The 144,179-nt window shown below is 39.5% G+C and overlaps 1 protein-coding gene and 1 long non-coding RNA gene across 6 annotated transcripts; one reads left to right on the plus strand and one right to left on the minus strand.

Annotated features, from left to right (window-relative positions):
• Positions 1-1,333: 1,333 nt before the first annotated feature.
• LOC143156368 (uncharacterized) lies at positions 1,334-10,509 on the minus strand. Of its 2 annotated transcripts, none has more exons than XR_012994615.1 (3): positions 10,145-10,509; positions 8,733-8,888; positions 1,334-1,479 (listed from the first exon to the last, which is right to left on the minus strand). It is a non-coding gene; the product is annotated as an uncharacterized LOC143156368 (long non-coding RNA). The 2 variants fall into 2 exon arrangements; XR_012994614.1 differs by having other exon boundaries at positions 9,819-10,509.
• A 641-nt stretch (positions 10,510-11,150) lies between these two features.
• PCMTD1 (protein-L-isoaspartate (D-aspartate) O-methyltransferase domain containing 1) lies at positions 11,151-60,274 on the plus strand. 4 transcript variants are annotated; one of them, XM_076329725.1, is made up of 7 exons: positions 11,151-11,216; positions 32,780-33,206; positions 34,016-34,099; positions 37,308-37,410; positions 49,643-49,814; positions 51,423-51,546; positions 57,605-60,274. In XM_076329725.1, exons 2-7 carry the CDS (start codon positions 32,900-32,902, stop codon positions 57,973-57,975), a joined length of 1,161 nt encoding a protein of 386 aa, XP_076185840.1. In that variant the 5' UTR covers positions 11,151-11,216; positions 32,780-32,899; the 3' UTR covers positions 57,976-60,274. The 4 variants fall into 4 exon arrangements, with proteins under 4 accessions (XP_076185840.1, XP_076185837.1, XP_076185838.1 ...); XM_076329722.1 differs by lacking the exon at positions 34,016-34,099; XM_076329723.1 differs by lacking the exons at positions 11,151-11,216; positions 34,016-34,099 and adding an exon at positions 11,305-11,321.
• The last annotated feature ends 83,905 nt before the right edge of the window (positions 60,275-144,179 follow it).

The raw sequence follows: 144,179 nt of genomic DNA on the forward strand, positions 1-144,179 counted from the left end.
GAAGAAACCCCATGAACCCAGCTGGATACCAAGTAATTTCATTTGTCATACAAGTTTTAGCTACATGCTTCTTTACATGCTGGGTAGTTTCTAGTGGCTTCTACTGCCCTAGAGGCTTGAAACCATTTGGATGCTATTCTATTCGCAGGTCTTAATCACTAACTTTGTGTTCATTATGGGTTCAGTTTGCTATTATATGCCAAAAATACAAGTGGCTTTATTCAGGTGAATTAAAACACATTGACAAAAAGTATCAGTTACTTTCTTATAGAAAGGAAAGTTCTTGAGCTTCATTTCCCATTCTGCAGCATAAGCCTTCTTTCTAGAGAACAAGAGTGTTAAATCAGCAGGGCTCTGCAATTACCGACTACTTAGAAGCCAAAGTGAGATTTAATTGTGAACTTTGTTCATTGATCTAAGTTGATGCTGGCACAATCTAAATATGGATGTTTACCTGCCATAGATAGATTTACCTGTAATCTACAGTATGCTTTGAGTTCTGTTTTTTCAATAGGAAGTGGTTATGTGAAGCACTGAAACACCTAAAAATTAGCTAGATACAGACAGATTAAACAGACAGATAAAAACAGGAAAGCCAATAGAAATAATTGTGTTCTCTAATATTAACACATTGTTGCCTATACACAATGTTGCCTATAAACATTTTCACGAGTACAGATTCTGACTGATTATATCCCAGAAAATGTAAAAAACCACAGCAATTCAGTTAAATACAGTTCATTCCTTGGGGGAGGAAAAAGACATAACTTGAAAGTCCTCCATTTGGACTTGATCAGTTGAAAAGCTCAATGTCAGGGCTGAGTGTGCCAATAGGCTGTAATGGCTCTGATGAGCCCCACCTGGGACCTCCACACACAACCCCTACCCATGGCCCCAGAAGATCCATTTAGCCTCAGGTTGCCCTATGCTGCAGGTGTATCTACCACCCCCATCCCGGCATTGTTGTTCACACTTCCTGGATTGACCTTAGATCTGGCTTGTTGTCGCCTTACGGTCCCTGGACTCTTCATAGGATCTGTTGCTGTTACCACCTTGCATTGATTATCCAGCTCACATGCTATTGGACTGTGCCCTGGCAATGAGGGCACTGCTCATCCTGTGCTGTGGCTCCTCTCAGCTCCTGGTTCGCCTTTAACCTTAGAGTCCTGCGCTTGCTGCTCCATGGTACTCAGTGGCCACCGTTTCTGTCAAAAGTGAATCTCTCTTAGAAGTGAGGCACCTGAAAGCACTCAGCATATCATGCAGATAGGTACGCGTGGAGGAGCCCAAGTCTACCACTCTCACTATCAGCATGCTTCACTTACAAGATTTGCCTTTATTATCTTTTTTCTTTCTTTTCCTTCTTCAGCCACTCTTGCTTCTCAGAACCTTTCCAAAACGTGCTAGTGACACTTCCTCCATGATGCAGATGCTAGGGTCTAGCTGTGCTTCAATCTATATGGCTTTGTATGAGAATAGCTGAAGGCAGAAAATATGTTGCAGTTAGCGCTAGTGGAAACAGCTGCAGAAATGACCATAGAGAGATTTGTGTAGTCAAAAAGAAAAAAAAAAGTTATAAGCTTGAGCTGTTTTGCACTATTCTCATTAGCTATTTTCTGCAACCTTCTGTAACTTCTCAGATCCCAGTTTCATGTCATATACCCTTTTTCTTCACTCTCTCTCATCCTTTGTTTCCTGCCTTGCCCTTTTATCCATCTTCTTTCCTTCACTCTTCCTTAATCTTCTCCTAACTAGCTTTACATGCCATAAAGTTGTGAAACTAACCCAATGCTTGCTACTGCCATATAGTTCACTCATATGCATATTGTTCCCCATAGCCACATTCAATTAATTAATTCCAGTGGCGGTACCTTACCTAGCTAACCTCTCATAATTTTTACCTTTCTCACCATTACTCCAAGAGCCAGAAGAATAAAACAGGGGAGAATATTCAGGCCATTTAATTTCTTCTACTATATACCTAAAGGTGTGATGTACAACCATGGAGGAGGGTTTCTAGGAAAGCACTCCAACTAATTGGTTGAGAACAGATCTGTTCCAGAGATCCTTTACATCTCTCTTAGCAATCTAGTTTCATGTAACTTAATAAATAATGTGCTCCTCAGACACAGTTATGAAGTTTTGCTTTTACTGCCCCAGCCATCTGCACGTGTATCAAGGAATTAACAATAGTCAACTGCATCATCCAAAAAGCAAAACTAAGCAAAAAAATAGGTGTAAAACCTCTGCCAAATTTGGAGAAAAGTATCAATTGTTTTTTTGGAAAGCATTAGGAGTTTGGATGAGGCTAAAAGAAAAGATTATGTTCTGTTAGAAGACCTTTAAAAAGCAATCTGCATGCTGAATATTAAGCACAGATCTTTTGGTAAGTCTGTTGGATCTAACGTATTCTTTCTCCGTTTCTCATAAAAAATACTTAAAATGTAGAATATTGTATCCTGTGAACTTAAAAAAAAAAAAGCACGTTAATTTTAATAATCTCTATACAAGAAAAGATTGTTTCCTTGTCTTTTTGGTAGCCTGTTGCTAAAGGATGGTTTTATACAGTCCAAAACAAGACTAAATTAATGTCTATAACAACTCAATCCTATTGATTAAGAGATTAAATTCTCTTAGGGGGAAAAAAAAAGTTAACCTTCTCACTTTGCCAAAATATTTAATGTGTTAGAAATGAAACTAGAGACATTTGGATTTTTGACATATTTACAACATGCAGATAGCTTTCTTCATCTTTCCTACTTAAAGATGAAAGCAGCATGTAAAAAATAGGTACCTAATAGATTGTCACTCTAAGTAGATGGTTGGTCTTAAAAGCTTCTGAAATTATTGCACGTAGGCCAGATGACTAATGACAGTATGAGGACTAATGATAGTGTATTATCAGCCCATAGGCAAAAGAGAGGCTCTACAAGTTAAATGTTAATTCATATAAATTAAATTACATATTGTTCCATGTTTGATTAACAAAATTAGGCAAAATTACAGGCAAATTCCCAACATTTATTAATTTCAGAATAAAAGTTTTGCTATTATTTAAGATACAAATATAGTAACTTCCTTTTAACATGACTCATTCAAGGGAGACTCATAGACTGTTTGGCTTCAAACTATTAATCATGGTGGCATATAATTTTTCTCAGTTCGAAGGACTGTGTTGCTTCTAAAGAAAATAGCATTACAAATTTAGCAAAACACCCTATTGATTTAAGCAAAGGATGACACAAAGAGTCTGTTGTTGATTCACTGTCAGTTACAGCCAGAGACAAATCAACATATTTCCATGGAGAATGTCTCGTGCTTGCAGTTTACAATCAATGAGTAGGACAGAGGTGATAATATATGACACTTTCTGCTGGCACATTCATTTTGTACCCTAATATACCTCTGAGACAAGTTACAAATGGTTGAAAGCAGAAACACTGAAGGAAGACATTTCTTTTCCCATCACGGGTCATGGAAAAAAAAAAGTATTGAAAATAGGTATCCATAACCTTTTGAAAAAGAATGGCTTAATATACTCTATTATTTGTAAAATATCATTACAGATGAATAGGCTACTTCTACACATGAAATCTAAAAGACAAACACTTGTGTTGGTACCAAATTCTAAAAGATTTTTTTAACTTATGATTGCATGACTAGATTTTATTTTATAGTATGTCAACTATTATCTAGATGTGATCAGTTTGTTATGTTTATGAACAACATTTGGTTATATGCTTATCAGTGACTACAGGCCACTGGAACCCTTCCGTTGCTACGACCTCAGGCTTGTTCTTAACAGAAGAAAAAAACACGAAGGCATGAGCAGTGAATTGGAAAAGTAATCTGAAGAAGGCCAGACAGCTGATCATGAGAGACACACCCTTGAGACCAATGGCCACAGATTCCATTTTATTTCATTTTTCATTTCATTTCAGTCATTTTCATCTTTAAGTTAAAACATATGTATTTTTTTCTAGCATGTGCTTTCAATGTTTTAAAATATGAACTGAGCATAACTTATGTTCTGACAGCTAAAATAATACTTCTGGCTCTGCGCCATCCTTTGCCTGCAGCCAGGAGCACTCCCAGCATGACAGCTCCAGGGGGCCTGAGCGTGCTACTACCACCCTAGCAGAGGATTTCATGGCAAAGGAAAAAAAGCCTCCCGCACGCTCCTAAGCAGACATATGCAGGTGTATCACTTTTGGTAATTATCACTGCTATTCCTGCTTACTCAGGGCAACAAAAGAAGACATTTCTGCTACTATTTTATCACATTTCCCTGGTAAAGCAGGTTAAGAGTTGTGATCATTAAACGGGGCATGAGAGCTGGGATGCACGGATAGATTACAGGCATCCCAAATAAATGTATGTGACTCAAACCCCAACACATTTTATTTGGAACTGATTCTGTGTGCTTCAGAGGAGCACAATCGTGATCTGCAGCATGTGTAACACTGTTCAATTGCTTAATGCAATTCATGTCTGAGAAAAGTGTATTTCAAAATCTACAGCAATGAAAATCTCTATTCCTAAAAATTACAAATGCCTTAGCAAGGTTACAGTACCAACTGCCTCTCTGAAGGGCGTGGGAGAGGGACAGAGCGTGCACTACTAAAAGAAAATTAAAGTGGCAAGTCTTAAAGACCAGTAGGAATACTCTATGAAGTAACCTGGCACATAGGCATGGCCTGGAGTAAATGATGATTTACTCCTTTTAAAGATGCCTTTTTCAATCAGCTAGCTCTGGAGCTTTTGGGAGACGTTATTCTGATCTAAAGCTTGAACAGCACATAACCACTTTTATCTAAGACAGTTATGCTGGGTTTGTTTACCCAAATTCCAGATTAACAGGCCAAAGATGCAGAGACACTAGAGCTTGCATATGTAGATCTTACCAGTCTTACAGGTGAAATCTTTTAAGTCTCACCTGTCAAAACAACACCATACAAATGTGACTAAACTACTTCCAGAGCCAGGCCACACCTGAAAGCAGCACAGCTGCATTCCAGTTTCAGAGGTCCACATCAACAGCCTACAAAGCCAGCTTGATGTTTTGCTACTCATCAGAACTGGGGGTTACAGTGAGGTCTGTGACCGTGCAGTCAGACTAGTCCATTACAGCTTAACTATGAGTGGATTGGTGCTGTATGTGCAACTGAATGGACTCAGCTTGGGGTTTGGCGCTCTGTGGGGGCTGATCCAGTTCTCTTCCTGGGAACTTGGAACACTACTTACTATAAATCTTTGGAAATGACATGATGGCTGCTGGGGTACAAATGAGAGCCACAGAAGGTACGGTCCATATCTGGGAGCAAAGAATGCAAAAATAAAACATTTTGAAAGTATGGTAGGCAGGCCAGACATGAAGGGCAAGAGAAACTGCTTTCCAGCAGTTATTTCATTACTTTTCCCTTTGAGTTACTTATAATTTTCTTAACAGTACAGTATTTTTTGCTCTGAGACAAGATGTTAATGTGGGAAGACCAGGTCTGCAAGAGAGGAGAAAGCCACTGCAGCACTTCTCCATTTCAGAGCCCTCTTCCTGAAACAGGCTATGCCAATGACAACATACGATACAGTGTGAAGTACGTGCTCACTGTATCCAATTGCCAGAAGTGATATCTACTGTAGGGAGCAGAGGACAGTATCTGAAAACTGTAACTGCTACTTATGTAGCACATGGTTTTTGTGTTCTACACCTGTAAAACCGACCAGTCAAAGTTTGTCAAGAAAGAAAATCCACCAAAAATAAAGGAAAAAGGCGGCAATGAAAAGAAAAATTAAAAAGACAAAGAAAGAGCTCAATGCATATACTGTATGAAGGCAAGAATATCAGGAAGATATCAATATGAGAAGGCATACAAAACAGACATAGTAAATCAACTATTATTTTAAAATGCTTGATAATTAAAGATGAAACAAAAGAGCAGAATGAGATTAGATTAGGGGAAGGAAGTCTAAGATTGTGGAAACTAGAGAAAAAATTAGTTACATGTAAAACGCATGAGAAACAGCATGTTACACAAAGACTCACCAGAAGCTGTAAGTTTTAAACATAAATTAAAAGCATGTGGGCGTTCAGTGTAGTTTCAGTACGAAGACACTATTTTTTTTAATTTTGTGGAATAGAAGGAAAGCAGCAGCTTCTGATTTCCGTATCAGTCTAAACATTGGACTAAGTTCAGAAAACAATGGATTCTTCTCATCCTACTTATGGCTGCTCTTGGTGACACTCTTTGTCCAGTTCTTCAGCTCCAACATTTTTAGTTTCTAATGACTGTGCTACATTGGCTATGTATTGTCCCTCTGATGAGAATAAGAAAAGAAGAAGAAACAGCAACTACCATTAAGTCTGAAAACTCTGGTCTTACCATCTTTTTGAGGACAATTTTTTGTTCCTGCTTCATTGGTGCCGTGGTTTAACCTCAGCCGGCAGCTGAACACCACACTATTGGTATAGTGGAAGATGATGGATATTTTCCATAAGGAAAAATATGCGAGAAAAAAATCCATTAAACATGCAAGAATTGGCAATATTACACCTTTCACAATTATTTTATTTAGTTGAACCACTAACAGCTGAAATTATTTGCCAGATTAGAAATTTATAATTTCAACATTTCTCACAGTTATTTTAAAAAATTACTTTCAATTTTTGTCTTAGCTTTTTGTCTGCCTGTGATGTAATATCAATACTACTTACCCAGATCTTTGTATCATCCCACTCAAGCCAATTCATCTGAATATATAGAGAGGGTCTATGCTTTAAACAGAAAGTTAACCTTAACTTTATGGATCAGGTTATCTATTTACATTTCCAGAGTATTTTGATTTAACATATTCTACATTGGTTCATCTCTATTTTACTTCTCTATTGGGGTATTTTTTTACATGGGCTTTCTGGACTATGTGCAGACCCAACACTACATCCTGTTTTACTTTTTTATTTAATTTTATGGCCTTCAAAAAGCATCAGTTGAAAAACTCAGGCAGAAGAAACTTCCAATAAAGAAGGAATTCTGATTGTTTAGATCTCAGGGCCACCATCAATTACTTCTTAGTTATTTTTTCTCAAGCTGACTGAACCTCTATATAGCTAGATACTAGTTATAACAAATGTGGTTGAAGAAGTTAAGCGCTGACATTCAGAACACTCCTTCAGATGTTTGTCAGTAGGAAAAACAACGGGCAGGTAACCCACAGAACAGTAAATTTCCATAATTAAAACAGCTACCTTAAGATTTGTTTTTATGTTTTGCACAAAGTGTCTTTTTCACTCATCTAACACGAAAGCCAAGGCCAAAAAGGAAAGATAGAATGAAAAATTACCAGAAAAATCTGGTTTCATTAACTACAGAAAAGAGCAGAATCAGAAAATGATCACTGTTTCAAAATGATAGTAAGTTGTGAATATTTTCTAAAAAGTTGTGTCAACATTCAAATGAATGCACCACAATGTGAAATAACTGATTAGAAATACAGCTAAAGCGTAGGTCTCTCATATCCTTCTCCTTCCATTAGCTTTCCATAGCTAAACAAGCAAGTAAAGAAATTCTTACTTGGTATGGATAATACTTAAGAAATCCAAACCTTAAGAAATCCAACAAAGCATTATACTGTTACACTTTATTAAAATTACACTGTATTGTAGAACATCAAAAATATTTTAAACACTGTCAGCTAAAGCTCCATTAAAAATTTTACAAGTTTAAACTTTATTCAATTACCAAAATGGCATCTATCTCTAAAAATAAATTTTCAAGAAAAATACTTGTTTTGCATAGATTTCCTGTATATATATTCAAAGACACAGAACATAAGGTTGAAACTGACTCAAATCAAGCCAGCTTAAATGCAATGATATGTAAATGGTTTTCATTAACTAAACTGAGATGTGCAAAAATATAAATTATGCATTATTTGTTAGTCCTGTGTTGACAGGTTTACATTCAAGGAATGCAATTTGCACTACTCTACTTTTAAGCCAATGCCACTTTTAGGAAAGTCAAAATGCTGTTTTAGTCTAAAGAGCAACTTTTTTCTACATAAATAAGAAATTAAATATACCTAACTACTCAATATATATGACATCATCTTTATTTGGAATAGTTTTCATTATAAATTGCTGTGCATATCTGATTTTCTTTTCAATATGGTAACAGTTAAGTCTCAATACTTAACCATAATTATCCCTAGTAGCAAATTTCAAATTTAGCTAAAAAATGGCAATCTTGAATACATATTTTTCTGTTAGGCATCTGAATGTTGTAACTTTCACCAGCAGCACAGAATGAAGTCAAACTAGAGTCTTCCACCTAGTTCAGATTTTCTTTATTTGCGTGATCATGAAAAAACAACAGAGTATCAGAACAAAGTATTGAAAGAATAAATAATGCTTAAATCTGCAGAGACAGTAAAAAACCCCCAAACTTTTACAGAATAATGAAGTTTTGGGGGCACATTAGCCTACACAACCCATTGTTTTACAAGGGTGAAAGGATGTTCACTGTGCTTCAGTTAAGAAGTGCTCTATATGGGTTTTGAACTCAGCTAATTTATACAGAGTTTTGACGGGTCTGTCATGTAATACTAAGCTATGTCTTTTGAGAATATTAACTTACACTCAAATGAAATTATGCACATCTCAAATTTAAAATAATGTGACAATAAATATCTTTCACATCAAGATGCAGAAGTTAGATACTGCAATAGAAAATATGTACCTTGCTTCTGGTTTGATCATGGATGACAGGAGTTAGAGTAGAGTTGGAGAATCGTACATGCTTGAGTAGAATTTTCTGCTAGACCTGAATGCTGAAGCTTCTTTTCACCTGAGAGAAGACGGCAGAATGACCTTCCTAATTGGTTGTCCATGTCCACTGTAAATGGAAAAAAAGTGGTACCAGTTCAAGCATAACATGGTAATTTACAGGAAAAAAGACTATCAGAAAATTCCCTTAAAATTAAATGAGCAAAATATGGCCATAAATTCTGTCCTGAGTGAATACTGATTAAGTGCACCTTGTCTGACAGGTAACGAGTATGAGTTGGTCATGCATGAGAAGATCTAGGACGTAATGGGAAGACGGGGAATGAAAAACAGGAAACCCTCATACATACAATAGGCAAGGAATTATACACACTTATTCCACCTATCTAAAAATTCTTAATAGATAAAATACTCAATGCCAGCAAAAATTATTTAAGTTCACTATCTGAGGGCAAGGCATATTTCAGTGTAAAAATGGAATTTATTTGTTTCTCCTCCCCTCCATTTCTCTCATGCAAGGGGGCATCAGTTACAGCAGTAATGGTATGGCAATTTGTATGACTACTTGAATCCCTCAGCCCAACTAACAAAAGACAGAATTATTTCTCAGTCATAGCCTAGCAGAAACTCTCCCCCTTATGTTTACAATTATCTCCACCTCAGTTGTCGCCACCTACAACCATTGTGTGCTGCAGGTATTAACTAATTCTGCCCCCAACAGAGTAATACTCACTCCTGGCCTCTTACCAGCTACATTTTTGTGTACTTCATTTCTCAGGGCTTTTACTTAGAAATCCTGTTCCACCAGTACTCAAACTTTGGCTAAAGCTCAAAACTTCATGCCTCTCAGCTGCATTTCACAAAAGTCCCAATGCTTAAACCACTCCAGATTAAATTATTATTGTAAATGTCACCAAGTTACCTAAATTGCTGTTTTTATTGTAACAACCACCCTAGATCTTCAGGTTTTCATATCCACTAACCCGAAATCCACAAACACTACGCCTTTTGCCTGATCATTTGGCGAACATGAACTTACTGTTCCAGAAGTGTGAATATCATCCATTTTCTGATACTGATCTCTGGCGTTTCTCATTCCTCTCAATGGAAAACTGATTAGCCAATCTGCTGCAAGTCCTGACACCTGTGTACTTTTAATTCTTCAAAACACCAGAAGCAGCCTACTTTTCCCACCCTCTGTCTCCCCACATCTCACGTAATTCCTCCAGCCCCCTTTGAAACCAACGATGAGACAATGCCTTAGAAACCTCACTTGAGACCAGGGCTCAGAATGACCCAATGCTTTTGATCATCTCGGGCGTCACCAGCCTGCACCAGGGCCCCCCTGTCTCGACCTCCACTTACTTCAGTGTATTCCCTTCCACAGTACTTCCTCCTTTCCCAAATTCCTCTGAGCTTTCCCTGGGATCCCCGTAGTTTTTCAAACTATCTCATCTTCCAGAGCATCGCCAGCATCAAAGCCTGAAGTCCCTTCTCTCGGAGCGGGGCAGTGCCACTTTCTGACTCCCCTTGTGAGAGGCCGGACCGAAGCGGGATCTGAAAAGATGCCGGCCTCCCCCTTGCCCCTGCTCGTCGGAGGAAGACGAAAACGCCGTAAAATTAGGAGGCCCGGTGAAAGCAGAGCAATTTCCGATGGGCACCGGGCACCTTGCGCAATTTTTAAAAACCGGGGCTGAGAAGCTGCCTGTCCTCCTTCGCCCTCCGGCGGTGCTGCCGCTCCTCCCCCCGCGGCCGGCCCCGGCCCCCCGCCCGCAACGCGGGGGTTTGTTTCGCCCCGCCCGTCCCTGCGGTGCGAGAACCCGCTCCCGTTTTCCTTCCTCGGCGGCTCACGGGAGACAAGCGGCCGCCCGCCAGGGGCGGCGGGGACAGGGGCGGCGGGGACGCGGGCGCCGCGGCCCGGCCCGCTCGCAGGAGGGGGTTTCCGGCCCGGTGGGGGAGGGGAGAGCCTGTGGCCGGGCGCCACCGCGAGGACGAGGATCCCCGCGTCCCCAGGCGACTGGTGACGAGCGCCGCGAGCGCCGGCCTCCCATTGGCTCTCGGGCTGGCAGAGCGCGGCCAATCACGGCTGGAAGCGGGGCGGCTCGCCTTCCCCCCCCTCCCCCTTCCAAGCCGGCCCCGTGGCGCGGAGGGGGTTCGGCCGCCTGCGGAGGCAGGGTCACGTGACCTTCTGTTTACATCCTCTCAGCTGTTGGGGCCCCTCCTCCCCTCGCCGTCTCGCTCACCGACACAAACGGCGGCGGCCACCGGCGGACCCCTCCGACGTGCGGGCCGGGGGAGGGTGGCTCCGGGGGCACGCCGACCTCCGCTTGCGCCGGCTCCCGCTCCCTCGGCGATCGCCCCCGCTGCGCTCCGCGCGGTCGACCGGCGCGCTCTCCCGCCTACGTTTCCCCCCAGTGCGGGGCTCGCTGCGGAACGGGTGAGTGTCCCGCGGGGGGAAGGAGGGGGCCGGGGGTGGGCGGGCAGAACTGCGCTCCCCGGCCGCGCTGTGCGGCGTGGAGGCCGCCGTCGGACAGCCGGGACGGTGAGTTGCGGTGGCGGCGGGGGGGGGGAGGAAGCGCGGCCCGCCGGCCCCTTGCCCTCCTCTCGCCTCCTCGGGCGCTCGGGTTCCCATTGTCCGTTGGCCCCGCACGCAGGCGCGCGCCCTTCTGAGGCGCGGAGGGGGGAGGGGGAAGGTTGTTTTCGTGCAGCCGGGACAGGGGGAGGGCTTGCTGCCACTCGCGTCTGCGGGGTGGGGAGGGATGGGACGGGACGGGGAGAGTGTGCGTACGCCCTCGGCAGCCCATTCCTCCTCCTCCTCCTTTGCCCGGTCACCCCCCCCTCCCCCCCCCGCGTCCTTTCGCCGCCTGCGTAATAAATAATGTCTGGCCCAAAAAGGGTTGGGAGGAGAGGTGGTTGGTGTAGCTGCCGCGGGCCCGGGGCAGGTGTGAGGGGACGGGGACAAGAGAGAAGGTTCTAGCCTTGAGATCTGGGCGAGGGGGGGTAGAGGCAAGGTGAGGGCAGCGCTCGTCCCCCTCTGCGGCCTGCCCCCTTCCTGTGACGGCTTTCTTTGCCTTTGAGGAAATGCAGTGAGAACGGGAGCTTACTTCCCCCCCCCCCCCCCCCCCCCCCCCAAGTCCTTAAAACCTCAGGGTCTTGTGGGGGCTGCGTCTTCCAGGCCGAGGCATTTTGGAGGAGGCAGAAGGGAGCGCGAGACAACATTTTATTTTGTTTCAAGAAAAACCTGTGGGCTAAGGAAGGGTATCTCCTCTTTCGGGAGAGGAGGTGGTGTGGCAGCAGTGAGGGGAAAATACTTTGTTTACATAAATGGAGTGTGTAAAACGCACGGTAACTTCGCCTTCCGCCCCGCAAGCCACGGTGGGTAGGCGGCGGTAGGAGTCGGTCAGCGTTAGTGGCGGCAGCCGCGAGGGAAGGAGAAGGCTGCCGCTGCCTCTGCCCCCCGCTTTGCCATAAACGCACATTTTGTTTCTGTTTACATTGTGGTCTCTGTTTTGGCTGGGAGCAGCGTAAGGGGAGGAGCAGGAACTCGCTCCGGGGCAGCCACCTCCTCCCTTCTCTGTTTTCTTTGTTGTTATCTCTTCGGGGGAGGCGTCCTGGGGTCAAGCCTGCCTGTAGCTGAGCTGCGGTCTGCGGTTAATGTGATTTCTCTTCGGCCCGAAACCTCGGGCAGCCTTCTTCTGTGCATGTGCAGGTCTTGTCTTTCTTCCGTCGTCGCCCTCCTCCCCCCCTGCCTCGGCAGTTGTCGTGGGCTCGCAGTGAAGTTGGAGGAAGGGGAAGGGAGGGCAGAGGGGGAAGGAATCTTGGCATTTATTTGATACGCAGTCAGCAGCCTGGGCCTGCTTTGTACAGCTCTGTCGTCTTTGACAGCAAAAGGAAAAAAAGAAAGACCTGGTGGAAGGAGGGGGAATGTTCATTTTTCTTGGTGGAAGACGAAGGAATCTTCAGGGTCTGTAAGAGAAGAGATGGAAGTGCTGAACTGCTGCAGCGTGTCAAGAATGCTTGTGTCCTTGCAGTACTTCCCAGTGCCCATGTTGCTACTGTTCTCCTAGCGGGTGTTTTTTACTCCTGTCAGGTAAAAGTCAAGCACGATTCAACTGCAGACTTTAGCAAGGAAGTAAAGTTTCTTCTGATAATAAGCAGTAAACTTTAAGACACACAGAAAAAAGAGACACAGGTAAGGATAGTCAGCACTTTAGTGAATTAGTGAAGATAATGGTCCCTTTTGACCATATGCCCTCTATTGCAGAGAATGCTTGCAAGATGCAAAACCTCTAATGCTTAAAGTTAGTAAATGACGAGAGTATATTGTGTGAATGCCTTTGTAACCATAATTCATTATTCTTGCAAATGAACCATAATATGCATGACACATTTTTTTTCCCCCCACAGGACCCTTACCTTACTCTGGGCAGGCCATCTCTGGAAGGAATCAGGCTTGGATAAATCATAGAATCATAGAATAGTTTGGGTTGGAAGGGACCTCTAAAGGTCATCTAGTCCAACCCCCCTGCCGTGGGCAGGGACATCTTCAACTAGATCAGGTTGCTCAGAGCCCCGTCCAACCTGACCTTGAATATTTCCAGGGATGGGGCATCTACCACCTCTCTGGGCAACCTGTTCCAGTGCTTCACCACCCTCAGCGTAAAAAATTTCTTCCTTCTATCTAGTCTAAATCTACCCTCTTTTAGTTTGAAACCATTTCCCCTTGTCCTGTCGCTACAGGCCCTGCTCAAAAGTCTGTCCCCATCTTTTTTATAAGCTCCCTTTAAGTACTGATAGGCTGCAATAAGGTCTCTGCGAAGCCTTCTCTAGGCTGAACAACCCCAACTCTCTCAGCCTTTCTTCACAGGAGAGGTGTTCCATCCCCCTGATCATTTTCATGGCCCTCTTGTGGACCCGCTCCAACAGGTCTGTGTCTTTCTTCTGCTGAGGGCTCCAGAGCTGGACGCAGTACTCCGGGTGGGGTCTCACCAGAGCAGAGGAGAGGGGCAGAATCCCCTCCCTCGACCTGCTGGCCACGCTTCTTTTGATGCAGCCCAGGATACGGTTGGCTTTCTGGGCTGCAAGTGCACATTGCTGGCTCATGTGCAGCTTTTCATCCACCAGTACCCCCAAGTCCTTCTTGGCAGGGCTGCTCTCAATCCCTTCATCCCCCAGTCTGTATTGATACGGGGGGTTGCCCCGACCCAGGTGCAGGACCTTGCGCTTGGCCTTGTTGAACCTCATGAGGTTCACACGGGCCCACTTCTCGAGCATGTCCAGGTCCCTCTGGATGACATCCCGTCCCTCTGGCGTGTCGACCGCACCACTCAGCTTGGTGTCATCTGCAAACTTGCTGGGGGTGCACTCGATCCCACTGTCTGTGTCACTGATGAAGTTATTAAACAGTACTGTAAATGGAGCTGTCTTCTGTAGAACTCCTGCCTGATTTGTTGGGAAACTTTGAAAAATATTTTGGATATGTAGGTGGACAAATGTGTGAAAGATCTATTGGTATTTTAACTGACTTTGGGTGAATAAATATAATGATAGGAATGTAAGAAGTACGTGAGTGAAGTCAGAGAGCCACAATGAGGGCTTTGGTGATGGACACTTAGCCAGATGTTCTTTACAACAGTAAGTGTCCCTCAGAAATGCAAGGAAAAACAATTGGATGTTGTTGGGAGGTCTGTAGTGAGGAGAATGTCATGAAATCACAGAAACAGGAAAAAGTATGTAATACTGGACAGCCAAATGTTATCACTGGGTCTGTGCAGGATTAGGTTCCTTCCCTGCATAATCTCTGATCTTCGCTCCAGAATTCATGTAAAAATTTTTCTGCTTCTCCTAATTGGCTTTCTCTCTGGGTTTTCTTCATCTAATCTCAGACTTCACGTCGTGACTTGCTTTAGATATTTGACCAGCCAGTTTCAAATTTGCAGTACTCTTTATAAATTTATAAATTCTTGCCATTTTTATAGTCCTAATCTTGGCAGTTTGGTGATTTTTATTGCTCAGTCTTCTGTTTGCCTGTCAGTGACTGCTCCAAGCTGCAGCAGCTCCTTTTGAAGAGGCTTTTGCCTAACAGGAGTCTAAGAATAGAACCTGATTGCCAGACATGTATTGTAGTTTTCCATGCCTGTGCTGGACCATACTAGAGCAGTCACTTGGCTGTGTTTCTGTAAACTTGAAGTGCGGTTGCTTTGAGATGGTAAGTGTGTATGCTGAAGCTAAAGGTAGGCTTAGGCATGATACCAGTGCAGGTGGAAGTCTCTAAAGAGCATGTTGCCTGTGACTTTTTTTAGGCAAACTTGAAAGAAGAAACAGTAACACAAAGATCAAATTTGAAGTTCTTACTGCAAGACATGGTTAGTAATACAGTTTTTTCTTCCCCAAAGGTGCTCCCAAAACTCAATATAAGCAAGATAATTTTTCCATGCAGTGTTCCAGAAAGGTTTATGCCAGGAGTTTTAAGAGTTCCCCAAAACAAATACATTAAAAGCAATTCTGAAATAGGCCCTATGAGAATGCTCATCCCAGTCTTCAGTGCATGGTGAGAAACACCTGAGAATACGGTCATTGTTTCTGGATGAAAAGTGTCTTTACATGTACCTGTTCTTTTAATTTCCTGCGTCATTCCCATTTTCAGCAGGAGCGTCACAGAGATCTACTATTTTACCCTGCTGAACTGAAAGTGATGCTCAGTAGCTGATCATTAATTAGCTCTCTGTGTAAGAAAAGTGCCTTGAAGTCTACAGCACTTGGCACTCTTGAATGCAAACATCAATGAATATTACCTCATTTATTCTACCTACTTAGAATATAAATTCCTCAAAGCAAAAGTGGGAAGAATACATGTGCCATCTTGTTTTGCAGATGAATAATCAGGTATGTGACTGGCCTAAGGCACTCCAGGAATCTTCCGGTAGGGTCAGAAGTTGATCTGTATGCTTCATCTTCTCCAACCAACGAGTGTGGATTTTTTTGGATGGAGAATTCTTTTAATGTATCTGCTTTGCGAAGTGTGATCACACTGTTCCACTTCTTTCTTTTATGGAGTTCTAGGGAGTGAAGTAGTTTATATTAAATATTATGGGTATAATTACATTAAAATATCAGGAAATAACTACTGTGCTCCAATTCCTTTGGGACTTATTTGTGTGCACTGGATGTTAATGAGAGCCTTCAGGCCTGCTTAATGCAAGTTCTTAAAGCAGTTGCTGCTGCTATGTTGTTTAAGAAAATTGGGCTGGACTTCTAGGCCTTGAAGAAAGGGTAGAATTTGTAGCAGCTTAGGATGCTGAATATAATTTTTTGCAGGACTGAAAGATTAGCTGGCTGCCATTCAGAACAGTACTGTTAGTTCTCTGTGCTTTTTGTCCTGGTACATCATGCCAACTTCGTGTTTCAGTTAGTGTTGCTACTTTGAAGTTGGCAGTGATGTTAACTAAACCCAAGGAGCTTGAAAACCTGATGAATGTATGTGCGTGGATTCTTGTTAAATGTACTTCTGATCAGAAGCTTATTGGAAACCTTGAAAGTAAGAAGTAAAGATGTCTTTGAAAATGGCAGTTCTAAGAAACTTACTTCTGAAAGCAGGAAGTATTGGAAGTTGTATCTAGAGAGCAACTGTGGTGTCCATCACTTGTACATTGTGACTGCAATTGGTATGTGACTGACTTCTCAACAAAACTTATCAGTCCTTTAAATTGAAGCACAAAAATATAAGTTGTCCTTCATTGTGAGGAGAAAACACTGGTTTAGAAGTCATCATAGAGCAGTTTAAAAAAAAAAAAGACAAAACCCCAAACTCCACAGCCCTAAAATAGTTTAGAGTTGACATCAGGAGTCAGCATGATAACTCTCAGGCTACAGATTCTGGTGTGTTCTTGTGGGGGAGTTCTGGAGTGGGGAGGTGACCATGGAGCAGGAGTAAACCTCTCTGGTTAGAGGGCTGTCTTGTGGCAGAAAAAGACTTGGAGCCCACTGCTTAGAAGATACATTTAATGAAGGCTAATTTTGGAGTTCTGGCTTTGTTTTGTATAGTGTTAAGCGAAGAAAGGATGTAAAGATCTAGTTTGTTACAAGTGCCGAACATTGAGTTCTGTGAGTTGCACAGAGTTGGAGATTTAAGATATTGTGAGTGTTGTTAAGGTGACATAAAATATTGAGGCTTAGAATTTCTCTCAAGTATTGCATTTCAATCCAAATTTTCTCAAAGCAGTAGTTGCTCAGCATACAGCTGCAAAACAAATGCTGGATTTGGGTTTACAGTGTTTCCAGGATGTAAAAGATGACAAATGGAATTAACGTTTTAAAAACTTGTTTGAGGAAACAATCCAGAACTTGCCAACAAAAATGTAAAATTAGTTTTTAAAACTAATTAAAAAACCTAATGGGCTTAGAGCAAGTGGTTTGATAGCAATGTGGGATGTTTGGAATCTTGCGTGAAGGACGCTTATAGGAAGGTGCTATAGCGCATCTGAGTTGTCAGCATGGAGCTGTTAGATATGAGATAGGGTTTACTGAAGGCCTGCATTCTTCCGAAGTTTAAAAAAAAAAAAGGGGGGGGGGGGGAGATGCCAGGCAGAATAAATCTAAGTAGAGGTAGCTGAGCAGTTAGAGAAGGGAGAGCCTTTGTCTTGGTTGCTAACATGCATGCTCTACTGGAGATTGTGTGTGCACAAAGAATATGTGCACAACCAACCAGTTGTGTGGCAGCGTAGTGACTGTGAACAGGATTTCTGTCCTGAGAGTTTCTAGAACCTGGTGATGACAGACTGCACATTCAGTTCTGGTTACAAGTCAGAGTGTCTCCAGGTTTGTTCTTTTGGTCTCTTTTCTTATGAGTCTTTTGGCCGATGATGCCTTAACTTTTATCTGGTTGCTTTTCCAGTCCCAACTGTTGCATTCCTTTCAAAGGACACATCCCTCAGCTTTGTGGTTTGAGTTCTGTCTAGGAGTCTTAAATCACACAATAAGAGCAGCTCTTCTCGCTTATTTGTGGGGAAGCAAGGACAGGATGTGGGCAGAAGAGTTTTCTGTTGTGTTAGTTAACACTAATTGTTGCCATATCATAGGCCAAATAGCTTATAGTTAGCATGAGCACCTAAAATAGCACTGGAGGTCTGTGTTTAAGCACCTGAATCACATAGCAAGTATCAAAGGCTTGCTGTTATTATTGCAAAAACTTTTCTTTGCATGATTTCTGAATAGATAATGCTTATTAAAGCTGTCAGTAGTCATGATTATTTCTTCCTTTTTTTTTAAAACAATTGGCTTGTTAAAGTCCTAAATAATAGGTACGTATTTCTAATGGCAAATCAAGCAACCTTGAAAACTAAGAGCAATGACTTTGTGATACTGGATAATGTTCCACCAGGAGTCATCTGACTGTTATTGGGAAGATTTTTTTCTTTTTTTTTCCAGTTTATGTCTACAAATGCTTTTATAGATTTAGTGGGAGGAGACAGAAGTCAAATCAGAGTTCTTATACAATAGTAGTTTAAGATGTAGTGAAAGACAGTATGCAGTAATATAGTAAACACAAAATACATGCACTCCTGAATGTAACTATTCAAAGTATGTGTATTGGTACTATCCTTCAAGCAAAACAAATAGTATTTGCTATCAGTTCTTGTTGTCTTCAGGAGGGAAAGGGAACTAAATTTCAAGGAGAACATCTCAGAGTTTACATGTCTTACTTAATTCTTTGTTCATATTAAAAAAAAAAGACAAAAAAGCTGCTTCTCCAAAAAGAGATACCTGCATCAATGTATGGCTTCCATAAGTGAAGTGATAAAGTCATTGAAATTGTTTATGGTAATAGTCAGCTAGTGAATCACATCCAACAATTGATATGCTTGTGGTGTCCCTGTCCCAAATGAAAGGCTTGATTCCTATAAATGGTTGTTTCAACATTGAAAGAGGAATTAGGACCATGTGGTTGGGAGAAAATGAGAAGTGGTTACTATTCTGAGAATTTATTTGTGTTATTTCTGTAGCAAATGTTTTCAGTGGATATTCAGGAATCACCATGTGATTTTCTTGACAAATATTTGAAAGAAAAAGCCAAGTAATACTCTTCAACCCAGTCAGGACCACTGTGCTATATAATGGTCTATATATCGAAGTTAAAGATAAGAGAATTGGAGCCACTATCCTGGTAATCATATTTTCAACACAATTGTTTTTGTTTGATAGGTATGGATAAAATGTATGCAAGTTAGCATTGCTGAAAGAATGAACTCTGAAGTTCACTAAAGGAGATGCTTGATTTCAGCAAACAAAGCAAAAGTTAACATTCCTAGAGTACTAATAGTTTCAAGTAACTAGGAATGCTGTGAGTATTTCTACTAGGACATCAGTTTGCCATTAAAGGATTTGATTTCCATCTGAAAATCTTTGCCCGAGACCCATAAAGTTCTTTTTTACTCTTGTTCGTGTTGGATTCTGGCAGGTGGGGTTTTGCTGACTCTTTTTCTGCTGGGACATATGACCCTGCTGTTTATTTGCAAAACTCTCCCCTTTACCTTTTTGAGAATGAACTGTGGTTTTGTTTCCATTCAGTGTAGTCACCTGCTGTCCAGTTTCTTAAGCTTTGCTGTGTTTTTCCTTCAAGAAAATCTAAATTTGGCATTATTGCAGTCAGGACGTCAGTGAAACTGGAAGCACATAGAAAAGTTGAGTTGCTGAGATTCTTTATAACTTTTGCTGAGCTGACAGTTGCAACATTATAAATCCCATAGGCCTTAGTCTCTGCTTACTTACTTCAGTTAATTATGCATTCATTATGACTAAGACTCATTTCTGCCGAGTTTCCTGAGATTCTGTGATGTTTTCTGGAGTAGCTCAGTTGTCAGAAAGAGTCAGTGTAGGATTTGACTTGTCCGTTCTGGGATGCTCTAGATAAACTGGAGTTGTTTGTGATGTAACTAAGGCAGGTTATGTGACTGTAGCAGCCTCTTGTGTTGTATCTGTAAACTACACCTCTCAGGTGAAAACCATGTGCTTTGTATGACTGAAAAAACCCTAATGGGGTAGGATTATGGGGATGAAGATATACTGACACTGTGCAAGTGCACAGCTGCTACATCAAGCAATGATAAAAGGTTTTCAACTTCCATTTCTTGGTGAAATATTTGTATGAATACCTTGAAATGGTCATTGAAGCTTTCCCAAATGCTCCAAATCGCCTCCAGACCACATCTGCTGTTTGTACTGTAAGTAAATCATAACTTTGGAGCCATATTTGTAAGAGTACCTGATTCACACCTGGAGATAAAGAAAAACAATAGTGCAGAAACATTTTGAAGTTAAAAATGTGCTCATGTATTTTTGTTTTGGCTTTTAAAGAAGGCCTATAAGGGGTTTTGTTCAAGTATTTCTAGTTCTTAGTTCAGGCATGCATGGCCCCAGGCCCAGCCAGTACTGAGGCTAAGCACGTATTATCAGTAGCACACAAATACATGTATTCAGCATGTACATATATAAATACACAGTTGGCCACCACATCAATGCAGAAAACACAGCACTAATGTAAGCCCAAACTGTCAGTGGCCTTATCCTGTGGATGGTCAAGCTGAATGTCTGCTACTGGCAAACACATGCATGTATGGATCCTTCCAGTTGCTGGGTTTAGATGCCCATTCTACCCTGAAACTGGTCCTTGGGTCCATTTATCCCCATTGCCTCTTAAACATACACACACACACACTCGTGGTCAGCCACCCCCCCCCCCCCCCAAACACCACAGGTTCTCCAGCGGTTCCCTTGGACCCCCCTTTTCCTCCAGCAGCCAACTCCTTCGGTTGCCTCGCTCGGACGGTCTGCCGCATCACTGGTTCCCAGGCCACTCTGCTAGTTTGCTGGCTGGTCCTGCTTGGTATTCCTTGTGATCCCACCCTGACCTGCAAAAGCTGCCCCCCTCCTTTGCTGGCACCACAGATCCACGGGCTCCTGTGACCTGTGGTCTGACTCCATTTGTCACATAGACACACATGCACACTGAATAGAGCCTCAGGAAAAGAGTTACAAAAGGAGACTAATGAGCAGACAGGACAGACAGCAGTGATTTGGGGGAGAGCACAGCTAGACAGACATACTGACCTGCAGCCTGTTCACAGATGACCTGTCCCTCTTTTCACCATAGCCCTCTGCTTTCCCATGCTTGTTCCTCCCCAAGCCACCTTGATCCCTCCCTTTCCCCACCTTTGCTTCTTCCCCTAAACTTCCCATAACAGGACGTGTGCAATCCCCAAGAGCCTTTCCCCTGCACCTCATGGTAAATCTGGTAGCCCTGTAAGCAGTCCCACCTCTCAATCTGAAAAGTGCCCAGGAGAGGCCTGGTGGTGGTGGGGACGTGGGGAGAGCTGATGGTTCTCCTGTGATAGCCCTGGGAGCAGCTGGGTCAGGGTATTTAGCTGGGTTCCCCCCACCTGCAAGTGTGCCTTTCTGCTCCTTTGTCTGTGTGCGGAATAGCTTTTTATCGCATAACCTAACAGTGTTAACTTTGATATGTGCTGGCAAATAACCTGTTTAATCATTTGCAAGCACAGTTGAAAGTTTATGGTAGAAATTACTGGCTGGCTACAGAGATGTGAATTAAAGTGATACTGTTACAAAAGCAGTAATTTGAAATGTTAGCTCAAAGCGTAGGGTATTTTAACAGCAGGAACAGGGAGAATGCTAGAATGATTGCATGAAACTTTGTGGAACAGGCTTTGGTAACAGTACTAATGCTGTAACCTTTTTAAATTGTGAAATAAGGAGGAGTTTTTTGACACACCCCCCCCACCCCCCCCCCCCCCCGGATGACTTGCATTTGTGTAGAGACTTCTTTGGTAGATTTTTAAAATATATTTAGTTCATACTTGATTTGTATGTTTTGAAAGTTTTGATAAATCATCACTTTCCTTTGGTAAGACCCATGAAAGGATAGTTAATCTCTGTTTTATATAAAGTAGGCATTGGATATCTTGAGAAATAGGGATTTATGGACAAGGTCATGTCATTTTAGAGTATGTTTTTTATGGATTTATGGTATGTCTGGAGAATGAGGCAGATGATGACATGGGCCTTAAAGTATGAGGCATTTGGAGATACGCAGGATTTGGGGATTAAAAAGAAGAAAGTTATGTGCAAGTAAATATCCATCACTTTCTTTAACAAGATAAATTAAAAGTAACTGTTAGTGTACATGTGTTACAGTAAACAAGTTACATTTGAAAAAAATTGGTAAATCCAGTGTGATGCTTCTGGAAGATTGCATCGGTGAAAGAATTTTGTATCTTTCTGAGGAAGAGAAGCAGGAAACAGAGTAGGCCTTACTCAGTCATCCCTCTTGAAGATTACAGGCCTAAGTAATAAAGTAACTTCTCAAAACATACTGTTGTATTGCACTGGTCTATTTTAAGAATTTAGTAAACAGGATCAGGACTTGAATTTTTTATTTATTTAGCATCTTATAAGAAGGGGACACATAATAAATAAAAGTTGAGATTCTCAGGCTGTGAAGTAAACATTTTGATCATACATTATTAAAAGTTGTTTATGCTGTGATTATTACATGCTGTTTTGATGCTTTTAGATAAATTTCTAAAGATCAGAAAACCCGAGGGCTTTAGTGCACTTGGAGCTTGATAAAGTTGGCTGATATTTTTGTTTTTTATTTGGGCCTGGGTTTTTTTGTAGAGACTGCAGTTAATGCATAGCTCTAAGATGAGGTTTCAAGTGTCAGGAATGTAACCATCTTCTATTTTTACACTTGACCTCATTTCTATTTTCTTTTAGGCCTTTCTTTCTGAAGGCAACAGGCGTATGTTGTTCTGTTGCTGCTGGAAGTGAGTTATTTAAATAAAACTTGAAATGTTTATGTGCAATAAGCTTTTGAACTTCAGCACTGGCTGAAATAGTGAATATTTTGTTATGGGCTATGTTTAGCCTACTCAAAACTGTATGAACTGTGACTTGATCTGCTTAAGACTGTAGCTGCAGAAACTACATTTGTTGTAAAAGGTTAGGAAAGTATGTTTCAGTTCTTGTACTAAACCTGCTTTATATTTCATTATAAAAGCGGATTCCCCCCCACCCCGTTATTGGTAGCTTTCTGAAGGTGATACTGAAAGTAAAGGAGCATCGTATTTCACTGTGGTTTGTTACCTTCTGGTCATCACAAACTAAATTATTAAGCGTTTCCTTTCATGAAGAGAAACAGGTTTTGTTTTAAAAATGTTCAATATTTGGCTTGTCCTTTATGTCGAGGTGTCTTAGTTGACTTATGATCAGGATAATGTTAGAGTTTGCAGAAATGTTTGTGTCCCTTGTATGCCTTACGCCTTTTCAGACTAAAGGATTAGATATTCCAAAAGTGGGTCTCTTTTACACATCTCCCTACGCTCTTCTAATTCTTAATATTTGACTGTTATGGCATATATAAACCTGCTTGAAATGAGTATTCCCTGTTAAATACCCTTGTACAAAGCTGTTTATTGTGGCAATGAGTTTTGCAGCCTGGTCACTCTGTAGCTCACTAATTCCTGTGAAATATGTGCACAGACAGCAGTTTCTCTTCTGAAAAACAGGTGCATGATACAGACTCAGTGAATAGCAGCCATCTGTATGTATTGAGCATCACTGACTCATATCTGTCTTATAAAGTCCTGATATTTTAGTTTTGCCAGTGAGCAAGCCACTGTCACCTGGCACCTACTGTTTCTGTGGGTCTCTTAGACCCTCCAGAGAAGCTTCTCTTCTTTCCCCTTTCTCCCAGCCAGTCTGTGATAAAGCAGTACTCTTTGACTAGTTTGTACTGGACAGACTTAAAACAATTGTGGCGTGGGAATGGACAGAGCTGTAGGCACACCTCTCAGGAGCTGAGACCTTTAAAAAGAGTGTACTATAAGGGGACTGCTGTCTTCTTCCATGGACACTGCTGTCAGAGGAAGGATAGAGGATTTTCTGTATGTTGGACATTGGCTTAAGCTGACATCCTTTGTTTATGAGATCTTTTAGTGGAACTTTGACAGGTCATTAAGCCATCTTAGGCTCCTCAGAGATGAGACCATTTCATGCAGTGTCTTACAAACAAGCATCACCAAACTCTTTGGACTGGTGTGGGTAGAGAAGCAATGTTAATTGTTTTGAAATCTACAGTTGATGGGATCCTATAGGGTACGCAGAATCGGGGCAGAGCTAGTGTTCATTCACTCATAAAGGTATACATACAACCTCTTGAGATGTAGTCACCAGTTTGCATATAGCTGACCTCTAATAGTAAGGAACAGACTGGCAACTATTGTTTTGTTGACAACTTATCACCACATACTGTGAAAAAAGCATTCCATGCTGCTCTGGTCAAGTACTATTACCAGGAACTGTCTAGTTCCACCACTCAAGCTGTGTCATACACTGCTGCCATATACATCAGTTCTTGTCATTGTCAATCAGGTATTCAGATTTTTTGTTAGTAGTTAATGCTGCTTTCTGAAATTATTGAAATAATTTAGGGTTTTTTTTTTTAAATCTTGTAGATAGTATCATTGGACTGATACATAACAAATTTTAGTTCTTTGATTTTTCTGATGATACTAGCTAACAGCATCTTGCTGCTTTGGAAAATAATTTTCAGAGCACTTAAGATCAGCACTTCTGTTCATCTGCTTCAGAATATGAGGAGGAGCTGGTTCTGGGGACTGAGCAGCAACTGATTATTAATACTGTCCATCAGTAATGGACAAACTCTTTATGCCTGACAGACTAATGTCTTCTGCACATGTAATAATGTCAGGTGCTTAAAATCTCATGAGACTTTTGCAGGGACGGGCTAATCAGAGTATTGCAGAGCTTTTTATCATCTCATCGGCCTCTCATCCATGCGGGCTTTTTCATTTTACAAATAAAAGCATTTCTTAACAAAAGTTTTATGGCAGATACTGGTTAAATTAAAACTTACTGTGAAATTAGATACTAGCAAACTTTTAAGAGAAGGGAATGTTTCTGCGCTTGTTCCCAATTTAAAGCTTTTTGTAACGTGAATGACTAGATTCAAAATGGTTGTAGGTATGCAAATCCCAAAGATCCCGTGTATTTGAGGTGGGAAGTGGGGGGAAAATAATTTTGCGCAGCTGACCAACAGATAGTCTTTACTAGCGATTGAGTCACTAAATTAGGGCAGTGAGACAGCTTTCCTGTTTCTCAGCCAGGAGTTTTTGTAGGATGTAATTAAGAAAGGTCAGTTAGTGGCCCAGAGGGCATTATAGGATGTGAACGCTGAAGCTGGGTCTGTGGTGACCATTGTGACAACTATTGGAGAATCATAAACATAGCCCTAAATAGATAAAGAGCACAGCTGAGGACTTGCTCTCTGAGGGTATAAGGCTGCTTTAGTACTTACTGGGTATAGATCTACACCCTTAAATTTCAGAAACTATCCTGTACTCTAGGTTTCACCCCAGTATGGCAAACTGCACTGCTAGCTATCTCGGGTGGAAATAGTGAAATCATCTCTTTGTTTTGAAGTAGTCATTCAGAACATGTTTGTGGTGTCACAGGTGGGAGACTTGGAAGAAAAAACTGCTTCTGAAGCCTGGGAGGCTCAGCTTTGCAAACATTTTTTGGTTGCCCAGATTTTAAGCAGTAAGGAGAACTGAGTCAGGATGTGGTGTTAAGCTACGCATTAAAAGTTCCATCCAGGAAATACATAGGATTCTTTGCTTTGCTTTGTAATAAAAGGTAATGAATTTTAAAGTTTTTATCAGCATACCTGAAAACAGGTCTGGCGTATAGAACTGGTATATAGAAAATGTTACTTTCAGCATTCAATCCTTGCCATTGTGTGAAGAGGGTAGATAGAATTTCAGATGAGAAAAACAAATCCAGCACAGAGGAAAACATAGACTGAGAAAGGAATGTATCCCAGTCCAAAGAAGGAGAAAAAAAAAGTGTTGTGTTTTGTTCCCCTGGGTGGACAACCAACAAAATTCTATGTTGTTTTATTATTTTTTACTTTAAAATGGAGACAGTTCACAGGAACTTTAAAAAAAAAAAAAGAGGAAAAAGTCAAAAAGTTCAGTAGACATTCAGCGAGATTGGTCCAAAAATTTACACCCTTGTGTAACTACCAAGATTAAGGTCATTTGATCATCAAATCTGCGTTGATGTGCTTGTGTTGTGGCTTAACCCCAGTCAGCAACCAAGCACCGCACAGCCGCTCGCTCACCCTCTCCCCCCTGGTGGGATGGGGGAGAGAATCGAAAGAGCAAAAGTAAGAAAACTTGTGGGTTGAGATAAGAACAGTTTAAGGATTGAAATAAAATAATAATAATAAGTCATGGAAAGGAAAACAACAAAAGGAGAGAAACAAAACCCAGGAAAAACAAGTGATGTAACTGCTCACCACCTGCCGACTGACGCCCAGCCAGTTCCCGAGCAGTGATTGCTGCCCCCCCGGCCAGCTTTCCCCCAGTTTATGTACTGAGCATGATGTCACATGGTATGGAATACCCCTTTGGCCAGTTTGGGTCAGCTGTCCTGGCTGTGCCCCCTCCCAGCTTCTCGCTGGCAGAGCATAGGAAGCTGAAAAGTCCTTGACTAGTGTAAGTCCTACTTAGCAACAACTGAAACACCAGCGTGTTATCAAATTGTTCTCATGCTCAGTCCAAAACACAGCACTAATACCAGCTACTAGGAGGAAAATTGACTTGATCCCAGCCAAAACCAGGACTGCTGGTTTTGTCAACAGCAATGTCACTGCTCATACATTTGTGGAGTGCTGTAAGCTTCATTGCATCTTCTGAGAGAAATGCAGTAACACGTGTGCTGCTTGGTGTGTTCAGGTGACTGGAGGTAGAGTGAGAGCAAGCACGCACCTGGAATCTTGTATAAACAGCTGTTGAAGGCCTAAACAGGAGGATCAGGGCTTAAGCTTACATCAGACTTGACAAACATTTTCTGCCCAAGTAGGTCAGTGCAATTCAGGTTAAGTCAGTAGTTGCAGCTGTTTACGTTCATTTGGCTTAACTTTAATCCTGTGGTCTGTTCCTTGTTCCATTGCTATATTACAAAGAACCTTGAAGTATGCTTTGTGGAGTACATTACACTGGAGGGCTGACTCTACTTGTTTTTGTACTTGTTTCTGTTTAACTTGAAAAGCTTCTTGAAATGATCCACTGAACAGTAGGTTAGGAGTGAATGTTTTTGAGTGAGATGAGTCTAGAGTATAGACTTCAAAAATGTGCAGTTTCCAAGAGTTTTCCTTAATGCACTTAGTATGTTATTATACCCTGAAAACAAGTTTTCCTTCTTTCTAAACTATTTGGAGTGACAGAAGAGTTGTGGAAGAGAAGGCAGTTCCAGTAGCACCTACTTTTCCAAAGCGTTTAGACTTTTTATTGCCTTTAGTAGCAGTTTAGCAGCAACACATATGTATAAAAGTTTAAAAAAAAAAAAAGTTTGTGAAGACTTCATTCTGAAATATGTCTGTGTCCCACAGTTTATTCTGATTTTTGTAGTCACCTACTACAATTACCTCCAGCACACAGTTCATATTTTGGTTTCTCCAGCCTTTGCCTGGTGGAGCTAATGTTACAATTTCTCTTTTCCTTTCAAATAGTAATCAGTCATTCTGTTTATTTGAAAGGTCCTGCCTAAATCTTAGACTCAGATCTGCAGTTTGGAGTTGAATTTCCTCTTGTGCAGCACTGTTACAATACTTGGGAGGAAAGGGGAAGCTAAACTAAAAATGGAGTCCTTTTGTTGTAGGAGTCGCTGGGCAGGACGAGGACAGGCAAAACATTATCTTGAGTTCATTACAGCTGCAGGAGTGGAACGAATTGAGTCTGAACAGAAGTAGGTCTAACATTTGGTTGGTGGCCTGGGAAACACTAAACCTCTGCTGATGAGAGTGGTGTTGCTGACTTCTGCCATGAGTAAACTGAAACTGTTAAATGGACTGAAGTGTTTCAAGCCCTTTTGTGCATTTGTGGTTAATTCCCTCCAGTTGCCAGTCACAGAATATTCGTTTTTGGGGAAAGTTAACAGCTGACTCCTATGTCTATATTAATGAGTAGCTTGGTGGTTTATTTTTGTCTCTTCCCCATCCTCCCCCCCCCCCCACCCCCCACCCTGCGGGTAAGGGGGGAGGTTCACCAAACAATTTTGTATGCCATCTATGAGTTTAAAGTAATGTATCACAGTCTTGATTAAGTGTGTTGTGGTGTGTTCCAAGCTGATGTCTTGGTGAAAATAGATCTGAGGGGGGGAGACTTACGTTAGTTCTGAGGAACAGACTTGAAATATGGCTGATCTCATTTATTATATTTTCTTTTCTATTTTTAACCCTTTGAAACAAGAGTCAAGTTAGTAGGCTCAAATAACCTGTATTTTTAAGGAGTCATCTCTGTAAAGTCAGGATGTGTCAGTATTACAAGTTAGTAAATTTGTAAGATATTTGACATTGTATGGATTTAACAAAGGCAAAGCTTTGTCTGTCAAATTAACTACATACCTTGTTAGCATGGTATTTAATCGGTAAGAGAGTGTGCAGTCCTTAGTGACCTAAGGAATTAACTTGAAGTGCAAATGTATTTGTAAAATTCTGAAACGTGCAAAACTTGTGTCCCTTGGAGAGCAGGCAAAAAAAACTTGGCAAACCTTACATCTGGTTACTAACTTCTCAGATAAGAGTTTTGCATAGCTCAAAATGGTGAAGAATTAAAATGCACTCAAATTGTCAGCACTTCTTAAATTCACATAGCCAAAGAACACCTGTTCAAATAATGTGACAATATTAAAAAAAAAAATCAAATTACTTATGATAAGGAATTCCAGTAAAATTGGTTACAAGTTAGGTCAGAAACAAGTCAGAGGTGGTGTGATACAGTTGTGTGGATTTTTACAGAAATTGGAAAGTGTGTTGACATTTCATTTTTATTGGGAATATAAGAAACTTCAAGATAAAGTGTTCCAACTTGTAAAAATAAATTCATGAATAGTGTGGAATGAGAAGCAGTTTTTTTAATTGTAGTTGGTTTTAATCAGTGAATGAACTTTTTTTATTCAAGACTATATTGAAATTTTTACTCCTAAACTACAATTTCTGTTGGCTTCTATATTCCAAAGATTCCTAAGGCTAAAGGCAATTGCTGCATTTTGTTAATGTTATGCACCGTTCCCCTTTCTTCTGAAATTTCTATACCTCTTGGTGTAATGGGCATCAGAATGCTGCTCGTGCTCTTTGTGAACTGCGTGCATTTCAATTTAGGTATCGGTGAGCTTTCCAGCTACATAAAAAGTTTTATCATAGTAGGCTCTGCTGTCTTTATCTTGGTCCTGGGTCAGCTGTCACAAGGAAGCTTTGACTAACTTGCCCTTTTTCTCCAGCTGTGCTAAAATAGCTTGTGGGGTGGTTTCTTTCTTGTGTTTAAAATAGTAGAAAATGTATCTGACTTCACACAGCTATTGCCTCTGTTAGAAGCAAGTAATTTTACTTTCATAAGGTAAAAGCTTACAAACATAAAAGCATTGGAGGGGAAGTAAAATATCACAAAATACTTCTCTGCAGCACAAGAGGTCACTTTTCATGAAAAGATCTATTTCTTTAACTTCCTAGGGTGTTTTTTGTTCTTTAACAAAAATACTTGAGTAGCATTTTTGCTTACCAATAGCTGTAGAGGCCAGAGTAGAGCACCATAGTTGATTAACGAAAGCAAACAATATCACTGTCTCTGCCTAATGTCACCTTCTTCAGCCGGGGCAGTGTATCCAAAGATGCAACAACCTTCAGCCACACTTCCAACTAGCCACTCTGCTAGATGCTGTGTAAGCATCCCATTCTTGAGTGGAGGCTCTCTGTTTTTTCCCCCACTTTCCAAAATGTCATGCTGTGTGCCAGACCTTTTCTGTTCTAGCCTTTGAGATTCTGTGTGATAACCATTAATGAAGGTGAAATGCTTGGTGGGTGTAATCAGTAGAAGATCTTGTGATACTATAGTAACTTTAGCTGTCAGATAATACCAAGAATATAAAATTACAAAATACCTGAAGAAATGAATTCTGTTTTAGCATAATGACTATATTGAAGTTAGCAAATGTTATTTACAGGAAAGAAATTTTAGGTGAAACTAGGAAAGACTTTTTTTGATGGAAACGATAATGCTTTAAGTTGGAAGACTTGCCTTTTTCCATCTGAGCAGTTTGTGTATTTGCCTGCTCACCAGTTGAGTGTAGATAGTTGGTGAAGTTCTCCATCTGCTGGTGCGAGGTGGTGAATGCACTCTGCAGGTAGGGCTGGGAGTGGTATTTCTGTTTCTCAAATGTAGCAGCTGCATTAGTCTTCAAGACAGTTCGTACATTTACTTTTTAGTTAAAATTATTTCCAAACATATCTCAAGACAATCATGAACTTTTTAGGATAAAGGGATGGCAAAAACTGTTGTTTCAGTCACTATAGATTATTAAACTTGTTAACTATTGTTCAATTCGGCAGTTCATTGAACTTTTAGGTTTGATGCAAGTGCAGACAAGCAAGCAGGGCTGGAATATTTTTACAAATTAATTTTTACTTAAAAAAAAATAAAATCTTTCCTCAAGTTCCACATTTCCTGCCTAAATTGTCCCTTATTTTTTTCACAAATAGAAAGGGATGTTCCTGCACGATTGAACACACATAGGCCTACTTATTCAGCTCTGGAACACTAGGATGTTGAAGTGCAGTTTTTCTACTTTCACCAAAGGTTTTCCTGCTGGTTGATAATTGCGCCTGGTGACTTTTTACCTCTTTCCACTCCGGGATGTCAGTGAGAATTGGTTTTGCTTCAGACAGAAGCACACAGCTGAGTGGTGAATAGTCATCATTTCACCCATGATTTTACCAGGGCTCTGGCAGCCCTGAGCATTCCACACAATCCCCTTCTTTTTTAAGTATGTTTGTAGTTAAGGAGAAGCATTGTGACTATGATCTGATAATTTGAGCTTGTGTGCTTGAAATTCTAAACCTAGCTGTATATCTTAGCACTGGTACTATACTGTTACTCATCTTCATTAGTGACTTGGTGTTTTATGTAAATTAATGCAAGGCAAAGATAAGGAAACACTTCTGTCAGTCAGAATTGCAAATAGAAGTGAGGTTTCCTTTGTTGGAAGACTTTTTTGATGGCCATCTAGACAGGAGAGGGATAAGAATTGTACAACTTTGATGTTGGATACTGTAGAATTTTTTTTTAAAGCAAGAAGAAAATAACAGGCCAAAACAAATTTCAAAGTTTGTTTTCCCTTATTCGTAGTTTTCCCTTATTTAGGATTATGTGCATCTTTATGTATGCCCTCTCTGCTCAGAACTGATCTTTAATAGTCTTAGTACTCTCTTGATTCTGAGCTTGGTGTTCAGAAAAGTGAATCTACTCATTGGACTACAGTCTAGCACGTGACCACATTTTTTACATTCACAAGGATGTTTCAGTGCTTTACTTCAGAATCACTGCTGTTTGCAGTTTAATCCTTCAGGAAAATGGTTCAAACTCCAAAAGTCTTTGTTTAATGTTGCAATTGGGGGGGGGGGACACCAAATTTGAAGTTGCTTGTAGTTTCTGGAAGTTTCCATTTGGTTTTATGAAAAGGTTTATTAGTACTGTTTTGATAGAGACCTGTTAAACGTGGTAAAGGATTCATTAGTGTTCTAAGAAGGTTCTTAATTTAAAGTGTTTAACCATAAAAATTGTGTTGTGGTGATCCCTATAATGTAAACTTAGGAACCAGCTTCATTCTGATAACTTAAATGACCTTGGGCATCTGGATTGTTTCTGTGAATTCCTGACTCACGAATTTGCACAAATAGGCATGTACAAAACAAGAATTTGCTGAATTGCATTGGAGTATTTCTCAGATAAAAGATTACATTCATAATTTTAAAAAGAATGCTCGGTGAAATATGCTTGTTTGAAGAGGCAGGTGGAATTTTTTAAAAGGTGATACTCAGTAATGCAATTAAAGATTCAGGGGTGAGTGTCTCATTTATTCTTATTCTTTGTTAACTAGGTTACCTAGAATGTGCACCAAGATTCATGATGGTCTTTTTCTTCTTTTGGCTATCTAAGCTGACTTTGTAATTAATGTTAGTAACTAGCTCACTATGGGTACTCTATTCATCTAGAAGTGGTGCATTAAACTTTTTTGTTTTCCTTTCTTCCAGTCTTCTGTTGCTATTTTACTTGTAAATCATGCAACACTAAGAATGTTGACACAGGGATTTTAGGAGTTTAGTGATTAATAATGTAATAACTGCAGATAAAATACAGATCTGAAGGAATTATTTTGAAGGGAATATGCTGTGCAGAATTCATGAAACTTGCTAGTCACTTAAGAGCCGTCAAGTTGTTGAAAACGTCTGGGTACTTAAGGAATTTGTACTCCTCTAGTGAATATGGCAGGCACTAGGAGGAGCTCAGATACTCAGAGGGGTTTCCAGAACGGAGGAATGTGTGGTTGTGTCTGCACTAGTGTTCTGGTTCAACTCAAAAGTGAACATCTGAGAAGCATCTCCTGGACATCGCCACTCACCTGGCTTTGTCTCCCACTGGGGGGTGATTTCAGAGCATGTAAACCCGGTTTCTTTCAAATATAACTAAGTTGGTACATGCTCCAACTGCTGTTGGACATTTAGTTCTCAGAATGGGACTAGAGCTAGTCCAAAGGCAGTTGCTGTCCCCCCCAAATATATATAATATGGGTGGTAGGTTCTTAGAACTGTTCAGTGTCTGTGTAAACTCTTAACGCTGCATTGCTTGCTAATGCAGACAGCCCATGTTGACATATTAAAGCTGAGCTGAAAAACATTGGATTGAGTTAAAATCTGAAGGGCAGAATTTTGATTAAATACTGGCTGTCCTGACTCTTAATAGTTGTGCTTCGTAAAGTGATCCAATACTAACAATATTTCATCACCCTCTAATAGTTGTTGCTTTGTTTCTCTTTTGAAACTCAAGTTATGTAAACATATCTATTTTCCAGGACTCGTTTGTGATGTGCTTCTGAAAGAAGAACTGAGAATCCATTACATACTTACACTTTTGGGAAAACTCTCCTCCTAATGCATTTTACAAACTAATTGAATTATCATAGAAATTCAGCATGGGAGGAGCTGTGAGTGCTGGAGAAGACAACGATGACTTAATTGATAACTTGAAAGAAGCTCAGTACATTCGCACTGAGAGTGTGGAGCAAGCCTTCAGAGCAATTGATCGTGGTGATTATTATCTGGAAGGATACAGGGACAATGCCTATAAAGACTTGGCCTGGAAGCATGGAAATATACACTTGTCAGCACCTTGCATTTATTCTGAAGTCATGGAAGCACTGAAGCTTCAGCCTGGATTATCTTTTCTAAATCTGGGTAGTGGAACCGGATACTTGAGTACAATGGTGGGATTAATATTAGGTAACTTAACGTTTTTATTTTAATATAGTGTTTCTGCATATTTTTAGAAGATTATACAAGCCCTGTAAAACTTACTTCTACTTCTTTAAAAATGACAGTACTATACTTAAGACTGGGTGTTTGAGATGTGTTGTTAAAATACTGTATGTTTTCTACAAGCTGTTCACTGACACTGCTGTTCAGTGACATTTCATGGAGTGCTTTGGAAGAGGCAATTGTTCCTGCTTGCCTTTCAGTAGTCTAAAATTCTCATTTGAAAGGAAACAGTCCTTTTGTTGCTTAAAAGGAAAAGGCAAAAAAGAACAATTTTTGATGACTAAAATTTTAGTCTGCATTTGCACCATGTTTATGCTCTTACTCTAGGTTACTGTTTTGATCTTCAGTTTATGGAAAGAAATCTAAATTGTAAAGGCTAATGACTCTTGAAGAAACGTAATTGAAAAATGAATCTATCAGCGTGCAAACAATTTTTTTTTAAATACATTCATTTAATCATTTTATTAGTGAGAAAGTTCTAGGATGTAGACTGGTAAGACTGTTTGAGCACTGCAGGTCTGTAGGTTTTTAAAACTATTTTAACAGATTAGCACTGTGGGTTTTTTCTTCTGTTTTCAAACACATTTCCTGTATGGAAAAAAGATGGAATGAAATATTGCTGTCTACATTTAAATTTTAAAACCTACCTTAGAGAGAAAAATTCTTTAATTCTTCCTCCTCCCCAATATTTAGAATACAGAGCATGTGTACCAACAAATACTTTTTTTTTGGCAAGTGAATCTCATTACATGAAATAACTTCATTTATTTCAGTACGTAGTTTTCATAGATATAATTTTATTGACTGCATTACATGGAGTCTTCATATTTCCTTGGTTGCAGAAACCTTGCTGACAGGTAATATATAAAGATTTTGCATACATTTATTTATATACACGACTGAGGTGTGAAGAGTTGATTTGTTAATTTTCAATTAGTTTAGTTACTTTCTGTCATCTGTTCTTATTTATTAAAGAGTAGAAATTATCCCTAATAGTACATAACAAACGTCATTTGTTGGCATCTCTGGCAGTGTCTTCTGTTCCAGTTAATACCAATAAATTCATCAGATTCCTGTTTCCACAAAAGAACAGTAGAATTATGTTCATTCACAGGTAAAAATAAAAAAGAAGATATCTACTCTATTAGAGTGTTGCTTTGCCCTTTTCAAGAGCGTTTCTGTTTAAGAGAGTAGATATTTTTAATTAGGTTGTAATATTTTAAGTTCAGCGTTCTGTTTCAGCATTAAAACAATTAGTAAATATTGCTGCATTCTCTTCTCTAAAATGTTTGCTCAGGGTAGTGAGTGATGGTATTCATTTATTTCTCTGTCTTGTGGAAAGCTTTGTTATTTCATTATTCTTTCTTAACTATGATGTTTAAAAAAGAAATTGTGGCTTATGTATATTGCACTTTTGTATCTGTGTATTTATCTAACTTATTTTGAGTGGCTGTTGGCTGGCTGTTGAATGCTCCTGGGTTTGACCTCTCCTTATCAAGCAGAATTCCTATCCTTGAGAATATTATATGCGGAGTTGAAGAAATTAAACAGGAAAAGACCTGTCTTCTACAGAGGGTGAGATTGGCTGACAGCCCCCGAGGAGCACGGTTACACTGCAGATGTTCCCACAGAGCCAGCTCAGGTGCTGATACTTCTCTAGCAGTGCTGAGGAGCCTGGAGCAGCGACTGCTCAGCTATTTACAGAAGTGGACTTTCCATGTTTCTGTAGTGCTGTACCCAGTCTCCAAAGTCTGCTTAGTGTTGTAATGTGGTTTGAGTGCTAGGTTGAGGCATGGAAGGTATAAATATAGTTTGTGTGCCTTTATTTTCTTACTCTGCTCCCTTTGATAAAATTACTAGTTACATATAATCATTCTTCTTTATTTTAGTGTTTGTTTTAAACCAGGGAACAGCTGCTTTAACAAAGAAAAATAAACAGAAGTAATTTTCTGACAAATAAACCATATATATTTTTAAAAGCTCACTTTTTTTTTTAAACCGATTTCAGCATGCACTGCAATTAGTAACAGAGAACCATGTGTTTTTTGACAGTAGTTGAATATCTTTCAATTTGATAATGTAGTGAGGAGTATTTCTGCCACGTTGGCAGTGTCAAAATGACTAGATTAAATTAGCAAATAATTTGAAACTGGTAAACACTTGTAAGTATAGCAACATACTAAAAAAAAAAAACAAACCACACCATTCCATAGAGATTAAATTAACTGTTGTTGATACTGTTAAAATGTAAATGTAGTTCAGACTACATGGTGGAATTGCTAGCTCGTTATGCTGAAAGAGGCCAGTTGACTTTGGAGAGTAACAGAGAAGTTGGTTTCATGTTTTTAGAATGGCTGACTCTCTGATTAAATGTACAGCTGTGACTTTCCTGATGAAAGAGGAGAACATGTTTCTCATATTTCTGTTCAAATTATGAATACTATGGTGTATCATGATATGGTGGTGTCTTGCATTCATAGATTTAATTTCAAGCTGTTGGAGCAACTGACAGTTTGTTTTTAGTTCTTTGTTTTTCAAAATTGAGTATTGAAAGGAATGTATATGTGAATTTTGGGACAGATGATGCCGATGCATTTTTAATGTACTTAAAATCATGAGGTTAAAGGGATGGCGATTAATTTTTGATTAAAGAAAACATACCTTGGATGCTGCTGCATGCTGTAGAACTGTACCTGTACTGGTTAGAAACATCATAGCTTATTTCTGTGCAGGGGAACATTAAACAATTAAACAGCTAGGAAGGGATTGCCTGTGCTAATGCTTTTCTTAATGTGATAGATAATCAACTGAATTTACAGTAGGTATGAGTGTCAACAGGAGGTACATGTTTTCACAAGTTCTAAGAACATCCCTTGGATATCTATCTACCTCTTGCCTGCCATCAGAGAGGTCTTACGAGCACTGCCTATGATAAACTATTGGATTGGTTTTATTTCACCTAGTAGAAAATGTTCTAAATGATGTTAAGAATTGCAATTATTAATCAGCTTAGTGGCATATACTATTTTTTTCTTGCAGTAAAAATGAAACCTTTCTCAGTAACCCTAGGTCTGTTTTGTTAATTGGTGTCCTAGAAAAGACAAATTGAATTCTGTTTCATTGGAGTAACATCTTTGAGCTAAATATTTAGGAAAGATTTAGAACACAGTAGTGGCTATAAATATAAGTTTTGTCTAATCTTATTGATGTTTACTTTCCCTTCTTCCCCTTCCCTCTCCCTTTTCCAATTCTATGCTCCAATGACTAAAGGCCCTGGGCTATGAGTGCATGTTAAATATAGCCACACTTGCTGTGGGGATTCTATCTGATTCGGATTCCTTCCTGATGTCGATAATCCTCGTAATACTGTATTATGATTTCTTCTTGTTCCTGAAAAATAGCATTAACTTTTGGCACACAAATTGACTTGGAAATACACTTGGATTTGATTGCAGGAAAGCAGTATTGCAACTGTGATGGGATTGTGATGAGTAAACATAACGTGTGGTCAATTTATGTTCTAGATGGAAATTAAGTATTATACAAGTAAATCAGGAGCAGACTTCTGATTTTGGAAACTGCAAAATAGAAGAGCAGATGGGCTAAGGGATATAATCCCCGATCTCTGAATTGCCAAAAGCTGAAAATTTTGCCATAAGAAAACTTTTCAAAATTTAAATACCAAAATACAGACTAAATCGTAATTTGTAAATGGTTGTATTCCAACTAAATACTGTGTTGAAAGAGAAGTTGCTCAGACTGACTTAAGTGTAGTCAGATTCATTTTTTTCTGTATGCTTATGGAGAAAATTCATCCAGTAAAATCGTTTTGCCACAGTTCTATCCCTGTTTCATTGATGCTTTGTCCTTTTACCTGCTTAAGCATTGGTAATGCAGATGAAAAAATAACTTTGTCTAGCAGTGTTGGGAGACTTGTGTGTTTTATGTGATGTTAGTGCTTTCACAGATGAAAGGTATAATGCTGTTCCATGTGGTTGTGCTGTGCTTAAAGAAAAAAAAAAAAACCAAACCAAAAAACCAACACCCTGCTGTTTTTATTTACAGGACCTTTTGGGATAAATCATGGAATAGAGCTTCATTCAGATGTGGTAGAATATGCCAAGGAAAAATTGGAGAGCTTCATAAAATATAGTGATAGCTTCGATAAGTAAGTATCTCATTTGTGTAGTTTACTTTGCAGCAGCGTTTCTGTTTTTAAACTGAGCACGTCATTGCTTATGAGTTTAGGGAGGGGAGAAGAATGGCATCACACAACCAAAACATAAAACTCTCAGTTTGTGACATTAGTTCATGAGGTAAGTTAAGGCTTAAGAAAGCACGTTTTAGCAGTGTGGGGGTATTCCTGCTGTGTAATACTTACCAAAGTTGATTTCCCTGCATTTTGGCAGTGTGTATACATATACATGCACATGTATGTATGTGCATGTACATGCATATATACATACGTACTTAGAGAATGACGTGATATGCAGGTGTCTTTGTCTGCATGTGTAGAGTAATTTGTAGCCATTAAGCCAGTAAGCCAGTTTTTATTATAACTGGACGTCATCTTTCTGTACAGTATTAACTTTTTTCTAATCTTCCACTGTTGTTCTAGACATGAGTAAATTTATCTGGTTGTCTTCATGTTTATCACCTGAAGAGATGGACTTAGAAGTATTCATCGGTGCTCATACATCACTCATTTTTACTGGTATACTTCTGGGATACAGGGCTTTGAACCTTATTGGTTCAACAATTTTTTTATTATTAGTTTTAAGTTGGCCCATAAGAATCTGGATCTTGGACCTCTCTGCCTTTGTGAAGGGGAAAACACATTTCTCGCTAGGGCTATTCTCTGTAAAGACTTTTTTCCTTACAGGCAATAAGTTCTCCAACAGTGATTATAAGGTAGCTTCTGGAAATGCAGAAAAGCTTTTGAACTGTAGGAGTAGCCTAAGAATTACACGTCCTATGCCTTGCCTCTTCCCCAGCAGGCAGCAGAGAAAACTCTTTCTATCCCTTTACCTTTGTTTATAATGTCTTATGAACTGTCATGCTCTTGGTTATGTTGGCTGGAGCTCAATCCACTTTTTTCCGTACCCCCAAACTTCTGGAGCTCTGGTCTGACCACAGGCCTTCTTCCTTCTGCTCCTAAGTAACAAAAGGCTCTTAATTAATAAAGTTAAGTTTAAAGTGTCATCCTAGTGTTACCTGTATCGGAATTAAATTCTGTACTTACGATATTGACTAGATGATTTTAGTACTATTAGAATAAATAAAATATTACAGGATTAAAATAAAGTATTACAGGATTCTATTCCCATTAGAATAAATAAAATTATGTAAGAGGAAATACATATGTTTCATTACTACTGTCTTAATTTTAATACAAGAACTTATGTTAGCTGAGGTTAATACATACAGAAACCAGAACAAATAAAAATAGATTCAGTCTAGAGCTTTATGGTGCACTTTATATAATCTGTCTTTAAAAAAGTGTGTTAGATGTGGTCACTTGTGATCATTACTAATATCGCATTAGTAGCTCTATTAAGTTAGATGTACCTGTCAGCTAATCAATTCCTGTGCATACCTGTATTCCTGCATTCCTGTAGGTGTGTGTACTCAGGCATACACAAAGCTGGTTTTGATTGAAATGTCTTTCCAATCTGGTGATATGTTTATGTACAGAAATTAAGAGACATTGAATGAAGGAGTAGCAAGGAAATTTTACTATCACTTAAACAAAATCTGATTAGGATATTTATGTAAATGAATATCAGAACACTGGGGTTTACACTTTAAAACATGGAAGAACTGGAAAAAAAAAAACCAAAGTTGCTAAACTTGACATAAGTGAATGTCAGTGTTGTATGTATATTGTGTTTGAAGGAAATAAGTGATCATATGTAGTAAATGATCTAAATATTCTTAAAGGAGAAGAGATGTATTTTCCCCTAATTCAGCGAAGATCAACTCTGGGGACAGTGTTATAAATACTGTGTGCTATTTAAAATGATAGTTAAATTGATCTTTAGTTATATGGTGTTATTCCAATGAGGGGGAAAAAGTCAGCAAGTCGGTGAATGTGATCTAAATGTTATCACTAATTTGTATATTATATCTTGGCATATGCTGTTTAACAATCCACCTTTCCTCACAACAGTAAAATACTAAGGAATGGCTACAGAAACACCCTCCTCACCAACCTAACAAAAATTATACTTCTATGAAAGTGCTTTTTGATGCAAATCTACTTGGTAATAGCTGCATTGCAGCTGACATAATACTGATTCGCTGGTTAGATTTTGTGTTTTATGGGGGGATTTGTAACTTGTCTGCATAGCTGATTCTGGTTAACTGCTTTCTTTGTAAATACTCTGTCTTTTAATGTAGTTAATGAAGATGGTGTGTGGGCTTTTCTGTGATGAGGTCCTTTTTTTTTTTTTTAAATATAAGCAAATTCATACAGCATGTCTTGAATTTTAATCTGCCTCTCAAAGTAACATGCTCTGGGTCAGTAAGTCTGGTTTTGATTCTTGTTTCAGTAACTTTCCTGCATCTTCATTTATAAGTGAAAGATACTTACCCAAAATAGGGCGGACTGTGGCATCTGAACTTAACTACTGATTTGGTCAGCTTAGTATTCGGACGAAAGACCACTCAAGAAAAAGGTGTGCAGTGTCTGTTTACTGTTGAACACTGGTGTATACCTAGCAGGTGTCCTTACTGTTTGAAAATAGATTTTATGTGACAGACTGGTATGAATTAAGCTAAGTGTCTGAGTGGATGTGTGTATGTGTGATGGGGAAAAATACCTTCTGCTTGCCAGCAGCCTCTAACGAGGCACCTGGGGGACAGAAGGAGCATAGAGACCATGATCTGTTTTCCTGGCAGCAATGGAGTTATGCGGATGGGTTATTCTGTAAAACTTTGCATTGCCACTTCCCCTGCATTCTTTCTTTAGTGTATAATGTTCTTTAGTCTGGTCTGAATATTTTAAGCAATCTCCTTTTGAAACAAAAAGTAGGGGTTTAACCTTATGGGTAGGTATTCGGAGAGCTTCAACCTAGATGCTAAATAAACACTTTAACTTTGTGGTGTTCTTTCACTTGGAGCAATAGGCCATTGTCTTTGCATCTGACTTTTGTGTGGAGCTGGGTCATGATGATTTAGGTGGGTTTTTGCCTGATAAAGCAAGATGGAATATTGCTTTGATGACATTTTTATGGGGGAATGATCCAGTGTTGTGTGGTATAATGCAACTTTTTGTCTTGATTCCTGATAAGAATGTTGTTGAAATGTAATTAAAAACTTACTTTTCTATGATCGGGGTAGGTGCTTGACCAAAGACTGGAAGCAATGTAAAAATAGCATGTCCAGAAGGATTCGAGACACTCTGCCTAAAGGGAGGGTTGTCTACCTCTGGTAGCTGGGCTTCTCTCAGTTTTGGCCTGTTGACGGTTCATTGGAGGAAAAGCGTTTCAGGTACCTGTTTCAGAAAAATAATTCCAGTAGTCACTTGTATCTGTATCCATATCCCACCAATCTATAAAAATAATTTTCCTCTAAATGGAGGTGGAGTTGTTCATCCTGAGAGGTAAAGTGCTGCCTTGATTTTACTTGACAACATTTGTTTGCCAGTAGAAGCAAAGGACAAGTGCTATGTGAAAGTGTCGTCATGGTTGAGGTGCAAAGATTTTAGGTATAGAATAAAGAAGGCTTTCTGTCTGAGTCTGAAATACGCGTAATGCGCTCTATCGTTCTTAAAAACTTCAGGGAATGCATGCCAATTAAGGGGAAAAAAATCATTCCTTAAGAAGGCTCTATCTAAAACACATATGTGCACGTACCAGGCCCCGCTTCACCTGTTTATTGAAGGGGAATGTGTTGTCTTTTCTGCTCCCAGTCAACTTCTAGACCTAGAATATCCAGCTCGGAGAGAGAGCCAAAGGGCAAGGCTAGGTTGCCCATCTTCTAGCACCCTATCAAAAACCAAACCTGGGTAAGATGGTGAAGTCCCTGCTGTGAAAGAAAATCACCAACCCTTCTCAGGATCAAAAGAAACCACTTCAATGGTAAGTGACAAGAACCCTAGTACTACTTCTGGGGTAACTGTTATGGGTGAAACTTCTTCCTGAAGTCCTGTACTAGGTTGTGTTGGCATTGAAAAACAGTAAGCTTAATCTTCCAACAGAATATTTACTTGTCTTCATTGAAATTCAGGGCTCCTGCTAGGACTCTGAAGGCTCACTTTCTTTTCATTAAAGCAGATTTGAAACAAAGTTCCTTGTATACACACAAAGAAAATAAAGCTCCTTCCTGCCTGTGCAGCTGGTTAATAATTGCAGTAAAAATCTAAGCAGGAAAAGCAAACTGTCTCCAAAACTCAGTGGTGGTTTTCTCAGTTTACTGAGAACTTGGTCTTAGTTTCAAATAGTGTAAATGATGGGGTTTTTTTGGTGGTGAATGAATTCTTATTGAGGTTTAGTCTAACCAGAACAACACAGGGACTACAAGAATTCCAGTGGGATTCTTTGATGCCAGAGGTTATGTTAAACAAAAAGGAAAGCTAAATAGGCTTTTGGAATATACCTTTTTCATTTAGAGGTATTAAAGAGAAATACTATTTCTAATCCTACACCTCATAAATCAGAAGGCTCAAAAAATGACAACTGAATCTACTCTTACCTAGGAAGGAACTAAACCTGCATTTTTCAAATATTTGATAGTTGCAGAAATACATATTCTTGCCCTCTCAGAATCACACATATCTTTTAGAAATAAATAAATAAATCCTGTGGTGGACACTGCCTTTCTTTGGAAATCTCTCATTGCTACAAATTTTGATAGTAGTTAGAACGTTTGTTACATTAAAGCAAGCGATGACAATGCTCAGTGCATGGTTCCTATAAAAATCTGTTGCTTCACAAAACCCCACAGTACAAAATACGATAATTTCAACCTATAAACCCATTTTTCTGCTTCAGTAAAAAAAAAGTAAATACTCTTCTGTTTTTGTAAAAAGATAAGTTGTTTTCCAGACTTCTATCCATGGTTGTATTAGGGCCCTGACAATAAACTGAAGTGACAGAATTTTTTTTTTCTTGCTTCCCCGTTCATGTCCACTTTTCTTAAAATTAACTGTGGAATTGATAATAAGTATTCCTTCAATATAATTCTTCATTTTACCACCAAAGTTTAGAAATAGTACATAATGAAGTTTGAATTTTGTAAACCAGTGTTGAAGGGAGAGTGAGGTTAGTCATAAGTATTTTTAAGAACCAGTGTTTGAATCTTTCTTCAGTTTCATTGAAGTGGACCAAAAGACATTACTCAATTATTTCTGATGAGATGAATAACAGAAATTATAAACAAGATAGCTAAGGTCATATAATAGAAGAACCAAGACAATTTTATTCAAAAATAGATATGACAAATACAAGTAAAGTAGAAATACAGGTTTCTCTCTTACTGTCCTGCAGCGTTGCCTGGAAGCTGAAAAAATGTTCAAGACAAAATTACTGAATAGAAATTTTACCAACATCACTTTTGGCTATTACTCTAATGCTGATTAAAATTACTATTATTGTAATTGGATGCAAGGAACTTAAAAGTTGTCCTTGTAGATTTTGTTTTCAGATTTAATATTTTTATTCTGTTTATTCTAACCTTTGTAGTGTACATGCAGAAGGTCTTGCAAATAACAATAATACTAATAGTAGGTAAAATGTGTGTAACTTTTCAACAAAACATGCTAGCAATCCATGACATGAACCAAAGACTAGTTCAGAGAGCTTGAAAAAAATGCTTAAACGAGATGGAATGAACAGTGGAGAAAAAATTAAAAAAAAAAAGTGGAAAGAACTTGCCATCTTGGTGCCCTGCTACTGTCCATCTTAATAGGAAAAGAATTAACACTCTTTAGAAACTGTTTTCCCATATTAACTGATACAGGTTTTAAGTTTCTTAGCTAGTGATTTAATCTTAAATGGACATCACTGACAGGATATAACATGGGAAGTATTTATTGAGAAACAAATGGGAAAACCTTTCCCTGCAATATATAAGAAGTACCTTTAAATCTGATTGATATTAGTTCTAAAGCACTTTTGCAGTCGAGTAAAATGAGAACGGCTAATGAGGCATAGAAATAGGAAAGCACTTCATTATTCTGTTGCAGGTTCTTGTGGCATGTTGTATCACACAATGCCATGTGAGTATTGACCTTCATCTGTGGTTTTCAAAGAGGAGAAGTTTTATGTCAGTTTAAAACTTGAAAAATTGACTAAATGATCTGAAAGCTTCTTCAAGGTTTCTTTCAGTTAATGCATTAGTGTTTAAACAGGTTTTAGGAGTACTTGGAGTAAGATTACCGATTCATGAAATTCTTATGTTTGACATAGGAGAAGCTCTGAGAGTATTGTCTTTTTAATGCAAATGGACAAAGAAGACAGAGCTTCCTAGATCAAATTATTTGTAGCTTTTCAGTCTGTCTTAAAATAACCACAGGAAACACTTATTTTTCAGCTGCTATAGCTGTGTTTTAAAAAGATAGGCCAGTTTTTTGTTGGTGAAGAGAGTAAGAAACTTCTAAACCAATCTGCCAGAACTGATTTCCTCCCCACCCCCTTCTTCCCCCATCCTGAGGGGTTCTTTTGCTGAAAATATGGTCAGCAGTAAATTAGAATTAGGACAGCAGTATATTAGTCTAGGACAAAAGTAAATGTTATTTCCTTGTCACAGTAGTAAAAATAGTTTAATGTTTTATCATATGTTTTCAGAGTCTACACATTTTGCAGATTCATTTCAATGTCTGCTTATTAATGTATTTGGTTTAAGGCAAGTTTGATATAAAGCTAATTTCATGAGTTCTTACGCTGGATTTACTATTCTGTTTTGGAATATGTATTAAAACCTGTTTTGGTTTTTTTCTGTGAAGAGTTATGCATGAAATTTGCCTTGCAATGCTTTTGAATTCTTTGTTCCAATGTAGTGTCACTGGAGTTCAAATGGCAAGTGTTAACAAATTGGCAGCCTTTTCTTACACATAATTGAAGTTGAAGAGTAGTCCTTTGTGCCCTAAATTTAAATGAATTTCCTATTAGTGGGGAATTGGAGCAGCTTGATGGTACTGAATGAGATTTCAGACTTTTTGGAGGGTTTGAGTTGGCTGACTAAAGGAAGTGAGTTGTGGATGGGAAAATGGTATACTAAATTCATACTGAAATGGGTGTTCTTTCTGTTAGGGCTGTGAGCAGCAAGCTGAGATACGAGTGTGGTCAGTAAATATAGGGATAGGCAGAAGTGTACTGTTAGATGATATCCTGGTATGAATGCAGTAGTTGAGAGGTGTAAAATGTAGCTGGAGTGATGCTGGTTTTAAGAACTAATTAATTTTTTTGGCAAAAGACAGGTGTGAGTAGTTTAAGTGGTTCCTCAATACTGCTTTTTTTTGAAGCATCTTGTAGCATGTTTTACTGTTTCCTTCAAACACAAGCCTGTGGATGTTGAAAGTTGGTTTTTTCCTTCATATTACTTGATTTTTCTCCCCCGTTTTATTGAACTTGTTCTTTTTAAAGAATCAAGTATGTATACCACTTTAAAAAAAACTTAAAAAAAGACAATTCATGCCTACTTGCACTTAGTTTCTTCTTCAAGAGACATTGGGATAACATCCTGCATTCATGAAGGTTGTATAGATAGAAGAGCTTAGCCCAAAAAGCATCCGGTACATCTTCAGAGTTGGAAGTAATTAAAGGGTAGGCTCTGTGGGTGGGTGTTATGGTAGGACCAACCGATGAATCCCATTGTAAAAAAACCCTTGCTGTTAGAGTAGGTTATTGTACTTTGTTCTCTTTTTATTAATTGTGTTATCATACAAACACTAGATTGGTGGATATGGATACAAGAGCAACAAACTTTAATCTTAGTTCTTTGCTATAAATGTTTTTTTAAATGGATGTTCATTTTATTACAATAGTAATACTTCATTGTGGTGTTATCTGTGGGGAATCTTACTTAAAAGAACATGGGCAGTAACAAGCTATTACTTGATAATTTTCTTAAGTTGCTGCAGCAAAGAGAGAAATGCACTTTAAATTCTACAGAAAATACTTTACATTCAGCTGGAAGAAAAGTACTGTGGCTGTGTTGAGGATGAACTTGAAACACCCATCCTTGAGGGATAGATTACAAAAATGCAAAAGATGGAAGGCCAGAATCAGGTCAACAGATGTTTTATGTGCTTGAAACTGCTTGGTTAACTTGGGCTGTTGCTAAAAATGATCTGTGTGTGCTTAAATTTATCCTATGGCAAGTGCTCGTTTAAACAGAAATCTTCTGTTGCTATATTATCTATAATGGGAACTCGTAATTTCTGTTCTTTTGGCTGTTGGTTCTCTCGTAATCAAGATACGAGATTCAACTGAAGAACCTAATGTGATTAAAACTTCTCCAGATTGTTACAGCACTTTATTTTTTGCCTTTTTTGGCATCTGATGTATGAAATAAGAGGGGTTTTTTTCATGTTACTTATATAACACTCTAAGGCCACCCTGGCCATTTGGTAGAGGTGAACAAATGGTAAAGAACACTTCGCATTTCTTAGTTCCATTTCAACTCAGTAACTAAAAACAAAATTTAAGTGAAATATTACCTCATCTTGATAGGTTGCTTATGTGATTTGTCAATACTGCATGTTAAAGCAATAAACCATTTCTGTTCAGCAGTGTCATTAATCTAATAAAAGATAGCTCAGTGTAACACAGAAGGAAATTGAATATCTGATGTTTTAATATCCCAAAGGCAATAGGAATAAAATCAACTCGTTGGATATAGTGACAATTGGGACTAAAAGAATTTGGGTTTGATAGGTCAAGTTCCATTGTAAAACAATGTGGTTGATACTACTTTCATACTGTAAGACTAACAAGCTTGTGATGCTGTTGGTAGGTATTCTTAAAATCGCTTGCTCTCTTGTATTTGCAGAACCTTTGTATTTAAGTTTTAGATCATTTCCTGATCAAATGAGGGCATCTTTTATATGTGCGTAATACTGAACTTAATTTTGATTATTTTGAAAACTATTTGGGCAAGTTAGTAAAACAAATTCTCAAAATTATACTTCAGTCTCTGTTGGAAGGTCATCACAAATTACTGGATTAGATAAATACAAGAAAATGGTACGTGCATTTATCAGCTCTTTCTGATTCAGAGGCTCATGTATCTTTTTGTGAAAATGGAATCAGCTGAAGATTCAGGGAGTGGGGAAAGAGTCTTCTTGCATCACTGGTGAGGTTTACTTTACATGGGAGTGTGGAGGAGTAAGGTTCACCGTTGTACAAATTAACTGGGTTTACAAAGTCCGTAATACTCTACTGTATGAAACTCTGTATGCCTTTATTTCTGGTATTTTTGTCACTGCTCGTACCGTAACACATGAAGCAGTTGGTTCTGTGGGAAGCACGAGTGAAGAGGCTTGGCTTTTGGACTTGTATGTTGCCATGACCAGAGACAGTTTATAACCTTTTCCTCCCATTTCTTCTACCTACTTTTACTTAGTTTTCTGGGTAACAGGAAGCTACATATGGCAATACTTGAACTGCCTATGTTCGAGTGGGCAGCTAGCATATCAATGCCGGCCAGCTGGGTGTCACTATTGCATGGCCAGGTGAGCTGAGTAGACCCCCTTGTTCTTCCTCTGACATGGACTAAAGAGGTGTCTTCAGGAACTACATATACCCTAGTCCATACAGTGTTTAGGTTTGCTGTGGGAAATGAGTCTTTCGGGAAACTCCTGTTGTTGACAAATTGGGTTGAAACTAGCCGAAGCTATGTGGGGGAAGAGGGTGTTTTTTTGAAGTAACTGGACTAACAAATAACTAGCTGATTTGATCATAAGCCTCGTGTCTCCACAAAACTGTGCTAATAACAGAGAACACAGTCCAGCCGATTTAAAGTGCCTGTAGGCAGAGTTGGTCTCTAGTGCTTAACCCATCTCATTCTTAGGTGTAATAGGAAATTGCTTCTGCGTCTTCATTTGCACTTTATGCCCTTCTGGTTGCAAGCTGTGGAGCTAAATGAGAGATTCTCTTCAGCTTTTACTATATTTGTAAGACCACTGTGGATTTTCATCTACAGCTTATGTATAGAGCATTTTGTGTATGGGGAATGTTTTGTGGGGTTTTGTTTTGTCTTGTATTTTTGCTTATTTGGAGAGTTTGGTGTTCCTGCTTGTATTAAGAGGGTGTGACCAGTGGCTTCATGAGTTTTAGGGTGGTTGCTAGTAGAGGAGGCAGTTTAGGAGTATCTGGTAATAAGCTTGCCAGCTTTCAGAGGAGCATTCTGAGAAGATCAGAAGTTGTGAAAGTTGCCAGGTTAGGCAGGCAGGCTGTCTTCATTTTTCTAAAACTAACCAGGGACTGTCTCAAGGATCTAAAACTGCTTTTTAGAAAAGTACCAAGTTCCCTCTCTCTCCCTGCCCCCCGCCCCTTGTACTTTTGAAGCCCACAAAGGTACTTTGCTCAGACTTTCAAATTAAATTGATGTGATGCTTGACTTAAACTGTAGCCAACCTGAAATTAAAACTATAGCATGAACTGCCTGATTGACCTTCACTTAATGTAGAAAAATACATGATAGTCCAAGTGCTTATGAAATGAGATCGCTTCTTCAGCAAGGTGATCAGTGCCTTGGGTTTAATTTTCTTCCCAGCATTTAACCTTGCCTAATGTATTTCTAGATCTTTCTGTGTTAATCTGAAGTTATTTCAACCACAGTTCAGGCTGGGCTAGCTGCCCAGTTGTGTGCAACAAGGCAGTTGTTCCCCACTCCCCCTCCCTCTCCCTTTTTTCTTTTTAATCTACCAGTGTTGCTTGTAGCTTTCAGTTTTTCCTCTGGATTTGTATGAGGAAACAACATTATGGACTGTGGGCCACATATAGCACATGAGAGCTATGCAGTAGTTGGTAAATGATTCTGGGGTCTGTCTGTGACTAGTCAAAGGAGGCATTGCATTATTTTCAAGGTCAAGCATCCCATCTTGGGGGGGGGGAGATACACGTCAAGCAAAAACTTCAGTTTAATAGAATTCTGATTTGTTAATGGCAGTGCTGTAGATAGGAAAGTCAGCCAAGCCTTATAGGCAGCATCCCTAAGCAGTGAAAGCTGCCAAGCTTCGTTGTAACTGAAGAAATACTGATTTGAATGTTGTCAGGTGTTGTACTGGGATTTGCTACTGCTAGCCAAGTGGAAAAAAAAATTCTTTTCCAATGACAGTCAGCTGTAAAGTTCATAAAATGGCTGCATGTATTTCAAGAAGTTTTTAGAAAAATTCATTCCTTCTGGATGAAGTTTGAGATGCATTGGATTTTAATACTGCCAGATGAAGTTTATGAACCATTTCATGCAACAAGAAGTTAGGTTTTACTTAATATTTTTTTTCAAAGGAAACCATAAATCCTTCCTATGAGCAACTGTGTAACCTCTTTTCTTAATTTTTAAAGTGCTTGGGGAAAACAAGGTTATTCACTGAAGGAATTTTTTTAGACAAAGGTGAATTACATTTATTGTGGTGTTAACAGCTGAAGTGCTAAGGTGCTGCAGAGATTTGAAAAATGTCAGAAAGTATCAGTGTAATGGAAAACATACGCAGCTTTGGCAATAAAGCTCTATCCTGTACATCTTTCCTTCGGTATTTTATGCAGTGACAAAGAGTACTTACAGTCCTTGCAACTTCTGTTATAAACTTAGGTCTGCTTAAAAGCAGTTGTATAACTTTCATTTGCTGATGAAAATTAGAACAGATGCTTCTGAGATAATTAATTTTTTTTTCTTGCTTTGTGTGTGGTCAAAAAATGACAGACTTCTCAATTAAATTCCTTTTTTGGGGAAAAGTGGATTGAGCTCAAGGTGGAAAATTGGGAGGTAGAGGAAAACAAGTCTTTTAAAAGCCTAATTTAAAAAAAAATGGCGTGGGGGTTACTAGGAAATGAACTGTTTCAATATTTATTCAACAGCCTGGATATCGCACATTGCTAATAAATGTACTATTTTAAAGGCACTTCTACTGTATGGCTTGTAAGGTTTCTTTAGACAAATCTATTTGCTTGCAGTTAGGAAGTCTGGTGATGCTTTGAGACCTTTTCAGTTTTGCATAATACATAATTATAACTGCTTAAGAATTTTTCTTTGCTGGTCCTGATGTGGCAGAAAAACCAGATTATTTTCAAAGTAGTATTGCCATAATACAGACTTTTAAAGTATGTGTGCTAATCTTTTTTTCATTACATAAGCAAAGATATGAAAAATATTTTTCTGTCTTTATCTAAACTGGCTTTTCTTTAAAAATCCTAATTTGAAATGTGTCCCCTCTTTGTTTTTTTTCTTCCCCCTAGATTTGAGTTCTGTGAACCTGCCTTTGTGGTTGGTAATTGTTTGGAAATAGCCTCAGACAGTCATCAATATGACCGGATTTACTGTGGAGCTGGAGTCCAGAAAGACCATGAAAACTACATGAAAATTTTATTGAAAGTTGGAGGCATTTTAGTAATGCCTATAGAAGATCAGGTGACTTAGTGACCATTTCCCCTTTTTATCTTTCAGTGTGAGAAATACATAATTTAAGGAATGCTTTTAAATGTATATTTGACTGAGTTAATGTTCAACTAATGATATCTTGATTCAGTGTATTGCTGCAGTTAAGCAGATATTAGTCTTTTTAATGAAGTCTTGAACTTTTTTTCCCTTAAACTTGTAAGAAAGCATCAATATCCTGCTTCCAACAGCCTGTGGCAAAACTGTCTTCAGTGAAACCAGAATTCCACTCACAGTATTGTCAGTGTATTATACCAGTCCCAGAGCTGCTTTGAAATCTCGCTGCCACACTGACACTTTCAGTCAGTACTTCAAAACAAAGAAACCACCCTCTAAACCAAGAGAATTTATTTCAGAGAAATATGAAATAGCTGTGATTACTGGGACATTGTAAGGGGAGGAAAAAACTGAAGGAAAAAATACAACTTATTTCCAGCAGTTTTCAGTGTTACTTTTCCGTGTTAGATTAAATGTTTTTCAGACAGGTGTATTATTTTAATAATACTTCGCACTTTTATCGCTTTTCATCCTTAGATCTCAAAAGGCTTTACAAAGATAAGTATTATTCTCCCTGTTTTACTAATAGGGAAATTGAGAAAGACAGATTGTGATTTAAGTTGGATGTCCTCCTAAATACAGATAACTACTAAAATGCTTATTGATAAACATGCTAGTTACTTTATCTTCCAAAAAGAATTATCACATTATGTATCTGCTTTCTCAAAATACCAAAGTGATTTAAACAGAGCCTGCATGATTCAGTTCCATAAATATTTTTTTCAGTATTTATTGGACTAAGATACTGTCAGTTGAAATTGATAGAATCCAACTTAAAAGTAGTCTTGATTTGAAAGCAAAATTAAAACTGTGAATATTTCTACCTTGTATACAAATGGTTAGGGGGCTAGACCATGTAAAGTATAAGGAGCAGCTGAAAGATCCGGGTTAATCTGGCCTGCAAAGAAATGGCTAAGGGAACGTTTAGTTCCTGACTCGGCTTCCTGAAGGGGTGGAGAATTTACCTAGTAGACCGGAGTCCAGTTCTCCTCACAGGCGCACAGCAAACTGGAAGAAGAATGTTACAAATGGCAGAAAGGGGGCATTCTGCCTGCATATAGGGAAGACATTTTTTCTGAATGAGAGTGGTTGAACAGTACAGCAGGTTGCCTAGTCAGGTGGGGAAATCTCAGTCCTAGAAGATCTTTTAACTTCATTGGAAAAGCTTCTGAGTTGCCTGGTTTAACTTTGAAGCTGGTCTTGTTCAAGCAGGAGGTAGGACTCTAGAGGTTGCTTCCAGTCTAAAGTATTCTGTGATCTTTTGGAAAAATCAGAAAAAGCAAAACTTACCTTGGGCCTTAATTTTCCAGGTGCATCTCTTCCCATTGCCAAAGAGCTTTATTCAGTACTCTAGTGACGAAGTAATATTTCAAGGAATATGGAAGTCCTTTCTGTTCATAAAACAGCCTTTATAAATTAATTTTGAAGCAAATCAAAATAGCAGTGTGTTTGAACACCAATCTGAATAGTATTGAGTATGACAAAACTGTACCACTGATTTATTTTGGTTTTGTTTTTATGCAGCTAACACAAATCTTGAGAACGGGACAGAACACGTGGGAAAGTAAAAATATCCTTGCTGTTTCATTTGCTCCACTAGTGCAACCAAACAGAAATGACAACGGCAAACATGATACTGTGGGACTGCGTAAGTGTCATTTGTGGGCTTGATGGGTTGTTACAGTGCCTGCTGGTGGTGTTCTGGAAATGGGGAAGCTATGCTATACAGACATAACATGATAGAACAGGAACATACGGTTTAGCAAAGCAGTAGCTCACTGATAATGTTTTTGTGCTCCTGGCACGTGTTCTGTGTTACTAAACAAGTAATATCCTGAATTAAAATGATACAGTGCGTCCAGCTTATTTTTCCAGACTTCTTTTCCTTTTAGGTTCAGCTTCTCTTTCTAGCGAGGTACAGATAAAATAGCAAGCTAATATTAGGTCTATCAGGAGCACTAACTTTCTGATCATCTCCTAGAGAAAAATATTTATTCTCTTCCCCCTGAAGTGGAAGGAACAGGTCTAAACTGCAGCTGTGGTACTGTAGGATATTAATAGCTGAGTGTGCTTGTGTCTGCCTGCCAACTGATACAGTGATGCCTGGCTGTTTTTTAGTAGTCATTGGGGTTGGCTTTCTAGCTGCAATGCTTTGAATTAGATTAGTAAAGGTGCTTAGAAAGTCTCTGAAAGTACATCTCTTGCCAGGATGGTAAGATAGCATGATAAGGGGAAAAAAGTGGCAGAGAAAAAAAGTGGTAGAGTTGAAATTTTATGTCAGGGCTAGGAGTAGAGTAATACACAGAGCTTCAGTAATGTGGGAACTTAAACAAACCCAACAAAGAGCCTAGAAGATAACGGCTTTTCTCTCCTGTTTTGTTCTGTTTATATATTAACAAAGAGAACATCCCCCTGTCCTTTTCACGTTTCCTGCTTCCATGCACGTTTTTTAACTGTGAAACAGGTATAATCCTTCAGGAGTCCAGGATGTCCTATCAGATTGCATTGCCTATAACTACTGATCTGGCTATTAATTTTGAGAGCATGTGTGAGCCTTGCTAAGGATAGTTCCTTATTATAGCTACCTTTTACTTTTTTTGTTCAAAGTACAGATGATCCTTTCCTTTATGTAATCAGTTCTTTTGCAGAAATAATTCATTTTGGTTGCTTTAACACGTGCTTTTTGACACCTCAGAAGTTATTTCCTGAAATTAACTTAGAATCATAGAATAGTTTGGGTTGGAAAGGACCTTTTAAAGGTCATGTAGTCCAACCCCCCTGCTGTGGGCAGGGACATCTTCAACTAGATCAGGTTGCTCAGAGCCCCGTCCAACCTGACCTGGAATGTTTCCAGGGATGGGGCATCCACCACCTCTCTGGGCAACCTGTGCCAGTGCTTCACCACCATCAGCGTAAAAAATTTCTTCCTTAGATCTAATCTGAATCTACCCTCATTTAGTTTGAAACCATTCCCCCTTGTCCTGTCGCTACAGGCCCTGCTCAAAAGTTTGCCCCCATCTTTCTTATAGGCCCCCTTTAAGTATTGAAAGGCTGCAGTAAGGTCTCCGTGAAGCCTTCTCTTCTCCAGGCTAAACAACCCCAGCTCTCTCAGCCTTTCCTCATAGGAGAGGTGTTCCATCCCCCTGATCATTTTCATGGCCCTCTTGTGGACCCGCTCCAACAGGTCTGTGTCTTTCTTGTGCTGAGGGCTCCAGAGCTGGACACAGTACTCCAGGTGGGGTCTCACCAGAGCAGAGTAGAGGGGCAGAATCCCCTCCCTCGACCTGCTGGCCACGCTTCTTTTGATGCAGCCCAGGATACGGTTGGCTTTCTGGGCTGCAAGCGCACATTGCTGGCTCATGTGCAGCTTTTCATCCACCAGTACCCCCAAGTCCTTCTTGGCAGGGCTGCTCTCAATCCCTTCATCCCCCAGTCTGTATTGATACGGGGGGTTGCCCCGACCCAGGTGCAGGACCTTGCGCTTGGCCTTGTTGAACCTCATGAGGTTCACACGGGCCCACTTCTCGAGCATGTCCAGGTCCTTCTGGATGGCATCCCGTCCCTCTGGCGTGTTGATCGCACCACTCAGCTTGGTGTCATCTGCAAACTTGCTGAGGGTGCACTCAGTCCCACTGTCTATGTCATTGATGGAAGATACTAAACAGTACTGATGCCCGAGGAACACCACTCATTACAGATCTCCATCTGGACATTGAGCTGTTGACTGCAACTCTTTGGATGCGACCATCCAGCTAACTTCTTATCCACTGAATAGTCTGTCAATCAAATCCATACCTCTCCAGTTCAGAGAGAAGGATGTTGTGGGGGACCGTGTCAAAGGCCTTACAGAAGTCCAGATAAATGACATCCGTAGCTCTTCCCTTGTCCACTGATGTAGTCACTCCATCATAGAAGGCCACTAGGTTGGTCAGGCAAGACTTGCCCTTGGTGAAGCCATGCTGGCTGTCTTGAATCACCTCCCTATCCTCCATGTGCCTTATAGCATAGCTTCTAGGACTTGGTAATACAAGATTATTTTTTCCTCTGTTCTTTGCTTTAGACACAGTCCATAATAGCTAGGGTGTATCATGACTAACAGTGAAATACAGAGGTGGCTTGTCAAACTTTCTGGTCTTACTATGATTTTATATGGTCTAATAGAAGATAGAGTAGGATTTTCAAGTGTTCTCTATCACCATTCCTGAATTTTTGGAATGAAAATAGTGCAGACCAGTAGCGTTCAGAACTGAACGGTAGTACAATAAAGATGTTTCCTGTAAGTAGCTTAATATAATTTCAAAATGACTCTTTAGTGAGAAGAAGAAAATAACATGCAAATGTGCTACTAAGTTGGCACTACTTAAAAGAAAAAAAAAAACAACATTAGGGTCTTGAAGTTGCACAGTAAAATGAAATCAGTAACATACTCTTCTTTCTACTGCTCAGGCTGGTCTAGTTTTATCATGAAGCTTAAAAAAAAAGTGTGTGTGTAAAAAAAAAAAAAAAAAAAAAAAAAAAATAGTGAGCTGAAGCTCAAGAAATAAAAATTCTAGCTAATTCCTGTTTTATAGTAACATTGTGTGTTTGTTTCAAATCCGCACATCTGTAAATTACCTTAAAGGTTCAGAGTAGTCTAGTAAACATTATCCTTCTGTAAACTTTAGCCAGAAATTGTGGATGTCACTACTAGGTAAACATGGAGTCTGTGCCATACTTTGGACAACCCTTGAATGCCTTCTGACACATATGTAATGTTATATATAGACTACAGTTATAACTCTCATATTTGCGTAGGGATTAGTAAAATATCTGTCAGCGAGTCATTCTCAAAGTAGAATCTTTTTCTCATGGAAAACTACAGAGGTATTGCTAAAAGGATCATTGGTTAGAACACAGTTCACTGCTGCTAGACAATTGGAAAGAAGTGGATATTAAGCATCAAAAAAATTGCATCATGTTCCTCTCATTTTAAAAAAAAATCTTTAATGTGCATTGTTTGAGCAATGCTTTTAGGAGAGAAGCTAAGACAGATTGGCAGTAAACCACATCTAGTTTCTTATATAATGCGTAAATGATTTAAGATGGCTTATTCAACACCAGGGTGGTTACACCTGTATGGCATGTTGCAAGGATGAACTCTGTCTTTGGGTAGACTGTAAGCTATAGGATAAAGGTCAAACTTCTTTAGCATTGGTAAAGTAAATATTTTGCATCTCAATAAATATTTACATTTGAGCAGGATGTTAACGTGGTTGTGTAGCTTCATGCTTAACTTAGTGTGGGAAGTAAACTCGTGTTGACCCACAGTATACTGTATCTACTAAAAACTCTGTCTGATCAGTGGGAACATCACTGTTAAGTCACAATGATAGATTTTTATTGAAGTCTAATTTTCTATTTAATTGTAATCATAGAATCATAGAATAGTTTGGGTTGGAAGGGACCTCTAAAGGTCATCTAGTCCAACCCCCCTGCCGTGGGCAGGGACATCCTCAACTAGATGAGGTTGCTCAGAGCCCCGTCCAACCTGACCTGGAATGTTTCCAGGGATGGGGCATCCACCACCTCTCTGGGCAACCTGTTCCAGTGCTTCACCACACTCAGCGTAAAAAATTTCTTCTATCTGGTCTAAATCTATCCCCCTCTAGTTTAAAGCCATTCCCCCTTGTCCTGTCGCAACAGGCCCTGCAAAAAAGTTCACTGCCATCTTTTTTATAAGCCCCCTTTAAGTACTGATAGGCTGCAATAAGGTCTCCCCGAAGCCTTCTCTTCTCTAGGAGAAGAATGTAATGTAATGAAGGAGAAAAGAGGAAACTTCTTAGAATCAGTTAAATTTTATTATAGTTTTAAGTTTGGTTAACCTCAAATGTAATTTTTAAACATCAAGCAAGTTTGAGAAGATCACTAATCAAAACAAGTGAGTTGTATTTCTTGGCCAGTTTGGCTTAAATCCATGAATATCAGTGGAACTTAAGGCTACTTCTGTTATTTGAAGTCTTTCCTAGGTGTCCTCCTGAGTAGTTCTGTATTCAAACAGATTTTATATTACCTGCATAGGAGAGCTTTCTGACTGTCTCACTGTAGGACTTCCTAATTATCCTTCCTATCAAGCATTTATTTAAAAAAAAAAAAAAAAAAAACAAGTCTGAAGCTTTCTAAAAGTTCATTTTCTTTATGCTACATGTGTGTCTGGGATTTCTGAGAAGTGCAGGAGCTTTAGGCCTTGAATTCCTTTATGTAGTATGAATTGTTGGTAGTTACCAATTATAGCTTACGATCTGGAATGTGACTCTGAGGAGCTTACTTTGTCTTTAAACCTTTTAGATGCTGTTGTCTTCAAAATCAAATAGAATATAAACAGTCATAACTAGCACTAAAAATGATACGGTTATTTTATCTTACAGGATAAGAAAGCTGAGAGCTTACTGCTGTTACACCTTTTTCAGGATGCAGTGTTTCAAAATTTTGTTCCATCCTCTCTTGAAGGAAACTTTTTTTTTCCTTCTGACTTCATGAAGTCTCTCTTACACAGTTCTGTATATGGGACAAATGCCTGGTAGTCCATTACTTCAACTTTATATACCTTGTGCTTGCATTTACTATGATTGGCATACAATCTACAATCATAGCTTGTTTAGCCTGATCTTATAAATGTGTTTTGGATGGTTAGATAGGGTTTTGTTCTTGAATTTTGAGTTGGTTTTATATTAAACAAATGGGGCTTCGTGTTTTTTTTTATTTCTGTTGGTGTTAGCTGAAATCAGTATTGCCAGTCATAAACATCCTTTCTGTCTCAAGTATGAGTAACTAGCATGCAATTGAAGTCAGTGTATGAAACAATAGATTTTGTTTGAAATAAATTGAGTGTTTTTTAAGCTGAATGCAATATTGGAAGTGTAATTATCAAAATTATTTTTTCACTAACTTCTTCCTTGCTGTAGTCCCCATTAATTTTATGCTACTTTGTATAGGAAGAAAAATGACAAGCAAGAAAGTCAAACAGGCTGAAGTTTTGGTTGGTGTGCTTTTTTGGTTTTGTTTTCTTTGGTATTAGCCAGCCATAGCTCATCTAGGGCAGGCATCCACCAACCCAGCAATACTTAGTCCTCACTTACTTGTCTGTCATTGGAAAATATGTGGCTTTTGGCTTTTTGTTACTTGCTTTTTTTTCTTCAGGACTTCAGTAATTTTGATTCCTTTTCTGCTGCAAAGATATGGGTGACTTACCTGGTTGGTCAGCTGTGAAGTTGACATGGCCATCCCTCATCAGTTGGGGTCAGTAGGAAGTAGGGAAAAGCATAGCGAGTGGAAGAGGGAGGCAGTAGAAGGGCACTTGCCTAAACAAATGTGACATAGGGGTAGAAATTGTTTCCCAGCAGCAGGATCTTAAAACAGTGCCAGCAGTAGGTCCCAAGACTTGCCAGGTGCTAAAAGGTGACAGTATTTGTTGTATGCTTTCTTAAATTTATTTTAATAATCTGTTCATGCTTTCTACTTCTCTTGCACATCTGTCAAAAGACCTCTAAATTTCTTGGACTGCGCCACAGGGTTTGTCAAGGTGGCTCTATCTACCCTTGTTTCATTTGCGTATTGTATCATGTACTAAAATTTCAATTATTCTTGAACATTAGTCTTACGGCCTTGCAGCTAATTTTTTTGCTAGAGGGAAATTTCACTTAGTATAACTTCCTTTTCTTTCGTTTTAGCTCCATGTGCTGTTAGGAATCTCCAGGACCTCGCTCGAATATATATCAGACGCACCCTTAGAAACTTCATAAATGAGGAGATGAAAGCCAAGGGTATTGCTCAAAAGGCTCCTCCGAAACGAAAACGCAGGAGATGTCGTAGACGCAGGATTAACACCTATGTGTTTGTTGGTAATCAGCTCATTCCTCAGCCTCTAGATAGCGAAGAAGATGAAAGAATGGAAGACGATAACAAAGATGAGGAGGATAAAGATCACAGTGAGGCCTTGAAGCCAGAAGAGCCTCCTCGAAATCTGTTGAGAGAGAAAATTATGAGTCTACCATTACCTGAATCTTTAAAAGCATACTTGACCTATTACAGAGAGAAATAACTTGTTTTAAGTAGAAATAATACCTACTGATAGTTCCTTTATTCTTGAAAATGTAGCATTTATTAAGTAGGTGGACAAATTATTACTAGTCTTTCATCAAGACTGAAGTACAGCGATAAATCGTAACTTGTTTCTATCTTGTCTTTGCTACAACGAAGACTTGCATTCAACAGTAGAATTCCTTTTTAAAAATCTATTTTTCTTTAAATTTTGAAAATGCTGTTTTAACTCTGATAGAAATATATATTCCATTATGCAGCACTAATCAATATTTTGCATGGTAAGTCTTTTTTGATCCCTAACAGATTTGTATTGATAAAAGGATGAGTGAAATTTTATATATGCTAAATAATTGTTAAACATGTGCATCTGACTTGATGAGCAATTTGTCTATATTTATTATTATTAGGGGAACATTTTAAACATTCAGACACTTATCCTCTAATGTCAGAATCAGACCCTTTTAAAGTTTATTTTACTATGGCTTTGTTGCAATCATTATTACTATGTTGGTATAGATGTATTCCAACAACACAAGTGCAATAAATATATACAGACACTGAATGAGCTGGCTTTAATGAAATATGAAAATACAAGTTCTGAAATGTCATATGACCCTGCTACTTCTGCATTTATCTTTTGCCAAAAGATCTTGAGAAAAGTAACAGCTTCTCTCAAAGCCTTAAAGAAACATCATATTGAATAAGAAGCAAAGCGATGCTTACTTCAGCTCTGCTTATATTTAACTCCATTCTACACTTTCAGTATTTCTAACTAGAGGCACTTCCTCATTTGTGGGAAGTTTAGGACAGTACATTTTGTTTATTTCTACAGCTCAGAGCATCGAGTCAAAATGTTTGGTAATACAAGATTGTAATTTAAATATCAGTCATCTATATTTACTGCTTTTAAGTAGAGGTAGAATTTCAACAAAGTTTAGTTTGTATTGCTTATTGGGATAGCTATAACAGTAGAAGTTAGAACTTGTTCAGCAAATGCACTTTAGTAAGTGAATTTTATACTTAACATGCATCTCCAAGAAGGTAGACTTGTGCTAGCCTATATTTTGTTTCTGAGCATGGCTCTTAGCACAAAAATATGTATAAAATCATACGCATCTTTTGGAAACCTAAGAGTAGCCGTGCAGCTGTGGGGACCCACAATAGTGCTGATTTAAATCCTTCTATGATTTTTCCTCTTCTAGTTGTGAAGTTACTTGCGGTTCTCATTTTTAACTTTGTTTGCTTTTACCATCTTGATTTCTTCATTCTCTGTTGTAACATAACCATGAGGGAAAACACTGTTTATTAAGAACTTGGCATGATATGCATTAAAAGCTACAATCATTGGAAACATCTGCCTGTTGGACCCAGTGAAAAACATTCCTCTTGAAATATTCTGCATGATATATTTTATAATATTGGTAACATTTTTTTGTGTAATAACAATAAAACAAAATAATCACATCTTTCTAAAACAGTAAATGTTCCTAGCTCAAGTATTTATAACCAGCCAATATGTGGTCTAACAATCCAATATTGACTTCAAAATATATAAGCATTTTGTTGCATCTGAAAAGGAAGATAATACATAATCCCATGACACTGACTCTTTATGGTGCATTTAATGCTTTAGTCCCTGTTTTCTAAGGTACATCATAGTAATGTTTAAGTGGAACTTCATGAAGGCCTGTTGTACCAGCATGTGGAGTTACTTTCCGCAATACATTTACAGTATAAGTAAACAAAACTATTTGAAATAAGTATTCTGACTTTATTTTAAAAGCAGGAAAAACTAATAAGAAATAGTTTTCCCAAATAATGATACTAATAAAGCAATTGTGATGCTTCAGCTATAAGAATTGAACATAATCTTGTTTTAAATGGATTATTTTAGATGGAGTTTAAATAATCTGAAGTTTGAGATGTTTTTTGTCTCTCCTTTTCTTGGAATCTACATCCATAAGCTCAAGAGTATGAGATTACTAAATATTACTTAAATACTTCAAGGACTTCATACAGGATGCTTTTGGAGAATAAATTTCTGCATTTTTTCACGCCTGTATACTTGGAAAAATGGACAGCGGATGACTTGTCATGATTCTTCAGTATGTAAGGGTTTTTTTGAGTCACTGAAAGAGAATGTTTCTTCTGTGTTTTGTATGTGGATTTATTTTACACTCTTGAATTTATATTTACATAAATAAAAAGGTAGGAACGCAAAATGAATTAAAAATTTTTGCCACCTCAGTTGATGATGGGGACATTGTTGCAATAAAATGTTGTTGGTTTTTTTTGGTGGTTTCTGCTTTCTTGAATTTTTGTGTTTCTGTGCAAGTATTTTCAGTTATTTGGAAATTCAGATACCAGTTTGTTCATAGTTAGGTCAGTAACTTCTTAATAAAGGCTATTCCTGAATTTCAGAAATAGAGTAATACACCTTCTTGCTAAATTTTGAATTTTTGCAAAGGTCGGAAGATGAGATGTTATTCATGACACAGGAAAGCTATTTTGGGCCCAGCACTACTTTTGAAGTACTCACGTGGAGAGTTAGTTTCTTCTGGAGAGCCCAGAAGTTATACTTGAGCTATATACTCAAGAAGGGTTTCATGGTTTTTGTTTCTAAATATTGAGATTGTTTTCACCCTCAACAGAGCAACTATCTAGGTCAAAATAAATAAGGAAAACTTTGAGGTAAGAATAGCAAGGGTGGCGAGCAGTTAGCGAGTGACACTTCCTATTGAAACTCCCTCTTGATGCAGCCTTATTTTGTTAGCAGTTAAGAGGCAAAATACAAGGTGGGTATGTTACCGTAAGTCGGCAAATTAAAAACTCTAAGACTCAATTTGGAGTTTTAGAAAGCAGGCATTCTTTATTACGGCACTGGACGCACAGGGGATCGCTCCACCTAGTGTGCGCGCCGAGCTGCTTAACTGTGGGAGTTACGTACAGTTAGAACATACATATTCATTAAATTTCCAGGAAATGATTAGCATATTCATGTTATTTCCTGGAACTCATTAACATATGTAAAAGTCTTTAACACATGTGCTCTTATGTCCATTGGTGGTCTTTCAGGGTCCTCTGGTGGTCGTCGATAGTCTTCCTCACCATGTCTGCTAGTTGAACTCAGTCTTTGCAGATGCACAGCTTGTTCTTTGGCTCAGTTGCGCATTTTGCTTACACAGAGTAGCTTATTTCAGCATAGCTTCCTTATCTACTCTACTCCAAGATACAAAGTTTCAAGGTCGTCTTTTGCCTACTGAATGTTTAGCTCATCTACTCACAGGGTACTTCTACTGAGGGTCTAGCTTATCTACAGAGTATGTCAAACTTGGCTACATTACTCCAGTAGGAGAGAACCATACCTCTCTTCAGTATTCCTTTGTACTCGGTATCAGGTAGGCTAAGCTGACTAGCAATACTGTAATTGTGGTCACTGTAAGGAAGGATGTGATGAATTGGAACTTCCAGGGGTTTTTATCGTCTTTGGTCTGGAGGAGGTCTCAAGACCAGCGCAGTCTTTTCAGAAGACCTGGAGATTTTAATCCCATGTTGTTCAGGAAGAACTGAACAGCTGCCTCCCAAAAACTTGGGAAACAGTGTTCATTGAAATGAACCTGAACAGCTCTGTTCAGCTGAGCATTGTCTCTTGCTTGTTTAGGTACTGGCAACTTAGTTTATTTTCTTTCTTTTTATTAAATCCTGTCATTTTTTTCTCTAAACTACTTTTTAAAATGCATCTTTACCTGTCAACTTGAAAACAAATAGGGAATGTAGTCAAATGTGCTATGTCCTGATTAAAGCTGTTTTAACTCATTAAATATTAATCCATATCTCCTCAGGAGTGTCTCCTTCCATCATTAATGTAATTGAGTAAAACTGAAAGCTTCTACCTTGCTGTGATTTACTAATCAATTATAAAAGATAAAGGAGTTGTGTGCTGTGTTCTTCTTAAAGGTGTATACAGAACTCCACTTTAATGAGCTGCAAATTATTTTGACAACACTTGAGTCATGTATGAGGTCCTTTCCATAAACTTGTTTTGAGAAGGTTGTTGGCGTGTTAGTGGAACAGTAGAGCTTTAAAGTTGTGTTTCTTGATGTGCTTTTGGTAAAATCTAGGTGACTGGCTTAATAAGTGCCTGTCTCTTTGGCTTCTGTAGCTTCACTGTGTACATGTCAACTTTTGAATTACTCTGTTCAAGTAAAGCTGGCTTGTTTAGCTGCAGGCTTGCACCATGTTTATGGTCATTATGGAACCAAGAATCTAACACTGATTTATCAATGCTTTTTATTTAACATGATGGTAGCATTTTCTTTCTGGAGTCTTCTGATCATTGTCCTTTGTATTCTGTGATGCTTTCCAGAGATTTGTCAGGGGAGCTAAGGGAACTCGCACCTCCCTGTTAAAGCTCCATCCTCTGCTGCTGTGAACTAGGAATCTATGTAAGACCTTGCCAGGATGTTTTGCAAAATACTTCAGTGCTGTAGAGAAGCAAAAGCACTGCAGAAAGCACTGAGTTGTTTTCTTTCCCCTCTTCCTTCATCTGTTCACAAGCAGCCAAGATGATTGTAGCCTGGAAGGAGAGGGAACAGAGGGCAAAAGTGTATCAATACATGCTGAATGTTTTCTTTTCTTTTTATGAGCATTTCCTCGCCATTTTGCTAGCATTTTTTGCTAGACTGAAAAATAATTCATTAGGGTTTCCTGATTTATTCCTGATAATGCTGAACCATCCTACTGCTCTACTGTTTACTTGACTGCCCTACTTCAGATACCTTTAGTACCCATGAATGATCGCCACAAACTGAGCAGTATTCCTTGCAGGCAAATGGACCTACAGGTGTTTTTTGTTGATACACCCTTTGTTAGTTTTTTTTCTCTCGGACATCCTTTTGAGTTCTTGCACCTGTATATTGTTTGATCAAAATATCAATTTTGAAGCCTAGTGGCTTCTATTCATGTAATGTTTCTGAAAGTTGGGCCATTTAAGTAAGGAAACTAACTAGTTCAGGAGCCTTCCTTTAGACTCTCACTTTTGAAATTGTGTTAGTGAATTGCAGATCTTTATTACAAATCTATATGACAACCTATGTGTCCAAGATAAAGACTCTTTCCATCTTCTGATATAAACCATCATGACTGAAGTCATTTTTACTGAAACTTTCACCTGGTTCCTGGTCAAGATCTGGAGGCTCACTAATCCCTACTTCCTAGATAGGGGTTAGGTAGTTTTTCTTTGGAAGGAGTAACACTCAAAATCATTGTTTTAGGCAGAGGGATATATACACACAGACACACACTTATAGAGATCTTAACAGTCTAAGAATCATGGTTAGTCTGGATCTAAATATTTTAAATAGTGCAGTTAGAGTACTTCTATATAGAGGGGGGGAAAAAAAATCACAGTAATACAATTAGAATTGTAGCATGTGCACTTCTTCATTTCTGTTCCTTCTCTTGGAGTTATGCTCAGCCTCCCTTCGTTTCCCCTGAGTGTTAAATCCACTGCTTGTGACTACTGGAGAGAGTAACACAGGCTTCTGTGCCTCTGCAGCCCTTCATGGGAGGAATACTTTGTTGATGTTGCTGGCTCCTTCTTTCCCGGGATCAACTTGGGAGTCACTTGTATGTTGGATAATGTGCTTTTGCACCTTCTTTCTTTATTGTTCTGTAGCTCCAGCTTGTATCCAAGTTTACTATATATGATAGTCTGCGTATGTTAGATCCTGTATTTTTTGCCCCTAAAACCGGTTTTGTCAAGCTTTGGGTCTGCATTTTGTTAACTGACAATTAGAGCTGTGCACAGTTGTGGGATCTCCAGTACCAAGCGTGGGCCCCACCTCTTGCTGTCCCATGCTAGTACTTACCTGCACTGCCTTCTACATTCCCACTTCTCAGGGCCTCTGCTGTCAAACCAGGGACACATTTTCTCTGCACTGTGACGTTGTATGAGAATGATAAATACCTCATTCTGCCAACAGTAACATGCAGTTACTGTTATCTATATAAAACTAGGGTTGTACCACATGAAGATAAACAAGAGTGAAACGGGTACCTATAGACACCAGGTTAACTATAGAGTGCTGTCACAGCTAAACTGAGTAAAAGCTACGAGCGGGTCAAGGAAAGCTCAGATGTAGCGAGTCTGGAGGCCTTGCAAACTCAGTATAAAGTGCATGGCCTGCTATTGGCAATGTCAGTACCATACTACAGGGTTACACAAGGGTGAAAACAAGCTTTCATATCTCTCTACTTGACTAAGTGATCAAAAAGAATTTTTTTAGGGTTGGGGCAGGAGCCAGGGATAAAGGAGGAGTGAGAGGTGGGAAATTTGTGTAGGGAGAAGTGACCGGTAAATAAACAGTAGCAACAGATCAGTTTATATCATAAAAGACTTAGCAAGGAGTTTTGATTCCTGTTTCAAAATCTTTAATTTCTCACAGTTCCCAGGTGTGTCCAAACAATAATCTTTGTATGTTAGCTTGAAAAGAGATTTTGCTCAGTATTTTAACCACTTTAAATACCTGGGTTTAATCTTTCTAACTTACGTTAGTTTTTGTCCTGGCCTTCAGTTTGTGTCTCTGCTAAATGATACAGTGCATATTTGTGCTGTAATCAGTAAAAGGAAACACATAATGCACTATTTTGTACTGTTTGCTGCATGTATAACAAATTCTGTAACATTAGCTTCAGTAATCCGTTAACAGTAGAGACCTTTTTAGATCAACATCCTACGAAACTAAGTCTGTTATTTGTAGTACTTTGTTTTAGTTTGTGTTTTTTTCAAAACTCAACGGGTTGGTTTTCTACAAAAATAAAAAAAATAGCGTGTCCCTAAAAAATGCTTTCTAACCTTGCTGAGGAATTGTATCAAAAGCATTGTGCATAATAAATTACACCAAAAGAGGGCAGTATTGCTTTACGGGAAACAAAGGTTGTGTGCTGACACAACTGGTAGAAAAGACAATAAAGTAGTAATAAAATCATACCTACTTTGATGTCTTCTAATGAACTATTTCTTTGAGTAACTTGCTTAGATATATGTGTCTGAAAGATGTAGAATCCTACTCTGAGCCCTCTTATAATTTTTCTAAATACTTTTCTGAAATTTCTTTTTTAGGGCTATAGTATAATAGGCTGCTTCTAGGGCATGCTTTAATGCAATCTGAGACCTTTCCGGAGTTGCTAGTGTGGATAAAGCCTTCCATTCATAGAAATTTAAGGTACCGCACCGTAGAAGGGTCTAAGGCCTTGACTTAGCTGTGTAATTGGGCGTTAGATGTCTTCAGCTGCCAGAGATGTTTTGGATTTTGTACTAATGCTTACTTGAGACCATATGTGGCGACTGGACGTTTGGGCATGTGAAGAAAGCATGGCTGTGTAGAAAACTGCCATGCACGATATCATCCATGCCTGTGCGTGACTCAGACCTGTACAATGTAGTAGCCAGCTGCTGCTGTGCCTGCTGTACCTAGCTGCTGCACAGTGCTGCTGCTCGCCTCCTGAGTGGGAGGGCAGTGTGTGTTGCAGAGGCACTGGCTGGAAGGGAGGCAGTAGATGGGAAGCAAATATGCATTAAATGTTATGAAGCATGCGGCGCTAAAGCCTGGCCCCAGTGGGACAACATTTCCCAGAGAAAGAGGTGTAACCTGCCGGGGAGCATCTTGGAGCACTGTTTGCTCCTCTGCTGCCAAGGGCCCCAAAAAGAGTTTTGTCCATCTCGGATCCTCTAGCTATGCCACAAACAGCTCTCGGTCCTACCTTCAGTGTTTGCAGCAACAACCAAGCTAGCTGTCCGAGCCTCTGGATTATGCAAACTGGTAGTTTTGCAGTCCTGAGAGTTTACAGTCTCTGGCAGTTGCTGATTTACTTCTGAAAATTGGGAAAAATATGAAATGGTGGCCAAAAAAGCAAGTGTCATATTTAAAGCACGAGACACAGATCTGTCATACTGTTTCCACAGTGTGATCTCAGCTTTGCTAATGATGCCAATGCTGAGATGAGCATTGGCAACAACCTTACTTGGATGCAGTTTCAACTTCTTTTGAAAAGCAAAACACATTTCTAAACTATTGTGATAGCAGAGGGAGGACATGAATGCTGAATGTTCAAGGGCCAGAATGAGGTTTTGCATGGATGCAGAGGTTGTCAATCTTTAGCTCAAATAGCACAAGGCACACGTGTGTGTGTGCGCGCGCACGCTACTAAGTAGCTTTCAGTCCAGAGTTTGTACATGCTGAGATGTGGGAAAGGGGTAACAAGCCATCTCCTTATGAAAACCGCTACTGCTCCGCGCCACAGCTGCTCTTGTCTACTCTCAGACACTCCCTAAAATAGGGATTGTGTGAATGTGTTGTAGAAAGCTGCTACAGGATCATCGTCTTAAGTACCTGCACTCAGTGACTTCTCCCATATCCAGAAACTGGGATTTTAGGTTTTCTTTAACCCTTACTAAATCTTTTTAATAATGACATGCATCTCCATGACCTTATCTCACTTCAAGAAGTTTGGTTTAAAAATTAATCAAGACTTTCCCACCACCACCACCACCACAACTATATCTCATTAAGTTTTTTGTGGAGAAGGGGAGGTAACTGACATTTTGGGGAGTGATAGTGGTGTGATACTAACTTGAGATTAATAATAAATTCTGATGTAACTATTTTCCTGTAAACATAGTATGTCCTTTTACTGCTATTAAAATCGTCACACTAATGTCCTTTCCTCTGGAGTGGTGGTAGCAATTGTGGTGAGACAGATTTAGTTCTGTCACAGTAACCTTCCTTATTTTATCCACTACTGATCTTTCACCTTGTATCTAATCCGTGGAATCCAGTGGTCACTAATTGTAAGCCGCTGTCTGTATAAGATGCTGGGAGGAGAATATCATCTCTAGGAACTGATCACAGATGAAACGTTGAACGCCAGCGGATAATGGAGTTAGGAGATCCTTTTCAGGCAAACACAAAAAAAATCAAAGGGCTTGCAAATCGTATAGGCAAAGGTCCACAAAAGAGTTGAAGTGTCCAGCACCTAAAATAGGAGTTTGTATGTCCACATGTAGTGGTTTAACCTCAGTCGGCAACTGAGCACCATGCAGCCACTCGTTCACTCCCCCCCCCCCCCCCCGAGTGGGATGGGGGAGAGAATCAGAAGAGTAAAAGTGAGAAAACTCATGAGTTGAGATAAAAACAGTTTAATAATTGAAATAAAATAATAATAGTAATAATAAGAATATACAAAGCAAGTGATGCACAATGCAATTGCTCACCACCTGCCAAACGATGCCCAGCCAGACCCCGAGCAGCAGCCCCCCCGGCCAGCTTTCCCCAGTTTATGTACTGAGCATGACGTCACATGGTATGGAATGTCCCTTTGGCCAGTTTGGCTGTGCCCCCTCCCAGCTTCTTGTGCACCTCCAGCCTTCTCAGTCGGTAGAGCACGGGAAACTGAAAAGCCCTTGATTTAGTGTAAGTGCTACTTGGCAACAACTAAAACATCAGTGCGTTATCAACTTTGTTCTCATCCTAAATCCAAAACACAGCACTGTACCAGCTACTAGGAAGAAAATTAACTCTATCCCAGCTGAAACCAGGACACCATAGCTTCTCAACTTGACTGCTACCTCTAGTTCCCACCTGCGTGCCATGGGGTTTAATATAACTTAGTCCCTAAGTTGGGACCTAAGTCCCAACGAGGATTACAGAGCAGGTATTCCCCAGTTCAGTCTGTCCTAAAAGCTCAAAACGCTCCTGCTGAATTAAGCCTCGGACCTCGGAGAAGGTGAGTGATGCTATTGCAGACAGCAAGAGATACTGATGCACGTGCTCTCTCAAAACCAGGATGACAAAGGTTTTCAATGAAAGTTCCCCTGTGACAGGTAAGAGATCTAACTTCCATGTTGGGAGAATTTATGGAAGTGAATAATGGCCATCTGTGGCTGGTTGAATTAGTTCCCATGTCATCATGCTGACGGCTGTGAACCTCATGCTGTTCCCCCCAAGTTCTCAGATGCGTGGCTTCTGCAAAATAGCAAGATACTAGGTCTCACTTACCTGTTTAACCCTTTCGAGGAAAAAATGCCCCACTATGGCCTTAGCACCATAGAGCAAAACGTGTATTTGCTTGCACGTGCTTTATGTTAGGTTCAATTTTTTTTTCCCCACCCCCCTCCCCTAAATGATAGCTTTTGTAAATCAGTTGCCTTTAATGATGCAGCCTTGCTTTGCTGATAAATTGCTTGGAGATTTCAGAATATATATATACACATTAAGAAAAAGGGAGATTGAAAAGGCTATTGAAAGTGTTTGGTCACAAACAAGAATGGTAAAAATGCCAGCTATGCTGCTTTGACAATTTTTAAAGCTCTGTGTCAAAGCATTTTCCTAATTGGTGCTTGGGGATGCAGCTAAGAACAGACAATAAAATCATTAACTAAAATAGCTGAACAACGAGCTTCTCACTATGTTGTTCTCTGACATGCTGGAAATAAATATTCTAGAAACTTTACCTCTTTAAACAAAATATAAATTTCTCACTTGTATTTTACCTATAACATCAATGTGCTAGCAGTTGCAAATATAACTCTGATGTATTTTGATAAAGAGCAGCAGCCTACTCAGGAGTAACTGTAAAAAAGAGGAAATCCTGATTCCTTTCAAGTCAATAGTAGTTCTGCTATTGCCTCCAATAAATACTGGATTTCACTGTTCCAAAAAAACTTCCACTCTCTGAAGAGTTTATAGCGTAAGACAAAGAAGAGATGAAGGAAAGGAATATGGTATGCAAGTAGTGTGCAACCAGTTTCACGTCACATTGGTTTTTACATTTTATTTTTTCTTAAAAGAATTCGTTCAAATTTAAAGTCAAGCTTTCTCTGGATTGCTTTGAAGTATGCAAAATGGAGCTTTCATAGGAGCATGAAGGTTTTGCTAGGATGTGAGAAGAAGGAAGGTTGGAAGGTGAGAAGGAACTGTGAATAACAGGCACAAAGGATGTACCTGGTTTGCTCTGGGATTCTACTAGTAGGAGAGCGTGAGAGGGAGTGGGACTAAGGAACAGCAATGAAAGAGAAGATGAGAAGGCATTGATAGTATTGTAGCTCAGAAGAGCGAGCTGCTGATTTTCGCACCCCGCACAGGAAGCTCCTGAGGTTTTGTAAGCCTCCAAAGCCCTGGTGGGACCTGTTGGCTCTGGTAGGCGGTGGTTGGGCTGCTATTGCACAGCCTTGCTTGACATCTGACCTAGTCTGACTAAAAGGGATACCAATTCATTCTCCTAGATCTGTCCAAATAACTCAGAGGATGGCAAGAAAATTTATTCAGATGCTTATAACATTTCACTGACACAAGTCCTTATGTCTAGAGTGGGTTGGTCTCGTTCACATTGAAACCCCTTGGTTCTGCAAATTTATTTTCTCCAACTCTCTTGCTTTTGGGGACCAATCTGAAATGTATGTAAGGCCTCAAAGTAAAAAAACACTAAACAATAGCCCATTGAATGTATGTGATACGCCCTTGCACGTCTGTGCTAGATCAGAGTGTCTGAAAATCCTTTGTCTTTTGAATGTGCTAAGTTTGTCTTTTGAATGTGCTAACTTTTGAGCTGTAGATTATTCTGCGTGGAAGAGGAAAGGAAATATGATTTTTCTGAGTCTCTTCAACTGAAATTACTTTCATTTTAATGGAATAATTCGGTAAGTGTTAGGTCAGAGACAACTAAAAAAAATGTCTTTGGTGGATAGGGTCCTCACTGGGGACAGAAGGGACTTGAATTTCAACCTGCAATCCAATGTGTGTTTAAATATTTTATTTTAAACACTCTCATAAGGAACAAACTAAATCCAGAAAAAGCCAGGTAGGTTTTCTATCTGAAAAGGGGAGCATGAGTGATGGAGAGACAAGGGTTTGGCTGAGACATCTCTAAACGCAGTTCCCGGCGGGGGGAAAGGGACAGAGAGATGGAGGGGAGAGGAGGGGAATGTGGTGGGAACTGGGCAGGGGCAGAGCCACAAAAATGGAGACAGTTCTGACTGTAAACAGGTAAAAGGTAGTGGGTATGCAAAGATCGGGGGACGGGGGAAAAAAAAGGGCCCTAGCAGCCACAGGGTGCTGATTTGGGTACCTGCTCCTGCTCCCTGCGGGGTCTGGCCAGCCCTTCTCCAGCCAGGGCTTGCCATGGCCACTCCATTTCCCACCAGCACAGCATGTTTCCTTCAAGGGAGCAGAGAAAATACTAGAAAACCGTTCCTGTAGTAATTCAACAGCTGAGGAAATAAAGAGCTGACGTTGGCACTTTTTTTTTCCATGAGAAAGGAGCAGCACAGCCATCTGTCAGGTGAATGCTCAGCCCTTTCAGTCTCAATGAAGGTAAGTGGTAGGACTCAATGAAATACCCTGTTCCTAAAACTGTAAAATTTCAGACTCACCTTCCAGCCCCACCTTTTCTTCAGCACTTCCTTTTAGCTGAATGCTCTGCCTGGCCTTTGTGGTTCCCCTGTCGCCTGGCCCCAGCCTTGGTTTTGGGGCCTCACAGACACAGAGGGAGGGAGAGCGCTTAATGCAGGGTACCGCGCATACCTTTAAATCTGCAATTAAACAAGGGCCTGAACCAGAGGTGGGGAGACAGCTGCTGTGGAATCTCTCTTTGGTATGGGGCCCAACAGGAGACTGTGAATAAATATAGATGCTCTACACTGTGGTCCAAGGGAATGTTATTAATTTCCTCTGAAGATGCCAGCCTATTTCCATCAAAATGCAAAATGGCAAACAAAGAGCCTGTCTCCAGAATTTTCTTCTTAAAACTTTGAAGTGTTGTCTGGCAATAGGAGTGCTTATAATCTGTAGGCAACATGTCCAAAAGTTAGGGAATACTATGCAATCCTAATGCTAAACCTGTGAGATCTAAGCCGTTTAGAGGATCTAGCCACAAACTTCAAATTCTGCCAGCAGATCCGAGGAAATAGCCTTTCTTAGCAATAGGGATGCAAGAAATCTGGGGAGAATTGGAGGCTTGTTCAGTGGCCTGTTGGTGACTGTACACGTCAGTAGCCCATGCCTCCGTTTACCCACCGGGAAAACATGCTTTGTGTCACTGAATCCCTTTGGCAAATACTTTTACAAGAAGGACTACTTCACTACAAGAAGCACCTTATTATTTAAATAAGATCTTATGCAGCTGGGCCTAGATCCTGGTGCAGGACAAACCAAGTCAGCGAGCTGCTTTCCTCTTAGTTTTTTCTTATTGGGAAGGAATGGGGAAAGACAGCAAGGAAAAGCAGAAGGAGCAAGAGCAAAAGAGAATGAATTTGCCTGCCGAGGCTGCAGAGAATGTGATGTAGCTTTTACTCTCTGCATCTAAATAGCTTCTTGCTGGTCCCATCCTGAGATTGATATTATCTCTGAGGAACTTTGGAAGTGGACTGTGTTTGGCAGCTCTCCTTTTGCAGGACAGTTTGGCATCAGCAACATCTACCCCGTTGCCCTGTAGGCACATGTGCAGCTGAGTTGTCCAGCCTGGTTTTCATTACTTTTCAGGTGAGGAGAAGCTCTTCCTCTGCCTCCTCTTTCCCTTTGGAAAGTCTCTGCACTCACTGGTGTGCAGACACCTTCCTCAGACGCTACCCCAGGCCGCAGGGTAATGGCCTTGCTCTGCCCGGTTTCAGGAGAGCTCCAGGGAAGGGTCAGACCACAGGTGATTGCCTGGGTTGGAAGAGTTTGAGTGGCAAGGAGAGACGGGATTGGAGGCAGTGGGAAGGGGGAAACTGTCCCAGTGCACGAGCAGAACCTCAAAATATTTGAATTTCTGGAAATACCGACGGTGAAAGTGCAGCAGCTCCAAAGAGCCTAGTGCTGGCAGGACTTCTGAGCAACAGGACAGAAAATTGCTTAAATGAGAAGTGCTCATTTCCCGCACTGTGTGGCTACATCACATGGTGCTCGGGTGTCCTGGCTGAATAAAAAAGCTGCTGGATACTGTGGTAATATAAATAGTAGGAAATGTCTTCATATACATGGCAGCTGAAGCATATTGGATGTCAGGTCCATCCAATGACGCCACACAGTGCGATCGCTGGTGGAGGAGGTTGATGTGCATTTGAAGGTTTGGGCTTTGCTGGTCCTCCTTGCTGCTAAGCCAGGATACCTTTTTCTGTGCTCATGAGATAAGCCTCCCACACTGTAGTTTCTGAAGCAAACTTCACTGCACAGCCAGTAATGGTGGATGTTTTTCAGCTTGATTACTTCTACTGTCATTTAGTTAAGGTTCCCACATGTAATCATGTAATTTTTGCTCTCCTTATGTTAGTACATCAGAAGGGGATGCTTGGAAATCCTTGTTTTGTGGGAGTGTAATATGAACAAGGAACACTGGCTAGTGATTACAGCAGCATGGGATTATCAAATGATTATTATTTCAGAGTATGTGCTTGTAAGTGATTAAGTTTTTGAGCCTGCCACATCTTTGTGAACTGTTTAAAATCAAAATCAGTTTGATTGCAACTGATTAAAACTGTTGTTTTAACAAACACGCTCGCTCTGCCTTGTCCAATTCTGTGTGTGCGGATGAGATGATCTGAGTCAGGAGTTGTGCTAGTTTGCCTTCAGGAAAGAGTTGCAACCGTGTTGAGAACTTTGTAATCATTGTTTTTGTCTTTACAGCCTCGATAGCGATCTGCCTGATGCTTTTTTGGAGCCTGGGAAGCATGTGGCAGTTTATTAAATGGGTGAACAATGGATGGCTGGAAATTACAGGGGAATGAAAGAACTTTGGGTTGGATTTGATCACAATTAAATTAATCTTCTCAAATACAGTGAAATTACCTGAAGCTGCTAAGCAGTAAGTTTTATAGCCTCAACACTGTGTGTTGTTCCTTCAAATTGTCTTTCCTGAAGCTCAGATCAATGAAATTTCACCCTAGCTCACCCACTTATTTCTCCTAAAGAAAAAAAGAGCAATTTACAGTCACAGCACCTACCTACAGCTGAATGCTGGAGGCCTTAGTTAAGAAGTTGTCGTCTGTGGATTATATTGGAATTAATTGATTAATTACAAGAAGAATATCAAAAACATTGCTATTGTTGTCTGTGTTGTGCAAGTCACCAACCATGCATGAAAGGCCCACATGTCAAGCTCGTTGCGCAGTCCACACACCAGTTTACAGTCTAAGGTCGGATCCTGCCTATCCCTGCTCCACGCGGGAGCCTCTTCTGTGGAAGGCAGCGAGGTCCTACATAAATGCTGCCAGTTTCCTGAGTGGCGAGGCTTGCTCAGCCAGAGCCAGGGACCTGGTGAGATGCTGCCCACAGCTGAAAGAAATGTGGAAACACGTAGTAGAGGGGGTGGAATAGCGGTGCGAAGACATTATATACACAGTATAGAAGTGAGTGGGTGAAAAGTCTGTAGAGAAAATCACTGAAACCCCCCTTTTCCTCAGTGGGTGCGTTTTGCAATTCTGGTTTATCTGGAGATGATGTTACTTGCCAAAATGTTGTTTAGGACTATCAGTGTCCAAGTGCAATTTCTTTTGTGTCGTGGGTAATGCAAAAAATCCTGTGAGTTTTTTTTGTCAAAAGTTGTGTCATTTGGGAGGGCACCAGTCCCCTCCAGGCTGCTGCACGTGGGGAATCTACCATAATAATCATCACTGTTGCATACCCTCCACAAGACGGAGTGTGGTTTTTATCTTGTTAGTTTTCTTTATCGTTGGTGCTGTATAATTAATCAGTGTTTTGCACAGCACTAATATGGGATCTTAAAAGAAAATTAAGACCTTGTGCTCCATAGAAGGTGGAATATATGTAGAAAATTAAAACCTCTGGGAGCGGAGAGATTTATTTTAAAGTATTTAAATCAATTTAATGGTAACAAAGGTTTGCAGTGTATTGCAATGCCTTGAACTCCCACAGTGTACCATTTTTCAGGCATGTGACCTGAAAAAAGATACAAGTGATAAAAGCTCTGCTCTGGAACAGATCTGCTTACTTACCATAAGAAAAAAAATTACTCAGCACTGCAAATGTACCCACAGGCACACTAGGGAAAGGTTTGTATGCATTTAATTGACGCTGTTTATTTATTAATTTAAGCTATAATCTTATTCTGTCAACATGTACAAAACTAGGGCTGTTTAAGCATAAGCCAAATAAACTTAAGCTAAATGCAGAACTATATCTGCTTGAAATCTTATCCTGTACTTTCCATATTAACCTCGTTATACGTGCATGTGACATACCATTAAAGTCCCTCAAAGAGCATGAATTCCCTTATCAACCTCAAGGGTGGAAAATACAAAATTTCTTTTTGAAATGGCTTTTTGAAATGTATCAGAACATTGGGAGATTTAAAAAATCCTGATAATGAATACAGTTTTTTTAGATGCGAACTGACTGCTTGCTAACAAAGAGTCTAACATTGTCTCAACTTTTTCAGCTGAGTGCTGTGCATTGTTGCAATATGTCGTGCAATTCTCTGGTGAATTGTATGGGTGTGTATATAAAATATAAACAAGAACTAAAGAAAAAGTCAAATAAATAAGTGCAATACTTGGTTGTCATTTGAATATAGGCAATGCTTTCTCAGACATAAATTTTAAATACCTGTTTAAAAGATTTTTTTTTTCCATTTTAGCATTCCTTTCATATATTGTAGGACACATTTCTCCAACTTGGATTGTGTCAAATCTATATTTGATCTATTTATGGCATTTTTTGCTTGATGTAGAAATGAAGAGTTTACCTATTCCTGTGAAGAAAACAAACTGTTTCAAAAAGATACTTTTCCATCTTGAAGAAATCATTTCTGCTTTGTCAAGGACAAAGTAGGTTTTTGCTTGAGATTTGGCAGTTCTCATTCCAGCTGTTAACCTGTACGTTTTATTGGATCAAAAGAAGTTCATTTTTCATTAGCGGGAATGGTGATCAAATACAGCTTTGTTTTTCACGTGTTGGATGACATACCTGAAACTGTAATCGAGTGTGTGGGGTGTGTGTTTCTTTCATTTTGTTTTGGTGCTCTCTGACCTGGAAACCCTTTCAGTATGGCCAAAAAAAGTTTGTTGTTCTGTTTTTTTTTTTTGCGAGATGCTTGTGAAAGCACTCAGTTGTAGAAATGTTGTGAGCTTGGACCCCATTTGATACCTGGTTTCCTGAACAGAGTCTACATTCTTCATCTACCCCTCTCCACCTGATGTTTGTCAAACCTGCCACTCACTGATAGCCATTCAAGAATGATATTTTTGTGTGTGTGTCTTAATTATGTCTAATTGTGAGTCTCCCAGTAACTGAGCAATCTCTTGTCACAGGCTTATCTGAAGTGACTTTAGAGACAAAGGAGGCGTGGATGGTGTCGATCCAGCCTATAGTCTTTTGCTTTGAAGTTTGAAGTTTGTCATGAGCATTTCTGGTGTCTTACCTGTCCAAAATTGAAAGGAGGAAGTAAAGAAGACATACAAATTTTATAGTAGGAGTGGCAGATTCTCAGGTTTGAGGTCCTTCAGAAAGATCAAGTGATGTTTGGATTCCAATCATTTCTTCAATGGAGCACGCTAACAGAAGTGGCATGCTCCTGTTCATTAAATGTGTATTTTGATGTATTGTGTCATGTGGCTGCACAAATTTGCTTTAATATTCATAGAATCATAGAATCATTAAGGTTAGAAAAGACCTCTAAGATCATCGAGTCCAACTGTCAACCCAACACCACCATGCCCACTAAACCATGTCCCTAAGTGCCTTGTCTACACGTCTTCTAAATACCTCCAGGGATGGGGACTCAACCACTGCCCTGGGCAGCCTCTTCCAATGTTTAACCACTCTTTCAGTAAAGACATTTTTCCTCACGTCCAATCTAAACCTCCCCTGGCACAACTTGAGGCCATTTCCTCTTGTCCTATCGCTTGTTACTTGGGAGAAGAGACCGACACCCACCTCGCTACAACCTCCTTTCAGGGAGTTGTAGAGAGCGATGAGGTCTCCCCTCAGCCTCCTTTTCTCCAGGCTAAACAGTCCCAGTTCCCTCAGCCGCTCCTCAGAAGACTTGTTCTCCAGACCCCTCACCAGCCTCGTTGCCCTTCTCTGGACACGCTCCAGCACCTCAACGTCCTTCTTGTAGTGAGGGGCCCAAAACTGAACACAGTAGTCGAGGTGCGGCCTCACCAGGGCCGAGTACAGGGGCACGATCACTTCCCTACTCCTGCTGGCCACACGATTTCTGATACAGGCCAGGATGCCATTGGCCTTCTTGGCCACCTGGGCACACTGCCGGCTCATGTTCAGCCGGCTGTCGACCAGCACCCCCAGGTCCTTTTCCGCCAGGCAGCTTTCGAGCCACTCTTCCCCAAGCCTGTAGCGCTGCATGGGGTTGCTGTGGCTGAAATGCAGGACCCGGCACTTGGCCTTGTTGAATCTCATACACTTGTCATATTGTCAGTGTCCTGGATCGTGGAGAGGTTGTCAGATGTATCTCAGGAGAAGTAGGATGCTTTGGCAAATGCATGCAGAAACCAGTCACATTTATGCTTAAAACTTCTGTATGTACCTGTTTACATCTCATTCTGTAGTCCTTAGCAGTATGATATGGCAAATGGGAAGTTTGCTCTCCCCTCTAACACCCTACCTAGATTCTAAGTTTCTGAAAGTATTCATGAGTTCATGTTTAAACTTGACAAATGGATTTTGGAGAACTAATGGAACGTTTTGTAAAATATTCCCCACTACCTTTTAAAAATGTTTTGTCCAGTTTTTTGGTAAGGAATATCCTATCCTTTAGCGTAAGGATAAGTAATCTTCAGAATGATTCTGCATAAACAAGACCTAAGAGACTCCTGCTCTAGTCTTTCCCCATCTATGCTTGCAAAATATTGGTGTGCACACAAGACTTTAATCTACTGGTTATGTTTCCATTCATGAAAATTTAGTCATACAGTAAACCATTAGAGGAAATTGAGCTGCTGGTAATGCAATGAACCCACTGCATACATTAATAACCAGGTTTATAGAAAAGCTGCCTGAATTAGCAATTACAAGTCAAATTTAAAGTGTATATATATGAATACATTTGAGGAAACTTCATGTATACTTCCTTCAAGCAAAGTGTCTCTGTGTACCCTTTCCAGATATTGGGTGCTCCTAAGCCTGTGTTAGATTTTCCTAAAAACCTCTACAAATTATGAAGCAAAGCATCAAGGAAAAATAGAGGATTTTTCCAGAACAATTTCCCACAAACAATTTCCCACTCTCCATTTTGCTCTGTTTAGAAAAATTTCTTGTAAAGGTTTCCATGTCTATTTTTCATTCTTCTTTTCCTTGGCTGACAACTTGTTTTCTAAAAAAAAAAAAAAAAAAAGAAAAAAAGCCAAAGTTTGTGGTTGTAGGAATCATCTTTTCCTCAGTCAGTGAAAGCTGGCTGCTTATTGCTGCTCTTATTGAAGAGCCCTGTAAAACAGTCATCTGATTTGCTGCAGTTGTAGCACTAATGAACTGCGCACAGCTGATGCCTGGGACGCGCAGGCTGTCATTCATGAAGAACACAGAAAATACTTCCAACGCGCTCAGCAATGTCACTTTGAAAAGAATTTAATGACACATTTCCTTTTGCAATATGCACCCAGAAATGTCTCCTGTAAAATATGCAAGGAGAGATGGATAGCAGAGGAATCTCAGGACTTTGCAAGAGAATGCTTTCAGTGGAGAAAGGAAAATATTTTAGCAAAACTTTCAGATTTAACTATGCTTGTAGGACAATATATTGTATTTTTACACTCCCTCTCTTTTATGTATATTTGTGTTCCACAAAATTAAACTGAGAACAATTTTATTGTATAGAATAGGGATAAGTGCAGTTTATTTTCATTTTTATGTAGTTCACTGGAAAGTACTTAAAGAATGTTATTTCAGAGCATCGTTCAAAAATTGTCAGTTACCATGCTAGCTGGCAATGATCTATAAAACTATAAACTTCTCAGTTTCTGGGTACAAATGTTATGTTTTTATGAATTCACTATTTAATAAAATCCTTTATCAGTACGTTTCTTGATATTGACTTTGTTACTGGGTAGAGGTGAAGACAGGTCCATGGAATATATAAATGACATAAGTGCTTTTGGAATAATTTATATAGTCTTTTTGAGGTGGGCGGTCTGCTTTTTGGTATAAGAAGGGGGAGAAAACTTTGTGTATCAGACTGTTATCCAGTTTCTAAATATTGATAGATGGGTCATCCCATCTGTCTATGGTTAGATTTCTTTTTTTTTTTTTTTTTTTGTTGTAATACTGGTCCAGTTGTAGACAAATTCTATACTGATTGCACTGTCGGTCTGATCCTACAGGACTTCCCATTTCATGTTTCTCAGCTACCTTCTAGCCTTAGCTGATGACTGGGTAGTCATCACCCACTACAGCCGATGGTGAATAACTGTATATGCACACCTTTTCTTCTGCAAAACTGAGATAAAGTTTTTTATTGAGATTCATTGAACAGAAGGCACCGTGGAGGGTGCTGGTGCTGCCTTGGTGGCTACAAACACGTTGGAGGGGCAGGGTCGGTGGTGCTGCAGATGGGCTCCTGGGTGGCTGAATGCACAGGTTCTGGTGGGGACATTCACCAAGGGGGTTGCTGGCAGGTCCATAGAATCACAGAATCATTTAGGTTGGAAAAGACCTTTAAGATCACCGAGTCCAATGGCTAACCTAGCACTGCCAAGTCCACCACTAAACCATGTCCCTAAGCACCACATCTATGTGCCTTTTAAATACCTCCAGGGATGGTGACTCAACCACTTCCCTGGGCAGCCTGGTCCAATGCTTGACAACCCTTGCGGTGAAGAAATTTTTCCTAATATCCAATCTAAACCTCCCCTGGCACAACTTGAGGCCATTTCCTCTTGTCCTATCGCTTGTTACTTGGGAAAAGAGACCAACACCCACTTTGCTACAACCTCCTTTCAGGTAGTTGTAGAGAGCGATGAGGTCTCCCCTCAGCCTCCTTTTCTGCAGGCTAAACAACCCCAGTTCCCTCAGCCGCTCCTCATCAGCTTTGGGGCAAACCTTCCTCTGAGGCTCAACAAAAGACTAGAGGAGAAGTTATTCTGAGAATTATCTCATCATAAAGGGATCGAGTTGGATAGTAGTTGTGAATGGATCATATTCTTGTTTTTTTTTTTTAAATATGCTATAAGCTTTTTAATTTTATGTTTAAAGGCAAGATTTCTGAGCATATGAAGCAAGTATCAGTAGAGGTTTTTTAACGGTTTACAAGGAACAGTGTTAATAAGTTCACTGTCAGTAATGGAAAAAGGAAGGACTATAAAACTATTAGAAGGGTGTGCTTTCAAATTTCTAATGGGTTCACTAGCTTATAAAATATTTCCAGTATTTTTTCCTTTTTCTTTTTTAAAATAATAATGGAAAAAAGAAATCACATACGAATTTTCCTAGGTTCAGGTTTTTCACTTACTGGGAGGAGATCAAAACAGATTTAGTGTAAGTACCCATCTCATTAGTGTATGCTACTAATGTAATGGTGTTAATGCCTGATAATTCATTCCAGCTTTGAGTAACAGTGCAGCTTACAGCCTGAGGTAATAACTAGCATATTCACAGATCACAGGCAAGTTTGGGTAAGGCTTGTGGCAATTGCCTCCATATTCAACTTTTTTTCTAGAAAATGTGACAATTTTTTAGGTAGTTTCTCCTGATAGGCTGGAATTTCTAATGGTTGCCATGCTTACTATTTTGTATTTGTTCTTGTCTTAACCTTTATGGGTAAGTCTGGAGGAAAATTCCTGGTTAAAATAAAGTTCACATGGTGAAAAGTGGGACAGAAAGGTACAGAAAAAGCAAAGGAAGGACACACAGAGGACACTGCTGGTTCTGTTCTTTTGATTTCTGTGAAGGGGTAAGCCCCACGGCCCACTGTATTAGTGCTGGTATGTGCAAAATTGCCTTGTATTTCAGAGTTTTCTTTCAAAAATTACTGTCTTATCACATTTGAGGTGGGGAATCTTTTCTTACTGATTCCACTATGCTCCTGTTGCTTTTCAGCAAAGCCAAATGCAACATGCCTTTGCTGTTGTTCTTTCTTTTTACTTATTCCTTGTGACCTTTTTGATGATCTTTTTAGAGCCTGATGCAGATTTTGGGACAGTAAATATGATATCAGATTCCTAAAATCTGGATACCAAAGTGCAAATGCCCTCTTTGTGTACACACACAATGCCGAGGGCCACATCTCTCCATCTGCAACTAAAGTTACTCTATCAGTCTTTGCAGGTTCACGTTCTTAAAACGGACTCAGCCATCAGTTTTGTAGGGGAGGAATGTGGAAGCAAAAGAAGATAGACACTTAAGTTTACTGTAGAGAATTTTACTTGAAGATCTCTTGGACTGAAGTCTGTAATTTCAGTAGCCACGACTGTAGACTGTAATTTGTGTGTTTAGTCTAACTGTGGGAAATATCTAATGATAGGAGTCTATAAAAACTGAAGGTTCAATTTTCTTGAATGTCCCTTCATGGGAAAATTGTGTCTTAATAAGCAAGGCTAAAAGAATTTATTTCATTATGACTAGAAACACTAAGTTTCAGAAAGAAATGGTTGGATCTTTAAATAAAAAGAGAAAGTGAGAAAAATTTATCAGTCATTTGGACTGAAGGGAAAAAAGTCAAAGGCTGTGGATCTGCGTGAAAGTAGCGCTGCCGCAATAATTATCTTAATTGTTTATAGCAGTCCATCAGGGAGAAGGTGAATTACTGGACTGAATGGATGAATATGGACAAGGAATTAAAAAGTAGATTTGCAAGGCTTCAGCATGGACTGTTTTCTCAGATTATTTACGAAGACATTGTACATAACACACCCCTAGCAACAAATATCTCTCTTGTACTTTTGACAAGAGATACATTTCAGAGCTGTAACAGAACATTTGGCTTCTATGATACAAGAAATTGTCCCATTTGAAACCATTTTTTAAAAAAAGTTTTAATTTAGTGGAAGGGAACGAATTGCTTTTCCTTTCAACTTGAATTTTTTAAAAAATTTATAGGACTCTGACTTGGCAGCTAGTTTGGTAGATCAGTTTTCTTGCATAACCCTATGCAAGAGATACAGTCTCCTAATGGTGTTTAAAAATTACTGCCTATTCTCCCAACAGGAAAAACAAAAGAGAAAAAAGAAAAAAAAAAGCCACTTACAGAATGCAGGCCTGTTCCCTTGAGTCAAATGGAAACTTTGTCAGAGACTAGCAGAAGTCATACTGGATCCCAAATAAAAATATATGATAACTTTTACCTGTTCTACATAAAATATAGTCCCATCAGTAAAAATGATGTTTAAAAATAAAATATTAACAATCTCTGAGGAACTCTTACATCTTCCTCTTTTTATTTAATCTGTTGACAGCAGCCATGATTAACATGTCGCAGTCTACTAAAATGTAAGGTCCAGAAAAGTGCTGTGTGTGCCACCACAGCAGACACTGTCTCCAGAGATTTGGCCAGCAAAGGTCCAGGTCCCTCACAGACAACGCCTGATTGATTGAGCTATGGCAGCCTGAACTCACCAAAGAGGACATCTCTATACCACAGGCTCACCTGCTGATGGCCCAGCAAAACCCCTTTTTGACCATTTGCCCTAAATGTCAGTCTAGGAATTGGGGTAGCTGAGGTGTAGCTGGTCATCTCTGGCACAAGCCAGATGCCTGCCAGGTATCTGGAGAAGATAAAATCTTAAATCACCAGAATAAGAGGCATCAGAGGAACTGCCCGAGCCTGAGTACCTCTGAGCAAAAGCTTTATGTCAACAAGTAACACTATCCAGGAATGAAGTGTTCCACCTGCTGGTTCCGACATGGTATTTGAATGTTAGCTGCTGGTACCAGCATAATTCTTATGGAACTACATCTGTCCCACTTTTCATATAATTAGTTGGAGTCAGCATGCTTAAATAGTAGAAAGAATAATTTAATTACTTCAGCAAAATTTGCTTTGCATGTAGCCAGTGATATGGAAACAGACTCCATTATTCTTTTTTATTTTAAATTATCGGACTGATTTGGAACTGCATTGCAATTTAAACTGCAAAAGAGCAAGGTACGCTGCATTTACTCAATTTAAATACAATCTTTGCTTCTCTCTGGACATACTTTAATACATTTTGTGGCATGCACTTTGTGCAATTTCAATTGCTCTTCCTTTCTTAGGAGTATTTCTGCTACTTTCACAAAAGCTGCTAATGGTAATTCTTGTTCCTTTTTATTCATGAAATTCAACATCACACAGAAGAGCACAGTGTATCCCCTGGCTTACTTAAACTGACTCATTACGTTTGTGGTCTCAAGTAGGATTAGCAACATTAGTCCACAGGGTAGTTCTTTGCAACGTTGCAGAGACCTAAAAATGCTTATTATGCAGATTACCTAACTGATAAGAACTTGATTTTTCAAATTCTTTTTCTTTTTGCTCATTAGGGTGCTAAATGGGAAAGTTAGCTCAGTATCCACACAGAACCCATTTTCATAGAGCAATTTAACAGTTGCTAAGCTTATTCTTTTTCTGTCTCTGCTTAGCTGTTACTGTCAGTTCAAGAAATCTAACATTTTTTTACACCACTCAAAAAGCTTACACTTATATGACCTGCCAATTCTCTTAATCAATCAAAAGTTGGGGAAGAAGAAAATAGAAGCACTCTAGAAATGATACCTAAATAAAATAAATACAACTTCTATCAGGGTATTATTGTGTGAGAATATGAAAACATAGCTTTTATTTATATATTTTCAGATTCTTAATGAAGTGACTAGTCTTGGTTTATACTGTTATAAGCAGCTTCCAAGTAAAGGCTAAAAAAATGTCATTAACTACATTTAAAAATTCTGCTTTGCTGATCACATTGCACATGTAATTATGTAGTAATGGCAAAGGAAGAAGAATTTGGAGCCTTTCTTCCATTATTGCAGATTCTCACTGGATAGATCTGAAATTGTGGGTGAACCAGCTTGCATCATCCTGCTGGGTGCCAGAAAGAAACAAAACTACAAAACTAGCTGAATGAAAGAATGAGGTGTTAACAGTGACAACAATGAAAAGGTTTCCAGGGTTATTTGATTGCTTGCTTTTTATTTGACTGGGCAAGAGAGATTTGAGTAAGATAAACTGAATAAGATTTAAAAAACAGCAAGAACAAAAAACCAAACACACACCCCAAACCCCAAAGCACATGAAAGTGAGATTTATAAAGAGCTTCAGAAGGAGGTAGAAAAAACAGAAGAGTTTGAGAGTGAGCTGAAATTCTTGAAGAGATAATCTTATGGTATTGGAAAACAGCAACATAAATAGATGTGCAGCAGATCTGCAGTGGTAGATTCCTGTGGTCTCCAGAGTTAAAGCAAGCAATTAAACCAGGTTAGGCTAAACTGAAGCGTTTGGATACTGGAGACATGATAGTGAATTTGAAGAACTAGAGCCTAGAAGCAGAAAAGCACGAGGACATTATAATCAGAGACGACAAAAATAGTGTTTGTGGTTGCACGTGGCAAATTTATTTCAGAAATGACTGGAGCAAAAGAGGAAAAATGCAGCCTGAACAGTTTATCAGTTGATTGAATAAATTGTGTGTGTCTGCATTTGACTTGTTTTATGCTCATATAATTGTACTTGCTGTGACTGATGCTGCTGGTGTATTAGCACTAGAACTGTGTCCCAAGCCACTTGCACTTCGCTGCGTCATTTTAAACACAGGAAGGGAAAACAGCTTTTTTAGAGATGCAGAAAAGATGTTTCTATGTATTCAATGATGGTATAGAATTGCTGAATATGAAACAAATAGATACATATCTAGGAAAAAAAAGTTTATGCCCCTGGTGTACTTTTTATGCTTTCAAAGTTTTAAGCAATGCAGAGGAAGCACCATGTTGTTATTGTTCCAAAAGACAACATCTTAAATAGTTATTACCAACTATTTGTTTGGGTATGACTGAATCCACAAACCTTTTTGTTCTGCTTCATCTGTAATTCTGTCTCTTTCTTTCTTTCTTATTACAAGTTTCAAATCATGTTCTTTGTTTGAAAGCAACAAGACTGTTTCCATGGTTAATCCCATGTAACGTCATTGTAATTAGTGGAAAGAGGCATTACTAGAAGTGCTTTAGCCCCTTTGCCCAAGTCATACTGGTGTGAGTAATTCAAACGGCTCTTGCTTGCACTTTCATAAATTTCAGATTTTATTTTATCAGTTATTTTTCCTGCTATTTTCTAGGCGTTTCTGATATTTCAAGTGCAGCCTCCAACTTTAAAAGTCTCCTATGATTTAAAACAAATAATGGTTTTTTTTTTTCTCTTTACGTATGTTTCTGGTTAATATTTTCTTGCTTGTTGATGGAAAATCACCATTGCTTAACTCCTGCCTGTGGTGTTTGCCCCATCCCTGCTCTCTGCTGCGGTGCCATGAATGTGGCACATAAATGCATCATTAATGTGTCATGGTAAGAGTGGCAAAGACTCTTTTCTCCGGGTGAAGGGAGTTTTCTGTTTGTAGGAGAAAGTCCTTCAGTCTGTGTGTGTTCTTTAGTCTCCTTTTCATGTCAAAATGGGGAATAGAGTTGGTGAAAACATGAATACGGTAGACTGAGTATCTCTGCTCTCTTCATGAGGAGCTTACAAGATTAAGACAGGGCCTATTCGTATCCCTTTGCCAAATGTACCAGTACAAGGTGTGTTATGGGTTACTTCAGAGGCAAAGTATCATTTCTGCTCAGAGAGGAGAGGACTTGCATTTTAGTGTGAGTTCAGGTTTATTTGGGAGACCGGAGATGCAGAGATGGGGGGAAGGTGAGGGAACTCTAGCCCCTCTGGACCTCCTCCCCCAGGCAGCAGCTCCCAGTGCTGGTGGTGGTGTAGTCTGGCAGGAGAGGAGGCTCCTCGCCAGGAGGTGTTGGGGGAAAGAACAGAGACCTTGATCATACTGGGTAGAGACATAGAACCGCATGTGAGCTGGCCTAGGGAACTTGAGAACAGCTTTCCTGGTCCTGTTTCTGGCAGCAGTACATTTGGCACGGTTGGTAGAGCATATACTTTAAACACTTTGTTTCCAGACTGAAGGAGAGAGAAAGATAGAAATCAGATTTGTTAACTGTCCAACAGGCTTGACAGTGAAGTTTCACAAATTGCATTCATTCAAGGTTCTTGCCAGTGGCCATTTGCACTCTGTCTTAATAACCAAGGTTGAAACGAGCTCTTTGTTTGGGAAATCTAATTGCCGTAATACCAAGGCTCTGGACAGTGAGACTGGCTTGACATTTATGTATTACCTTCTCTGATACAAAGTAATGCGTTATTCCACATCATTGCCAAATTTCTGGCTTGAATTTCACGCTCTCTATTTTCTCTCAAAAAACCCCAAGTGTCTAAATCTGTGTAGCACTGTTTAAAAGAGTGCCATCACCTACAATTCTCCCACCTACAATTAGCATGGTAATTTTTTACTGTAGCGTGGAACTGAATTGATTGAAGTTGCAAAATCTTATAATGTTGTAAAAGGGAAGGGAAGAAACACTGTCTAACATAGCTTCACTTCTAAACAGAAATTATTTTAGTATTTCTCAGAATACATTAGTACTTCTTTAATTCCTTGTGTGTGTGTTTGTATTTGAAACATCGGATGAAGGATGGAGTATTGAGAGAGTTTAGGAGTAATTTGTTACCATCTCTGACTTTTTAATGTAGATGTTTAATTTAGTCTTGTGTAAGTTTCAATTTTCCTGGCCTCTTTCTTTTTTTTTTTTTTTCTGTGCCTGATGGATGCTCTGTATTAGAGAATGTGGTTTTATTTTTATACGTTTAAGTGGTTTAAAGTTTCTTTGTTTATAAAAGTACTTCTCAGGAGCAGAGCCTTTCCTCGTCTCATATACCCAAGTACCCTCCCCTCCACCTGCTCATTTAGAGCAACATAAGTGCGTGCTGCTACACTGAGGCTCAGGAGAGCTCCCATCAGCAGTAATTGTTGACCTACCACAGTTCCAGTCAGTGATCAATAGATACTACTTTGCTGCACAGCAACAGCACAGAGAAATTGCAGAACCCACCGAGAATTTGTTTTCGACATGCAAACCCAGCTGATGGCCTTCAACTGTAACAGATGTCAGAGACTGACAGGCACCCTGGGGCACTGTTAAAGTACTGCTGGAACTTGACTGGGGGAAAACGAACGCTATAAAATTACTAAATGCATTCTAACAAATCACATCAAAGTGGAGAAAAAGCCTGAGCAAAAGAAAATTACTACTTTCATTTTCTTTCTTATCTTCCGCTCCGACACAGCATGTGTGCTGCCTTATGCAATGCTATCAACTACTGTACTAATGAGCAGTTCAGCTGCATGAAACGATGAAGCTTTTACAGTACTGGCCAAGGGGCTGTGTTGCAGGAGAAATTGGAGACATTAGGAAGAACATGGACTCCTAGGAACACATTAGCTAACTTTTTTACTTCTGCATATGTAGATTCATAAGTGTGAATATTTGTTAACATTTTATCCTTAGATGTCTATGTGAATTCAATCCAATCCAATGCTGAGGAGAAAACTAAATTATATATGACAATTTTTGTCCCCCTTCTTGTGTTGATCTTGCATGTGTACGATATTTAGCCCAGCTGTTTTGCTTACTTGCAATGCCTTCATTCCTGGAGATGTGAATTCAGAGTCAGGACTAGGCTGGATAGCGTGTTTTTAATTTGTTGATAGCTTTGGCCATCGCTGCATGGTCATGATCAGCAGAATTGATCAGACAGAACATGCATGTAACTACAAAACTACACATGCATGGGGTTCATTTATTCCCAGAAAATACTTCAAGTTCAGTGAGCCAAAAAGTATATTAATACTTAGAGAAATTCTGTCCCCAAAAGTAACATAAAAAGGTAGCTGTCTATTTGTATTTTTTTTTCTGGGTCTTGAAATGGGTTATTACCATTTCACCAAATGTAAAGAGGAAGTATTATAAAAATGTTACTGAGGTATATCTTCAAGTTCTCTTATTTTTGAAATGCAAAGCCCCTAATGTTGCTTATACTTTTGCACGCCCTATGCACACTTCTCTCACATGAAGGGTCTCATTACAGACAATGGAACTAGCGTAGTGCTTCAAAGGAATACTATACTTCTGACAGCAAAACAAAAAATACATCTAGGAAGATGGTGCAGTCTTCTACATTTGCGCCCTACCGTAGCCTGGGGACCATGAAGGAACCCATCTCCCAAAAGCAGCTTTCCCAATGGAGGTTTAAAATGGAGTTACATGCTACACAACTGATCCTCGTGGCTCGGTTTAGGACATGCAGAGCTCACCATTGCCCTGGGCTTGGGCTGATCTTTCCTCTGAGCATAACGAAGAGCACCTCTTGTGCAGCACAAATTTTGTGCGTGCGGTGGGCCTGAGGAGAGCGTGTACTCACTGCGCTCCCGGATTGGGCAGGGCTGGTGCCTGTTTGCTCTGCACAGGACATTCAGAAGTTCTGCAGAAACAGAAGCAAAACAAAACATACAGCTGGACTGAATCCTGGGGAGGAAAGTTCCTATGTGCTTAGAAGAATATGAATGGATAATGCGGTGTAAAATTAGGCATATATTTTAGGTTGTAGTCCCATACAAGCTCACATAACATTATACCTAGATTTTTATTATGATACAAGGAGACTTCTTGTTTTCCTTTTGAAAATAGTCATATTCTCAGAGGAAATGGAATCCTGTCTTGCTGTTTAGTAAAGAATTTTCTAAATTATTTCTGCTAATACTTTTGTTATAACTCTTCTGATATTTCTAAGTATGAAGTTACAAGAGGCAGACAGTGCCAGCCTTGAATAGCTGCTGCAAGCCCTCTCCTACTAGACAGCCCTTGCACTCTGTGTTCCTGGATCTCTTTGCAGGAGGTCAGAAGGGTAAGGCATCCATTTTGGATGGTCAGAAAGGCAAGGTGTCCAACAGTGCAACAATAATAGAGACATAATGTTGCTAAGAATTGGCTGATTTGAACTATCATGAGGTGTGTTGTGAAGCAAACAACTATCAGTAAGGAATTCAGTTATAGTGTTTTAGTAAACTATGAAGTGTTGTGCTCAGAATCTTGTTTATGGGGAATGGAAGCACATCTTATGTATAAATAAATATATTTATATATGGCATACACGTATATTTATATCTATCTATCTATCTGTAAAGCCAAGAACTTAGTGTAAGTATAGTGGACATATTAGTAACCTAATTCAAGCACCATCATTAGCCTGTATCTAATTGTACAGAAAAACAAAGAATAGTGTAATCAGAATACTGATACAGAAAATGTCACAATAATAGTAATGATACTATTAAAATTGCAACACACACTTCTACCCCTTTTCCTGGGCTCGCCCTTCCCTACTCCGTTGGGTCCAAAGGTCAGTGGCTTCAGTCTAGCATTTGGTGTGTGGAGGGCTGTTATGGCATGTCACCGACATCTGGAGTCCTTCACCATGAGGAATATGATGTTCATGTTGTTTCCTCTCCCACGGTCCACTTGGGATCCACCATTTGTGTGTTTGCTAACACTTCTATACGATTCTTCACTGCTGTGCAGCTCCAGGTTATATCCAGATTTACTATGTATGGTACTCTTTGCATATATTAGATGGTATTTCTTTGCTCTCTTTGTTACCCCAGAGACCAGTTCTGTCCAGGTCTTCTTTTTTTGTTGGTTTGGTTTGGTTTTGGTTTTTAACCGACAATTATAGAGAGTTGTGCACAGCTGTGGGGTCTCCAGTACTAAACGCTGGACCCATCTCTTACCATCCCATGTCAGTATTCACCTACACCACCTCCTGCGTCCTCACTTCTCAGGCCTCTGCTCTCGTACCAGGGCTGCATTTCCCTGCACTATGGCGTTGTGTTAGAATCATAAATATCTTATTCTGCCAACAATAACTGCTTGTTACTGCTATCTATATAAAATTAGGGTTGTACCATACAACAAACATGAGTAAAACAGGCTAGCTGTAGACACCAAGTCAGCCAGAGAGATTGCTGTCACAGCTAAACCAAGTAAAACAAAGCTATGGGCAGGTGAAGGAAAGCTCAGGTTTAGCAGTCCAGAGGCCTCACAAACTCAGTACAAGAGTGTGATCTGTTACTAGCAGTGGCAATACCCTATTGCAGGGCTACACAGTTAAAGAAGTAAAAGGTGCTTTTGAATACATGTGGCCATTTTTAATTTGGTGCTTATGTTTCTCAAAAATTCTCCTTGTCATCGCCTGTCTTGAACATTTGGATTGCTTAAAAACCCCTTTTGTTTTGGATGCAAAAAGATGCTTTTTCCCAAAGAAGAACTTCAATTTACAATACATAGCAAGAACACTGCAACCCTATTTAGATGTCTTAGCTCAAGGAAAGCTGTTCTGTTTGTATTTTAACACCCTCCACTCCACCCCACCCCACCCCACCCCACAATCTGATAAACTTTAGCTTTTAAGACTCTCCAGCTGTGCCTCCAGCAGTAATTGGGGTCATTAATCTTTGCCTCCCCGGGCTAATTACCAGCACAATCCAAATGTCATCCCCTAAAGAAATGGAGCTTGAACAGTTTAAAGGCTGCAGCCACATGCAGATAGAAATAAAGGGGAAGAGAAAAGATAAGTCAAGACTGTTTTCTGTGTCTGTATTTTATCCTCTATCTTAAACAGCAAGTTGTACTCACTTCTACAGGCACTGTCTACTTTAACAGGCTCCTAAATCTTAATTTTAAGTAAGGCAAGCACAAAAGAGATGTTTGTGTCTTTGCTATGTTCATACTTAAATTGTGTGCCTCTTAAGTATAGGTCTTAATTAGAAATTAAGTCCTTTATATTTTAGTCTGAAGGGTGTGCTGCATTCAAATTCTAGTATCTAGTACCTTTGGTTCTGGCATGGTGGAAAACTAAGGGAATTTTCCAAGTTTGACCAATGTTAAAATTTTAATCGTGAGCTGGAAAAGCCACAAGAATGGCTAATGCACTGTAGTATTAATTTTTCTTTTTAAAGTCAAATTTTGAAGTCAATCTATGAGGTCTTGTATGTAAATATACAAACGAGGAGAGAGAGATGTAAAAAATAACTTTCTTATACAGAAAAGATTCTAATTTGACCTTAAAGTATAACATGAACATTAAAACTTTATAGATAAGTCCTTGAAGTCGTACTAACATATATAAAGCATTTGTTTAAAAGCTTTGCTTTGGCAAGTATACTCTATTTGTGACCTGGGAAAAAGTGTATGCTGAAGTGAATTCCTCTGATGAATGGGGGAAAAATAAGTTTTCACCCCAGATCCAGAATTTTGCTTTAAATTGTTGGTTGTGGTTGGCATACTAGGTTCTTAGTAAAAGGGTAAATCAAGGGTTCTGCCAGTTTCTAAAAGCAATTCTGAGGAAGAGTTGACCATATCACCTCATGTTTCAGATAACTTACAGTCATGCTGATAAGTCAAAATGATTCTATGAGGAAAAAATGCAAATTAGTAGGTCTCTAGGGCAGGATTGCAGCTATATTTGCGTTCCTTTAATAAGAGCATGAGACAGGAATGTGCGCTATGCAATACGTTTTCCCTAGATAAGCATACAAGGCTCTACTGCGTAGTTGTTACTGGGGACTGAACTTTAGGGCGAGCTTTTGGTCACTGAAGAGTGGATTTAGCGAAGCTGCTTTAGGACTGCTGGCTATTTGCTGCATTTGATCATTCAGAGCTAGAGCTTTTGGAGTACGGGTAGGTTTTGTATTGCTCTGTGAGGGAAGGAATATGGAAAATGGATCCTGCTTTTATGCAGAGTATCTGAGCTTTTCTTTATGTGCTGTGTGAGCAATAAAAAGAGGTCTGAGAGTTAGCTTTAAGCCTGCTGTTTAGGCTTGCAAATAAATGTTTTGCAAGAATGAGTTCTCAGTAAATGAAGGAGTTGTGCTCACCTAACCACTTCTCCATTTGTGTTTACAGCCCTCTTCCAAGTTTCAGATATCTTCAATTTGCGCAGTTTTGAACATCCTTCAGGCTGCCTCTGGAGGAAAAGTCAAATTTTGTGAATAAAATAGTTACACAGTGTGAGAAAATAACGGAAGATTGGTGGGGAGGATTGTAAACACGCTCAAGTGACTTGAAGCTGGGGTGTTGAAAAACACATATATCATACTAATTGCTGTTTGGCCTTGTGTGTTGGACAAGTAGAATGTCTGTGTTCGGATAACATAGGCCTGTGATAGGCTTAGAGGCACCCTATCGAACATGCTTGAGATTCCCGCTCTGCTGCGGGAAAGATCAAAGCACAGTAGTAAATTACACCTGCACGAATCCCTGAAATACAGGCGAAAACAGCAGGTTTGGTGATCCTCTAGCATGGACCGAGCTCTGCGGTGCCTGCATTCCCGCTTGCGTGCCTCTGCCCAGGTGCTGCTTTGGGGATCCCCCAGTTGGTGAGGTAATGAAAATAAATTTACTCTTTGCATTTCATCCGTGGTTTTGTGGTTGTTCCTGCGTCCTACCTGTGCCAGCTCACACACACAGTTATACTGGAGATGTGGCAAACTCCATCTCTACTGAATGCCAGAGCTGGGAATGTATGTAGATTTGCAATCGTTTGTAGCTAATGTAGCATATTCACAACTTTACTGAATCCTTTATTACAGGTTTATGATTACAGCTGGAGCAAACTGATGCCCTTTGTGATAGAAAGGAAGTGTTATACATAACAGAAAGTATAGATTGTATGGATAGCAAAGACCTATTTAGGTCCCATCACTGCTCGTGTTCCAGGTGGCCGGATGGTAAGGCTTTTTTTCTGTAAAATTTCTCTAGAAAATGAGCAATATCAGTATTGAAAAGGTTTCATTTATGACTTGACCTGTAGTTGAAGAACAAAAATGTGGGCATGGAACAATCACTAAGGAGCAAGAAAGGGATGGGAGATCTGCAGGCAGAAGATGTGGAGTGAAATATATGACTTATTGTGAACAAGGGCCTCATGTATTCCAACTGCTGCAGGTCATGGGTCTGGGGGTAAAAGTTAAGGGAGTAGTTTCAGAGTCCAGGAATTCCTGAGAAACCAGGAACATTTTACAAAGATGAGGGTTACAGTCCATGTGCCTGTCCCTTCTGCATTGGGTGGAAAGATGGCAGCAGGTTGAGGGGACCCTATAAGACTCCCTGCCAGTTAAGGGAGGATATTTTTCCCCAGATGTGAGAACTGAAAAGTGGAACTGATTTAAAATTTTCTGCTGGAATGATATGCAGAAATGCATATTTCCCCAAATTGAAACTTTGTTTGAAAATATTGACTCCTTCCCCCCCCCCCCCCCCCAAGAGAATTGAAATGGATATTTTCCAGCCTTGTATTGCAGTTGCACTGCAGAGGAAGTGGAATACCTGACTCTGTGCCTCCTCTGTGGCTTGGCTGGGGAAATAAGCAGGAAGTGTGGGAGTTACTCAAAGGCATTTAGAGCAAAAGGTTTTTCGGTCTCATGTCTCAAGAAAATAAAATGGAAATGGCAAAGATCTTTCAATGTTAGTCAGCTAGTGAGCTTCGAGTTGTGTGTTGCTTCTGCAACACAGGTGTTTCTGAGAAATCCTGTCTGCAGTATGTTCTGCAGGTTTGATTTTTGCTGCCCTTGACTCTTTTCGAAAAAACACACATTTTAGAACAAGCTGAGATCAAAACTTGCCATGTGGTTTCATGACAAATTATGTCTTGTTAGTCTTTTAATATCCGACATAATTTATTGTGTCTATTCGTAGGTCAGTTCATCTGTTTGCCTGAAAAAACTGTCAGAAAAGCTATTTATTTGGTATTGTACTGTATATGCTCAGGAGTATTTCACTTTTCTTGGTAACAAATTACAAAAGTGCATTTTGAAAGCTAGTTGAAATTGTTTGGAAATTCTTTTCCTCTGTAAAGAGAGTGGAGGTATGTGTTTAGTTTTGTTTTCTTCCCCTCTTCAGCTATATTATGTTTAAGTTTGACATTTGTTTTTCTGGACAGATTCTTTTCCATAATTGCAAACGTGAGAAGTGCCAGCACTGATGTTGCTGTTCTACCAATTCAGATAAAGTTTCCTGTTCAGGTGTCTCTTTTTATTAGTGTGGACAGATTGTGCCACAAGTGATTAATTACCTAGAGAGAATTCAACAGTTTTTAACAAAACAAATAATTTCATATACAGGCAAGCTGAGAGATTGTTCAACAGAAATAATAAAAATCTTCTATCTAACTCACTTGAACGACTGTAACTGGCTATCGGGCTGGAGTTCTGAATGAAGTTGCAAATTGAATGTAAATTATGAACATAAACACCATTATCCATTTTTTCCAGTTCATCTCTCCTGTGTGGTAATCCTGCCTGTTACCCTTTCTGATTTATTATACAGCTCTGTCAAGAGGAGAAAGAAATTAGAGATCAACAAATGTATAAGGCATGTGTATGTGTGTGTGCATGCACGTGAGACTAAATTCTTGCGAAATACTGGACCAGATCACTGGGTTCTTAAAAAGATATCAATGCCTAAATCCTTTGTTGCATCCTCATGTGGCTACACACCACCAAAACAAGAGACTTTCCGAGAAGAAAGTTTTTTCTGTCACTTTTGTTTTACAGCAGATAAAAGTATGACTTTCAAGAATAAAATATTCTATTATGGCTTTGCCAACAGAGCTACTGCTAAATCCACCTCACTGACTGCTCCAGGATTCCCCTTTGGTGGAGGACAAAAAGATAGAAAATGCCCAAATTGGTTTCTCTATTGCCCCTTCTAATTAACTGTAGAAAAATGACGTGCGAGCAGTGTGTTCTCAAGCTGTGGTGATCCTTGCTTGACATAAAGCAACTCTGAGATTACTTTTAACTTAAACTGGGGCCTGGCTGCAGTTTTGGTGGTAGCATAAAGCCACTGTTTTACTTCTCTTCCTCTGTGCTGGATATTCAGGACTTCTTCAAAATATTGTATGTATTATCTTAGCACAGTCTGTATATATGGACTTCAATGAGTAATACACCTATTACTGAAGACTGAAAGGACCAAATCCTAAATTAGTGAATGGTGATGGTCAAAATTTGATTAATGGACTGAAATTTCTATGTTGTACCAACTCCTATTTAGCCAGCAGTACAGAAATGCGGTGGGTTAACCTTGGCTAGCAGCCAAGCACCCACCCAGCTGCTCTCTCACTTTCCTTGCTCAGCAGGACAAGGGGAGAAAATAGGAAGAACAGGAACAAGAAAGCTTCTGTGTTGAGGTAAAGACAGGGAGGTTGATTACCAATTACTGTCCCAGGCAAAACAGATTCAACATAGGGAAAATTAACTTAATCAATTGTCAATTAAAATAAAAATGTACTTACTAATTCGGGTAGTGGTAAATAAAAGGACAAACATTAAAACAAGACCTGTCATCTCCCCTACCAAAGGCTCAACTTCACTCCTTCACTCCAGACTCCTCTAGCCCCTCCACACCCCAAGTGGCGCAGCAGAGGGGAGGGAATGGGGGCTTGCGCTCAGTCCATAGCAGATCCTCTCTGCCGCTCCTTTCTCCCCACACTTTTCCCCCACTCCAGCGTGGGCTCTCCAAGGGCCACAGTCCTTCAGGAATATCCATCGGCTCCAGTGTGGGTCCTTGAGGGGCTGCAGGGGAATCCCTGCTCCAGCACCTGGAGCGCGTCCTCCCCTCCTTCTCTGGCCTTGGTGTCTGCAGGGCTGTTTCTATCACATTTTTCTCACTCCTCTCTCACAGATGCTGTGCAGCATTTTTTACCCCGTCTTAAATATGGGTAAATATTTTACCCTGTCTTAAATATGGTGGAGGAGCCACCAGCGTTGCTGATGGGCTCAGCTGTGCCCTGCAGTATGTCCAATGGAGTTGGCTGTGCCTGGCACGGGACAGCCCCAGCCCCTCCTCACAGAAGCCACCCCTGCAACACCCTGCTGCCAGCACCTGGGCACCTGCACCCAGTGCAAGAAACAGCACAGAGCACATCTGGGATGCATTGGAAATGGTCTCCAGATGCTCGGTGGCTCCTCTGCCCGGGGTGTCAGGGACATGTCAGGCCCTCCCCTACTTGTGCATCCTGGGCTTCTACTTGAGATAAAATTCAGCTGTTTTCATCCAGCTATTAGAAGAAATTGATAATGGCCTTTTTAATGCAGCTCATACCTTGAGGAGGTTGCATTGCCTTTTCTTGGAAGCTCACAAGTTCTTAAGATCTCTTGGACATATGAAGAGGTTTGTCAATAAATGGAGAAGAAGTTGGACATTTAACAAGAATTAAAAAAAATCAGATCCATTCCCTTTCTCTGTTCTATTCTAAAATGGATTAAATACATCACTTTTTTTTTTTCATCCTTTAAAAGTCCATAAAAACAACAAGCAGATCTGTACTACTGCTCTGTAACTAAAATTCTGTTTTCTTTCTTCCATTAGTGCTATGTGAAAAAGCCACAAAAACATACGATATCTTTCCTCTTCAGTTCTTTTTAAGGTTCTCTTTGGTGTATTAATGGGAACAGTTTAAATGTAATTTTACTCATGTCTTTCATTTCAGAAGTAATTGTTTCTAAAATAACCACTAATAAGAGGGTATTTCTGGTGAATGTGATTGCTCATTAAGTAGGTCTTCCCAAGATGCCTCTACTGAAAACATGTTATTGATCACTGAAGTTAAATTAGGAAAATTTATCAAGACTTCTGGAAGCTGTTCTCTGTTGGTGGAGGACAGAGATGCTGTCTCAAATGCACAATGTCTCAATGGCACAAATGCTTTCTTAAATCCCAGTGTTCATGGGCAAAATAGATGTGTTGGGTTTTTTTAAAGCTATCAGAATGTAACTTACTCTTAATTATTATTGACAGAGCTTTATTCTTGTGTAGGTAGCTTCTTGTTGCTCTTGAAATTTCTGAGCAAGTCTTTGAATTCTCAGTGTTGGGCTTGTGGGCAAGCTGTGCTTTTAATCTTTTCCTTGCAGAGGGGTGGAGGAGCCTTCTCATTGCACAGAGATGTGTATACAGGTATAAGCCCTGTGAAGAGAAGTCATAGACTTATTTTTTTAAGGAACTTGGAAAAAAATGTGTTTATCAAAAAGAAAGTAATTTTGGGATGCCAGATACTCTTTTCTTCTTCCATAGCTTGTATAGCCTGGCTTCAGGAAACACCATATTTTTGTGGAAACAGGAACATCTACTACTTCAGAAGTAAGAAAAAGACCAGCATGGCATTGAAACTTCCTCTATTCTTTACCTAGTTATGTATGACAAACTCAAGCTCCAGAAAATTTTAGTACAATTAATTTGCATGACAAACATTCATCTCATAGGAGGGAAAAGTTGTACTCTGCATTTAATATTCTTTCTAAACATGTTACATTTTAGGAAACTGTTATTTTAGACTATGCTAAAAACTTTTTAAACACACACAAGAGAAATGAGATAAAGATGGCCTACACAAAACAGGTAAGCTTCTCATGCTAACCTCCTGATGTAGTTGACAAGTAAAAACCCTCCTAGTCCGCAGTTCTGACCTATTTTTAGTTGTCTGCTTTAGGATGAGATGAATTGCATGCTGGAAGGAATGTATTCACAACATGGACTTCAAAGGAAGCCTTGGGTGACTAGCTCGGATTTAAATGTCTGTGCTATAAGATTAGGGAAGAGAAATCCTGTTCCTCTTACCTTATTTCTTCTTGGTGCATGATGGGAAAATTTGACATAGAAAATGGGAAAATAAATGCCTTGATTCTATTATCAGTAATATTTAACAAACTGCAAATAGAGATCGGTAGTTTACAGAGAATGCCTATGTTCCTGACAAGTCACCTTCAGGGGAATGATCTTACAGCCTTGGAAAGAAGAATAGTTTAATGATATACTTCTGCTTGACTGATTTAATATCCTTGCTTTAAAAGAATGAGTATCATGCTCATCTTCTTGAGGCTGTTGTTCAGACTCTATTTTACATTCGTACATGGCACTTGTAAGTACCACATATTTATCTGCATAAAATCCCTGGAAGAAATGAAAAAGCTACTTTTCCACTTTCTAGAAATGGGAATCTTAAGCACAGACAGACTTTGCCATTGGCCAAGCCCCATAGCAAATCTATCCCAGATGAGGGGACTTGAATGCATCTCTCCCAGGTCCTCGGCTTTAATTAGATCAATCCTTTTTCTCTACAGCAGACGTTGATAGGAAAGCTCATCTGTATCAAGTACAAGTATGTGATGGTCATAAAAAACCCCTGCTTCTCTTCTCAGGAGTTTGATTGTGCTTAACATTAATCCAAGACCTTTCTGATGAAGTTGTGTTTCTTCTTGAATGGGACTCAGTTTATCACTGCATAACGCTTTGCTGTGCCTGTAGAAACATACTTTGCTTCAGAAGTAGCTCACACATCTCTAACATAGCATTGAACTGCGAAGTGAGTCCTAAAAATAACAGTAGGGTAATCCTTAATATTTGTCTTCTCAAATAATCTGTATTTATAGAAGAGCTTGGTTTCCTCTGGTTGTGAAGAGACCTTTCAACTTTAATAAGTTAAACCATAAAAAATATTCAAAAATGAGTATAACTACTAAAAAAACCCAACTCTACTAAACGGTAGCTTCCTGCATGGGTGAATAACTCAAGAAAAAAACAAAGTTATATTATTAGACTGTATGTGTATATAGATGTATATATGCACACATCTAGGACTTAGGACAATATTGGAGCTTTTCTGTTTTTAATCTAGCTAGCTTGGGCACTGGTAGTACACTAGCTGAGAGACCTGGATCAGCGCAGGCTGCAGGACTTGCTGGAGCAGCAAAGAAAGCTTTTGGATTTCTGACACGCTCTCAGTTCTGTGGCTGGACCTCAAACATATCTGAATAAATTAGGTTACATCTGGCTTGTCAATGCTGTGCTACATCTCAGACTAAACATGCTTTGGACTGGTGCATGATAAGGGTAGATAAAGTTGTTTGACAGCACATGGTAATACATTAATAAGTTGAATTTTTCTCTGATTCACAATTACAGTTACAGTCTTACAGCATCTCTCTGTGTTGGTTATGCATGAAGCTGTTTTTGCAGGCAAATGGGAGGTTAAAATCCCAAGCAGTTTAGAGGCAAACAAACGTCTGTTTATGTGATTACCATCAAACACTAAATATCACTATCCTTCCAAGCGAGGAGTGAGAACTTGTAAACAGGAGACAAAGAAATGCACAGAGTTCGGCTTGTCAATGAAAAGATATCTTAGGCATTACGAAGAACCTGCTGCTGAAGGGTGGTGATCTGGCATTAGGTGCCTGCCACAAAGGCATGGAAAAGCATATTGCTAGTGCTGATTTAACAGAATGACCAGAGCAGGAATGGGTTAACATGGAAGAAATGGGGTATTTTACTCTTCACCATAACTTTTTTCTGGAGTGTTGTGGTTTAAGCCCAGCTGGCAACTAAGCACCACACAGCTGCTCGCTCACTCCCCCTCGGTGGGAAGGGGGAGAGAATCGGAAGGGTAAAAGTGAGAAAACTCATGGGTTGAGATAAAGACAGTTTAATAGGTAAAGCAAAAGCCGCACACGCAAGCAAAGCAAAACAAGGAATTCATTCACTCCTTCCCATCGGCAGGCAGGTGCTCAGCCATCTCCAGGAAAGCAGGGCTCCATCACATGTAACGGTTACTTGGGAAGACAAATGCCATAACTCTGAACATCCCCCTCTTCCTTCTTCTTCCCCCAGCTTTATATGCTGGGCATGACGTCATATGGTGTGGAATATCCCTTTGGTCCGTTGGGGTCAGTTGTCCCAGCTGTGTCCCCTCCCAACTGCTTGTGCACCCCCAGCCTCCTCGCTGGTGGGGTGGGGTGAGAAGCAGAAAAGGGCTTGACTCTGTGTAAGCACGGCTCAGCAATAACAAAAGCATCCTTTGTTATCAACACTGTTTTTATCACAAATCCGAAACATAGCCCCATACTAGCTACTATGAAGAAAATTAACTCTACCCCAGCCAAAGCCAGCACATGGACCAAGCAGAACTTCTTGTAATGACAAATGTGAATGTCCTAATCTTGACCCTACCAAAATGGCATATTGTCCATTGTTTCAGCTGGGATAGAGTTAATTTTCTTCCTGGTAGCTGGTACAGTGCTGTGTTTTGGATTTAGGATGAGAATAATGTTGATAACACACCCATGTTTTAGTTGTTGCTAAGCAGTGCTTACACTAGTCAAGGACTTTTCAGCTTCCCATGCCCTGCCAGCGAGAAGCTGGGAGGGGGCACAGCCAGGACAGCTGACCCAAACTGGCCAAAGGGACATTCCATACCATGTGACGTCATGCTCAGTATATAAACTGGGGGGAGTTACCTGGGGGAGGGGTGACCACTGCTCGGGGACTGGCTGGGCATCGGTCGGCAGGTGGTGAGCAATCGCACTGTGCATCACTTATTTTGCATATTCTTTTATCATTATTACTATTATTTTCCTTTCCTTTTCTGTCCTATTAAACTGTCTTTATCTCAACCCATGAATTTTACTTTTTTTTTTCCGATTCTCTCCCCCATCCCACGGTGGAGGGGGGGAGTGAGCAAATGGCTGTGTGGTGTTTAGCTGCCTGCCGGGTTAAACCACACCACACATAATTGTAGTTTTCCCAGGGCAGCAGTGTTAGCCCCAAGAGCAGGCGTTTGCCAGACTGTGCGTTGTATGAGTGCAAGACAAAAGCTGTCCCTTGAGCCCAAGCCTCTGTGTACAAAGCTGTGTGGAAAATCCCTTTCCAAATCTGTGAAAGACCAGATACCATCCAAAACACTCCTCCCCTCAGAAAATGTACTTTTAAAAAAAAAAATTAATATGGGAGATGTGAGACTGTGACTGAGCCTCTGCTAAATATTTTTCCTACTTGCCAGACAAGTTCTTTAATTTCTAGACTAGAAATTAGACCAGACTGGAAGTTGCCCCTCTCAGGCCTTCCTCCCTATCCAACTGCTTTACCATGTTGTCGTGGTTTAATCTCATTTGGCAACTGAGCACCACGCAGCCGCTCGCTTACTCCCCCCGCCCCGGTGGGATGGGGGAGAGAATCAGAAGAGTAAAAGTGAGAAAACTCGTGGGTTGAGATAAAAACAGTTTAATAATTGAAATAAAATAATAATAGTAATGTAATAATAATAATAATAATAATACACAAAGCAAGTGATGCACAATGCAATTGCTCACCATCCGCTGACCGATGCCCAGCCAGTCCCCGAGCAGCGGCCCCCCCGGCCAGCTTTCCCCAGTTTATGTACTGAGCATGATGTCACATGGTATGGAATGTCCCCTTGGCCAGTTTGGCTGTGCCCCCTCCCAGCTTCTTGTGCACCTCCAGCCTTCTCAGTCGGTAGAGCACAGGAAGCTGAAAACTCCTTGATTTAGTGTAAGCACTACTTAGCAACAACTAAAACATGGGTGCGTTATCAACATTGTTCTCACCCTAAATCCAAAACACAGCACTGTACCAGCTACTAGGAAGAAAATTAACTCTATCCCTGCCGAAACCAGGACACGTGTAGAGGTACATATTGTCTGGGTACCTCAGCGTGGCACCCTGGCATCTCAGACATGCATCCTGACTGCTCCATCTCATTTTCTCTAGCCCTCTAACTGAGTGTTTTATAAAAGGCAGAACACTTCAGCTGAGAGTCTGAGGGGGACGTGCCTCAGAGAAGTACTGTTATGTGTGTTTCTGAGCACAGTCAAGTTCCTAACTCCTGTTCTTGCTCTCTTCCAGCCTGGCCAGTAAAAATATAACTTACTGAAAGTTTAATGTAAAAACTCATATATTTCCTCAAAAGTTGAGCTGCAGTATCCATGCAAAAATTGTTTCCAGGGGAAAAGAATATGAAAAAAATAAGTTCCCAGCCAGCTCTAATTCTTATGCACAGAAGCATTTCCATTAGCTTCACAGGGATGACTTCTGAGTAAGATCCACTCCCACAATTAACAGTCTTGCAGAATTGAGTTTTAAAGCAACGTTTTTTCTTTTCCAACAGCCAGACACCCTGAGGAGTGAGAAAACAGAGCCTCTGAGGACAAATTGATAGGATAGATTTCTGCACTAGAAACAAATACTTTAATTTGTGTTTGTAGCAAAAACATTGTGCTGTCTAATGCAAAACAGGCTTGTTCATTAATGCTATATTCTATCAGTAACACTCTCCACCAAATAAACACCAGGTTTCCTTTTAATTTCAAAGTGCTTCCAGGCTATAGTTCTCCCCCCCCTTCCCTAATAATTATTAGTACTAGGATTTATTGCCAAAATTAAAACAAGCTAAATTCTGTAAACCATGAGTTTATGTAGTTTTCTTGTCATGAGTTTAATTTGCTGGTGCTAATATATGAAAAATAGAATGTAATAAATATAGTATGTTTTGGGATGTAAATATTTGTAATGCTTTTTTTCAGCATTTTTTCTGTTTATTATTTTTAGTTTCAGACAGAGCCTCAGGAAATACCTGGATGAGTTTGGGTTCTGTTTTCCCCTCTGAGCTTTATGGATAATATTTCATTTTTCCTATTCTCTTTGTATTTTGTTTTTTTCTTCTTACAAAGGATTGTTGAGAATGTGCTGGGTTTCCTCTTTTTGAGGAGAGTAGGTAATCACACAACACTCAGGGCTCTGAGGTAAAACATACTGTGTCTGTTTTAATTCTTGTCCTGAAACCAGGCTGAGGAGCTGAAAAACTTGGGTAGCTAGCCAATAAAGTTAAAGTTGAGAACGAAAGCTGAAAAGGAGTGGGAAACTACAGGACTCCTAAATGTGTGTGTTGGATAACTTGAACAGATCCTGCGGGACAGTATCTCACCGATAATTGCTTGAAGTTTTGCACCTGGGGGCCATAACCTGCTAAGCTGAAACTGGAGCCCTGAAAACCTGGATCACAAAGGAGTGCTCAGATAGCTGCCATTGGAAGGGTTGCTCTTTTTCTGCTCAAAGTATACGCAGCTTCTAGGAAGTTGTGGTCAGTACTCACCTCTGGTGTTTCAGAAATGGAGCTAAGGAGTGGTTAACATAAATAATACCTCTTTTTTTTTTTCTTTTTTTTTTTCTTTTTTCTTTTTCTTCCCCTCTCAAAGTAAAATTAACAAAAGTCTGGATCCAAATAACATTGGGACAACTTGAGTCTGAACCTGAACGGGCAAGTGGGGCCTTGGGGCCATGATCTAACAACGCTCTTTGATGTACAGAGTGCCTGGATCCTCTGCCTGAGACGAAATATCCTTTAAATGCTTACAGATGTCCTAGTAGCAGAGGTAGCCTTGCTGCCTAAAGAAACAGAGAAAGGTAATCACTCTCAACTAGCTCATACTGAAAAATATTAATCAGGCAAATGTTGCAGCTCAGCAGGAGCACAGCAGAGATCCTTGAGTTAGCTCCTAATAAGTATGGGGACAGCTGAGCTTGTTAGGTTATACACATCACCTTAAAAATATAGCCATACTGCTTTTAGGATGTGTGCCTGGCTACCTTGTTGGGGCTGAATTGCATGGTCTGTATGTATTATCATCCAGCATAAGCTCAGGGATTTGTGCACTCTACCTTTTTACGTGGAATAAAATCCCTAGAGAAATCAGCTACCTTCAGTGATTCTGTCCCACTGTCCAGCTGAGTCACCAAAAGAGTTTGAAACAAAAAATTTGAGGTGAGGATAGTTGTGCACCTAACAAGGGGATTGGAGCAGGCAGTAAGAAGATAAATGTTGTTTTGCTCCCTTATCCCCAGAGGAGAGCCGGTCCTTTTGTCTTGTGGCAGAGTATACAGGGAGATGACAAATGCATATAGGCTGGGTTTAACACTAGTGTCACTTTTTAAAAAAATGACTTGTTCCAGTTGTGGAACAAGCCTGCTAGTCTTTGACACCAATCCCAAATTCCCAAAGGGAAAAATGCTTTCAACTAGCAAGTGGTAAGGAGGACCTGGTGAATGCAGAAGGGTAGCTTGTCCCCAGTGTAAGAACAAAGGACTGCTGAGATTCTCCAGGAGACAGGGTTCTTGCTGAAGGAGAAGAACATAGGCTTATAGCTGAGGATTTAAATGGTTAATCTCATCTATTGAAATTTAGGTCAGTGAGTGTTTTAGGAACCTATTTTCCAAGCAGCTGGTTTTTGAGCAGTGTTTTGCTCAGGTGCAAAACTGGTGGGGTCAATTTTAGGAGACACAAGACTGTCTTGGCAGAGGTGAAAGATCCCACCCCGAAAGGTGCTCCTGCAGCTGTGTGGTGCAGGCAGCTGCACAGTGTCAGCTCCAGCTACTCACTGCAGACTTTGGGGATTAGGGTCACACCCCTCCCCAAGGTCACCGGGCACATGATTAGGATTTATAACGAAGCTGTACTCCACATGTACCAGGGGATGTTTCCTAAGGTCCCCTTTCAATTTTAATATAGCCTATTGCTCCTATAAGAAGCATCCCATCCTTGTGACTGAGTATGTTTGTGAACACAGTGTGTTTGTTTACTATTATGCTCTTATTTATGTACTCAATTTTGCCCATAGGTTGAAAATGTGCAGCTATACTTCACAGAATGGCTCAAAGACCATTGAGGAAATAAACAAGGAGATGAAGCATTCTTGTTCTGTCCATTCAGTCTGCGCAGCAGTTCAGTGGCAATTGAAATGCCACTTGAAATATAGATTTAAATTTTGTATGGGAACTACTAAAGCTGCTCTCATTCCTAGCAATTTGAGAAGTTGTTCAACACAGCATGCTCAAACCTCTAGTGCTGCTTCAAAATATGAAGTCTTCTGCCTTTACTGCTAGCACGAGGCTTCAGAAGGGACACCAATACAGACTACAGAAAATTTAATGGTGTAAAACCTATGGAGATTCATTAGCATTTGATGACTTTTTGCCCTGTTTCACAGTAAATGACTCCGTATTATTCAGCTCATCTAAGTACAATGAAGGAAGGAGCCCAGCTATTCCTTTTTTATTTAATTTCCTGTCCTTGACTTTCTTCCTGTATGTTAAATGGAGACAGGAAAAATGTCAATGGTGACATGATCAGTTCCATTATGAACCTTCCCGTAAACAGTCATGAATCCCTTTATAGTCATCATTCACAGAGTACCTTGCTCACAAAGCTTTGCAAAGAAGACTCGTGCAAATAAAAATGAGAAACCAATCCTCTTAAAACAGTTTCTTGAGATGACTCTTGTTTGCAGCGACTTAAAGCTGTATACCGTTGGGGAGAGCTCCTGCACGGTAAGGACACATCCATCCAAACATATGTCGTGTTTCTTTGTTGGAACTGTAGGAAAATGATCAGACAAGGATGGATTTGAAGCCCTCTGACCTTGTACATGCCATTTTTGAGCTGGTGTGAGTGCTTAAATTCAGGGATGGATCCTGCTGAGCTGTGGATCAGAAGGCTGCCTGCAGCCACCACCTACCTCCCTGCCAAGGTCAGCCCTTGTTTGCCTCCCTTAATGAAGTTTCCTTCTGTCGTTTGTGCTCCTTTCCATTTGCATAAGGGAAGATGTGGCCACTTTTGAGGTTAAACAAAAGTAATTAAGATTTATGTTGGGAAAAACTTGCAGTCACTCTAATTCCCTTTGGGTTTTGGTTTGGTGTGTCGCCCCCCCCCCCCCCCCCGCCCCACAGTACAATATAAACCCAAGAAATTTCCAGATGTGTTTTCAGTGAATAAGTTCCTAGCTATATTAAAGAAACTCACAAAATTGAGTTCTATGCTTCTGTTGCCAACCAAGTGATTTCTCCATTGCAGCTGTATCATGTCTGCAAGCAAAATAAAGAAGTGAGTCTGATTCCCTAATCTTAAAAAAAAAAAACCAAACCCAAACCCAAAACCAAACCCTCCAAACCCAGACTGGCTATTTAATTATTTGCAGGTGCTTATTCAGAGGCCTGAGAATTGCTTTAGGTCTTTCTTTTTCAAGTATGTGGTAATGCTACCTTCTGATAATGTGTATGATGGCAATCCAAGTTTTAAATCCTATGTTCTTGTGTCTTCCTTGCACATTTTAGAACCACAAAAATGTCTTCATGAGGCTTTTCTTATCCAAGCTACCTCTCTTCCCAGCACATTATACAAACGTTGCAGTCTCTACCCACGGCAGACAATGATGGGGTAACAGAACCTAATGCCAGACCTCAGGAAGCCATGGGCTCTGTAAAAGTGATGCTGTCCAACCTGAGACCTGCATTGCCAACTCCCTTTACCAGGGAATTCAGGAGTTATCCTAGGCAAGGGTGAGCAAGGACTGCTAGGGATCCCTTCAGCCATGCCAGAGCGGTGTGGTTCAAATGACACCAAATGTAGCTGTGGAGCTAACTGGGACTATACTAGAGGTTTAAATTCCTCCTCTTTTCATGTGGTGGTAGTGTGGGGAGGCAATGGAAGCACTCATAGCCACATTTTTCTGTGTTTCTTGCTCTTGTGTGTACTGACCACACAACACGTGTAAGATGTACATTTGAAACAACAGGACATACTATGGAGGTGACTGGAGTTATACGAGGATAAAATAGGGGTTAGAAAAGAGTTGTTATTTGCAGTCTGAGTTCTGCTGGTGAGAAAATCTAAGCGGTGTTCTCTGATCCCTGTTGCTTGAGAGGTCAAGGGTGAGCAGTTTCCTTCCCGGGAATCTTTTGGCTACCCTCCTGCTGCTCCCTGCAGAGCAAGGTTTGTGTTCTGCTTTTCCATTAGCAGGGAAGCAGTTTCTCTCCCTGCTGATAATCATGTTGCTTGTGACTTAGAGTCACAAGATTGAAAATTTGCCTCTTTTCTTTGACAGTGTCAAAAAATGTTGGGAAAGCCAGTGGATTTTTCTCTCTAGGTTGCTGTCAAACATCATGTGTTCCTGTGTGGGGTGATTTTGAGCTCAAGACTTCAAACCTGTTTGAAACTTCTCAGCAGTGTTGTTTCTACGACTGCCCTCTTTCAAATGGGACTGGCAGGAATGAACAAGAAGCTGTCCAGGTAGCAAAACTCTTTTTACTGCCATTTTCTGTCTTTCCGATATACCCTGTACCTGTGTCTAGCAGTGCCCATTCTGGTTTAGCCAAGGTTCTCAGTTTTGAATGTAATATTTGTTTCTGTTTTATTCCATCTTCCTATGCTGCAATCCCAGTAGGACAAAAAATGCCTTTCAGGCTTTCTGGCAGAAGATGCCTGTGAATGAAGCAGTTGGTATAAAGTGCCCATGTGTTGAACAAATGTCGTTTTCCCCTTTTCAGAGCCAAGTGTGTCACCTGTGATGTGTCTAATTGCTCTGAAGTCCAGGCTTTACACCCTTTGGCAGAGCATCTACAGTGAAACTCTTGTTTTCATGAGCTAAGGCAACTGTGTTATATGGTGACATATGTGCCAGTTGGTAGAAAATAAACACTTTCCTAGGAGTTAGAGAGATAACAAAATATTGCTCCAAATGCAGTGAAGTATGCCTGGAAGAGTCAGTTGGGATAAATATTCTATTTCCATTTCAGGAGATTCATATTTTTTTGTTTTTGTGTTCTCTGTGTGCATCAGTGCATTGCTTATCTGCTACAGAAAGCTAAAAGTAGTTTATGACTTCTTGTGATCCATTTAAAAATGACTCTGTAGCTAGATCAGCTCTGGTTTCCAACTCTACCTTACTAGTGAACTTGCTAACCTTAAGCATCCAAGAATTAGATTAAATCATATCATTTAAGTTATCTGTCTGTTGACGAACATATTTTGGATGAACTTACTGGTTTTCTAATTCTTGAGATTAGGGTATGTCTATATAATGGTATATTTGAATTATGTTTTCAGGTTTTAATTTAGAATCAAGAAAACATTTTAAGTAACACTAAAGAAATTACAAATTGTTCATGCATTAATGTGGTCACATAATAGGGAATATAAGAAAAGTGTATGAATAATAATAATAATGATTGGCACGTTGATATTGCTGGGACATATGAATGATATAGTAGCTACTATGAGCCTTAGAGCAGGTAGACTCCAAGGTAAGACTTCAACTGTGCGTATTGCCTATTTAAAGGAAGTCAGTGCAACTGTATTTTTTGCATGTCTGGTCCATAGCAGGTGTAACAGTCGCAAAAATGCTTACTATTAAATCAAAAGTTATATTCATATTTTGCCAAAACCCTGGTCAAGCTTCTTTGTTTTTAGCTTTACTTGAAAATAATAAACAATGCAAAGTAGTTTGAACATAAGCCTACAGTAAAGTATACAAGCCCCATTAAAAAATACTTAAAATTATATTCATTCTATTAATGGTACATTTCTCCCTCTTTCCTGCTGATATGTCCTTCAACTTCTACTTACCACCTTTGTTTTGGGCTTTTTACTTTAGTGTCTGTTGATCTAGGAAAAGAAATATTAATAGAAAACTGAAATTTGCGTGTATGTTCTGAACTGGACCAAAACTAAAATATTTCAAAACTTTTTGCGAAGACAAAACCTCTAAAGAGAACCCAGACCAACAGACCCAGTAGATTAAGATGAACAGTGTGTTTCAATTTCAGTTGGGCAATATTTTTTAATATGAATGAAGACTTGGAGCAAAGGTGTGGAGTATAGAATTTTCTTTTCTCTGTATTTTGGTTGGTTTTATTTGCTTGGTTGGTTGGTTGGTTTTGTTCAGTGAGCACCAAAATGTTCACAGCCTCTGCAATATTATTCTTGACTTATTTGGATTTCAAAAGGCTCCTTAGTCTTTTTTAAAAATTAAATTATGAGTCCTGGGTATGAAAAATCTACTGAGACTGTTATTGATTGCTACTGTTTGTGAGTTGTGTTTCTTCAAAAACTGCTTTCTCCTGTTTGTTTCAGGTAATGAATCAGAATATTAAATTAGGTGCTGCTTGAAGGATTAAGATACTACTGAAACTTGGACTAAATTTAGACAGCCACCATGGTGAGAATACTTGGCAAATTTAGAGCTGATCATGTATTCCTGTTATCTTCATGGATAATTTCCAAATTCATCTATTCAGGCAGAGAAAGCAGGAGCCTCTGCTCTAAAGATACACTTATACATGCTTGAACGAGTGCTTCCAGAACACTTGTTTGTCGGCCTTCTGCATTGACATAGAAGTGTTGGGACTGTAGGAAACACAGGTGCTCTTTATCAGGACAGCACAGGTGGATGGCCTTTGTTAACAATTAACACTGGGACGTTAGGTGATGTGGGGTTTTTTTCTTAATCTCTAAGGAATACGTTGTTCTTTCAGCATCTGAAAGCAAGCTGATGGCATAAGCCCTGAGCTTTGGCCAGGCTAATGTACTCTGTGTATAGCTAGAGCTGTTGCAGCTAAAATGTTTCCTTTACCTTCATCAGGTATTCTTTGTTTTCTTTCCTTACTTAACCTTCTTCTCAGAGCACTGTTCACCCCGATTTTTATATTGCTACTGCCTGCTTTATTCCTCACTTGTTTGTTTTCTTCCCTTCATTTCTGTTTCTCTCTGCCTCCTAAGGAAATGACAAACCTGAAATAGTTGAGTGGTCAAGTACATCTGAAATAAAGCAAGCTGATGCATATGGCATGGTTCAGTGGATGAAGCATTTCATTCTGCGTCAGAAAAAAATCCTTTCTCTGCCACTCATCTTTTCTGCAGTGCTGAACAAGCTATTTCGTCTTAATTTAGGCAGCAGTGAGACAGAAACTATGCTAAGTGCCTTCTTTGCGCACTTTGAAATTCAGGTTTATAACATACTTTTTGGTATAGGCGTACCTTTTACTAATTGTGGGAGGAGAACTGAGTAGGTCTGTTTATGTGTGGCTGGCATAAAATAGAAAGAACAGCTAACAAGGTAGTCTTTTTTTGGAACCTCTTGCCTATGGAATATGTTCTTGTCTTTGATCTGTAATAGTTCAAGTTTGTCATCTTTTTCAGATCATCTCCCAAAGAACATCTTAAAATACATGATAGCTGAGTGGGGAGGTCGTGGAGAGTGCAGAACCTGTGCATCTCTCTGCAGGAGTGCTGTGTTAGTCATGTCCTGTTTCCTACTGTCAGAAGGGCAATCCCATCAGAGAAGTGTGCTCTACAGGACAGCACTGCAGAACAGCGCCAGCACTGGTGCATCTTCAGCATGCAGCAGTCCTGCTGGAGCTGCAGGCATCTCACCAACTTCAGGCAATGCCCGATCTCACAGGTGCTGGGCAGAGTGATGCAGACACATCCAAGTGACTCTACATGGAGCCAGTGCAGCTCTGGCTGGGCTTATTCGGCCTGGCCTGGCCCAGCATCTGTTGGGCTGGATCTGAGCTGGTTTGTGAAGAGCCAGCGTGCTCTTGTACTGCCTGGCCCAGTAGTCCTGCTAAGAGAAATACAGTGAAGCTCTAAAGTAATCTGCAGGCTGCCAGCATGTGTCCAGCAAGGCTTGATGATTGCAGCAGTTTTTGGATTGCAATAACTGCACTGGCACGGTGCTCCACCTGATCTGATAAATCCAGCTGGACTGGAGCACCTGAGCCTGTTTTGTTTTGCAACAAAGGCTGCAGGCAATGAAGCTGCTATATGAGGCTGTAATCTGCAGCTGTTTTAAGCTGTCACCAAGGTAGTTATGACATTGAGGGTGCCAACATAGCCGAAGTTTGAGGGTTCTTTAGTTTATTTTTTATTGACCAGGTGCTTGGCTTAGGAAAAAGAAAACAAGCAACAGATAAGCTTTGGGCCAGGAGCCATTCCTCTTCCCTTTCCTTAACAGGAAAAAACAACAAACCAAACCATGCCTCTCAAGAAATCCAAGATAAAATCTGCTAAGGCAAAAAAAATATTATGCTGATAAAGCAGAGTGCTGGAAAGAAAAGAGTATTCTTTATCTTTGGAACAGATGGAGATCAGCAAGAAAGTTGTAGTGGACTATAAAACCTGTGAGGATTTTTGAGTTCATGATTATACTGTTTTGTAGAACTCATAGTTGACACAAAGAGAAATGAGTGGGCCTCAAATACATTCACATTGGTAGAAATTTTTGCACTGAATATAGTAAACCCTGAGTCAGGAATAACTTGGATATGTTGACTTTTAACGTTATATGATGATACTTCTCATAAACCATGTCAAAAGTAGGTATAGAAAGTTGAAGTCTGAAGAGTCAAAGAAAGGGAAACAAAGCAAGTCTCTGGTAGTTATTAATTTGTGAGATAGCACTTGAAGAATACTTCCTTGTAGACTCACCATGAAAAGAAAGTGAAAAAAACTGGACTCAAAGTTGTAGCACCACAGTGTAATGTGTGCTATGATTCATATGTATTGTTATGAAGGTGCTGGAATAAAATAAAGGAACTGAATGTTCTCATTGGAATTCCCTTGATAGATGAACAGGCAAATGGTTGTCTGAGTAAAGGATGGTATCAGAAAAGAAATGCAATAAAGCATCAGATCTTTGTCAACTGAGCCACCCTTTTATCTTGCAGATAGTTCCAAAAAAAAGTGAGGTCATACATTAGAAATGTGTTTTTTCTCCCTTTGGGCTAAAGGAGATATTGACAGATATAAAATCTAGAAAAGTTTTTGAATTCTTTTTGTTCTGTCTCTTAGTGGCTATTAGGAGGCATTCATCTTATGAAGGATTTTTTCTTTCTTGTATGATACTACCTGGCTTGGGACTTCAGTGCTCTGGCACAATTCCTTTTACAGATTTGCACGAACAAGGGATTTAAGACTTTATTAGCAAGTCCTGCTCTTGTCTGAGCAAAGGCAGTGACTGGTGTTTTGTCTTGGTGAGAGCTGTGCTCAGAGCAGCGAGAGGGCTTGGGAAGGACATATACTGCTCAATGGTGCAGAGTGAGATGTCTCTGGCCACCTGCACACCATTAGGTGATGAGTGAATTTTCCTCTTGGAAAACTGGACCATTAGCTGTTGGGAGATGCTTTGCTTACTCTTCTGGTGACTGTTGGGTTCTGCCAGAGCTCCTGAGCGCCGTTTCTGTGGCTGTGTCTGAAGTTGTTGCTCCTGGCCGTCATCTAGGTTGGAAAAGTGTGAGCGTGCCCTGGCCCTCTCTCTGTTCCCTGCTTTGTTGGCTCTTAATCAAGGACTCATCAAAAACGTTCTGATATGTCAATATGAGTGAATAACTAAAAAACAAAGGGAAGTTGTCTACGGAGAGGATGATAACTAATCAGCCTTAGCATAACTGTACCTACCTGAACACTCCATGTGTATTTCTTAACTTTCTGATTTTTATAGAGATGAAAATATACTAAACTGTACAAAAGAAATTCCATGAACTTGATGGTGTCTTTTTTCTTCATGTATATATTTCACTGAATATGTTCCAACCTATCAGTTGTCATTTATCTATGTAAAACTTTAAGTTAATTGTGCAAACTTGTAATTGTTCAGGTACTTTCAAAAATGTGAGTACCTGCAAAAGGTTAAAGAAATGTTTCATTTTAATGTATTTATGCAGAACAGCTTGTTGAGAGACTTTGGTTTAGCAATTCACTTTCCTAGTATGTCACCACTACTAAAGCTTACAAAGCTACATTTATTTTGATAATTCTGTGCTTCTTAGATTGCAGAGAAGCACAAAACTGCTCTTTTTTTTAAAAGCAAAAATAATGAATAATCTCCTTTAGAAAATCTGTAACACAATTTTCAAATTTCTTAGAGAAGCAGATAACTACACGTCCATAGGATGCTGTGTAAATGGACACAAAAAGCAGGGTCATTGAAGAACTACTCCCAGCATGTAGAAAGAGTAGAACAGAGCTGCAAATGCTGATTGATAGGACGAGGAATTCCATAAAGTTCCCATAGCAAAAATAATGCATCTTCTGGAAAAAAATCCTTTGGCCATAACTTATAAAGATAGCTGGTAAGTTCCATTACAAGGGAATGTAATTTGGATTTGGATATGAGGGAGAGGGACGTGGAAACTTTAGAGTGGTTCCCCTCATCAGGAATTCTTAATGTTTCACATTGGACATTACCCTAAAAATCCTTTAAACAGCTGTAGAATGAGGCTAACATTACAGTTAATCTGAGTAAATACAAATTTCTGCTTTTTTAAAAAGGAAATTCTACAGCTGCTGAAAGTCCCTGGCCTCCATCAGTATTTACTTTCCATTGGTTTTGTCATTACCACCAAGGAACACAACTTTTCTGGAAAGGCTTACAGCTTAGACTGCCTCTATCTTAGATCCCACTTTAGCCCCTCTAAGAGTTTAGAGGATCAAGCTAGGAAATTAGTATTCATTTGATATTCAGTATATAACAAACAAAAGTATTCATGTTGACGGCTTTGTATATGTGTTGTAGTATGTGTTGGGATTCTCTTATTCTTAAGTGTGCTGCAATAATTAGGCCGAGAAAACACAAATTGACTGTGGCCATTTAATTTCCTAACAGAAGAGAAAGTAATTCTGAATTTTTAGTATCTTATTTAATGCTGAAAATATTAACAACACTATCCTGGGCCTGACATTGTGGAGTAGGCTCTTTCTGTGGGCAACAGGACAGTTTTTTGGTGGAGCTAGCGGCTGGAAGAAACACCTCTGCATTTCCCGTTTGTAGTTTCAGATGGCTACTCAGTCCAGCAGCTGCTCTTACTCTGCCCTTTGAGAGCTGGGGCGTGCAGTGGTGCACCTGATATTTAAAAGCAGCCTACCTTGGGGGCACTTGTGCAATTCAAGTAGCAGGATCAGGAATTTTTCCCGTGGGAGAGTGAAGAGCTGCTGAACAGGATGTAGTAAGAATAGAGCTTTGTGGAGCTCACTTGAGACCCTATGCGGCATGGGTATGCCACAAGATGCATGTGATGAGCGGTGACACAAAACCATGTTTCTTCCCTCTTGCCTTAGGGGAAAAAAATAAAAACAAACACCTTGACATGCTTGTTAGGTCAATTTATTTGCTGCAGGGATTCAGCCTGCAGCATGTGGGCTAAAGCATGAGCTAAAGCATCTGAAAAAACACAGTTCAATAAACTTCAAACAGTCTTTTGAAATGAAAACTTACTAAGTTGATTAGATATAAGAGGAGCGACATAAAATGCAGCCCATTGAAGAGAAAAGGGTCCTCTGTTTTCCACAAGCTTCATCATGACATCTTCAAGAATATATTAATATGAGGCAGCAGTAGTGCTGCTAGGATCCCAAGATGCAGCTGTCAAGTAACATCTGCCAAAAAGGGACTTGCTTCATTACCTTCAAACCTCTCCATTGCTCATTAGGTCTCACCAGATGGGGATTCGGTATTTTGAAGTCAGTCATCCTGTATGAAGTAGTTTGTTCATGACGCTGATGAACAATTATCTACCCATACAGTTGGGACTTTTATGCTGTTTATTTCAACTGAGTGTCAGTACAGGGCACAACTTTAGCATTTGGTGGTAAGAATAATTGAAATACAAAAGGTCAGTTTAGCTGACTACATGAATGAGATTGAAAGTTTTCTATAATAAACTGTTGTTAATTTCCCTGTAACAGAATCTATTATTATAACCACTCATAAAGTTTTGCTACACGTTTTTGTTTATTTTACTTTTTCATGTACTGAAAAATACTAATTATAAATTCAAAAATATTGTTCCAACCCATCCAGTGGAAGATAAACTACCGTGCATGATAACTGTTGTATTTCTGTTGGCTGATAAATGTTTAATGGTTTGTTAGAAAACTAATTGTCAGTTTAATCAGGAGAGTGACAATAATAGCTCACTTAAATATTTGCATTGTCACCTGCAAAAGCAGCTGTAAACATGACCTATTCTAAATCCTGCATATAATCTATGGGTACGAATATACAGCAATCCCCTTGAAACAAATTCCCAATTCTATTGAAATGCTCCTTATCTATTTTCTGTTGTTCACAATCCTTATTATTAACAGAATGAAATGAAACATTGTCCCCTGGGTCATGTGAATCATCCATCTGTGAGGTATTGTATTGATGACTCTATGTAGCATCAGAATTTAAAAGTGATTAAAACCCTTGAATGATAATTTAAACCATCTTTTTTTCTCCACATCTTTCAGTTAAATCAAACCACATAGGCAAATATGGGAAAGATACATGTCTGCACACAAACACATACATGTACATATACACATATATATATATTCATATATACACACTAGAAACTCACAGTGAAAATTATTTTTAAAAAACCCAAAACCAAACCAAGTTAGTTAAAATAATTTCCTCTACAATTAATAATGTTCATATTTCATGACTAAATGCTGTCTTGCTGTCTTTGCTGAATTCTCAGTGAACTAGATTTTCATTGACTTCAACAAGAAAACGCCTCTAAGAAGACTTCAGAAGATAACCCTGAGGTGTCTGAGTCACCATGGACAGCAGGAGGCAAACTTGTTCATGGAAAATGTAGGTATGACATAATTGTAAATTTCATTTTGGGAAATATACTGGTGTACCTAATTAACTGCAGCAGTACATTGAAATTTTTAAGGTCTTTTCTTGGCCGTAATGAAGGAAGTGGAGGAGGAGGCTGTGCCAAAAGCCGCCTTATCCCTTCATTGCGTGATTGACCAGTGGTTTCTTTAGTAGCAGAGGGATTTGCATGCTCATTTATGCACCTTTTCAGGAACTTTTCAATTGACTGCATGGGGAAAAGTAGGATAAAGCTTCCCTTCTCTTACAGTATGATGAGAATTGAGGCCAATTTATGAAAAATGAAGGTGTCAGCTTCCTTCCCTGTTTTCCAAGTTGCTTGGAGAACCTACAGTAAAGATCTTACTTTGCAGTTCTAGTCTGAGCACATGCTCAATAAAAAGAAACTTTTTAAATTTCTTTTTTTTTTCCCTTATGTCCTCATTTAACTAACCCTGATGTTTCTGCTATTGAATAACAGATTTTGTGGTCCAAGGAGGAAAAGCAAAATCTCTATTTAAGGTTCTGGAATTAAGTAAGTCCTTACAAATCTTGGTAACGTGTGAGTAAGTAAGTAAATAAATCAATAAATGTTGTTTACCTTAAGGAATTCTAAGATGAACCCAGGTTTTCAATTTAAAGCATCTGGGGACCACAGAGCATTTGAGCACCACATTTTTCCAGCAAAATTTCACCCTAACAAACAGGGTATTTCTGTATGGTCAGTTAGTATGTGTATATAGGTACAAACATATAGAAACACTTTAAAAATAACGTTAGAGCCAAGTCTAAATAACTTGACCCTGAACATTGTTCTTCAGAAACATGATGGAAATTCTTCTCTAGTTCAGGCTTTAAGTTGGAAAGGAGTTCCCACACCTTTCTTGAAGTTTCAAGGTCAATATAGTTCTTAGTACATAAATTAAAAATAAAAAGGATTGTTTGTCATGTACATTGACTGAGACAGATTTAACTCTTTTGCAACTGAGGTAAAAAGCAGTATCAGCAGAAGAAAATCAGTGTGAATCAGTAGCACAGAAAAAACATGCTCAAGTGGAATGAAAAGAAGATAGTGTAAGTTGGCAGATGGCAAGTTTTTCATTACCTTGGAGTGGAGAAGAGACCCATGTTTGACAACTCCTAGCGGAACACAGTAGTTATTTGCTGAAAATTCCTTCCCTCCTCTCTTCATAAATTATGCAAGAACTGTGTATAATTGCCCCATACAGTTGGCGTGTGGGCTAACCAACGAGCCTTTATGCATTGTGTTAACGAAGTGCAAGGAATGCATCTTTCAATGCTCCTTAGTGTATTACTCTCAGTAGATTACAGCCTTGTAATGTTTCCAAAGTGGTGGAGTGACAACTCTTCCGCCTTAATGGTGAATCGAGGCTCTGCAGATTAGACATACTGCCTCAAGAGGATAGAAGGATTTAATTTCATTACTAGTAACACTTTATAGCTATGCTACTTTAAGGGTGGCAGTACAAGCCATAAACTGACTTCCACAAACATCAAGAAGCAGGACATGTTTTTCCAGGCAAGAAGTGTGTGGTAGTGTATTGGCAAGGTCTGTCATTTTGGTTTCTTCTGCACTAGTACGCTTTATTGTTCTGTATGCTGAAGGATGGGATGTTGCTGGACCTGACTGCAAGACCACGGTCAAATATAAGGGCTAAATTCAACATTTCTTCAGGTCAATGAAAAGGTGTGAATTTCAGTGGATTCTGGTGGTTTCTGCTGCAAAATAATGAGTGAGCATTCCATTACCTTTTCTAAAAAAATTTATGACTGTAATGATGGTAGAATATTTTTAGTGTGTGTGCTTCCTCTCTTCAGAAATCGTTTAAAATGTATATAATGTATTTGTGCATATTTGAAAACTGACCCTGTCCTGGTTTCAGCTGGGGTAGAGTTAATTTTCTTCCCAGTAGCTGGTACAGTACTGTGTTTTGGATTTAGGATGAGAATAATGTTGATAACACACTGATGTTTTAGTTGTTGCTAAGTAGTGCTTACACTAAATCAAGGTCTTTTCAGCTTCCCATGCTCTACCGACTGAGAAGGCTGGAGGTGCACAAGAAACTTGGAGGGGGCACAGCCAGGACAGCTGACCCAAACTGGCCAAAGGGACATTCCATACCATGTGATGTCATGCTCAGTATATAAACTGGGGGGAGTTAGCTAGGGGAGGGGTGACCGCTGCTCGGGAACTGGCTGGGCATTGGTGGGTGGTGAGCAATTGCATTGTGCATCACTTATTCTGTATAGTCTTTTATAATTGTTATTATTATTATTATTACTATTATTATTTTCCCTTCCTTTTCTGTCCTATTAAACTGTCTTTATCTCAACCCATGAATTTAACTTTTTTTTCCCCGATTCTCTCCCCCAACCCACTGGGTGGGGGCTGGGGAGTGGGCGAACGGCTGTGTGGTGTTTAGCTGCCTGCCGGGTTAAACCACAACAGACCCTCATGAATAGCAGAGACATCTTACACATACTTGCATAAAAGTGGAACATCAATATTTCTGTGCTTAATTTACTTTTGCTGAAAAACCTTATCTGAAATTCAATACTTACTTTGTAGCTCTCGGCTGCCATTTCCCTCAAGTTAGATAACAGGTTGCTGAGCACTGTTAGTTTAAAACATGGTCTTCTCTGGCAAAGGTGAAGCAGAAAATCTGTTCTTATTTCCCATCTGCATTCCAAAAGTAATTTATAGCAGCAGTTTTAAATATTTTTTAAACATTTAGTTAAACATTTTTAATCAATTTTTATTATGAAATAAAGTATATTTTGATTAAAATGCAGGCTGTGAGCTCTGGCAGTTTCACTAGCAATTTGTGACACTTGCCTTTATTTTCTCCTATGGCTAGACTGTTTCATGTATAATTTATTGTGACAAAACACTGGCCCTACTTATTGTCTATAAATACCAGCCCATTAGAAAAGTGTCTGAGGTGTAGCTTTTTAATGGTTGCATAATGTTCTTGGACCTGGAGTTAATGGAATAGTAAACAACATCTTGGTTGCAAAAGCAGTGAAGCGGAAGTGTTCCTCCATAAAATCAGTTTATTGTAGATGTATGGATATTTCATGACAAGCACAATAACTTGTATCTACTTACAGACAAATATGAATTCTTCTCACCTCTGTCATAGAATATTTTTGAGGGTGTTAGGCTCATCCTATGATGAGCAGGATTTGGCTGTGTACACTCACTGCATAGAGTAAAGGTTGTCACTGTAGTGAGCCTCTTTATGAAACTACAAGTAATGCCAGTAGAGATGTGAATTAGACAGATTTTGATAAATACAGATGGTCTCCTTTCATACACAGAGTATGGAAAAAAACACCTACAGCGTATGAGTAGGAGGTAGATAAGTATGCAGTACTCGCGAATAATCCATAGTTTATAAAAAGAACCCAATGTCATTTACTGGCTTTTTGCTGTGTCTTAGTTATAGAGCTGTAAAGTTAAGAAGAACTGTAAAATGAGCACATTGAAAAGTCCAGTGTGCTAAAGAGATGACTCCAGCTGAGGTAGCAGTTAAAAGGAAGAAAGAGTGGACTTACTTGCCTTTTGAAAATTATTATAACCAAATCAATAGCAAAAAAAAAATCAGAACAACTTCCATTTCTCTTGAGCAGAAATCCCATCAGAAACATGTTCACAAACTCTCTGTATTTCTCTGTGATATACCAACGTTGGACTAATCAAAAGCAGTTAACCAAGGCCATATACCCAGGCCATGATTCTCAATTAATTATTAGTTTTAATAGGAAATCTGTATAAACCTGCGTACTGGTATGTAAACTAGTCCTGTATAATAAGGCACAATCCTATTAAATACAGAAAACCAGAAAATATATATGGAAAGGAATTTAAAAGGATAAACAGCAGAGCAAATCATAAATGGCAAATATTTTGGTGATTTGGTATCTATTTACTTTTAATGATTGTACCTCTTTGACCCGGAGACCAGTCCAAGTCTCTGTGTGAAGTTTAACTCCAGTGCTTTGAAAACCACTTTATCTGGTCTAGATCATCTTGAACAGATGTTCACTTCATCTTTTGTTTTCACAGAATCACAGAATGGCTAAGGCTGGAAGGGACCTGTGGAGGTCATCTGATCAATGCCCCCTGCTCAAGCAGGGCCACCTAGAGCTGCTTGCCCCGGACTGTGTCCAGACAGCTTTTGAATATTCCAAAGATGGAGACTCCAGAACCTCCCTGGGCAACCTGTGCCAGTGTTTGGTCACAGTCAAAGAGTGTTTCCTGATGTTCGGAGGGAACCTCCTGTTTTTCAGTTTGTGCCCATTGCCTCTGGTCCTGTCTCTGGGCACCACTGAAAGGAGCCTGGCTCCATCTTCTTTGCAGCTAAATATCTTCAGGTATTTATATACATGGATGAGATTCCCCCTGAGCCTTCTTTTCTCTAGCAGTCCCAGCTTTCTCAACCTTTCTTCACTGGAGAGGTGCTCCAGTCCCTTAATCATCTTAGTGGCACTTTGTGGGGCTTTTTCCAGTAGCTCCATATCTCTTTTGTACTGGCGAGCCCAGAACTGGACAGAGGAATGCTCCAGGTGTGGCCTCAGCAGTGCTGAAGAGAGAGGAAGGATTACCTCCCTCGACCTGCTGGCAGTACTTTGTCTAATGTAGCTCAGGACACCATTAGTCTTCTTCGCTGCAAGGGCACATTGCTGGCTCATGTTCAACTTGGTGTCCGACAGGACCCCCAAGTCCCTTTCTGCAAGGCTGCTTTCCAGCTGCTCGGCCCCCAGCATGTACCGGTGAATGCAGAGGTTTCAGCCTTCAGCAGTGAATATTCCACAAGCCCGTCAAGAAATCTGTTCAAGAAAATCCTTATGATTAGATGGTGTTTTCTTATTCCCATGTGAATTATTCTTGCTGCATTTTGAGGTTTTTTTTAATGCTCTCTCACATTTTGAGATGGAATTTCTGTCTCTCCACATTTTAGCAGTCATTTTACATATTTCTACATCCTTTCTCAAAAACTTCTGTTCAAACTAAGTAATCCTAATTTTCCCAATATTTTCTTATGGGTCATATTTCCTAGATAATGATCTACATAATTTTCTGATCATTTTTGTGGGTTTTTTTTGCTCTTGACTTTTTCTCTTGGACCACACCTTTCTTGAAGTTTTAGTGTTATCAGCGGAACCTATAGTTGTTGCAGAGTGAAGAATTAACTTCTACGTCTTGCATAAAACATTCCAGTTTAGATATCTCAGTGTGACATTATTTTATTTATTCATTTATTTGTAACAATAATACGATGCCTTGATTCATTTCCAGTTTGTGATCTGCTAAAAGTCTCTGGATTTGTGTCAAAAGCAACAGCTGTTTGGTTTTGATTTTGTACTTAATAAAGTTCCTAATAAATTCAGTATTCTACACTCCAGTTGCAGGTCCAAAAGTTGAGAAACTTCTTATCAAAATCATTAAGCCGTTTGATATATCTCCCTACATGGCCATTGGCAATATCGCTAAAATTGCCGTTGGAAATTCTTCTGTTTTCACATCCACTTCATGCTAATTTCACTTAGCCATAAGCTTGCCTTATCAAGCTTTGTATCATTTCAGAAATTTTTCCTCCTTGTATCCCTCAGCCCTGCATTAGAGATGAACAGCAATTCACAAAGGAGATGATTACTGCCTTCTGAGTTGGTGAAACTACACAGCTACTGAATCAGCCTTTAGAAGGGCTGTTATTTACAAGCCTCCTGCTTTTGAGCCATCCGTGAGGCTTTGAAAAAGTCCTCCTTTCTCTATTCGGTGGAATTTAAAGAGCTTGTGATACAAAAATATGTCTAATGCTGCAGTGAAATAGTTTAGTGGCCTGAATAAAGCACAGCCCAAGCAAGATAGGGATCAAATTATCCAGTAAAAGAAGTTACGTACTGGCTGCCAAGTTTTAGCAATCTCACCATCTCCTTCTAAGTCTTCAAGAAGCACTTGAAAATATATCTATGTTAGGAAACTTCACGAAATAATTGCTATCAGTGAGATCAGCTTCCTTAGCTGACAGCATCACATACGATGTTAAAAGTCTTTAGTGCGGCTGATAAAAGTGAGCTGCAAGAGTTGCTTCTGAATTAGGGGCCTCATCAGTTCTGCCAGTTCACTATCTGGTTGTTGAAGAAGAGAACCTTTTTTCTGTGTGACAATACAATTTTAAGGGGAAAAAAATCTGTATGAGAAATTGTACTTTTTCTACAGATAATTCTGCATTGGTTTCATAAACATGTTTTTGTTACAACTCTGAAGCTAGATGCTGATGTATAAAAGTATTAGTTGGGTGGGACTGGAAGATAATAAATGCTGTTAGATCAGATCTCTGTATTAGAGACTATCACAGAACTGATATTCTTGATCAGACAAGATTATATTTTTATAAGTGTTCTGAGATCTAAAAAAATGTAAGGCTTGTTTTGGATTTAGGAATGGTTTTTAAAACAAAAAAAGCTTTATGCTGATATGAATTTTGTCATTTTTATTTACTGTGTGTAAGGAGCATGCCTGTCTGAAATATCATTGAAAAAACTTGAGATAATAAAGTTTAAATTTACTAAAAATGAATTTTCAAAGGAATTGGGGCTTTCGTTGTTCAGTTGGGAATACTCAAAAAAGAACTTTGAGGAGAAAGAAGACTGGAAGAAGAGTGAAATAGAATTGCACAGAACTTCACGTACATGAATTACATGTGCTGTAATGGAAAAAGGACAAATAACTGAACTATGAAATTGGTAGATTCATCAAGTAATATCCCTTTCAAGCTATTTTTTCAGATTTTTTTTAGTCTCATGAAATGTAAAATTTTCTTTTGTTGGCAGTAAAAGCCCTTGGTGTTTGGAAATACAGTTAAGTGCAAAAAATGCACACTAAAGTGAATTTAATTTGTGGTGTGTTTACTTTATTGGTACTACAATAGCAACAGAGTGAAAAACAGGATGTTCTTGGCAGTCTAAAAGGTTTAATGGAGTAAAATCAGGAGGACAGGGCTCTTCTTTTTTTTTCTTCTTTTTTTTTTTTCTTTTGTTCCCCTCGTTCCTCTTCTGTCGTCTGTTGTGAAGTATGTTTGTCTCTAGTAAGACTTGCAGCCAGACCAGGTACATGACAGGGATATAGGTAGAAACATTATCATCCGATTATGAAAGAGGTGCTGTTGCTGAAAGCCATCTGTGTAATTATCTACTGAAAAAACCTCTATGAAAGATTTATTCCTCAAAAAAACATGATATACAGCATTAAAATACTAGTTAAAACGTACTAATAAAACAGATTGCTATAACAGAAGCTGTTGCATTGCACTGAGTGAAATATTTCCGAACACATTGCTTACATTTTTATAATACTATTTTTTCTGAAAATATATGTCAGTTAATGAAGATATGAGGAACACAAGTTACATTTACATTACATTACATTCTAGTTTAGTACATCTGTTGTTTCATTCTCTAGCTTTTGAATCATTGTGGTTACAGTATTTCAGAGAATATCATGGTCTGATGAACTTAACTGAACTAAAAGTTACCACTTTTAGTGGTACCACCATTTCACTTTACCACCATTAACGGGTTTATATTAATAAGCAGATTTAATATTTTGTTGTAGTCAGTTTGAAAACTGTGTAAATAATGTAAAAATATTTTCCCAATCCCACATGCATAATTCCTGTTGATGCCAAGGACAGCATGGCATTCAGAGTATATGCTTTAATCTCTAGTGGCTCTTTTAGTTTTCCTTTTAATGTTAGACATATTTCGACTGATCCTAATGTGTTTTAAAAGACCATATAGTGCCTTCTGATCTCTGCTGGATCACAAAGCAAACCCTGGAATAGTCTTTTCTAACAGAAACATTAATCAATGCAAGTTGTCTGAACTGATTCATCAGGGCTGGCAGCTTTCCCAAGCACCAACTTTTCTACAGTTTCAGCTGCGATAACTTTTCATTTATCATGTGTTTATTGCTTATTGAGATATTTCAGGAAAAAATTATCTCTGAGGATGAAAATGAAGATGGTGTAAATAAAATGGTTATAAAGCGCATATGAATTCTTAACAGCAGCTATAAATCACTTGTCATAAGAAATTAGTTACTGCATAGTATTCTCCAGTTCATTTTACCTCAGTCTTGCGTTCTACATAGTGCTTTGTTAACTGCATCTTGAATGAAATTCCTTTCTGTTTTCTGTTTTTATTTTGTTGGGGAAGTATTTCAGTAATGCATAAGCTTGTATTTATTTCCAAAATTGTTAGCGGACCTGAAAAACACTGCTAGTTTTCTAAGTATCTCTAAACTGAGGAACTGCCTGATTGCAAAGATGTTAGATGATGTTACTGGAGCTATGTAAGAAAGAGACCTTATTGTTTCCTGGAAGAGGGGCTGATGAAAGTCCAGTCTTTGCTATCAGTCCGTCAGGCATGTCTTTTGTTGGATCCTTTTCTTCAGGCTGGGATGAATTAGAGTGGGAGCGTGCTCTGGCAAGATGGGTCTGTGTATGCTAACTACGCAACTGCCATAAACTCAGAATAATTAATTCCTGTTTTAGTGAACTAACTGATTTATGCTGTGTAGATCTTCCATAAATAGAGCTGAATCAGTTTCTAATGAGACATAGAAGAATCCCTTCTTACATGCTTGAAATATTTTCTAAAAAGTTTTAATTAGACTTTTACTTACAAACTGTGTGTTTTTTTAAAAATCATTTATATTCAGTATACAGAAAGTGGGATGCAGCTAGTTGTTACCTCATATTAGAGAAAACTTACTGTTCTCTTTAAAGCAAAAATTAGACCAAACGTTTATATTTTATTGTATTGTTAGCTTTTTTTTTAACACCTACTTTTCTTGCTTGCTCTTTTTGGAGTAATGTTAAAATTACATAGATATTTCATACCAATAACCAAAACCAGACAGGTCTTAGGATAAGCACTGCCTTTTGAATTGAAGGTCCTCTTGAAGTTGGTTAATCTTGGCTAAAGTTACCTTGGCATGGTATAGCTTAGTGTAATTTTGTAAGTGTGATACATAGCTTACTTGTATGCCATAAACAGTATCTTGCTTAACATGAAAATGAAGTTTTGGGTTTTAAGAAAATACTTTTGGAAAAAACAGCAGGACAACCAAAGTTTGAAAAAAAAAAAAAAAAAAAAAAGTGGGTTGTGTGTGTATGTGTCCTGAGGAATATAGTTAAACCTGATGGGTATTTATTTTTAACAGCTTCAGAATTGCATCCAGAATAGCAAAATACATTCAAACAAATTTGTCACTCACTAGTGATGAGAGTCTCTTGTTTATAGTCCTAGAAAGGTTATTAACTAGTCTTTAGTAGAAATGAGATCTATTGCCAAGTGACTAATTAATATTTCTTTTGTATTTATTTATTTATAAAAGAGCTGTTTTTTAAAAAAAAGACGGCCATTGTGGTTTCTGGCTAGTGAACAAAGCTGTTTTAATTATCTGTTACAATGTACTAATTGGATTTGACCCTTGTTATTGTAAAAAAAAATAGGTCAAATTTATTATTTATTATAATTGTCTTCATTAATTATTTCTACTCATGGAGTTTTGTGTATTGCTTTACTTGCAATGCTTTACCGGAGCAGCCAAGAACTGCCCTTTACAGTTCATTGCCTAAGACCTGTTACAGTGCGCAACATTTTTCTAGCCATTACAAATATAAAGCTTTCAGAAGGTGCAACCATAGAAATTACTGGGAAACTGGGGAAGTGGTTCATGGGCCATGAGCGTACCCGAGGGTGCTTCACCTGAATACCAAACCCTACTTGAGAAGGGTGCAGGTCTCCAGTAAGTCTTTGGTCTGATCCGTTAGTCCTGTGGGAATGCCTAGGGTGCTCAAAATGGCACTTGTCACCTACGATTAGGCATGGGAATCACACTTTGGCTATGTGGGGAAGAGCATACCTTCAGTGGGTGTATGTAACCGGTTTTATAACAGAAGAGGGGCAATATTAGGACCCAGCACTACGAGAAACCTCCCAGAGGGTTCCCGGGCAATGTTTAGTATCTGAGCTCTCAGGTTCTTCCCTCTGTCGGGAAAGAGCAGTCCCATGAGTTGTTCTTGTGAGAGCAGCCAGCTGTAAAATGCTGATCTCTTTATCTAAAAAATGATAGTAATTATAAATAAAAGAAGTAAAAGGCATCTAAATACCAGGAAACATTCAGTTAGAAATTTTCACTCTAATACTTTTGCTTTTCAACTTCCCAGGGAAAACTCAAAAATTTTTAATGAAAGTAGGCTCTTTGCAGCAATAACAACGCTCCTTCCCCCCCTTTTTCCCAGTGAAAGACAGCATTGAGGGGAAAGAAATAATCCATTTTTGTGATATGACCACTAAATGTATTTTAATGTTTCTCTATACCATGCACACATTTATTATTCAGCCGTTTACGCTGTATTTCTCTTTCATATACTTATTAACTACAGACAGTAAATTGTGTATTTTTTCCCTGTATAGGAATGCTTTGTTCCAATATAGCAGTAATTTCTCTATCCTATTTTTATGTTTCATTGATCTCTGCCTTCATCGTACTTTACCTGCTCTAACCTTATTGCTGCTCCTGAGGTCCCAAATGTGTCAGTCTGGACTGCAAAGGATCATTTTTCTTCCAAGATATGACCCCGTCCAGAATTTAGCTATAACTTCTACTTGTCTTTAAATCAGTGCTTTCAGTTAAAAAATACATCCATGAAAAGCAGATGATACTTTCCAAAACCGTGGAAGGTTACATATGGCTCAGTGTAGATGCTTAGAAACTGGAAAAAAAAATTGGAAAAATATCTAGTACAAGCATAAATGACATCTCCAATGCACTTTGTAACTAGCAAACAGAAAAACAGTAAATTAAATGAGTTAAGATTGACAAGTATTCCTTCAAATTTAGCTTAATTGAAGTCTGTGTGTGTGTAATTAAGTCCAACAAAAGTAGCAGAAAATACACCAAAGCCAGAGCAGAGGTCTGGGATTGAACCCCTGCCTCTGTCAAAATCAGTGAGAATCTTGCCTTTGATTTTAAGCAGGCCAGGAGTTAATTTCATTTCTTCTTTCTGGTTTTCCTTTAATGCTTCCAAGACTCCATCAGCAAGTATCCCATGGCCCAAAAAATCAAGATTCAATCTTACATACTGGCTTGAGTTCGATAGGACTCATGGCTGTTTCCCTTACAATCTCAAAGACTTGCTTTAATGGGAAGCGCCTTTCTTCCAACAAAACAATGTAATGCTCTTGCACAGAGAATAAAAATACCTTTTAAAAGATTTTCTGCCTGTCCTGCACTAACTTTCAGAATTCTGTTATGATCATCATACAGACTGGTGGAGAGGATTAATGAGGTTTTACTCATTTTGTCTTTGCCTTTCCCAGGATGTTAATAGCTTGTGTGCCTGTGTCTAGGTTAAACGAGGCTCTGATGTAACTATATATTAATGGAAGTAAAATGCTTTCCTTTTCTTTCTTTCTTTCTTTCTTTCATTCTTTCTTTCTTTCTTTCTTTCTTAGGCCAGCTGGAAAAAGTGGGCAAGATACTAAATTTGGGCCAAAATTACATGAGCTGTCTTTTGGTGACAACTGATTCCTATTTTTGTCACCTCCTGCAGGGTATGAGCACAAGTATCCCATGGCTGGGTGGGGATGCTGACCATCATACCCTGGACTATAATTCAGGTCCATTCCCCAGGTTCAAAACCTTGTATTATCCTTCTTTTTGTGGTAATACAAAAAGTGAGAAGAAAGAATAAAATCTTCCTAAAAATATTGTGTGCTACAGCTACTTTGTCAGAAATTAAACTGTGTCCTCCTGGCCTGCCTTATCAGTTTAGATTAGTATTGCTGGATGGTAAGGTAGTGCTCAGTAACATGGTAGTGATCCTGCAACCTGGGCCCAGTGACTGGAGGTCTGAGTGACGAAACATAGTCTTATATGGGTAGCAATGTGTGTCTGTCCTTTAGCAGCTGAGTGGTACCTGTCCAGGTATGTACTGGAAGTTTTTTTTTTTTCTTGTCTTGAGTCTCTGTAAGAGCACTTGGTACACTACAAGAAGTAGAACACATTTTGGGATGAGAATTTCCATGGGGTTGATTTGTGTTACATATCCCTCAGGCATTTTCTTAAAACCTTGTGCCGCTACTTCAATATTTACAGCCTCCGTTCCTCTGCCTCAAGACTAATTATTTTACTTGTTGCTTGTGATGAATACTTCTAGCACTATGCTAAAACTATACATAACAGTAACCCAGCATCCCTACGCTCAAAAGCTAAACTACTGAAAAATCAATGCTATCATTAATTACACAAATACGTGCCATTAGATTTGTTTATTACCACACTTTTCTACAAATTGCATTCTTAATTAGGCATGTAACCTCAGTGTTCTAACAACACTAAACATCATCACTTCTTCAAACTAAAAGCCTATTGCATTACAAAATTCTATGAAAATGATAATTAGTGCTACGGAGTTAAGAAATTTCTTAAAATTTTGACATCTAGATCCATTTTTTAAATATTGATCTCCATGTTGAATGATATCCTCTATAAATATATTTCTGATGGATCTATTCTTCTTTCTGATAGGAATTGTACTGCAGATACCCCTTGTCTTTGAAACTGCAAAAGGCATTGTAAATCACAGAATCATAGAATGGTTGAGGTTGGAAGGGACCTCTGCAGGACATCTGGTCCAACCTCCCTGCTCAAGCAGGGCGACCTAGAGCCAGTTGCCCAGGACCATGTCCAGATGGCTTTTGAATGTTCCAAGGATGGAGACTCCACAACGTCCCTGAGCAACCTTTGCCAGTGCTTGGTCACCCTCACAGTCAGAAGGGGTTTCCAGATGTTCAGAGGGAACCTCCTGTGTTTCAGTTTGTGCCCATTGCCTCTGGTCCTGTCACTGGGCACCACTGAAAGGAGCCTGGCTCTGTCTTCTTTGCAGTTAAATATCTTCAGGTATTTATATACATTGATGAGATCCTCCCTTGAGCTTTCTCTTCTCTGGGCTAAACAGTGCCAGTAGATCACAGCTGCTTAAATGTAATTGAATTTGAATGGCTATCTGTTGCATAGGGTCTATACATTATTGTGTATATGTATGTATGTATAATTGTATGCAAGTGTATATAAATGCATTTTCAATATATCTATATATAATATGTATATATAGATATGCAGATATGCAGTTGCTTCTTTACGTGAAACACTAAAGTATGGCCAGAGTTGAGCTAAGAAATCACCTATTTTCCAGAATTCTTGATAAACAAATATTTGATTCAGAGGCATTTCATATGATTCTGACTGCATTTCTTTAAAGATTTACAGCTTTGTTTTTTCTCAGCGAATTTTTGGGATGTTATCCTACATTCATTTAAAATTTATCCTAATGGAATAGCATCATTCTTTTTGTTCTTTTTTATATTTGTATGCTTAACATGTAACTCCTGAAAATCTCTCATCAGTCAATACATACTGAATCAAAATATTAGTAAGCATCTGTATTATTTTATACTCCAAATGCAGAGTGTGCTGTCATTCACTTATTTTCAACGGTAGTGTATTTTGCTGTTGTAGGCTCTTAAGTACAAGAATCGCTTTTGAAAAATGATAAATTATTTTGGGGTAAAATATCCATGATGACTGTAGTCACTGAGTAGCCTACATCTAAGTTATGGAGATGTTTCTAAATGCCCAAGGTACTTTTGGAAGTAGAATTGTTATTCTAAATGAATCTAGAAAACTACTTGCTCTCATATGTGCTGGGGAACATACTCCAAAGTATAAAAAAATGTTAAACCAAAATTGGTTACTGAGAAATTGGATATTATTTTAATGATGGCCATTTTTAGTATGATACTGATATTTTATCATACTCTTGCTTTTTCACACAAAAACTAATCTGTGAAGGACAGAGAAATTTTCTGGGAGACTTATTTGTTGTTTTGGTTTTTTTTGCTGGGCAGTTATGACTGCCCTCACTATGGTGAGGTAGTTCTCCTGAGAAAGAAAGGAGAAAATATAGTGGTTATGTAACATTTATTGCTTAAAATGCAGGTATAAAATTGCTGTCTATTAGATAACATTTTCAGCGTTCTAGTAATCTTTTAGTGACAAGAAAACCTTTTAAAATTAAGATTATTATTCAACATTTCTTTAACTGTTAAAAGGAGGTTAAAAGTTAGGTTCTGTGACAATATTTTTAATTTTCTTTGTCCTTCTGCTCTCCTTCAAATTGAATAAAATTATGAAATACACACAGTCCACACATATGTAGATACTTCAGTGGCCTGACTCCAGTAATGGTGAAATCTGTCCTGGTCGTCCACATGCTAGAACATTAGCACCAGAATAGAATCATAGAATCATTGAGGTTGGAAAAGACCTCTAAGATCATCGAGTCCAACTGTCAACCCAACACCACCATGCCCACTAAACCATGTCCCTAAGCGCCTCATCTACTCGTCTTTTAAATACCTCCAGGGATGCTGACTCAACCACTTCCCTGGGCAGCCTGGTCCAATGTTTCACCACTCTTTCAGTAAAGAAATTTTTCCTTACATCCAATCTAAACCTCCCCTGGCACAACTTGAGGCCATTTCCTCTCATCCTATCGCTTGTTACTTGGGAGAAGAGACCGACACCCACCTCGCTACAACCTCCTTTCAGGGAGTTGTAGAGAGCGATGAGGTCTCCCCTCAGCCTCCTTTTCTCCAGGCTAAACAGTCCCAGTTCCCTCAGCCGCTCCTCAGAAGACTTGTTCTCCAGACCCCTCACCAGCCTCGTTGCCCTTCTCTGGACATGCTCCAGCACCTCAACGTCCTTCTTGTAGTGAGGGGCCCAAAACTGAACACAGTAGTCGAGGTGCGGCCTCACCAGTGCCAAGTACAGGGGCACAATCACTTCCCTACTCCTGCTGGCCACACTATTTCTGATACAGGCCAGGATGCCATTGGCCTTCTTGGCCACCTGGGCACACTGCTGGCTCACGTTCAGCCGGCTGTCGACCAACACCCCCAGGTCCTTTTCCGACAGGCAGCTTTCCAGCCACTCTTCCCCAAGCCTGTAGCGCTGCATGGGGTTGTTGTGGCCCAAGTGCAGGACCTGGCACTTGGCCTTGTTGAACCTCATACAGTTGGCCTGGGCCCATCGACCCAGCCTGTCCAGGTCCCTCTGCAGAGCCTTCCTACCCTCAAGCAGATCAACACTCCCGCCCAACTTGGTGTCGTCTGCAAACTTACTGATGGCGCACTCGATCCCCTCATCCAGATCATTGATGAAGATATTGAACAAGATCAGCCCCAACACTGAGCCCTGGGGAACACCGCTCGTGACCGGCCGCCAACTGGATGTAACTCCATTCACCACAACTCTCCGGGCCCGGCCGTCCAGCCAGTTTTTGACCCAGCGCAGAGTACACCTGTCTAAGCCGTGAGCCGCCAACTTCTCTAGGAGAATGCTGTGGGAGACGGTGTCAAAGGCCTTGCTGAAGTCCAGGTAGACCACATCCACAGCCTTTCCCTCATCCACTAGGCGGGTCACCTGGTCATAGAAGGCGATCAGGTTGGTCAAGCAGGACCTGCCTCTCATGAACCCGTGCTGGCTGGGCCTGATCCCCTGGTTGTCCCGCTCATGCCTTGTGAGCACCCTCAAGATGAACCGCTCCATAATCTTCCCCGGCACCGAGGTCAGGCTGACAGGCCTGTAGTTCCCCGGATCCTCCTTCCGGCCCTTCTTGTAGATGGGCGTCACATTGGCAAGCCTCCAGTCTTCCGGGACCTCCCCCGTTAACCAGGACTGCTGATAGATGATGGAGAGTGGCTTGGCGAGCACCTCCGCCAGCTCCCTCAGCACTCTCGGGTGGATCCCATCTGGCCCCATAGACTTGTGAGCATCCAGGTGGTGTAGCAGGTCGTTAACTGCTTCCTCTTGGATTATGGGGGGTTCATCCTGCTCGCCGTCCCTGTCTTCCAGCTCAGGGGGCCGAGTACCCTGAGGATAACTGGTCTGCCTGTTAAAGACTGAGGCAAAGAAGGCATTGAGTACCTCAGCCTTTTCCTCATCCTCAGTGACAATGTTCCCCCCCCCATCCAATAAAGGATGGAGATTCTCCTTGGCTCTCTTCTTGTCATTAATATATTTGTAAAAACTTTTTTTGTTGTCTTTAACGACAGCGGCCAGATTGTGTTCTAGCTGGGCTTTTGCCTTTCTCATTTCTTCTCTGCATGACCTAACGAGATCCCTGTATTCTTCTTGAGTCGCCTGCCCCTTCTTCCACAAGCGGTAAACTCTCCTTTTTTTCCTGAGTCCCAGCAAGAGCTCCCCGTTCAGCCAGGCCGGTCGTCTTCCCCGCCCGTTCTTCTTTCAGCGTACAGGGACAGCCTGCTCCTGCGCCTTTAAGACTTCCTTCTTGAATGTCGTCCAGCCTTCCTGGACCTCTTTGCCCTTCAGGACCGTCTCCCATGGGACTCTCTCAACCAGCGTCCTGAACAGGCCAAAGTCCACCCTCCGGAAGTCCATGGTTGCGGTTTTGCTGGCCCCCCTCCTTACTTCACCAAGAATCGAGAATTCTGTCATTTCATGGTCGCTAAGCCCAAGACGGCCTCCGACCACCACATCTCCCACCAGTCCTTCTCTGTTAGTAAACAGCAGGTCAAGCGAGGCACCTCCCCTGGTAGGCTCACTTACCAGCTGTGTCAGGAAGTTGTCTTCCACACACTCCAGGAACCTCCTAGACTGCTTCCTTTCTGCCATGTTGTACTTCCAGCAGATGTCCGGGAAGTTGAAGTCCCCCACGAGAACAAGGGCTAGCGATTGAGAGACTTCTGCCAGCCCCTTATAGAACGCTTCATCCGCCCCTTCATCCTGGTTGGGTGGTCTATAACAGACTCCCAGCAGGATATCTGCCTCGTTGGCCTTCCCCCTCATCCTTACTCATAAACACTCAACCGTACCATCATCACAATCGTTGAGCTCTATACAATCGAAACACTCCCTAACATACAGGGCCACCCCACCGCCTCTCCTTCCTCGCCTGTCCCTTCTGAAGAGTCTGTAGCCATCCATTGCAGCACTCCAGTCATGAGAGTCACCCCACCATGTTTCTGTGATGGCGACTAAATCATATCTCTCCCGCTGCACAATGGCTTCCAGCTCCTCCTGCTTGCCGCCCATGCTGCATGCATTGGTGTATATGCACTTGAGCTGGGCTATCGATTTCGCCCCTGGCATCGGCACGCCACCCCTCGGCTCATCTCTAGTGAGCCTGGTTTTATCCCCTTCCCCCTTCGAACCTAGTTTAAAGCCCTCTCAATAATAACCACACTAAATATCATGGAAAAAGATTGCTTACAAAGTGCATACTGCAAAGTGTAGCTATGGAATCTTTTCTATCTGATAAATATTTTAAATGAAGATTGTTTACCTCACATTAGTTTGGACCAACTGCATGTCTCATTTAATGTAAGTACTTTGTTTTCACCATATAGTGGTGTCACATCTATTGCTTTGAAAAATTAATGCTCGTTTTTACATAATTCATAGTATCATGCCTGCTGAGATGAGTGAAAAATGCTTAATATATTCATGGCATTACTGCTGTAACATTTTCAAGGTCAGACATTTAATTGATGCTTGATTCTAATTCTATCAATGTCAGTACGTTCATTTAAAAAAAAGGGAAATGACAGAGAACGTTTTTTAAAATAATTTTTCATATCTGAAGTGTATACAGAAAACATTGTGAAGGCCTTACACCTGATTTATGTTGACTCTTCTACATGATGAGAACTGTTTATCACATAATCTGTATTTTATTTTTGGGAAGTGGCATAATCATTGAGAATTTTCAAGGCTGTGGCCAAGGGATCCAAAATCTTTCCAAGAACAATATTGTATATACATTCATTTTTATATTGGCTTAAGTTTTTCTTTGGAGGGGATTTTATTTGGCCGTGTTCAAAAACCTTACAGCCTTTGAAAGTTGGTTTATGAAGTTTCTACTCTCCTGGGAGCAGTCAGGCTGCTGGCCAAAGAAAAATGGTTGCAGGAAGGGTGTCCAGGGTAACAGCAATCTGGTCATGCATCCTGGTTCCTCGATCTTCCAAGCCTATAGGTCACTGGTTCTTCTCAGTTCTCCTCAGCTTCCCTCAAACCCCTTCGTATGCTTGGACGGAATATCCTTAGCTCAGCCCACAATTCATAAAGATGCTGGGCAGCCAGAACTGAGATATGTTCAGCTTCAACCAGATGTACTTCATTGACCTCCTGTCTTTTGCATCAGTGTAACAATGATAGAGCTGGGAAATGTTGGGAACTGATGTTCACCACGGGATTCATCTGACTTTCAAGCACAGAAAAGGGTGAAACACAAGGGCACCCAAATTAAACTGATGTATAACTCCTTCTTAGTTGGTTACAGTACCTCATTTTTTGGGGATTGCTATGCAAACAGGAGTGGAATGCCTCAGTTCTAACCAATTACCCTAAAGCTACCCTAATACAGCACTGAAGATGCCGATCTTAGGAAAGTCACTTTGCAGACCAGCTCTGCAGTTAGAAATAACATAAATGAGTCTGCAAAATGGACAAGGTCAATCAAGCTCAGCTGGGAAAACTTCCAGTGACCCTCTAAAGACTTGCAAAAAAATGAAGTGTGTAGACGAAGCAAGACTGGCCCAATTCAACGAGGGTGTGTATTGTTGTTAGGGAATGTGGAGAAGATGGAGCTAGAAATGGAGAGAGGAGTTACACAGAAATACAAGTAATAAAATGTGTCTTTTGTCATTTTTTCTCTATTATACCCTCAGTGAAACTTCAAATGTACTTGGAAAAGTTTCCTGATGGTATTTTTCTTGTTAGTTTAATCCTTGTTTCAACACACACTTGGTCCCCCTAAGACTTGGGAGTAAAAAAAAAAAAATGCAGTAACTCATTTTGTTTATTCAACTTTGTTGAAATAGGACAATACTGTAAGGGTGATATGTGCTGCCAGTGTTGGACAGATGGTTTGTCTCCTGGGAGGTCTGTGTCCCTAAACTACAAAGGAGAATTCAAAAACTTAAATGAGGTTAACTTTCTTGGGGGGAAAAAAAAAGTTACTGCATTATTAAAAAAAAAGTAGTTGCATTTTTGTTTTCATCGTTTCTTGCCACATGCTTAGGAGTTCTACTTCCAAATGAAATAAGGGAAAATTATGTACAGGTATAGATTTTTTTGCTTTGCAGTAACATTAACTGTATCTTTTCTGCACTCTAAGAACCTAGGGAAAAAAAGCACAAAGTAGATCATAAGAAATGATCTATGGATCTATGGAACACCTCTCCTATGAAGAAAGGCTGATAGAGTTGGGGTTGTTCAGCCTAGAGAAGGGAAGGCTTCAGGGAGACCTTGCTGCAGCCTATCAGTACTTAAAGGGGACTATAAAAAAGATGGTGGCAAACTTTTGAGCAGGGCCTGTTGCGACAAGACAAGGGGGAATGGCTTTAAACTAAAGGGGGGTAGATTGAGACTAGATAGAAGGAAGAAATTTTTTACACTGAGGGTGGTGAAGCACTGGCACAGGTTGCCCAGAGAGGTGGTGGATGCCCCATCCCTGGAAACATTCCAGGTCAGGCTGGACGGGGCTCTGAGCAACCTGATCTAGTTGAAGGTGTCCCTGCTTATTGCAGGGGGGTTGGACTAGATGACAAAAAAAATGAATTTGACTCATTTCACAGTGAAGTCCCTGCCCATGGCAGGGGGGTTGGCCTAGATGACCTTTAGAGGTCTCTTCCAACCCAAACTATTCTATGATTCTATGATTCGATTCTAAATAGGAGTGGAGTAGAACTGAAGAAGATAGTCTTGTCCATTTGTCTGCAGGTAACACTGACCCTACCTAAACCATTCCCAACGAATATATGCCTAATCTTATTTACAAACCTCCAGTGATGGATTTTAATCTGTCAAGAAATTTGCTGTCCAGACAACTGTTTAGCAATCTTCCATTTTTAGAATTCTTTTGTTGTTTAAAGTCTACCTTAAATATCTTCTATGTCAGAAATTACACCTACTACTTACTGACCTATCCATAGCAGAAGTGCAACATAATTTGCTTGTGTCAGTCTCGAAAGTTACAGTGATGTCTCCTTTTAATCTTTTCTAGCCTAGACATTTTAAATATCTGTTCATGGACTGTGTTCTTGAAATCTGACTGTTCTTATTGCCCCTCTCAGACCTTGTTCTGCTGCTTTTGTACCTTCTCAAGAGCAAAGCCCAAAAGGGAAATGGTGCTCCAGATCGGCTAAACCTAGGAACCATGTGCAGAAGGTCCTTTTTTAGTGTGATGATTTGCCCTGGGAAAACAGTGACCAGGATCATTCCTGACTGTACTGCTAAACTGTTTAAACTAGTCTTCTCACAAACAATTCTTCAGTGTATGGTTCAGCAGTTAAAATGTTCCAGGGTCAATTCCGAGTGGGAATGGAGTGGGAATTAAGCCGCTCACTTTTAGATGCTAAGGCAGCTCATAAGCATAGATTCGGGCTGCTCCAGACCATTTGGCCTAAGTGTCTGGGAACGTTTCCAAGATCACTTAATTTACTAGTATGAATGTTATGACTGTCATTGAAGAATTGCTTTTTATAGTAGCAACATATATTCTGTTTTCATTGAAGTTTTCTAGTTTCTTATCAGATTGTTTTGTGGTAAAAGCACATTTGACAGATGACTCCCTGAAAAAAAGTGTAGATGTACTCTTTTATTTAAGTTACTGGTGTCCCCAGGACAAGTATTCTATTATTTTGTACAACTTCTTGGGGATTCATGGTTTTTTTTCTTTGTTTGTTTGTTTTAATCCTGTGGTTAAAAAAATGTTCTTCTAGCATAGGCTCTTCATGAGAGAGATTGGAGAGACAGGGAGAGATATTTCACATGCTAGAATGGACAAAGACAGGGGAGGAATCGGAGCACAGACCTCTGTTTCTGAGGTCAGTGTCCATATCAATGTGCTGTTGGGTATCTGAGCAATATCTACCTCTCAAAATTTAAGGGCCAAAATATTTTGAGTTAGCTTATTCACAATATCCTTCAAACACTTGTTTGAGGAAGATGTCTTAGTATCCTCTTTTTGAAAAATATGCAAAAGTTTAGAGGAAAAATATGAGGAAGTTGAGAGTCTTGTCTCCTCCTAGTCCTCATATTTGAGTGTCTCTCTGTTACTGTGGGGAGGGAAAGGCTAAATGATTTACACTCACAACATTAAAGGTATTTGTTCCATAGGTTAATAACTATAGCTTCAACTCAGAGTGGCTCAGTTTTACTCTGGACATTATTTTCTATGATGGGTTGCGCCTCCTGAGTTTCTGATATGCATTTATACTCTACTACTTGGTTGGACTCCGATTTTGAATTTTGTTGCTTAATTGAGGGTTTGGTTGGATCAAACCTACACATGACTGGAATCCTTTGGGTGAGCAAAGAAACAAGAGGCATGTCACCACGCCTTCTTCTTTAAAAAGGTCAATTATGGTCTTTATTGAAGTCCCAGTTTCCAGACTCTCCTTTCTGAGTTTTTAAAACGAAACCCTTGCGTCTGTATGTAAAACCTAGGACATTTGAACTTGAAAGGCGTGACAGATCACAAGCACATAGAAGGAATTTAGAATTAATTTATTTTCAAAATAATTGTTTTTAAAGTGGCTTTAGGAGTGTGGGGATTTGGCTAATGGTTTTCAAATGACTGAGATGAGAAATATGAAAAATAAAGACTGTGATGCATAACATAGCCAAGTATTCTGTAAAACTGAAAAGCATACAATGACTAGACCATCGTACTTTGTCAGTAAAAGATGACAGGACATTTATTGTATTATTCTTCACTGTATGCTTTGTCTGGATGTAAGCTGAAGGTTGAAAGCATTCAGCCATCAAAATTGATAATGAAATCCAGTCCTCAGGGAACTCCCACTCAGGAAACTGAAGCAGAAATGATCTTCTTAGAGTGCGTGTGATAGCAAATGAAAAATGATGCAAATTGTACAGCAGTGCACGATAGTGAGATTTTCTGGCATCCATGAATCACATTGCTCTGACCAGACGTAGACATAGATTTGCTGTCCTGTAATACATTTTCACTGCTTTATATTAGCAGAAACTAAAACCTTTGAAATGAGGAGTTGCCCTTTTTGCAGAGTATGAAATACTACAGGGCTCAGTGGACCTGCTCTGACTCATCTGGACCAGGGACTGGAGATTGAAATGGTTACCATGGTTTGGTGTCTGTCAGCAAGTGGATACTGCTGGGTCCTGGAAAGCACTTCAGGGATGAGAACCACTTTTTTTCTTGAAGCTAATGTCTGCAGTGTTTGTTTAGGGAGCTCTGTTCCACATTATCTTCTATAAATGTGCAAATAAACACCCTTATTCATAATTTGTAGGATGTTCTGAAGTGGGTAACCCTCAGTCACTGTAGTTAACACAGTTCCCTTTGTATAAATAAGTAGTAAAAATAAGGTAAATATGGGTGGTACTCCCAGGTGTCCCAGGGAGAACAAGTGATTGTTCTGTTTAAGACTGCCTTTCTACTTCTAAGGATTTATCCTTATGCAAAGTATGAAATTGTGTGTGTGTGTGTGTGTGCAAATCCAGGCAAAACAACCCAAAAATAAGAAAACCCCCTAGGTATTCATATTTTCTAGTATGTTTTTACCAATCAATGACCTCTGTTCAAGGAAAACATGTACAGAATCTGCTTGGTTGTCTTTATTTTTGAGCATTAATTTAACTTGACTTTGTGCCGCTGCTACGTCTGATCACAGTTGTCAGAATAGCTGAGGGCAGATGTAAAGATACTAACATTTTCTGATCTCCTTCGTTAACAGACACCACACAAGTATTTTCTTTTTCTGCACTACTTAGCTACTGACACTGTAGTGCTGCCAACACTGCTAAACTAGGGTGCTGCTTCACCATTACTCCTTGGAGAAGGACGTATCCAAGCAGATGCAATCCCTACCCTCATGGCCTTTGCATGGAGGAGTCTGCGCTGCCTGAGATGTATAGAAAATCCAATATGCCAATATACAAAGAGGGAGGGGGGAAAAGTCTCATCTCCTTCATTTCTAGTCCTTCCTGAATATATATTTGCTTCTGGTTATATACAGAGTAAGTTGTACTTGAGGACTTTGGAGGGCAAGAAGAGCAGTTTTTTACTCATTGCACGCTAAGTACTTTCACTTCATATTTTTTCTGCTTATCAACAGGTTGCCTGGAAATTTTTGACCAAGTTCAAGCTCTTTTTCATGATTTGTGATCAAGTTAGTTTTTGAGAATGTTTTGGGTTTGTTGCTTTGTTTCTCAGTTGTGATTAGCAAGAAGTTTCCACACATAAGACGTCACTCTTCGCTTCTTTATCTATGCTTGGAAGTCATTTGGAGGAACTTTTGGGATTGACTATCTTGCTAATTACTGACAACTTCAGAAGAGTTGGCCTACGCTGTGTGTTGTAACGTTTAGTGAAACCAAACAAGATAGAGCAAATGTTGAGTCACCACCTGTCAGCTCTGTGAGGTAAATGTCTATTTGCCTCTTCTTCTCCTTATATGTGGCATAAGACAGTTATATTTCAGTGTGAGATAACCATCCCTGAGCTGCCTGATGTTTAGTGTAGGGTGACCTGCAGAAGATCATGCATGTGGAGAGTTGACTTGGAGCAGGCAACGTGCAGTAACTTTTAGTTTAATGAGTCCCGAGGATACATACTTTGCATGAAATGGCCGTCTCCACTAACATACCTTCCAGACATCATAATTTTGCTGCTGCTCAGCAGAATGGTGAAGTTGTCTCAGAAGGTGGCCACAAGTGTTGGGGGGGGGGGGGGGGGGGAATCTGCTCTGCATAGATCCAGAAAACACTCAGTGCACTCTGTCCCCCAAACAAGGGTCAAACAACTTTGTCGTATTCTATATGGCTAAACTGTTGTATTATAAACTCTTGATAACATTACTTCATAAAATTGAGGAATATATTTGTAATAAATATTTTGTGCATGCTTAGTTCATGCCACTCGGTGCATCTCATGTTGAAACATTTCATTTTTAGCTTTGGTAAAATTTTCATTGGATTAGTTTTGTGTGGCAAGTGGTGTATGTAACTGTATAAATTTGCTGTAGTCTTCTGAAGGTTACATGTAGTGCTCCTTGGTAAGCAATGTCCTTTATCTTTTTAAGTTGTTTTTTTAATAGTTGAATAGGTAGTTAGTTGATCTGTTAGTACCCAAATACTGAACAAAACTCTTCAACTTGAGTTAAAACTCATTAACTGATAAGGAAAAAATTGAGATGCTTTTTGAGAAGTGATTCTCCTGATTTTTTTATGTCAGTCAAACATCCATGACATACTGACTGCTCTTGCTATTAAGCTTTGCATATTTGGTCTGCCTGGCTAGTCCTATTTAATTGTGTCATGCAGTTCCACACTGCCTGGAGAAAAGACTGCATACCATATATATTTTATCAGTATACAATTGAAGGTATAAATAAAAGAAAGACAAGAGTTTATATATTTGTATGAGTTTATTTGTATAAAATAAGATGCATAGATCAGAGTAAGCACTAAGTATTTTAAATTGGAATAATCGATCATCTTTTTATGATCTCAAAGTACCTCTCAAATGGTTATTTCACTTCCCAGCACCTTTGGGAGATAAGTCAACAATAACTTATTAATATTCTTGTTGACATAAATAGCAGATGAGTTTCATGAGGCAAAATGGCATCTCTATAAGTGGAAATGTTGAACTTGTAACAGATCCAGACTGGACTCAGAGTCAAAAGTTGGTTTTAACCTCTGATTTTGCTGGGCTGAGTTAGTGTAATTTATTTTAAATGGTATCTATGGAATAATACTGCTGATGAGAGCCTTAATTCACTAGCTCTCTTGGTTATGATTATTATTATTATTATTATATTAAAATACTAATAGATAATCTCTTTGCACAGTAAGGTGGCTTTATAGTGTGAAGTAACTGTGAAGGTCATGCAATTTTTAAGGAGAATTTCCACATATATTACTCCAATGGTCTTATTGCAGAGTTATTCACAGTCGAGCCTGTTCCGCACAGAGGGCTCTCCTGCGTGTCTTGAGGCAGGTCCCGAAGGTCGTGGTGCCAGCTGGAAATGGCTGCCTCGCTGGGATCTCACCTGGGGCTTCTACTGCCCAGTCCTGGGAGGCTGTAGCACAGTGTTTTTCTTTTAGCCTCTGCCCAAGGGAAGGGAAGTATGGTGGTTGGAGATGGGAATTGTGTCCCTGATCCCAGCCAGATTTCCTATTAGGCTCATGGTGCGAAAACTCAAGTCACTGACAGAGGACTCCGTGTTTCCCCCAAACTGCGGGATCAGGCACTGGGGACTGTGCTAACTTCTCCTGAAGAGGGGAGAAAGGAAGCTATTTACTGCAATAGATCTTTACAACATTTTCCCCTTGATGGCTTACTGATAGATGGCTTAGATGAAGTTGCTTTTGCTTAAAATTTATAGTACCAAAATCTGACAAGAATAGGGCATTTTAGTTCCTTTCCTTCTTTCTCGATTGTGGCATTGAATTTATTATTTTTTTCCCTGCTTGTTTCCATCAGGTAGTGTAGAGGGAGTGCAACTCCCACTGCTGCAGATCTTTGCATTCATCTCTAGCATTCATGCAGAGCTCTATGCACCATTGACAAATTACATAAAGATACAGTGCAATTTTTTAAGATTCTTATATATCATACGGAATTTTTCTAATGGCTATTAGATGAAAAGTAGCGAAGTAGCATATCCAGATCCTAATCTTGTCTTTACTAGGTGTAAAACTGTTTGATATATTGGCTGTTTTTCTGTATTTGGCGTTGGAAGCTGAGAGACCATTCCTTTGTGATGTGATCGTGTAAGCACGGCAAATTTTTGTGGAAGGGTTGTACAGTAGTGAAATCGTGCAAGAACCCGAAATGACTAGTGAAGTAATTACTGTCAGTTGGGTAAAAATATACTTTGTGCCAGCTTCAGAAATGTAATGAAACTGCTGAACTTTTAAACTCCTAATATTTCTTTAATTCCTTTGCTTTGTAGCTGGACAAAAAAAACAGTTACAGTAACTGCTGTAGTTTTATTCTTTTAACTGAATGATGAGATTATTTCAACTTTTGTATAAAAAAAAGCATTAAATGAATTGCATTGAAGAAAAGTGACATATTAATAAATCAGAGATAGCAATTTCATTTCCCAGTGCCTACTTTGGCTCCTCATGGTCTAATACATCTTAACTTCAAAGCAGTTTCTTCAGGATCCAAGAGTGGAGCTTGAGTGTGACTTCAGCATTAAAGATTGCTTCTGACTTTGATAATTCCTCATATATGCAGGGACAGTTCTCTCTGCCTCTGTCTCTCTTCCTTCCCCTCCCCCCCCCCCCCCCCGCTTTTTTTGTTAAAGCTTTATAGTTGAACTGATTGCATGGACTAATTTTGTCGGTGGTGACGTGAAAATAAATTCTTTGTTAGAACATTACATTTGCTTGAAAATACTTCTATTTCTCAAAGCAACATACAGGATAAAGGATGAGCATAATTTCTGTATCAGGTAATGATCTAATAGTATTACTCTAAAGCAAAATAGTGTTAAACTCTTCATCTCATAATGAAAGGAGCTAACTTTTTATTAGTAGAAGTCTTGGTAGGGTATTCCTTTTATCTAAAATAGGAGTGGCTCATATGTATTTTGCCCTGTAGGAAAAGTGAAGAAAAGGGTAGTCTTTGTTGTTAGTGATGTAGCTTGATGTACCTATAATGGGTTAAAATTTGTATACTGGCCTTCAGCTTTTTGTCACAACTATTGATACACATTTGAAGACCAGCTTGAGATTACAGACCATAGAAAATCCCATTGCAAGTTAATGATGTGGTTTTCCATCATTAATTTTAGTCAGAAAGCTTCATGCATTTGCTGTATTGATTTGCTAATGAGAGTACTTCTGTGTTCTCCTGTGTATGCTACTTGTTTTGTACATTGGCAGAGCTCAGGACCCAGGGTGATCTGGAGGTGATAGCTGTTCTAAATAGGACTGTTTCTAATTTATGATGTCTGAAATTCCATGTCTGAGTTTGTCGGAAGATTCCTTTTTTCTGAAGAATCCCTATTTTCTCAGCTTTCTCTGCTCTCTAATAAGGAAGAAGTTAAGTTGAAAGAAAATAAGGAATCGTTTGCAGACCATCAGTTCTGACAGCTTCTGTGATTAGCTGCATTTGTCAAGAAGACAATGCACATCAAATTAGTGTCCACTTAGCAGAAATCATTTTAAGATTTCTGCCTTTCAAGCCTGGTAATACCTCTGAAATTGTATTTTATGCAAAGAAAGCTCTTGTCTCTTCCCCTCTTCACCTTTAGGAAAGCACTCTGTGATACTCTTTGACACCCTTTATTATTTTTCAAGATGATGCTGTGGCTGAAATGCTTGTATAAGAAGGGAGGAGATCTTTGAGGCAGCGTGTTATGGACAATAAGCCTTGTGATAGAGAGGGGTGTTGCAAACCTCTGCTTGCACAAGTTGAGTTGAGGTTTCTATATGTTTTCTGAAGAAAATATATTTTTTAAACCAAATCCATTTGTATACCTTTCTTTTCTTTTGACTATATTTGACTTTTTTTCATAAAACAATCACAAAGTTAACAACACTCATGTAAAAATGACAATTATAAACAAGAAGTTTTTCTGTGATTTCTCTGATGGCTGATCGTCATCTCACTGCCTAAGGAAGAAACAAGGGCACTGCATTTTGTCATGTTCCCATTTCCAGATTTTTAAGTGGAGAGAAAGAAATGCATTTGAAGCTTCATGATCTTCTCAAAGAAGAATGGGTAAACTCACTGTGACCCTACTCATGAGTCCCTACATTAAAACTTGAATCAAAGATTCAAGTCAAGATTAAAACTTGAATCAAAGATCAGCCTTTGTCTTGCTTGGAAATTTACAAGCCAGTTCTTCGGCACAGCATCGAGAGCTGCCATGCCTGTCCTCGAGCAGCACCCCTGAGTGTGTTCACAACTCGCTCTGTGCAGGCACTCTGCCTTTTTCCTCCTCTCTCCCTCCTACAGCTGAAGAAAATACTGGGGATAACTACGTGGCTCACAAGCCACATGGTACGCACTAGATCCTTAACAGAGAATCCACGCTGCCATGCACTTGATCCCATCGAGATGTCCCCTTGCTCTTACTCCATTCCACCAAGAGAAGGGAAGATAATCTCCCACATTATTTGATATAGGACTGAGACTAAGAAAAACCTGTTTGATAAAAATGTGAAGGAACAACTTTCTTTAAAATACAGCAACTGTCAAAAGTCTCTCTTAGACATCTACAGGTTTTTTTCTTCCTCATAACATTCGTATTTTCTGTGCATATGACAATATTGTCAGCTACCTCCTTCTTTATCTCTTCCTGGGAGTAGGTGTACATTCCCTGTGCATTCCCTTGCTTTTTCCAAGTGGGGACAGCCATAGGAAGAGCAATTGCTCCAAGTTCATGAAAAAATAAAGCTTACTCAAACTTACTTCTCCCCTTTTGAGGACATCCCTCAGACTGTATTGGAATTAGTCACTGTTGCATGGTAATGACATTTTTGTACTACTTGGCTATAATTTTTCTACAGCCCTCTCTCCTCTGAGGCATCTCTACTGTAAAGAGTTTAAAGAGTCAATGCAGTAGAACTGAAAAAAAATATTTCTGTGGGGAATTTAGTGCCCATTTACCATGTCTGAACTTTCTGGGACAGGACAGCAGTGCTTGCCGTTGCTTTTGCATTCTTTCAGAGCCAATGCATTTTAATAGCCCTGTAGCCAGCAGGCTTCTAAATTATCAAAGTATACACACATATTTCTAAAAAAAAAGAAATATGTAGAGTGAAGTAGTGTTTCCTTCAAGAGGAAACAGATAAGATGAAAAAGTTAGGAGAGGGTGGTAGTAAGAGGGGGTCAGGGAATTGCAAAAATAGAGAGGTCTCAGAGCAGTCTTCTAAAATTATGGAAAGAGTAGTGATCTTTTTACCGCCTCTGAATGCTGCGGGAGCATGTGCTGGAATTTTAGTAAGATTCGAGCCCCACCCCTGCTTTAAAATTTATTCAAAATATACTCTTTAACTGTGAACACTTATTAAAGCCCAAGAGGGTTCAAACTCCACAGTATTTTACCTGCTCCTGCTTATGCCATAAGCTTTGCTGAGTAATGAGCCATCTCTCTCATTTGCCACACACAGAGTATTTGGGCAATTAGGCGAGGCTGAAGTGGCCTTAATAACTTCAAAAAGGAGTCACTTTTCTTTAATGTTCACAATAAATGCTTTTGCTACATCGTTGCTTAGTGACCTTTTCTTAGCTGTTTTATTACCCTACATGCACGCTTTTCTTCTCTCTCATTTTTACTCATGCAGCTCTGCATCTTTATGGGTAGCTATTTCAACAAGTTGTGGATTCCAGATAATGGGTTTTGGCATCCTAATCTTTTCTTTTTTTTCTAAATATATTCAAAATATAAGTATGTAAATGACTAAGATCGCTCCCTTGTGCCTCTATGCATTGTTTTCTAAATGTGCTACCTGATGGAAATTCCATTGTCTGCGATGCTCCTATTTCTTCTACATCAACAGCAGGTGGTGATTTATTTATGATTTCTTTCTCTAGCATAGCATGGGCAGTTTGAGTTTCTCATACTGCTGGACAAAAGAAAAAGCTGTTATCTGAAGGAGAACCGATATGTGCCCATTGCTGAAATGCTAGTGGCACGATCATAGTACGTATATCAATATTCCCTTT

This window comes from Aptenodytes patagonicus, chromosome 2, assembly GCF_965638725.1.
Source record: "Aptenodytes patagonicus chromosome 2, bAptPat1.pri.cur, whole genome shotgun sequence".
Lineage (NCBI taxonomy): Eukaryota > Metazoa > Chordata > Aves > Sphenisciformes > Spheniscidae > Aptenodytes > Aptenodytes patagonicus.

What these genes read in the sequence shown, in the direction of transcription:
- PCMTD1 (XM_076329725.1), top strand. Translation starts at nt 32,900, where the DNA reads ATGGGAGGAGCTGTGAGTGCTGGAGAAGACAACGATGACTTAATTGAT. An exon ending in AATGGTGGGATTAATATTAG is followed by an intron (nt 33,207 to 34,015) that starts GTAACTTAACGT and finishes CATTTATTTCAG; the next exon opens with TACGTAGTTTTCATAGATAT. An exon ending in TAATGCCTATAGAAGATCAG is followed by an intron (nt 49,815 to 51,422) that starts GTGACTTAGTGA and finishes GTTTTTATGCAG; the next exon opens with CTAACACAAATCTTGAGAAC.